Source organism: Agelaius phoeniceus, chromosome 10 (assembly GCF_051311805.1).
Source record: "Agelaius phoeniceus isolate bAgePho1 chromosome 10, bAgePho1.hap1, whole genome shotgun sequence".
NCBI lineage: Eukaryota > Metazoa > Chordata > Aves > Passeriformes > Icteridae > Agelaius > Agelaius phoeniceus.
Window position 1 is genome coordinate 9,396,318 of NC_135274.1, and position 144,179 is coordinate 9,540,496.

At 39.3% G+C, this 144,179-nt stretch overlaps 1 long non-coding RNA gene across 1 annotated transcript; it reads right to left on the reverse strand.

Moving 5' to 3' along the window:
• Positions 1-34,915: 34,915 nt before the first annotated feature.
• LOC143694843 (uncharacterized) lies at positions 34,916-99,536 on the reverse strand. Its single transcript, XR_013183568.1, has 5 exons — positions 99,388-99,536; positions 80,955-81,106; positions 68,863-68,932; positions 57,543-57,610; positions 34,916-35,763 (listed from the first exon to the last, which is right to left on the reverse strand). It is a non-coding gene; the product is annotated as an uncharacterized LOC143694843 (long non-coding RNA).
• Between the last annotated feature and the right edge of the window lie 44,643 nt (positions 99,537-144,179).

The following is a 144,179-nucleotide window of genomic DNA, read 5'->3' on the forward strand; positions in this document are numbered from 1 at the left end:
AAGATTCACTCCTTTTGTTTTTATTTAAGCAGATTATGATTTTTATTGAGAAGAAGTAGAACTCTTGTAGGCAATGCAGACAAGCATGAGAATCATGACACTTCAGAGCCTTGAATTCCTTCCATCCAAATTCACTGCAAGCCACAGATTAGTGGTTGAACTCCAAATTTTCCATACATTATATGTAATTAAGTTTGTTTCTCTTAAAAATTTTAAACCTAGAACAAAGATAATGTTTATGAATGAAGGCCTGAAGGCATAGCATGGAAAATAATAAAAGCTAATCCTTAGATGCTAAAATGTCTTTTGTTTTACAAAGACTACGCAATGGCTGTAGAAGGCAGAGGTAATACTTAGGCTTTAGAAAATCAGTTAAATATTCACATACTTGTTTTCCCCAAGCCTTACCAGAATTATGGGTGATTTGGTGGAAGATAAACAATGTAGTTTCCTAATAACCCAGCATTAAAATGGGCCTGTGACTCAAAGTGGAAATGGCCATCTCAAAGCACTTGGCAAAACCTAAGATCTAATTGTAAAGACATATTTTCATAGAATCCCACTATCACCAGCTGGTTAAATGGGAGATCTATAAATCTAAGCTAAAAGCAAAGATGGGCTTATGGGCAAAGAGTGACTATCAAGTGTTCACCTTGGTCTGAGTGCAAAATCAGAGTTCATATAGTGTCTCTTACACAACCAAAGGAAAGGTAATGTCTTTATGACTTATTAGTTAAAGAAAAATTATTCTCTCCTTGATCAGAAAGATGCAGTCATAGTACTTTGTGAAGTGTTATTTTGTGCAATTTCATCATTCATTCTTTAATGTAAAAAAAAAAAAAAACAAACAAAATTTGTAACATTAGTGAATTTAACATAATAGTGCAGCTGGTGTGCATTTTTAGCCAGGACACAAATTCTTGAGCTTGAAAAAATCGTTTACTTTTAGACTTTTTCAGTGAGTTTGTTTTCCTGGATCAGAGTCTCATCTGATGCAAGTTATCTTTTCTTCATTGAAATCAGCAGAGTAATGATAACTTACACTGGCTAAAGATATGGCTTACTATTTCAACTGAAATGTTCAGCTGCTGAATTTATGGGGATATAATTGAGATACTCTTAAAAAAAAAAAAAAAGATGCTTTAATTTTCTCATTTATAATGGAGGTGTAGGGTGGGAAAATGGACAGACCATGAAATGATTAGACAGCTTGTGTGACTAATAGGAATATTGTCCCTAAAGGGAAAAAGAACATCTCACCAATACAAGTGCACTCAATTAGAGTTTTAAATTAGGGTGTAATTATGTTTTTTAGGGCAGAAACAAAGAAGAAAGCTTTGAATCTTCTTGGTGGCCTCATTTTAGCAAAAAGACAAAATTAGGCAGTGTTTTGGCTAAGATGATGGTCTGCATCTTTCATAAATTTGGACTAAATCCAATCCCTGAAGGGCTGGAAACAGTTGTCATATCTTCCTTGTACCTGACTTTAAGAAGAAATGAAACAACAAACAACTCACCAAAACAACAGCACAACAGCCCAAATATTTCCATTTTTAATTACATCTTATTTTTGGAAAAATAGAAGAATTATTTATGTCAATTATTTATATTGATTATTTATATCAGTTATTTATACCAAATACTATGCACCATTCTAGGTTTTTGCTTAGAGGTGAGTTGTGTCTGAGGAACAGCAATGTAAAGACAACAAATAGGCTAGCCTGGATGTGCAGGCTCAAGTGGCTGTTCACAGGTTTTCAGGTGTTACACAGACCATGTTGCATGTCTTGGACCTTGATCTTGCACAAACAGTGTGGTTTTGACTGTTTCAGTATCTCAGAGATGGTGCAGTAAGATAATGCAGCTTCCTTATTTTTTAGTGCTTGCTGTGGTCCTGTCAGGTAAGCTTGGCAGGTATTCAGATGCTTGACCTTCCTAGTGCTCCAAATTCAAAGGGAAAAAAATTGGCCTTCCAAGATTCAAATAAAAATGTTTTTGTACCTGAGAAATACACCAGAATGCAAAAAATAACTGTTTATATGACAGGAGGAGAAAGCAAACAATAAATGATCAAACTACAAGTCCACTTGGTAGTTATCCTTTAATATAAGATTAATTAATAGGAGGGAATATCTGTGATGGGAAGAAGGAATAACCATTATGGTCTGGACTAGCCCATACCAGCAACAGCTGTAGACAACTGAAAAAAGGTTAAGATTAATCACAAAAATATTTTCCCAACATGCTTAGGTGCTTAAAGAATCAAATGGTAATAATGAGCTTTTCTTAAAACATAGATCTTTCAAGATACTTAGGCACTAAAAGTTCCTTAAACTTTCAGGCCTAAGTCTGTCCAGCTGATGCTGTGCTGCCAACTGAGACTGATTTCCATGAAAGATCCCATCAGGAAAACTGAAATTTTATACTTATAGAGATACATGTACAAACAACATAGATTCTTGCCCCTGGGATCAAGCATTCAGCCATTAAACCCTAAGCAGCCTTGATTACAGACTGTCCCTTTGGAACTTCATGAAGAAAATAACACTGCAAAAGAAGTTGCAAGAACTACAGCCCCTGTCCTAACCTGATAACAATTTATGAAGTAGGTGTACTATACTGTATCTCTTTGATTGCAGATAAGGCCATAAACCTGTTCTCCTGCTTCCCTAGACACCACTCCCTCTGAATTGCTGCAGGATCTTGAACAGTCTGTGTCTTCTCCTTCATCTGAAGCCATTGGTATTCTCAAGGAAAAAAGGCAAGGGAAAAGATCTCCAGTATGGTTCTGTAACCCTGGAATTAGTGCACCTGCCAGAGGAACCTGGAGAGAGTTTCTTTCCCAGGGACAGCTGGAGAACTGAAAACAGAGGTACTGCATCTTCTCTGTGATATGTGCAATGAAACACAGGGAACATCCTTGCAGGGATACACAGTGCAAGTTCTAACCAGTCTAAGATGAAACAGTAATTTTCTCCTTACCTTTTATTTAAAATTAGCATATCATTAAAGTAAAAATAATTATGAGTTTGTAATTGCAGGGGACACCGTAGAAAAAACAAGTTGCAGTCAAAACAAAAGCTTGTCCAATTATATATTTATCATGAATTAAGAATCCAGAGGAATATAGATGCCTGAATGCAAAGAGGAAGTGGGCAGTATAGAGGAGACAGGAATGCACACACTGTGCTGTGATCGCTCTGTTTTATTTCAAAGTATCTCTTGGATTTTTCTTATTTGCACTCTCTGTGTGCCAGCACACAAATGGAGTGCAGCAGCCAAGGCACTGAGGCATCTGCAACTTTCTAACAGTGATTGTGGTCAAAACTTACTGACTGGATCCAATGTCTTAGAGCAGATAACTAAATAGGTAATTGTGTACATTTTCAACTATTGGACTGGAAAAAGTCAAAGGAGATGGTAGAAGCAGTGAAATGTGCTTTGGTGATTAGCTGGGAAGATTATTAGACTGGACTTTTTCTTGAGACTGTACAGAAAAAGGCAATTTTCACCCTTGCAATCTAAATATAATGAAACCCTTATTTCAATTATTTCATTTACTGTTTTATCTTTTTTGTTTGCAATAGATTTGACACCTGCTGTTTTTACCTCCTGTCTTCACTAATATTACCATTTCTCTCAAGGTAAAAGTACTATCTTTTTATTATAATACTTTTGGAATTGCTTTCCCCATTAGGGCTTAAGTATTTTTTATCAAAGCACTATAATCTAAGCAGCAAGCAGGAAGATCTTGCAAAGGCATTCATGCTTCCCCATTCCTTTCAGAACACTTTATACCAGTAAACCTTGGAGTCTCTAATTTGTGCCCAAAAACACCCACACAGAATCTGAGAAACAAATGACCTGCAACCTGAAACAGTCCAGGTTCACACAGTACATTGATTTTGTGGGTCTGCTGCAAACATTCCTATCTTCATGTAGCACTGCCTCATAGCAGGAAGCACAGTGCATTGACATCAGTTGACAGCACATGAATATCTGGCATTGTTCTCTGTCTTTGTGTGTTCTTTAGTGATTTCTAATTCTAACTATGAATCACACAATTGAAAGACTAGTGCAGCAAGGTACCACATAAATCCTACAGTATTTCTATTGTTGCTGCAAATGAATTACCTGCCTTCCCACTAGTCAGTCAGGATTCTGGGGGGTTTGAAGCAGCTTTAGTCCCTAATTGGTAATAATTTATGTGTGGTAAAACTTAATGACACCAACAAGACAGTTCTTGCATGGAAAGTTAAGTGTTATTTCCTAATGTTGCTCAGAACATTTTCAAAATTGCTCTTAAAACTCCAGGGTGTGAGCAAGCCTTGCTCCTGGTAATGCTCCTATGGCTTCCTGCTTAAATGTTACAACAGTGACTTTATCTGCCCTTCAAAGGGCACTTTAAAGGAGTGCTTTAAGAATGGAAAATCAGAAGACAATGCCAGCTGTAGGGGACTGGGTCGTGCCCATGGCTGGGTGCTGAGAACAGTTCTGCTTTGCTTCACTGTACATTTAGAGCTCCCTCTCAGGCTCATTCAGGGTGCTGTGTTTAGTTGTGCCAGAAGCAGAGAGGGATTTTCACAGGGCAAAAGCAGGTCCATCAATGTCCTGTCTCTAGAACAAATCATGAGGCACAGAACACTGTGTGCTTGCTGATCATTCCAGTGCTCTACATGAAAGCCAGGGAAGAAGCTGGACTGTGCTCTGCTTGGTCTGCAGACATGTGGCAGAGAAAGGCAGCACACAACTCTTGGTTCAGCTGGCATTTTTCAACTACATGGCACAATTCAGACAATGTGAGCAGAGGAGAAGGTGCTTGGCCATCTCCACTGGCATTATCTGGAATAATAAAATAATAAATAGGAATTATTTTCTGTACTGGTACCAGGGAGTCAAGCCACATTGTCATCTCAGCCTTTTAGCTCTGAGTCACAAATGACTTCTATCTCCTTCCCAGTTGCAACTGGATGGCAGATTGTTTAGGGTGACATTACCTGGGTCCAGATGGTCCTACCTACTGCAAAGTCTGTAGTGCTTGTTTATTTTGTAATGGTTATATGCCTTGATCTTTGAATGGTGCTCTGGAACACTGTTCTGAGCAGTGGCTTTTCTGTGCCACCACTGAATGGTGTTTTGTTTTCATTTCAGTTTGTGTCTGAGTTGTATTCCAGAGAAGAGCACTGAACAGGTTAGAATTTAATTGAAAGTAGAAGGTAATTATTTCAGTTACCCAATGATCTGCTGATGTAGGGAAATTGTACTTAGGAGAAGGACAGCACCTCTTTGAAGTGCAACCTTACTTTGAAAAGTAAATCTAAAACAGTTTCTGACAGTAAATATTTACCATTTCTCAGGGATCCAATGGCAAACCTGTTTAGAGTCACAATTCAGGTGGGAGAGGACGTCTCAGGAGCCTCTGCCTCCCAGCAGGGTCACCTGTGAGAACCTTGAGTTTCTTGGGACTGTATCCAGTCTGTGCTCAGCAAACTGTTTGAGATCTGAGAATCATCTTGTTGGGGTTTGGTTTTCAATTCTGGTTCTGCACCCACAGATTTTGTTATACATATTAGGCCTCAGGGAAAAAGGTATGTTCACAGTAAAATTTAAATGCCACCTTCATCTTGAGGCACTCACAGGGAGTAGAGGTTACAGCTTTGGAAATGCAGTTATATGGACTCTCTGAAGACAGATCTGAGCATTTTTAAGGATCTGAATATACCATTTATGCACTTTTAACCACCTTACTTCATTTCCTGGTACACTGTTAAAGCGAGGCCCCCAGGTAGGTAGGGAATGATCAGATCTGAAGCTCATGTGGAAGCCATGAGTGTGTCCTGCTCTTAGAGTTGAGAAGACAATGCTTTGATAATTATCATCAAATTAGCTTCTCATTGAAGCTAATTAGAGCCCAGTGCAGCAGGCTGTGTCAGCCTCACAGGTGCATCAAAACATTGCAGATACCAACTCAGACCTTGGCAATGTTATAGTTACAGGACCACAAACTGTGCCTCGTCAGTCAGGTCACTCAGGATAAACCTCTGCCCATGATTTTCACCTGGTAGTGGGGTGAGGTAAAGACTAGATGTTATCACAGTCTGAATTCCATCTCCATGGAAGGACTGGAGTCTGGTCCTTACAGAGATTGTTCTTCAAGTTCAACAGAAGCACACATCTTTCCTGCTACCAAAAGGCAGGCCACAAATCCCAGATCCCTGAGCTGTCCTTAAACTACAGGTTAGGACACTCTCTTGAGCAATGGAAACCCTGGGCTGAGCTCTGGGAGGCCTGCAAGAGGCTCATATACATATCCACCACTCTGCTGGCTGGTTATGCCATGGAAGTGTACTTGTAATTCCTCAGTTAGCATTTTAGAATGAAACTCTGCTGACTTGTGTACTTTCTGTGCTCGGAATTTCAGAGTATTGAGACACAGTAGGCCTGCTGAGTCAGGCCTCCAGGAGATAAGCAGATGTTCCTGAACTCTAGGTGACAGCAGTGTGTAGGCAAGAGAGAGAAGCCTCTGTTCCCAAAATACAGGGCTCTAGCCCCAGCTTGTGCAGAGCCTGTTTTGCAGAGGTGATGCACAGGGCAGGGGCAGCGAGCACGAGTGCTGCACCCCTCACTGCAGCACAGTGGGGAAGGGCTGCCTGGGACATGGAGACCCAGTCTGGCAGCAATCAGACAGCTGACCCACCTCCAGACCTCTGAATTGGGACACTTCTGACCTAGCTTCCACCCTTCCTAAGTCTGACTATATCCCAAACTCCAATAATCTTCTACCCTCTGCTGTGAGAAGGCAAAAACACGAATTCAAGGCCTCAGTGCCATTCTTTTGACAATTTTAAGGCTGTTGTGTGAGAAAAAAAAAATGTTCATTTCACCTCTTAAATCAATTACTTATCCTTTTCCATACTTGTTCAATATTTATAAGAACTCAGATCACCACACTCTGAAGTTACAGTCATTTCATATTTGAGTGCCAGCTACTCATATGAAAGTGTGGTAACAAAAGCTGATGTACTCACTTTCCCCCTAAATTTTCCTAAATGTGATGAAGAATTCAAAGCATTAGTTCTGCTTTACAGGGAAACTCCTCACAGTTCCAAACACTGCTGAGATTCTGTCCAGTCTTGAAGGAGACCTAACTGTGAAAGGGGGTTGTGATCAAGATATCACAGAAATATCTGGTGCCCACCACATTCTTACTCTTGCCAAAACTGATTTTAAAATGTATTAAAGCTTTAAGAAAAGAAAAGAAACAAAAAACTACCAAATTTCCAGTGGTCTTAAGGAGAAAAGAGCAGCTGAAGAGTGAACACCACCCTGCCCTACTGGGTGTCCACAAGAAGGTTCAGTCCCCAGCAGAATTAGTGTGGATTAGGGAAGGCATAAAATTCTGCTACCCAACCCAGAGTTAAAGGAAGAAAGAGTCTGGAAGGAGTAAACTACATATTTCCTGGGCTTTGTAGTATCCTAGACTATTCACCACGTATTCTGACTCTGATAACATTTACTTTTGCATTCTCTGTGGATTAAAAGAAAGAAGAAAGGTTTGTAATAGAGAATTATTAGTAAAGGCTAGTTAAATGATGCTAAGTCCAAACAAAAGCTTTGCTCAGAATAAAGGAAAGGTTAACTAAACTGCACAAGGTATAGCAAATGCCAGGAAAAAATTTAGTGTAGTCTAGCAATCATTATTTTATTTATACTTTTAGGATAACCTTTTTTTAAAGGCTCAAATGTGTGTACTAGGTTTTAAGAAGTTTTTTAAAGCACAGCACACATAATAATGTTTGAGTCTTGAGACTTGAAAGGCAATAGCTACCAGTGTCAGAAGGGGCTTTCCCAGGAAGAAGGTAAGGATGTCTAGGCCTTAATCAATGTCTGAGTGGATATTTCCTAGGGAAAAATAGCATAAAGAAGAAAATGCCCATTTGCCCATATTGTTTGTAAGATACTCTTTAATCTATAGTCTATGAAACATCTGTGATATGTACCCACAAAATGAAATATTTTTCTGAGCCAATTTGAGGTTTTAGCAAAACAAAAGAAAGTAATCCCTAAATGTCTTGCTTTCAATGATCACATAAATCACTGGTGTGTGTGTTCTGCATCATCTCAGCTCTTTTGGTGTAACAGTGGAGGAGATGATCAGACCGGGACAAATACAATGATTTTGAACACTTTGAGGGTGTGTTCAAAAAAAGTTGCTTATATATAAATTATGTCAACTTTTATGAACATTTGGCAAGTCTTACTGCAGTTCTCTTTATGTGTTGGCTTCCCCAGCATCTGCTTCCAGTTAGAAGTGCAAAAGAGACCTGATTCAGTGGTAATGCAACTCTCTCCAGAAATTCATCAGGTAGATACTTCTAACACTTCTCATATAGTCTCAAGGGTTGTGTCCAACAGCCTCTTTTATTCCTGAATAGAAGTCCTTCCTTTTTGTGGAATCATCAAGGTGAATTTAAACTTAGTTGTCAGGTTTCACACAGTTTGGATTCCCGCATACTGAGAGTGTGAATGGTTTCCATGATTGGCTCAGTCAGTAAAAGTCTCTGCTTTAGAAATTCCGAGCCGGTGTGTAAGCCTGCAATGCCAGTTCTGTTTGTGCCAGGACTTGTTGCTGATTCCCTCCTTGGCTGCTCCCCGGCTCTGCCCCGCAGGGCAGATACAGCAGCACATCACAAAAGGTGGGTGGGGTGGGATCTCTCACTTCTGCAGCTCCTGCCAGCACAGCGCTCTAATCTCGTCTGAAATGAGTTCACCTCTCGTCAAAGAGAGGCCTGACTCGCCCTCTGCTCAGAAAGTTACAGAAGTTCTTTTGAAGCCTCAGGCAGATCCCTGAGAAATCAGGAATCACAGGAGTGGCGGCATTCAAAAGCACTTGGGTGATTTAGAAGTGTGGGGTTCCTGGCTTTCAGAGAGAATCAAACCCTATTCAGTGCCATCAGCCTTGTAGCTGTATTTGAATAGAATAGAATCCGTTGAACGGTGTCAGGCTGGTTTTGGTTTTTTTTTCCCATTTGCAACGATATTTTTGCTCTGTACTCTAGTCAGAATTTTCTGCTTCCCAAAGCTCACAGAAAATATACTGTGCTATCCTTTTCCCCACTCCCTTCTCCTATTAAATGTCAGTAGTTCCCAATACCCCAGTGTCCTAGGGTTAAAATTTGCTGTAGTGAAACACAGAATCAGACAACTAATGCAAAATCACAGATAATACCTGGACAGAGATCAATACTCCTTTACATGCTTATAGGAAAGAATTGCTAAGTAGTTCCTATTATTGCCTTGCTGCTCTCTTCCTTAATGGTAAACATTCTAAAGTGGTTTTAAGTTTCTATTATTAATCTATCAAAATACTCATAATCTTGGCCTCATCAGTTAGCATTTATTTCACCATCATTAAGATCTTCTTATTTTCAAGTGGAGAGGGAATTATTATTATTACCTACCTCATTCTCTTTTCTAGTACAAATTATTTCATTAGGACATCTGCTCCTTAAAACTTTGAACATTTTGAGATTTGATTCCACTTCCCATCTTTCTCTCCTTCAGTGCTAAGTGTGCACATGTGTGCATCAGCAAAGCTTTCAGAGAAATTATGAGTGGCATTTTACTGAGACCTGGGTCTTCACCACTTTGACCTTTTAGGAAGTCCAATACCTCCTGTGTGAAAGGCTTATTTAATAAAATGCACATCTTTACAACAAGGTAACACCTGTTGGAGCATCCACAAGATAGCAGTGACTGGACAAGTGCACAGTTCTCCCTTTGGCTGGAATAACTTGATCAGTTGTCCTTTATAGAGTCCAAACTCACAGTGATTCCACAATCTCTGAGAAGATATATTGATATTTTAGTCTAAGATTTATTTGTTACAATACAGAATTAATATTATGGGACCTTAGATAAACACGGTCACCTGTTGTGCACAGCACAGTGACTCTGACATGAGGCTTTTCCTTTCCACCAGGAGAATAGGAAATGGGCATGGAATATTTCCTCTCTGCCTCAATAATAACAAATTAAAAAGAAAGCAAGACAAAGATAGATGCTTGATTCATAGGTTTTCAGGATTCTATTGAAAACTTGTCCAGAAAATTAAATAATAGTATATATATAATATTATTTAATTTTATGCAATAATATTGAGTAATATATATGTTATTGATGACATTGACAGTATCATGAGATATTCAAATAATCGATCTCTAGCAAATCTTCATTTTCACCTACATGCCAAATCTTATAGAGTATTTTAAATATTCACACTACTGCCTAATTATCTTTCTTTCAATCTACAGAATTCCAGTTAAATCCCCCTGCTATCTTCTTGTATCAGTGATATAATTGTACAACATTTTAGATGAATGTTGCATTGCAACATTGTACTCAAGAAAATAAAATGAAATTTTAAAAACTTTCAAATTAGCTTCAGGATTTCTCTGGAAATGTTAGAATGAATCAAGCATCTGTTTCCTGTCCCACTTTGCCATTTACAACCACTGCAAACATGTCTCCCTCAAACAGCAGCACATTTCCCAAGCTGAAGTGAGATTGTGGCTCTATATATTGCCTTTTAATGCCTTTATCTGTTTTACTTTCCCTGGCTTTTCCAAATCCTTGCAGCCTGCCCTCCACCCAGTTGGAGTGAACTGCTAAAACTAATTTTCACCCTGTGATGAGGTGACAACTGATGAACAGTGGGTGTGTATAATTGATTTCTTTTTAAACCAATGACTCTTTTATGTCCAAGGAGAGAGAAAATGCTCCTCTCTTTTAGAGACACAATGCATTTTTGGTGAGTTAAAATAACCTCCTCCATGACTGACACGACTTTACTCTCACTATTTCCTCTATGATTATATGATCTCTGCCATATCTGGGATGGAAAATCCACGTGCCATGCCAGTTATACAGTACATTCTAGTGAGGGGTCATTTCACAGGGCAGTATTAAATTAGTTTCCAAGACTATGACAAACTACAAAGTGGCCAGTTTTGCTGGCTGGCTGGAGACACTAATGAAATCGAGAAAATGCAGTTGTCATTTGCAGTGGGACTTGATTCTTGTCAGTAAAGACCTCTTCTGAGAATCACAGGTTTGGCAGAGAAAATGTGACAGTGAGAGGAATGCAACTGGAAAATCATTCATAAGCTTTTCCCAGTCTATTACTGTATCTCACTTAATGGAACTAAAGTGCTCTTGAAAGCACAGTCTTTTGTACCATATCAGTTGACCTCATCCCTTGCAAATGGAGGTATTAATTCTGCTTAGAAAACTATTCCTTAAAACAGAGAACCGGGAAACATTGCTTATATCATTTACAATTTAATGAGACCTTGGTATGTGAACAAGCTGGCCTAAGTTAAACCCAGCTCCCCCCAGGCTGGAGAGGGCATTTCAGGGCAGACCTAAGTACAGACTTTGGCATGGCAGGGGCAGAGCACAGCCACTGTTGGCTTTGGGCTTCTGAATCTGGGGCTAAACACCAGACAGGAGCTCCCAGCCTCCTGCTCTGACCTGTTTGAGCTCTCAAACACATCTTTGCTCAGTCTTTATCAAAGGGAGGCTGGTTGCTTTGTTTAGACTGGCCTGAAAACAGTCACCTAAAACAAGCAGAGAAAAGAAAGGATTACCCTGAAGGAAACCCCAGTAAATCACCACTGAAAACTGCAAGGAAGCCAGGCTGATTGCTTTCACTGCCTCTACATAAAAACACACATTTGAACTGAACCAACCATTGTAGCAGGAAGAGTTCTTCACCCTTCAGTAAACCAGAGAAACCAAGGATCTCACTTCTGGAATGTATCTGTACTGCCCTTATTTCTAGCTGGCAGGTGAGGATACTAAAGTACTTTGTATAAGGTAATTTTGTGGAATAACAGGAGGGAAAACACTTTCCTTTTTCACGCTACACAGCTTTGCGAAGTTGTTTTGTCTCCTTTCCTTATCAAGCCCATGATTTCTCAGCTCCTGGAGAAATGCCCATCTATATAGTTTCATAAAAAAACCTTTTAACAATAGATCAGTGAATATTCCCTGTAGGGAACATCATCAGTTTGTCTATTTATGGAAGCAGACTTCAGGAATTTTGTAAAAATATAGATATTTTGAAGATAAGACAAAATGATCAAACTTACCAAAAGTCAGCTGAATAATTTTTAAAGACTGAGCCCAAGATAACAGGGGTGGATTGGAAGGGATTTAGATTTGGTATCCTACTAACAAATCCATCAGTGTTCCTCTATTTCCTCTGAAAACCTTTAAATTAGATTAATAGAGTTGATCTGTTTTATGTCTAACCCAGTCTTCAACTTGCTCTCCCTCTGACAAAGCCATTAACTTGGATAAGCCTTACAGTACATGTAATCCTGATTTTTCCTACATCTGTCTTGCAGGTTCACATATTTGACCTGTATCTGCACTAATTGGTTGAAATATCTGTAAAGTCTATCTCCTTTTATAAGGTTAGAAAGCACAGTGGATTTAGGGATTTGCATACATATTAAAATAACTCAAGTTGTTAAAAGTCTCTCTCTGCACAAGCTCTATTGCATTCTAGGAATGAGATATTTCCTTCTAGTCCTCCTGCAAACAAAATGTATTTATTCATTGCAAAAAGAACAGCAAGAGCATTTGCTCTTTGAAATTCATTCTAAAGAATAACATTGATTCAGATCCTTTTAAAAACAGAGGCCTGTGTTGGAAACACACTGTATTAATTAAAAAAATATTATTAATTTTGCTTACTATTTAATCATTTATAATCAGCTGATTCATCATTTCTAATGTGGCAGGCACATTTTGCTACTTTAAAAAAGGGAGAGGCCAAATAGCTGATCCTACAACCTGTTACCTCCAACAACTGCAATACTGACAAGACATGAGCTGAGTACTTACCTTATTTTCCATATTGCTTAATCTCTGTTATACAACTCATGTTTTATGGTTTGGGATTACTTGGCAAGTGTTATATCTAAAACTGGAAGCGTGGCAAGCCTGGCTACAGTTGCTAAACTTCACCAAACTCAGTAATTCTGGTAAGATTCCTGCATCACCCATGCTTTCCCTGTGGAGCTGAATTTGAGCACTGATTTTATATCTATTTATGGCTGAATATCAAGTGTGCAGATGCAGGTGGTTTTGTGTAGTGTCCTCTGGAGCAGGCAGTGCTGGGGAATGCAATGCAGAGGCCTCACACGCTCTTGCATCCATGCAAGGATCATCCATGTTTTTTCCTGGAGCAGATTCCTTTCTCCAGCCACCCTCTCCAATCTCCTAAGCTCTTTCATAGTTATTAGCTCAAGTACAGCTTGAGTGCAAGAAGATCTATTGCCTCCAATATTTGAATTCCTTCCAATACTTTTGTCCTGAGTAGAGATTTATTGCTTCCAACTGGCCCATGTGTGTGAGCCTGTGCTGTGAGCATGAAAGATGGAGCCCAGGGATGGCCAGGCTGGCCTCAGGGGAGGGGAACCAAAGCTGGAGCCTTTGCCAGCAGCCAGGAGTGTGCCTGGGACAGCTTCAAGGTGTACAGAGCACAAGGAACATGTGGATTTACACAAATCACTACTCCTATTTCAATCAGCTTTATAAATACAACTTCTAGCATGGATCTCTTTCTGATCAGTCCTAACACTATCAATACCATAAAATATAGGAGAAGTAAATTCTCACAAAGCACACTGTGGTATCTATTTCAGCAGAAATAAATGGCCATAAAATGCAGTTTTCATACAGAAAAGGAAACTAAGATACCATTTCAAATTTGGGTCAGCATCAGTATCATGGAACTTCTGTTCAAATCCTCAACTTTCTATCAACAATCTTTGATAATATTTACCTTGAAGAATTTTATTCTTCACCAGTTTGAAATGCATAAATTAAATGTTTCATGTTGCTATCCAAAGGCATTATCAATTAAGCATTATCAATTAAGCATTTTCATCAGTCAGCATTCTTAAATTTGACTTTTTCACTATCAAAAAATTAACCATTGGTACTATTAAGGCCAAGCAGTAGTATAATATCTTTGTATTAATCTCTGTATTACAGAAGCAGCAACAAAAATAGTCTAAGTAGTCCTCATAATGCAAAAAGAAGAAAAACCCTCAGTGATTATGTCTTTTTTAGCTTGTCCTCTTTCTTTCAGTTAACTACAGTGTGATAGAAATGGTATGAAATATATCTGTAAAGTAAAAGCTGGCAAGATCTCTGCTTTAGTTTCTTTTGTACACAAAGGAAAAAGAGATTCCTTTGTCACATATGCATTAGAAGTAAAATTTCTATTGTGCTGACATCAATGTCAAATTCTGAACAGTTTCAGCTGAGCAAGGATTAAATTTCAGAACTTTGTTTTATGCCAGATAACAACTTCTCCATCTAAATCACATGTTCCATAAAGCACTGTAATGGTCTCTGGGTTTTGTCAAAGGAGCTGTTCAGCTCTCTGGCTGGATCAAAGCTATCCTTGTCACTGTCATAATAATAAATTAGGTATTAGTAATTGTTAATTAGGCACTATTCCTAAAATCCTTATTTTATTTCAACTTGGCATAATACTACTCAGAGAATTTTACATTAATGTTTGGTAAAATTTTTTTGCACCTCAGAATATGCCATTGAAAAATTATTCTATATGAGAAGAAATTTTCTAAAGAGATAATTTTCTGGTGTTGATTATGTTCATACCAGGTTTTTAAAGCATATAATGGAAGTGCCTAAAATTTAGACCTTTGCTTCTCTGGGTAATAATTGGTTAGAATGTGCTTCTGCAGGATATTCTCATTAATTCCTTGGGGAATGTTAATGCATAGGGAGCTTTCCTCTAAAATACACTACAGCACAGTAGAGGTTTTAAATTTGACTGTGTGAAAATATCTTAGTGTGGCCAGTATGACTTCAAATGCCTTGAGCAGCAGGCATGGGATTGGCAGTTTTATCTAATAGTTAATGGTAATTAACTTTGTTTATTCTGCCAGATTACACTTGGCTGTTTGTTAATTTGTGTCTCTAAGGGGCTCCAAGGTGTGAGGGTATCACAGGAAAATGGGAAAGACTTAAAAAAACTCTTTGTAACAAGCCGAATGCTCAGGCATGTTTTGGTTATTTTAATATGTTGATATATAGACAATATACATGTACATATCCTAGTTACAAAGTTAACCTTTAACACCTATTTCACTCCCAGGCCAGTTTTGGGGCTATTTTTTTTTTCCTTATCCCTTTTTAGATCATTCAGTACACAATCTACTGTGTGACAATCATATAAAACTGTGTCAGACTCAGCCAGTGACTTTAATTGTGTCACAAATGTAATGTGACATGAGCAATGCACCCTGGTGTTCCAAGGAATAACACAATGTGTCACAGTGGCAATGTGTAAATTAGGCTTCTCCAAGTGCCATTGTTATGGAAACTGTGGCCTTCAAATGAAGCTATTGCACAGGAGTGCAGGAATGTGAGCCCAGGAGCAGCTCTGGCCTGGGATTTGGTTATGCCCACGCTGAATTCTTTTCTCTGATCCGTAAATAATGTAACAATGCTTCTAACTATCCCAGGCAGACTTCAAAAGATTTTAATCAAATGGTTATTCTAAAGGTGTTTATATGTATCAAAAAATCTCCAAGACTGCAGATATGTTTTTTTCTCACCGAGGTGCATTTGCCAGAGAGGGGATTCCAATTTCTTCCTCCCCACGTCTATAATACACCTGAGCATATAATATAAGGATTTCAACTACTCTGTGTATGCCACATATTCTACTTTGAATTCAAATTTCTATAAGTCATGTTCCCCAATATTTCTATAACTTGAATAGATATTAATTTGACATTTTGAAAGAGAGAGTAATTGGATGTCTCTTGCGTGACAGCATGGAACATTTAAATTGCACCCATCTCTATATTTTGAAGTTTAATGCTTCAGTCTATGTGATAGTTACAGGCTGAGTCCAGTCAAGAGACTCTTTTGTTTTGTTCATTAAAAAGAGATTTTGATATGGGCTTGGTGTGCTTGGTTAGCAAAGCTAACAAACTTCTGCTGTCTATAGTTGATAATAAAATGATATTCAGTGGACTGTGATCTTTGCATGAGACAGTCATTTAGGACTGGGAGCACTGTACTCATAGAGCTTGGTTAAATGTTATTGCAATTCAGGTTCATTAATTTTTCTAATTAATCTGATTGATTAAAAGTAGTTGTGAAGCCCAATTGCAAAATCAGAACAGCAAAGTCATTGAAAAAGCAGTTGACTATGGTAAAAGATTTGGAAACATGCTACTCCAAAAGATGAGACCAAGAAAAAAAGGCAGCAAAAGAGTCCTGCCCACAGTCACAAACCTGGAGTGGTTAAAATGTTTAGTCCCCAGTGCCTGGAGCTAAACCATTCCTAATGGTGTTAGTTCCAGCTCACTTAAATAACCAATTAGGTAATGTCTTTTCTGCTCTGGCTTCCCACTCTGGCTTTTGAAAGCCAAGTATGTTTGGCATTTTGTTACTGGGAGTGGAAGTGACTGTTCAATATAAAATTCAGGGAGAGGCCTGAGCCCAGCACTCATGGTCCAGGCCAGTGGGAATATTTTAGGGCTACCAGGGAACTCCACCAGGCTCTAACAGCCTCAAAAGCCTTTCCTTGCTGGGGCTGTGCCAGTGATAATGGTGCTAAAGGCTCAGCACCACGCTTGGGTTTGGCTTTTTATGGTTACAGGCTGGGCCTTGGGCTGAGACCCATCAGTAACTGGAGTGCACTGGTGTGTTCTGAGCACCCTGGTTCAATCTGAAAGGAATCCAGTTTGACACAGAATGGGAAGTGGACAAAACTGGAACCTCTTTAAGAACACTCCTATTCCAAGCTGAAGTATCAAGGCAGACTTATCCATTTATCTCCTTTCAGGTCAGTCTGGACAATAACCTTTCCATTCTCCAGGTCATTATGCCATGATCAATATATCAATATTTTCTGTTAACTACTACCACAGTTGTCTTCTGCATGGCTGCAGTGCTGAAGTGGTGCACAGTCACTGTTTGTGTATTGGAGCTTCCATCCAAGTCAACCATTTAGGGTGTTTGGGGTTTTATTGTTTAATCATATCCAATTAATGTACTTTTACCACAAGCCCATATGTGCTTTGCTCTGTTGAAGATATTCATCATTGTAACTTCTATATTAAGAAATATATTATATTTGTTCTCACAAAGTGCCCACAAGCTCCATAGGAGCCAGCACTGAGGGCTTGATTTGTGAGCTCTGTGTTTCTATATTCTGGACAGGATGGACAAGTCACAAACTCTAGGTCTGTGTGCAGGCTAGTCTGGACTTCAGAGCCCTCTGAAGAGAGAAATATATCAAAAGTGTATCTGTGTCCCACCAGCACAATTAAACTCTCCAGAATGTGTTGAAGTGGTGATTATTGAGCTTCTCAGACGTGTTGAAAGATCTCAAAATTGCCCCTTTACACCAGAGGTTTTCATTTAATTAATACTATCAAATAGGCTGCAGTGTCCTATTTCAGAGTAATCAGATTTCAATTATACTGCAGTCAAGGCCCACAAGACCACATAACATCCCTGTTTCTGCAGATTACACTAAGTTATGATGATATTTTGAATATTTTAATTTGTCTTTTTTGTGTGGTTTTATGTCAGAGATGCAAGTTAGATATATTTTTCCAACAAACTGGCTTTTTGCATTAATTATTCAGATAGTAGGCAGTTCTGAAATTGCCTAAAAGGCTTCTATAACCTTCATTTCAGCAATTAACACTCACTTTTAATGCTAGTCGGTTCTATCAAGCTAAATACCCTAAGTACAATGTACATAAGGTGCCATTAGAGTTCATCTATTGTTGCTGTGGATAAAAAACAAGACTCATATTTGGAGGACTCATCATTAGATTATGACATCATAGTAATGTCATAGGAGAAAGAATAAAAGATGAAATTAATTTGATCTTCTTCACTCATCTCAAGATTTGAGAAGTGATTTGAATGGCTTGGATTGTAACAAGTCTTACAAACACAGAAGACAAAGATTAATTAGAAAACATTAAAAGCTCTTGGCAAATAAGAATTTTAGTAACACAGATGCTGCATACAAATAATCCTCATAGAATATAATTCTATTGTTTCATAATTCAGACATAAGTGGGGAATTCAGTTCCATAGTAATGCTCTAGTGTGAAGTGTGACAGCTTCAATGACCCTTATCCAAAAGGGTGTGAATATTCAGAAAGTGATTCTTATGCAAATTTTTTTTTATTACTAGATCTACCTGATATACTCATTTATTTAATAAATATTGTATTTTTTTTTTTCAAATCAATTTCTTCTTATCTCACTCATTTTGCTGACAATTGTTGAGTATAGAATACAGTGATAAGAGTGTAGATAAAATTTAATGACAAAATATAACAAGAGCTGTACACACTGTAAGGTGGTAAACAGTCCAGTCAAAAGCCCAAAAAATTAAAGAAAAAAAGAAGGAAGGATATTATTTTAGATGTCATATAGAAGAAAAACAGGTCCCAGTAACAAAAGATCTAGGTTGGCCTTCATCCATTTGAAGATCATATTTCACCCTCTTTAGCTCCCACACAAGGAAATTTTCTGTTTAGCTATGAATCTTCCAGCTTGAGGAAGACACAAGAGAAATAAATAACTGCAGAAGCATTTGGCAGAGTTTTTTGTTGCTGCAGGAGTACAGCACAGTTGTGCAGAACAGAAAGGCACTCACAGACACGAGTTTGGCTCTGCTCACCCAGGTAGAATTCTTGCGGGAGGAATCTCTCTGCCCCTCACCCCTCTAACTCCTTCGGTGGAAATCAGACCTCAAGTTGCTGCATAAAGATGGAAATCTCAGAACATGCCATAATGCCAGCTGAAACTCACCAGCAGAAGGGAAAGCACAAACAGCTGGAATGGCAAAGCTATCACCAAATCCATCCTGCCAGGACCAGGTGGATAATCTATGAATAATTTATTCACAGAATGTCAGAGGGTGTTGGATTCAGAAATTTTAGTTTTCTGTGATCCATAACCTGTTTGAGAGTAAGCTCTGTATATTTTTTTCATTGTTCTGATAACCTGCTCATTCATGAGCATTTTTTGGTGACTTCAGATATTGGAGTTTGCTGTCATCTTAAGAACTATGCCTAACATAGTTTCTGTTACATTAAGCAATTAGAAAATATTAGTCTGGTTTTCAATAAGTAACCATAATTATGTATTATTAGTAACCAGCATAATTATCTACTAATAAGTAATGTCTACCTACTAATCTACAAAATAACCTACTAATCTACCTGCTAACCTACAAAGGCCTGCCAAGAGATACTAGTAAATATTAATCACACTTCTAAGGCACTGGAGGACAAATACCTTAGGCTATGTGCTTCACAGGACTTGTTACTGGGACTACTGGGACACTAAAGTAAATGTGAAAACATATTTCAGCTAAATTCTGGCTGCAGACTGATGATCCACATTCCATCCTGAATTTGGAACCTTCTTTCCTTGGAAGGAGTAGCAAACTTGGTCCAGTCTTCCTCCTGTCTGCCCTGTGACAGCATCAATACCAGTGCAAGGGCTGTGCTCTTTTCACCCATTCTGTCTGACCCAAAGATGATTTTATGATCACTGCTATGCTGTAAGAGAGGACATCAGCAGCCATGTGGGTTACACCAGTTTCACATGACTGCAGTCCCATCTCCCTGGGAACTGCCTGCCTTTCTTCCTCACTCTTTTCCCCAGCACCATCAACACCAATATCATGTCCTGGTACTTTCCTTTATTACCACACCCTGGTATTGGATTCACCCTTTAACCCACTGTGCTCTTCAGCCCAGCATCTTCAGCATCTTTTTGGTCTCCAAAGCCCTCAGCAATTATTGCTTCAGGCAAGAGGGCTGGGTGACACCTGTATCCTCCTTGCCCATATTACTGCATCTCTCCCAGCCAATGTAATTTTACTTAAATTCAAGGTCATCTCCACACAGATCCCATCCTCAGGATTTTGCAGACACTGCAGGAGTGTGCTAGGCTAAATATTTACCATCACAAGTTCCCAATGACTATCCCACAACCACTCCCTCAACCCAGTATCGTTCCAGCCCAGAGATGATCCCATGACACTACAGAGTTGTCCCTCTCACTCTGAAGGGCATGAAAAAAGGCAAGCATTACCTCATGGTGATAGGGAAAGGGTGATTAATATTTTCTCTATATTTAATCTCGTCAGCTCTCTCACTAGGTGACATAATGAATGAATGAATGAATATTCAGATTTGTATTCCTACATGGTTCTCTGTTCTGAGGGACATCCTCTGTTCAGTGTAGCAGCATGCAAATCCCTTGCTTGTGGGTGCCTGCCTATCACCTTACCTGTGCACCAGCAAACAGGAGAATTTTCTCAAGACTTGCTACAAAGCATTGGGAAACACCTGCTGCTGGTATTTCTAGGCACACACTTGGCAATTGTACTTATCCCAGTCCCATTTAAAAGAATTTGAAGGCTGGACACACCTTGCCTCCTTGGCTCTGAATTGGGAATGAAAGTGGGGTAGCTTGCATCTAGCTGGCTGCTGGGTAGCAATGGTAGCAATGTCTCTTCTCTTCCTTAAGCCACCTCAGCAGTATGGCTGAGCTGAGAAAGAGGAATCATAAAGCAGGTGTTGCACAGAAAAGGAGAGGTTTGGGTAAAACCCTCACCTGAGTGTCTGTGCTTCCCCTCATGAGTCTGATTCGCTTTTGTCACTTTGATAAAACAAAATCTGTCCTTAAGCTACTTTTAGACAGAAAACAGCCAAACAACAGATATGGTGTAGAGAAATGCTTTTAACAAAAAGGTCTGTCCTGTAGTATTCATCCAACTTTGTGGAATTCATCCAACTCACAGTAAAGAACTGAAACCTTATGACGAATGTCAGGAAATATAGGATATATATTCCTCCACTGATGTTGTCCACATAATTTTACATCTTTTTTCTTTTAGCAGCCATGCTCTCTTCACCTTAAAAAGAAGCTCTTGTAATTAAATGCCTCAGTGGAAAGCCCACATCTGGGTCACAATTTAAAGGCTGTCATCTCTGTGCTGTTAAGGTGATTCCTTGTCAAGCACAGGAATGAGCAGACACATGTGCAAGTAACTGGGCACATTCAGGCAAGACATACTTGTCAGCCACTGAGTCTTTGCAGTGATTTATCTGGATTTTGGGTTCACTCCTGCTTTCTGTGCAGATTTCAAAGGAAATTGCAAACATATATATTCATCATCCTCTCTTAATGGAGGTACAGAATCAGGAGCTAAATAAGAAATGAGCTTTATAAAAAATTACAAAACAAATGGAATTGATTGACAAATACATTGGGATATTTTTATAAATTGTGTTCCCTGAACTTTGTACTCTGACTGATAAAACTGTGGGGGTTTATTTTGTTATCCCTTGGAAGCATATTTTTGATACTGAACACACTTGCTTTAGAGTAAAATATATGAATATTTAGATCACTTATATTTTCCATTCATGTAGGCACACAGTTTGTGGTGATTGGGATGGGGCTGGCCCAGCCTCATCCCCAATGAGCTACAGCTGTGAGCAGCAGGTGAGCAGCACTGACAGCAATGAGCCATGGAGTGCCCAGGGGCACTGACCAACCACCAAAGGGAGCAGAGGGCACACAGGTGCAGTGCATCAACAGGAGGGGATAAAAGGCTGGGCTAAAGAGCAAGAAGGGCAGTTACTTGCAGCCCTCTGAAGTGCCATGGTGTTCCTCTGTATCAGCTGCTGCCTTCTGGTGAGGTAAGGTGTAACTGTGTATGAGTTGAAGCTCTCTGAAATGGTTACTCTGTGTATCATGGCTGTCTCAACTGCAGTATGTGCTGCAGCACATTCAGACAGGTAAAAATTTAACTGTGTGGCTGTATTAGCTGTAGGGTGTCCCTAGGGGTATGGCAATCATGTTTAAAGTTCTTTTGTTTGAGCAAGGAGTATATGTTTCAAGTCCCTCTGAATGTTCTTTATGCTGCAGTTGGCCAGGTTCAGAGGGCAAAAAGGGAATGGCATTTTGTTCTTTACTGCTGAGCACTCCTTGAAGTACACAGTCTTCATTTATGGCAGCCACCATCTGTCTGACCTACTCATGCAGCCTGGTTAATTGTAGCATCCAAACATCTCACATTTCAGATTTATTCATCCTCACAACACCTGATAGAGCATAATTTTCCTGTTCCTACAGTGGAGAAAATGAAATATTTGGGGGGAAATGGTTGTAAATGACCAAGTAACTTGTAATGTTAGAGTGGAAACTGTACCACTGCTGTTCAGATCAAAGGAAATTTAAGTGCCCAACTGACTCTGGTTTTAATTGAAAGCATGATGCTGAATTAGGCTAAGATGAGTTTACAGCAATACTCATTTTGCATTAATGGATATGCAGGAATAAAATTTTTCTTAATGAAACTCCACATAATGAAGTATGAGAAATATCTTATATATTATTATGAATGCTGGTGTTATGTATTTAAAGATTGGCTGGAGGAGGCAGGCAAAGGCTAATAGACCAGGCTAGCTGAGGCCCACCCAACAAAGGCCAGTGCAGTGACCTGTCTGTGTCCTGTGTCTCCTTCCTCTGAGCTGCATGGGCAAAGGATGGCTTTACAGACAGGGGCAAGAAATGAAAACTGCAGATATTTAGCTTGCATTTATAAATGTCAGCTGTGCCTCTCCATACATCAAGGGACCTAGAGCAGTTCAAACCCTCCCATTGCTCACACTTCATGTTTCAGTGTCTTTCTCCTCTGCTGCTGTTTGCCCCTCCTGTGCCCTGGATCCACAGCAGCAGCCAGGGAGCTCTGCTCTGCCCCCTCAGCCCTTGGATACCCCTGCCTGTGTGCAAATGCACAGACCTGCCTGCCTCAGGGAGGTGTAGCCACCTGGGATGGTCAATAGGGAATATTGCTGCATCTCCTCTTATTTCCTTGTTTGTCCCAGCCTTAGGATTGCCATTGCCATCGTTGGTTCCCCATTGCCTTCCATCCTGAGAGCTTTCAGCCTGTACACAGAGATCTGCAGTGCAGCCACTTCAAAGTGCCAAGGAGGCAGTGAGGTGTGGGAAGGGCAGCTGAGGAGATGGCTTGCAGATCCTGACCCACCAGATTTGCATCTTTGTGCCCACACAGAGCAGAGGAGTTTTGTTTGCAAGGCTTGCGCTCCCAGAGGTGCTGTGTATGGAGGGTTGGATGCAAAAGCAGCACCGCTGTGAAGTCTGGTTACCTCAGATGTCTGTCCCTGGTGTTGAGGGAAGTGAGCCCAGACCACAGCTTTTCACAGACTGCAGGAGTCACAGCTTCACTTTTGTGTATTGTTAGATACAAAGCATGCTGCAAAATACTAGGGGCTCTATTTCTCTGAATTTCCTATTTTAAGTTACACCCAAATCTACTTGTCAGGTTATTCTTGAAACTCCTTCAGAATTTACAAGGAAACGGACTCTCGCAGCATCCATGTGGATGGCACAGTTTTTATGGAAACAGTTTAAAAGCACATCTAAGTGGGGTGTCAGGGGCTCTGTGACTGCCTGATCAGAGCAGTCAGTGGTCAAGGACACACAAGTCCTCTGTGCCATGCATTTATTTTTTTTCAGGGCAGTTCTGCATCTTTTCCCCTCCCCAACTTTAGCATGAGGAGGACACCCTGCTACTGCTCTTGAGTCTGGTGTCAGGAGATATCAGTGGAGGTTTATTCTTCTCCTATTTTCTCTGGAGGGTTTGGTCAGGAAGCTCAATAGCATCCTTTCTGCTTCAATTTGTCAGTTTTCTTCCCCTCTGCATCCACAGAGGGTGAAAGAAGTTTAATTCAATAGTAAAAAGAAGAATTTCTAACAGTAAACATTTTTCAGAGAAATCTTTGAAATATTGTGCTTCTTTATTATTGCAGTCCCATTCCATTTGGCAGTGTATGTAAGTAATCAAAAGTCTAATAAAAATGGGGTGTAAAGTAGGAAACAACATGGAAAGGTAAACTCCATACAAAATCATAGAGAGATGAGTAATTCTCACTTCCCTGAGCTTTGGATCAAGTCTTTATAGCAGAGAATAAAGAACATCTCTCTTCCAATAAACAGTAAAGTTGCCCCTCAGTGGGAATGGGCACACAAAAGGTGCTCTTGCACTATTAGAGTTTTATCCTACCAAAACACCAGTTATCTCCCAACAATTCCATAAACAATGTAGATTTAAATTTATATGAGAACATGTAATAGCTGTAACCAGAATCACATTCCAAAGTCCAAATTTTCTTAATTAAAAACTACTTTATACCCACAGTGTATTACATACAGCATCCACGTTATCTGATTATTTTTTAAAGAATACACATGCAATATTACATTCTGGCACTACATAAACGTTGATAAATTCATAATGAAATGAACCAAACATTATTTATCTTTAAAATTCAGGCACTAAACTTGAATATCCTTCTGGAAATTTTAATTAGCAATTTAAAAATGCTAAGAAAAAGTATCTGCTCCCAGTTGTCTGTTCAGGTTAAATTAAATTATTTCTGGAAGTAATATAATTAGAATCCTTTTAGTTCTTAATCAATATTTTATTTGCATTTATTTTCCTTGTGCTGCTTGATTAGTTCTTTTGAAAATAGTGGGGTAGGTAACTTATTTTCAGTTTATTATATACTCACATGTATCTGCACTTTCAGTAATAGATAAACCTCTTGCAGTACAGCAACAAGATAAAAATCATAAAATAATGTTTCTTCAGCTTGGCAACTGGGATTCTACCACGTGTCAACAGGAATTGCACTAATTCTGACATGAACTTCTGACCTAACTTCTGACATGAAAATATCTTTCCTGGAGATTGTGTAAGTTGTGTGTTGCACAAAGGGCCTGATTCACCTGGATTCTCTTAAGTTTATGCAAAATTAATGGAAAAGAGAAAGTAAAACTTATCATTCTTATTTAGCTGCACTTTACACTCTGACAGACCCAAAGCATAGCCCTAAACCTGGAATGAGCCAAGCCCTGCACCAGCTGGAGTTCCACTGATATTAAGGACTCCACATCACTGTCCCACAACAAACACTCTTGATTACTTACCATGCAATATAGAATGGCATATTCCTAATGTACAAAGCAGCTCTTGGAATGGAAACCATGTCAGCAATGGTCAAAAGGGCCTAGATTCCCTTTTATTTATGCCAGATTTCTGAAGGCTTTTGTTGGTCTTTTCTCTGTCTTAATATGACACTGTTTACTTCAGTCACAGACTGTGTCCTGCAAAATGATGTGAACTCTAGTTGCAGTCAGATTTGAACTGAAATAGCACATGATTTAGTTAGACTGATGGAGGGACTGAGGGTTATATTGTACTTTACAATATACTTAAGAGAGTTTTTTCAATTTTTCTAGCTGATCATTACCTTTCTGCAGACTTTGATTCTGCAGAGTTCTTGTGGGCTGTTGGTGTCAGCAGCACAGATCTCTGTCTCTGTGCCCGTTTAACCCAGCACACGAGATCCCCAGAGTCCCCAGAGTCCAGCAGGTGGCTGCAGCCACAGAACCTGCTCTCCTCAGCTGATGAGAGGATCTGTGCCCAGCATGTTCTTATAGCAGGAGAAAGGCACTCTCTTACCAGCAGTGTCATCTGAAGGCATCAGGAGGAGGGAAAAGTCATGCAAGGTTCCTCATTGCAGGTTATATGCAAACTGCTTAAGACTTGGCAGGTCTGGTAAGATCTCAGTGCTGGCAGACATGGTGTGTGTACATCTGAGGTTTGGTGTATTTATGTATATGTGTGTGTATGCCTAAGCAGTGAAAATTGGTCAGTCCAGTGTTTCACCAAAACTGAAACCCAAACAGAAATTTTCTGTTGTTAAACAAATCCTTCACATTTATTTTAAGTGTTTAATTTTTTTTCCCTCTCCTGAGCCTCTAAGTACAAAATCCTAATGCTTGCTAAAGAAAATGTTTTTCTGAGACCTTTGCACCTATTTTGTATAACCTGAGCCTATTTTGCATAACCAAGAGGGTAATTCATCTCTATTAGATAACTATCCAAGCTGAAACTGTTGAGTGCTCATAGTTGAGTAGTTAAGTGATATCAAAGTGACTTGATTTTTTCAATATTTATAAAGGTATACGTGTAGTGGTGAAAATTATGACAAGTGCAAGCTCTTGAACACCTCTTTTATATCTTTCCTTTACAATGTATAAGATTCAGGTTTCCATAGCCTAAAGTGACTTTCTAAACTGTACTTCAGACCTCACACTTCAGCTTATGGTTTGAAAAAGTTCTAAAAATAGCATAAGTGTTGGAGTTTCTACAAAAGGAGAAATACAAAATAATCCAGAATTGTGCTGAGGAGAAGAAACAAGGGGGCATGGCTGGTACCTTGGGAAGGCCAAGCTGCCATCCAGAGAGACCGCAGTAAATAAACGGGGTTATCTCTGGAACCTCATCAAGTGCCAGCTTCTGCACCTGGGAAGGAACATTCCCAAGCACCAAGCTGTGATGGGGGACACTTGTTTGGAAAGCAGCTTTGCAGAAAAGGCCCCAGAGGTCTGGTGGACCAGGAGACAGAAGCCTGACCTTGTAGTGAGGAATGCTGATTTATCTTGGGCTGCATTAGGAGTGTTGCCAGTGGAATGGGGGAGGTGATCCGTCCACTCCACTCAACACCACACCATACCAGACCATATCAGCTCCCCAGAACAAGAGGGGTATGGATATTGGGGAGTTCGTAGTGAGGAACCACAAAGATGATGAGGGGACAGGAGTACCTGGCAGAGCTGGGACTAGAGAAGGAAAGGGTTGGGGGGAATCTTTTACAATTGTCTGAAGAAAGTGATGCCCAGTGACAGGGGGAAGCAATGGACAAAAACTAAAACACAGAAAACACAGGCAGCTCCTGCTAGAACCTCTTTTTAACCATGAGAATGACCAAGGGTGACCAGCATAGGCTTCCCATGGAGGCTGTGGAGACTCCATCCTAGGAGATACTCAAAAATCCTTTGGATATGGTCCTTGGTCACTGGCTCTCGGTCCAGGATGTTTGAACAGGAACAAAGTCTCCCGTTTCCTTGGACCCCCTGTACTGACTGCATTCATTCTGACTCATTCTGAAGTCCATTCTGGGAGAAACAAAATGGAACTGAATGGATTCAGTTTCCAATGTGAATCTTTTTGAGATCAGAATCTCTTTCACATAAGAAGCAAAAAACAGATTAAGTCTAAACTAAATTTTGCAGTGAACTAGTTAAAATACATTAGAATTTCCTGCAGAATAGCCATTTTAGTCACATTCTAAATGAATATATTTATTTTGGTAGCTGTCTGAAAAACTTACATTATTCCTTCACATGGTCAGACAAAGACTGAGAAGACTTGACTACTTTTGCATGAGCTAGCAGAAAAATCAGATAAGTATAAAAATCTCAAAAAGGTTTTATATATTTTTACCACAAATATAGTGTAATTATATTAGGTTAAACTGTTCCTGATTACAGGATGCTGGTCACCTAAAACCTTGTATTAAACTATTTTTAGGTCTTCATGTGTTGGTTAAAAATTGATGTTTCTATGAACAGAAAATTAATTCATTTGATAAATAATCCTGTTATGGGTTCAAATAAGAAAAGTGTGTTAGGACTTGGAGAGAAATTTCATTTGCCAGTCACATTAATGCATTATTCTAAGTTAATCAAAATGCCTTTTTTTTTGTTTGTTTGCTATTGTTTTTCATTTGAGTTATGACCATTTCCTGATGTTTTAGTTAGGGTTTTTTCACTGATAATGAGCATCAAGTTAAGATCAATGGTTAGTAAAATTTATGACACTGTTACTCAACCAACCTCTATTTGACTTCATAACACTTCAGATGACATATTTCAGTTGATTTGATGTATGCAAACAGATACCTAAGTCAGCTACTGTTACATATGTACTTAATGAGTGTAATGACATTAATGGAACCAGTCAAAATTTTTTCAATGCAACATTTTCTGCTCCAGCAGAAATTGTGCCAAACTGGAACATTTTGGCAACAATATTAACTTTGATGAAGTTTCAGAGGATTATTTGTAAACTCTAGAATAGGCTTCCTGGAAGATGAAAGTAAAAGATGGAAAACCTGAATTTCTTAAGTGTGAACATTTGGCCAAAGTCCCATTTTTGCCAAAAGTTTTGGCACTTGCATTCCAGATTGGCACAGAAAGATTTTCAAAGAAAAGCACATCAAATAAGAGGCTCCCCCACTTAGCACTAGGTCCTTGTTGGAATTGTGATTATAGGCTGTAGGAGTTTCTCTGGGTTTATAACCTCATTTACACCTCCTCAGCTGTGCTGTGGTTAATTGGGAAATCTAAAAACCATTGTGTTTGCAATGGAAGAGACTGTTTGGTGGAGCAGTGCTCCAAATTGCTGCAAACGTTCTCCACAGATTGGATGGCACTGGATTTTCTCTAGGACAAAGGGGAAGGAGTTGGCTCCTGTCAGGAGGAAATGAGAAGCCAGGATGAGGGTGGAAGGAGCCTGCAAGGCTGGACTGTGGATCATCCTGGCAAGGAGAAGGGGTGGCTGTGACTCCCAGTGGGAATTAGGTAGCTGCTGGTTTAGAATATTCACTCAGATGCATTCTTTCATCTTAAAATGCCCAAGTAGTTTTAATAAATCTCAGTCTGGGAGACTGAAACAGACATATTGCAGAAAGACAGAATTAAGATGTCTGAAGATAAAGGTTGGAAGCCTGAACCCAGTTTGATAAAACAAGGATAATTGATGGCTCAGAGTGGTCAAGCTGATTGAGCCAAAATTGCTGAGGGACATATTTTAAGTACAGGTTTAATGAAATTATTGGGATAGAAGACTTTGAAATTTAGGGAAACCAGAGATGGAGATCTTGCAGCAATGAAAGAAGGGAGATATGACAGAGTATGGCAGGTGTGAGCGTAGATGTTACAGCAGAAAAATAACAGATTAAGCACAGCCTGGAGAAACAACATAGATGTGTAAGAGAAGGAAAGGAAAAGATAATTCCTAGTTCATGGAAATAAAAACAAGTTGAAAGAACAGGATACAGTAACCTGAATGAATACTTGGTTTTCACAATTAATTTGCTGTTGCTTTGCACTTAAGGAAGGACTAATCATTTTGCCAACCACTTGCAACTCCAGGTAAAAAGATTAAGTGTGAATCTTTTTTTTTAATGCACTTTGCTTTGAATATGTGTATACATAAGTAAAAACCATCCAGGTGCCCCTCATTTAATAACCAAATTCAGAGTTTCCTGGCATAAGTTAGTGCTCCATGTTTGGTTCAAATGCCAGCAAACAATGATGTGATTTTCTGAAATGGAAAGCGCAAGACATCTCAGAATAAACATGGTATCCTATGACTTAGCAGGAATCATTCGTTTATCACAGTGCTGCCAAAGTACAGAGAAATTGCAAATGGTTTAGGTAATTTCAAATTACTTCTGGGGCAAGCACCCAATCTGAGAGATGTGAAAACTGAGCTGTTTAAAAATAAAGAGCTCCCAAACATAATTTTTTCATTTCAGCAAGCTGTAGCAGTGGTATGCCAATCTGAGATCCAGTCTAGCAGCAGCTTTTGGTCTAATGCAGTGCCTATAGTTCCAGTGTTTATAAATATTTTGTCTGGTTGATCTAGGTGACTGTGCTAGCTGCACAGAAGGCTGTACCTGTGGTAGTTAAAAGGTTACAGGCAGCTGTTTGGCTGTAGAATTGTCAGTATGCCTGAACTGGCCTGACAAATGCATTCTACATTTAACCAGCACAAGAGTTCACATGCATCCCACCAGAAGATACCCTTAGACCCACCTTGAAGTTAGTGGGACATCAAATTTTGGGACAAAGTGTTGAAAGTTTCTTGGTCTTAGTGGATTCTTTCAGACCTAAGAAGGTGTAAAGAGAAGTAACACATGTCCATACAACTTGGTTAATTTACCAATGTTCAATTAAAATCTATGTTAAGCAGCTGAACAATCGGTTGGAGCATCTTCCAGCCCCTGCTGTGAGAGCAGGGGTGGACACAGGTGAGCTCAGCCTGCACTGCAGCTCAGGCATGATGAGCAGGTGTAGAAATGCACACAGATCCAGGCTAGGACAAAGCACTGCAGCCCCTTCCATTGTGCCTTCAGCTCCTGCCAGCAGTGTCAGCACCAGCACATGTTGTTGTTCTATTATTTCTCTAGAGTCTCATAATGATATTCTCAGACTTCTAAAGTCCATACCTCCTTGGTGTATTCTCAGGGCTGCAGATCTTCACAGACTCCTTCTGCTGCATGCTGTTCTCTCAGTTCAGGGCTCCTCCAAGGCTCTCCCTGACTGGCCAACCTGCCCCCTTTTATCCCAGTTATCTTCATTGGTCACAGCTGCAGCCCAATTAAGGACATCACAGCTGCAGTCCATCAAGGGCAACTGGGACCTCTGGGGCAAAGCCTCTATACAGATATTCAAATACATTTCCTCTACTATAAGCACACAGGGAGATCTAGTACCTGACACAAAGAATACCTGTGCAAAGTGACATAATATCAACTCCCTTCTTCCCTCACGTGCTTCTGCTACTGTAAAATTGTCATGCAACAAAGTTAGAGAAAGATTAATAATAATTTACTCTTTCAGATACCTGTCTTGTCCTTCTTGATTACTTTTTTTAAATTTTATCCAAAAAAAGAAATTCTCTTTTTTTTTAAATTGTTTCAAATAAATAATCCAGTCCCAGACCACTTAGTTTTTCATTTAAGAGGAAGGTGAAATAAATTAGTTTGGTACTTCATAGTATGTATTGATCTACTGGGCAGACTTACAATACAATGCAATTTAATTTATAGAGTATCTCATAATACCGACATCAACAAAATTACTTACAGTGAATTTTAAACACATTATCATAGCATATCCATTGACTAGCTTAGAAAAATATCTTTGCTTTATGTATTTTTTTAGAAAAGCTGAACAAAGAAAGATGTGGTTTATCCTGCAAGAAAGAAATTACAAATGTCAGGATAACAATGAGACAACATCAGCTCATCAACAAATATCTGGAAGCAGCAGCTAACAGGTATGCTCAGCTTGCAAGGAGCTGTGATATGAAATTCTCACAGCAAGTTTCATTCTCTCTTATCCCACAGCTTGGAAAGATGTTTTCACCATAATTTGTTCAGTGTAAAATAATGAAGGTATATATTTGATATAACCCTTGCTTATTTCTATGGAAAGCAATTTCTACTGAGAACAATTATGCTGGATTCTGCACCTGGGCTGGTGTAATCCTGGAGGTACTTATGAACTGGGGGACAAGAGGCTGCAATGCAGTCCTGAACAAGGGGGTGTAGGAGTTTTGGTTGATGGTGAGGTCAATATGAGCTCAATTTTCAAGAAACAGAAGCAGGAAAATATGCACCTAAATCTGATGCAGAAAAACCCTAATTTAAAACATATAGAATGAAACAAAGAATGACACCAATCAATTTTTGATAACATAGTGGTTGAGCAATTTCAAATTTATATGGTCAGCCTTGACAGTAGGAATGGTCATTCCAAATAATCAATGTTCTTTGTGATCAAACACACAAAAGGAGAATTAAGTCGCTGTAAGTACACCAGAAATGTGACTACAAAGGGAATAAATGTATTAATGATTTATTAATAATGATACTGATGATTATATAAAGAAATTTCAAATATTTATTAATTTTAATAAAATAGTGTTTTATAGCTTCTTCCATGCCCACTTTGGTACACAAAGGTACTGAATTTATGAGCTGGAGTATCTCTACTTGCTCTTACCTGCTCCTTCTCCTGTCCCAGGTTCTCCCTGACCTATCATGGTGAGAAACTCAGAAGTTGATGCACCCTCTGTAATAACCTTTCAAACCCTGCCCCAGCCTGTTCAGCTTTGCATGGACTGCAATCCTGGGTGGGCCAGGGCCAGCTCTTGCTGCATTCAGTTACTGCCATCAGTAAGAAGGTTCCCCCTTTTGGAAAGGTGCACAGCCAGAATAGCAGGAACGCGCCTGTCCTGTCACACACATAAATCTGATCATCTCTTTCTCTCCAGCTCCTCCCCTGCATTACATATCCCTGCAATTTCTGTCATAAATATGTATATATGACCAATCAGCTAATGTGAATTTGGTGCAGTGAAACTATTCTGAATATCTTTCTGTGTTTTCATTATTTCTTTCAGTGACCTGTAGTGTAGTGATCTTTTTTCCCCCCTAAACATTGTAACTTATCATTTTTCAAGCTTTAATTCCAAAGTGATTTGATTCTGGGCAGGGGAGAGAGCCCAGATAAACACTGCTCTGCATGTTCTAGCTGGTGTTTCTATTTCAAGAGTCTGCTGATTTCTGGATGATAATTTTTCCAGACTCCAATGCAGACTTCTTGTTAGGATTTTACTGGATGTGGACAACACTATTTGTTCAGCGTGGGGAGCACTGAAAAATGAATCATGATGAATTTTCGCATTTTTTATTCTTAACTAGCACTGTAATTTTCCTCTTCTGTGTAACTGTATCCATTAGAAAATATAGCAGTCACAGACAGAGTAAAATAAATATCAGTTTTCAAAAGGCAAGAATTCAATATAGGTAGTTTAAGGAATAAACAGCGTGAGTAGTGTCTTTTCTACCCTTTTTGCAGTGGAATAAATGACCACAGAAGTTACAGGCAGTTGAGAAAGTAGCACTCTACTGCAATTAGAAGTGATGGATAAAATGAGAATAGAACTGCAAAGCTGTCTTTTTCAGATATTAAAAAGACAAGCATTTTTCTAAGCTAACTGAAAAAATTATTTGCTCATCTACTCATTCTGCTTAGATGTCAAAAATATAAAAGCTTTATAGCATTTAACATTTTAATGGTTCTGGAGAAATAGCAAAGTTAGGCCCAGTTTTCCTCTCATTGAATTCTCATGGTGAGAATTTTTTCTAGAATCCCAGAACATGATGAGTTGGAAAGGACACATCAGGATCACAGAGTCCAACTCCTGGCCCTGTGCAGAGCAGCAGGACACCCAAGAATTCCTGGGAGCATTGTCCAACTGCTTCTTGAACTTGCCTTTGAACTCAGAGTAGACTCAGACCCTTGGTTTGAAAGGAAATTAATATTTGACAAGCAGCTAACATAAATATAGAATATTATGCTACAGTTCTGGTGGCATAAATTTGGATTTAAAAGTAACACTTGTTAGTCATAATAAATGTGGACAAATTTGCGTATTTTCATTCATCTTGTGCTTTCTTCCAGTTTATGAGCTTTCTAAACAGTTTGTGACTGTGATCTGTAAGGCACACTTCCAGACTCCAGCAATGAACCACACAAAGCTCTCCTTAACAATGGGGCCAGGGCCACCTTTCCATTTCCCCATTAAACCCATGCTAGGCTTCTTGTTGCCCAGGCTTAAGGGGAGAAAACTCCCTCAAGGCTGTGACCTTTGCAGTGAGTTGGGACAGTTCTGAGGTTTATCCTGAAAAAAGGGAATTTCCCTAGAAGGACACTGATGCTTTAGATATAGGGTCACTGCTAAGCAACCAAGAAACAAAAAAAAAGTTTCAAAATTCACATTTTTTGATGAGAATTGGTCAGTGAGAGCTCACCTGTGGCAGTACACAAACCAAACAGCTTGTCCATGAAAAGACTGGTGAATATGGCAGTTAAGGAGGGATCTAAGAGGTGGAAGGTCCAGGCTGGGTTCTCAGCTACTGGCAGCACCATGGTTATATTGGAGTCAGTGGATCAGTGTGGATTTCTCCCTGCCAGGGCCTGGCCATCCACAGGGAGTGAAATCTGTCCCAGGACTTCTTCTACCAAAGCCATTTTGCAGCTCTCCCGGCACAGGACAAACTGTGCAATGTTCTGCAGAACTTAGCAAATGAAGGAAGTCCTCAGGCTGCCCCCCAGCACTGAACTGATCAATGTTCAGTCCTCAAGAGCAGCAAGTGCAGTTCTTGTTTCAATATTGTTTTCCCCAAGAGCAAACCTACTGTTTCTACCTGCCCTTGGATCACTTCTGGTTCACAGCAATCTGTGTCAGAGAACACTACCACCATAATATATAACCCTAGGGAGCACTGATAATATGTAAACTGCAGCATAATACTTAACATATTAAATTCAATTTTTCAATTTAGCTATTCTCTGCCTGTTTTACTTGGCTTTAAACTAGACAAATTTCCAGTGCCAAATGCAGCAATTGGAACTGACCACCTACAGCACAAGATTAAGGAAAGAAAAAATGCTGTGTATTTGTTCTGAAGCTAAAACCTCCTTCTCTTCAGTGGAGGAACTTCATTGATTATAAGCCACACAGCTTTAAATTAAATAAAATCGAAATATAATGAGCTATTGTGGAGTGAAGGATAGTTTATGTAAGGTTTTCAATCTCATAAACTCTAAGGGAGGTCACTCTTCTGCTAACAGAATTTTCCAGGCTTCTCTACAAAGGAAAAACTTATCTGTAAACCTGGAAATTTCATTATAAAGCCAGTACAAGTAGTGAAAAGAAGTTGATTACAGCTCATTTGTGGCCCTTTTATTTCTACATATTTGCCCTGTCTGTAAATAACAGCTTGACAGTGTACCATCTTTGGTGGCTCTGTGTTGTGGAAGGCAGGAGCCACAGCTGCAGTGTCACATGGGCTCCTGACTCTGTCAGCATCCCCCTGCCCCTGCAGCATGGAGCTACAGCAGGAGCTCCTGAAGGAACACAACTTCCAGCCCTGCCCAGACACCAGAGGTGTGCAGTAACACCCCTGGAGTTATTCCAGCTCCAGGGAACCTGCTCAGCGGCAAAGAACGTCCAGGGCTGAGAGACAAAGCCCTGACTCCAGAGCAGGAGTGCTGCTGACTGCTGCTGACAAAACAAAGTACATACTTATTTCTGAGTCTTGCTAGCTCTGTAAATTTCTAATATTTATCCAGCCACCTAAAACAAAGAAAAATTGTGGTAAATGAATTAAAAAATCTAGTAGAATGATCCTATCACTCTTGGAGTCATTATGATGCTTTCTCAAGTACAGGTGCAGTTAGGTGGTTGGAGGATGTAATGATCTAGTTTAAAATAAGTACCTTAACCTAAGTTCTATTAAAAAAAATTTATAACAGTTTGTGTGCTGGAGAATAGCAATAACATCATGGGTGCTACTCTGTGATCTCTCTCCCATTCTCTCTGATATAAATCCAATATTTAATATACCATTCAGTATAGATTTCAGTCTGTCCTTTTTGTCCACTGGAGGAGCATGACTGAAGACTCTGCCATTTCCAACTCCCATGTAATAAAAATAATTTCTATTTTCCCATTTATGTTAAAGTTGCTTGACCTGCATACTTATATTACTGCATACTTGTGTGAAATACAAGAGGTTTGTTTAAGTTACAAGTCAGCTCAGAGAGGAACAGAACCATAGGAAAAGAAAAACATAGTACATGTTCAGTACATGCCAAGTATGGAATAATCAGATCACTTAAAATATATAAAATTAATCTCAGCCAGCATATTGGAATTTTACCCAAATTCTAATAGTTTTGAATAAGTACTTTCCAAACCAATAAAAATGTCAGTTTTCTTCACAGAGCTCCTCCCTCCTGTTTAGTTCATGATGAAGTGGTAGCATGTTGGGTGGCTGCTGCAAAGGCTGCTCTTTGTTCCATTGCACCAGCTCCACACATGGCAGGTGTGGGATATCACCAGGAGCAAGGAGACTTCTGTAAAATTAAGGAAAAAGCCCACAAGGCACCAGCAGATGCTGTGTTTTTTCCTTCTTTTCCCATTGATAGCATGGTTCACAGGCTGCTGAAATCAATGGAAAGCCTTTCTCTGTATCAGTGATTTTGAACATCATTTGTGAAAAACCGTCATGCATCATCTCAAGTGTCCCTTCTCAAGGAAAGCAAGTAAAAAAGCTGTTTTATATCTTGGCTGACTCTCATGTATGAAAGCATCAATATTTGTGCTTTATTTCAGAGAAACTGAACAGCAACAGACCTTTCAAGAGGTCTCAGAAGACCCTACTACATTGTGGACCTAGAGTTATGTTAAGACAGAGAGAATTGTGTTAAAATGAAGAAAGACCAAAAGACTGAGGATGGGCATCACTGGAAAGGCCATGGGGGTGAGTTATGTAATAAGTCTCAAGAGTCAGCTCAGAATTACTACACAGACCAATGTGGAAAGATTTTTTCATTCCTTTTTCTATAATGATAGAGAAAATTAAGTTCTAGTAATTTTATGGTTAACATATTCCCAAAGTGTTATTTTTATTCACAGAGATGCTTCCTCTCAATATATTTTACTAAGGTCCACTTGAGCAGGTTGGTAATTGTGGCTTCTGTCCAACAAAGCACACACAGAGGTGAACCTGTGAGTACTTGAATGGAGTTTAGTGGAGTACAGATATGTTTAAGGTATTCATATACTTAACTGCTTTGCTGGAATATAATTTGGATGAACAACATCTCTATATCACTCCATCAGCCTGCCCAGCAGTGCAATGGAGCCATCAAAAAGTTAATGTGAATGTTAAGTCATTGGAAACAGGGCATGCACAAGTTGGGGAAATCATCTTGTGGAAGCACTTGTCTGAAATTAGTTCTTGCTTCTTCAAATTAGCTCATTTTTCTGAATAAGAGAGCTGACTATTCTGTCCAAGAATGGTGAAATTAAATCAAATTAACATACTCGGTTATTAATCAAATAGGTGGCACCTATTTGATTGCAGCTTAAGAGCACATTTTAAAGGAAAAAGAACAAATGCAAAAGTACATGAGTTTTATTAACAACAGAAAAATGTTATTATTAATGTATTTTATTAGTTCTGAATAATATCCTCCTAATTAAAATTAATGCCATCTAGATTCCTTGAATAGCATTTTAGCAAAAATAAAGAAAACAATCCAAATTTCCTATAAATACTTAGCTGCACATTAGAAGTAATTATCAACTAATTTACTTAAATACCAGGCTTGTGCTACTATAGTCAATGAGGCTTGTGCTATACAGCAAATTAGATTTCAAAACCCAAGCATAAACAGAAGGCAGGGGCCTGGGCTGAGAAATCAGGAAATGGTGTTGAGCTCCACAGGTGAAATTATCCCTAAGCAATGGTTCAGCTTTGAACCCAGCTTTTTGCCTGATGGGCAGCAAGAGGCAGGTGCTGACAGAACACTGTGGGATGCAGAACACTGGAGTTGTCTAACCAGGCTTGAACCTCACCTCAGTGAAAGGAACAAGATGTGAATGCTTGCAGAACTGCCTGGGTGATTTATGAGATTAGATCCCATTTCAACACTCCTTGGGTATTTAAATCTTAAGAAAACCCCATGACACTTAGGTTAGAAAGGCCAAGATTTTCTAAAAGAAAGCAAAATATGCATAAAGGTCAGGTGGGTTTTTCAGTGGTCTAAAAGGCACCTCTCTGTGCCCCCGTTGTCTTGAACATAGGCTAGTTCCTTTAATTTTTTTTCTTTTTCTTTCTTTTCCCATTGATAACATGGTTCAAATGCTGCTGAAATCAATAGAAATCCTTTGTCTGTATCAGTGATTTTGAACATCATTTGTGAAAAGCTGTCATGCACCATCTCCATCTGCAGACAGACAACTGAACACAGGCACTACACTTGATTTTCTCTCAGTTCCTGAGTCAGGACAGTGTTTGGGATCTCATATATGAGATCTTCTCTAATCTGTCTTGCAGTAAACAATAAATAAATTGCCCATCCCACCCAGTGGGGTTCAGAGCAGTACTGAAAGCTGCTGCTCACATCCATCCTTCTCCCTTTTACACATCACATCCTTGACCCAGTGAAAAGGTTGAAGAGCCAGTGAGGGAATGCCTGGGGTCAGTTTTCCAGGAGTGTTACTTCTGAGCTATTTATAAGAAAAATACAAAGACCTGAGCCAAGTACCTTTAATTCAGTATTGATGCCCACTTGCTGAGCACTTGTTTAAAAATAATGTTTCTACTCAATTTTCATTAAGATTATTACCAATAAAACTACTTGTTACATTTGTTCAGTAGCATCTTGGGAACTTGAAAGAAGATGATAGCACAGTGGGAATAGTTATCTGCAGTTCCTATCTACAGTAAGAGCTCTGCTGAATCACTATATTCTATATGTTCTTGCATTGCCACTTAAATGCATTGTTAAATTGAATTTAAAGTTTTGGGTTGAAATGTCTCTCTTACTGTGGTTTGTTTGGGTTGTTTTTTGTTTGTTGTAGGTTGGTTCTTTGGAGGGAAGTGATGTAACTTCCATGCTGCCTGTATTGAATTTCACTCATTCTGGTCACTTAGATTTGTCCACAGTAGTACCATGAAAGATCAGACAGAGGAACAACCTGGCTCATTCAGGTACCCCTTATCCTGAAATGAAATTTGCATGCAAACTAAATGTTAGGTATGGCTGAAAACTTTATTGGTTCCTTCCAGTTCTGTTTTGCACAATTTTAATAGTGAACACAATAATCTCCAATGCTCTTGTCCCCCTTTTAGCAGTGCCTGAGCCTGCAGAGAGCTCAGCCTGAGCCCCTGAGCAAGAGACACATTTACAGGCAGAGACCAGAATGCTTATCTGGCATAGATCATTGTAGTTTAACCACAGAGGGTAGATGCCAGTTTAGGATGTGAGTACTTGTAACAACTCATAGAGACAGTTTCTGCAGGATGCATTTGCTACAATTTTCCCTACTCCCTGATGACTAATTTACCTCATTTAGTTTGGAGAAGTGAAAGCCAAATTGGCTGATATATATTAGTGCAGAAATGAGTATGGGAGTAGCATGATACCAGACCAAGAAGTGTCAGAGTTGGCAAATAGATACCATGACTTAATTCTTTAATTATCTGTTCTGGAGAGCAACACTGCTGAAGTCTGGATATCATAAAGCTCTTAGTGAAACTTGTCTGAAGTTGATTCATTTGGTTTCTTGTTGAGCTTGTTCCTCAAGGCTAATCTGCATCTCTAATTGTGTTTTATGTGCTTCAAATACAGTTTACCAGCTTTTATTTCTACCATTGCACAGAATGATTCAGTAGTTATTTTACAGCTTAGAATAAATGCTCTGTTTATAATATTACAATAAACCTTTATGGTAATTCAATTGTCATTCAAGCAATAAACTGAAGACTCGGTCTTCAAGCTCAAGGGTTTGGGGGTGATTTCCCTACTCTTATTTTCAAACACTGAAGAATGAGGAAGGTAGAATTCCCTCCAGCTGCATGATTTCTGTATCTTTAAAACAGAAGTGCAGGCTTTGTTATTCTGTTCTTGAAGAATTAAGATGTCTGTTAATTTGGGCCTTATGTAGATGAGCTTTTAAAAGTGCCTGAGAGACTTCTGCCATGCCAAAATACTTCTACAACCACTTAGTATAAAATATAAGCCATCACCTCCAAAACTGTTCAAATTGAGAATCTCCCTGTGTCTGAGAGTATGGGAAAGGTACATACTGCTAACATTTTTTTCTATACTCTGAACAAAAATTTGGCCTTTTTTTTTTTTTTTTAGAGGATAAAAATCCAATTCTTCTATGCCCAGTCCTGGTAAGGTTTCTTCTATTTGTGTAGAACCATGATACTTTTCCACCTGAGCTGTGAGGGAGACAGTACTAGACTTATCCACCCTGTGCAGTTGTCAGTGAGATGCTGGAGAAAACCACTGCTCCCTAAAGAACAGGGTTTAGCACATATTGCAGGGTACAGAGCAAGTTCCATTTGCTTTGGTCATGTGTTTACACCTCTGTCTTAACCAAAGCAATGCACTTTGCAGAGTTGTGCATGTAAAGCACCATGTGTTCTCAAATGACTGTACAAGAGATAAAATGGATGCAAGGTAATATTTTGTTATAAAACCCTGAGCACATCACAGCAGTGAAGGGAAAACAGATCCTCTCTGGTTTAATGCCATTCCTATGAATGCTCTGTTTTATATGATATATGTGTGCATTTATAAGAATCTGGCACATAAACGTGAGACGCATTTACTGCCAGAAGTCATAGAAAGATGTGGGCAAGGTGGGAATGGAATCATGTGGTCATTTGTATGAGTATAAACCAGAAGGAACATCCAGAAAGTGACTCCCACTGTGTTTTTCTCACCTCTCAGAGGTCTCTGTCCACAGGTAAGGTAGTCTAAGGTTGAGACTTTTGTCTTCTAATGACTTCTGGCTAACTTCCCTGGCTAATTAGTGAAGTTGAATTAAGACAAACCTGGTTAATCTCAGATGAAATTTGTATTCTTTGTAATCTTATGCTCCAAAACAAAAGAATCAAAATCTGCGAACTTTCTAGCCTTGCAAGGAGTGATAAAACATCATGTAAATACCCTTGAGCACAATCTATTACTTTTAATCCCTGCACAATACATTGTTTTGCTCTAATGTACACTTACAAGCCCTCTTTACATTCCTCCAGTTTTTTTAGAGTAATGCCACGTTAATCTGCTGAAGGTCAAGATGAGAAAATGGAGGAAACAAAGCCAGTGCAGTTAGGAATCACATCACGTCCTGTGGGGCTCCCAAACAAATGGGCATTAGCTGCAGATTCAGGTGCTTGCCAGTTCATCAAATCCTTTCACACCCTGGTGTCTTATGTATTATTGCATTCAGTGTAATATTTAATACCTTATTGGTGTGTAATTGTTTTCATATATTTTTACATTAAATATAGAAGGAATGGGTGTAATCTGGAGCACAATTCTCTCCCTGTGCTACTTCCCTGGGATTGGCCACTCTCGAGATAATTGTCTTTTATTATGGTAGGTAGTAATCTGTGTGCAATTAATCACATTTTATCAAGGAGTAAAATTTGAGTTTGTGTCTTTTAAAGAACTGTTTGGGTTTCTTTCTCTTTTGGTTTCTTTCTCAGTGTCTCATTTGTAACTCTTTGTAACTTGGGAGTTTCATGACTCAGAGAAGCACCAGAGCTCAGATATGACGGCATTGTTGCTTTCTTTCATTTCATTTAAAATGAATCCCTTTTCCAAACCTCTACATAACACATTGCTAAGACATATCTTCACACCTTTCCATTATTAAACACCTGCTATTTCTTCAGTTTTGGAATAGTTACTTGTTCCACCAGAGTCCAAAAAGTATACAAATATATAGGTATAGTTTATATAGGTATATAAATTGTACAAGATGCAAAACAAAATCTGCAACCAAATTTAAAAAAAAAAGGGAAAATATTTTCTAGAAATTCTGTTAGGGCATTAAGGACAATACAAATTGCTTTTTCTGAGAACTCAATCAGACAAAATAGTTTTGTTCTAAATGTATAGACAAATAATTCTCCTATAGCTTACACTACCGAGAATTGATTTAATCAGCTAAATATTCATTAAATTAATTCAATATTTACATGGAATTTCTCAAATGGATGAGGAATCAGCCCTATGGTTCATATTCCTGAAGTTGCATAGTTTCTTTTTTTGACTATGCATGAGAATAACTTGGCTGAATTGTTGGATTTCTTGAAAGCAGTGAGATAGCCAATGGCCAGGATAATGCAGAGCAGACAGATTTACACATCATTTCTTCCCTGCTTCTGCTCTTCAGGGGAGTATTTGTCACAGCACCATCCCAACCGCTCAGAAATCCCCTGAATCTCTCACATTCCTGATGTGGTTACAGGGATAAACACCCAAAATAGGGGCAGAAGTATCACAACAATGGTGAAAGTACCACAACAATGGTGAAAGATCAAAAGGCATTGAGAAAAAGTGATTAAGAAATAATCAAATTATCTTTCCCCAGTTAAAAAGGAATGGACCTTGTCTGAGGAAGAAAGGAGTGAAATATTTTATTTCTTACTACTTTTTCTCTTCATTAAGCCTTGGATCTGTTTTGGTTTTTTTTTCTTTTTTAACTGCTTCCAGACAATAAATGAATTGTGCAAAGGTATTTTGATCCAGGTTGTGACCTGATTCTGATTCCTTGAGCTGTCTTGTGGGAATATTAAGAGGAAATGTGAAGAAAGTCAAGAGATCTCATAGTAAAGTGAAAAATATAAGCAGATGCAAGAGTGAAAGACTTGGATTTGTCTAAAGGAACAGTCAGAACAATTCACATACATGCAAAGCAGTTTGCCTTCATGGAAAATATCTTTTTCTCTGTACTAAAAATTAGATAAAAATAATAACACTTCAATATATGAGAAACAGGCCAACCTGAGAAAATATTTCATCTGAAAGGCTAATTGATATTCAACTGCAACAAAAAAGTGTTTGTGAGACCACCATTAGTTTAAGAACAGGTTAGACAAATGTGTCTGAAATACTGAGAATGTCACACATCCATAGTGTTGGCCTGATTGTAGCCCAGAGATGAATCCTCCAAATCTTTTCTAGACTCAGTGCCTAAGATTTTCAATTGCTCCTACTGGTAAAATGTAATACAAGGACTTAGGATCTCGTTGTGTCCTAAATTCCTTCATAAGTACCACTGCATTAAGGGTCAGAGGTATCCTAGATTACCAAAACATTGGGTAAATTAATTTTAGTGCTCTAATTTCATGAGGGTCTGCTCCATAATGGTATAGACAAGACTGGAATTCACTCTCCTTAAAAAAAAGAGATTGAGGAAAAGAATTTTCACCCTTGACTGATTGAGAAGACTATTAAAAAAAATCTGTATTTTTTTCATCCAGTTCTAGGAAAGATGCTTTATTGTGATCATTCTTCAGTTCTGTATGCATTTCATATAGCAAAATCTTACAGGCTTCCACAGCAGTTATATTTGAGTCTGCTGCCAGATCAGGTCTTGTTCCAGCTGTCCAGTTCCAGCTCTGGTTCAGAGCCAAAGCTGCTGCATAAAGCTCAGCCTGAAAAATCATATTTGGCTGGAGTGGATTGGACTTCAGAGAAGCTCTGTATGAGCAAGTCAGTGTGTGCAGACAGTATTAGCAGACAGGAATAGCTGAACTTCGATGATGCAGAAGCTATTTATGGAAAATTAAGTTACATTAGTAGCTCATCTGAGAGCAGCAAAGAGTTTCTGTTTGCCAAACATTTTGACTTGAGAGAAGCAAGGCTGGCTGACTTTTAAGGACAGAAAGAAAGGCAGGACAAGGTTCAGACACAGATTAGTAGAGAATGTCTCATCTAGGAGGAGAAACTTTAATGGTCACATTATTAATCCTTGACTGCAGGTCTTTGTGATAAAAATTAAATGTGTCATGAGAACAGGGATTCCAAATGGCTTGACAACCACTCTGCTGAGCACTGAACACCTTGTGCAAATACAGGTTTGAATAAAAAATTATCACCTGAATTTTGAAGACTTTACCCTCTAAGGAGGCTGCAAAGCCTTGAGGAGATACCTGGCAGCATCCATTGTCTGCTGGGGACAGTCTCCCTTGGTGACAGTGACTAGTGGGGTTACTCCCACATGAACTTTACCAATGCACAACTATTTTCAAGACTGACTTATAAAAATGCAAACAAAAGATAAATGACAAGAGTGAGGTAAAAGTCAAAGGTAAATATGCATTTTTGTTATATCATTTCTGCTGAAGCCAAACATTAAAGGCTGACTACTTCTGAAAAAATTGTAATTCCTTTTCAGTGGTGATAGAAGCTGTGAGCTTCCTAAAGCAACCCAGGATACTCAGTGTATTTTCTTCCATTTTTATTTTTGCAGCAGTTCTCCATAGAACACACTGCAGACACACATCTGAGGATCTTTTTTTCTCACAGAATACACCAGAGCTGGATGCTTGAGAGGAGAAAGTGCTAAAGGTTGACTTCAATGGGAATGTTCCCTGACGAAGGTGAAGATTTGACCCAGAAAGGTTTGAGTGACTTTCTGAGCAAACTGAATTATCTTTTGTGTTTTGCAAACATGGGTCAGCTAAAAAAAGTGCAAAAGTTTAGCTCCCAGACCACATGTTTGAGGGAAACTATTTCATGTCATTCCTTTAAAAAACAGCCCTTCTATTTTACTTCCCAATTGCAGTGAAATGTTATACTCTAAATAAAAACTGTCTTTAACCCTGCATTTTGTAAATGTAGTGGAGCAATTACTTGCTGTTTAGATTTTTATTAATTCTAAACTTACCTCTTTTCATGGAACTCTTTTGATTCCTATTCTGCTTGCATTTATTGGCACAGTAAGAACATGCTATTTTCTAAGCAGTTGCTTCAAAGTTTGGGCCTATCCTTTTACTAAAGAACATTTGTATTGAGCAAAGTACCACAATCAAAATGAGGATACAAACTGTGTTTGATCATGAATAATGAAGACTTGTTTCTTCTTCCAAAGCTAAACTGTCTACATCCTGATTCTATAATATTCTTATCTATGAAAATATTAGTTTCCTTATTCTGAATTTTTTTTTATCTCCCTAAATTATCACAGCTTGTTTAGAATTATTTGATCATTATAGTTCATTTAGAGCAGTACTTAAAAATAGTTTCCAAATCTCTGACATATTTGAAATATTTGAGCATATTTCAGAATGAAATTTTCTGGTTTGTTCTGATATAATTGATTTACTGAATCTAAATTAATTGCTCTGCTTTCTCTTGTTTATACATTTTTTTTCTCTTTAAAATTTCATATAGCAAATGAACACACAATATTTTTTGTCTGTCTAATGTTAGCTGTGGTATATGTATGTTGATCTTAGAATGCTATGGTTTAGATTGTTTTAATGCATTGATTGGATTCAATATTGAATATTGAAAAGTTAAATAGTTAATAGCCATTTATCAAAATAGAGAAATAGCCAATGTACGTGTAATTTTGTCATGTAATATTTAAATACTTTTCAGTACACTCTAGCATGTTCCTGTTAATAATTAAAACCATCTTGTAGCGGATTAAAGGTGACCAGTTCCAAGAAGAAGAAACATGGGGAGATGCACTGTAAGAAATGAGTTAATAACATGAAAATGTGGGAAATCATTTTTGAAAAATCTGAATCTTAACTTGTGCTTTATAAATCACGACCCAGAAGTAACTGGGGATTCAGCCAGATCTCATTAATTGCAGAGGAAGAGAAACTATAAAGACTGAAATTTATGTAAAATCAGTTCACTGGTCTATTCTTTTATGGGAACTATTTGGAACCAATCTGTATCTGCAACTCTTCTCTGGGAAATGAGTCGAAGAGCTACAGCAGGTGCTTTAAAGTAATAAGGGATTTCCTGTGAAACCCAGTGGAGGGATGACTCACCAGTTTAATTATGGCTTTCTTCTGTTGTAAAAGCAGGACCATCATTTGTAAAAGGCTCTTGTTGAGTAAATGAGTTCCAACAGAAAATCTTTGATAGGGAAAAGAAGATACCCATATTTTATTTTAAAGGGTATAAGATTTATAGGGAACATCTTCAGACTACTACAATGATTAGTGTTGTCTGGGTATCCCCAGAGTAACTGAATGGAGCAGCAGTAACTCTTTTTGTGCTGTCTGGCCTTGCTTTATTTTGAATTTCTGACTTATCTTTCAGTTCAGCTGTTTGATTTATTTCTAAATGATATGTCTATCCCAGACAGACATTACCATAGTTCATACTGTTTCAGGATGCTTGGAGTGGCTTTGGTCTGGTTTGGTTTTTCCTTTAAAAAGACCTAGCTAAAATTACAGTTACTATTTCTTAATTTCACAATACCATTCCTTTTTAGCAAGCTGCATGTCCCTGGGAAATAGGGCAGTCTTTACAAATGGTGAATCACCTCCTGGGAATTTTAGTATTTACTTGGAAAACCACCATTTTTCATCCCATAAAATGGGAGATAAGATCTTCCATACCACTGTGTCTCTGCTGTAAGAAGAGACCTCTCAGAACTGATGCAACATTCCACCCTGACATGTGATGAAAATCCAGGGGACCATGAAAGCTGAATCAGAAACACCCTTCACAATATTTATTGTGAAGTAGCAGTTTCTGGTGAAAATTCCACTGATGAAAAGGAGGGAGATTCTGGTATTTAGGGTATGGTAGACAAAAATCATTAGGCAAAATGGTTCTCTTCAAGGACAGATGGGTCACATAACCCAGCTCTCAGTTAATTTTCTAGGTTGGTTGGTTGTTTTCATCTGACTTCTCTGCTCAGAAGTCATTAACCTGATATTTTGCCTGTGTCTGTCACCATCTGGCACAATGCATCTTCTTGCTAAGGTAAACTTATGGTATCTGGAGGGAAAAAGACTCATAGCCAATATAAACCAAGAGAAAAGGGGGAAAAGAAAGCAGCTTAGAAGAGTAGGTGTCATTGATTGACTGTAATTTTAAAGGGTCTTTCTTATGATTGACAAATTCCTGAGATGTTCATTAACTAATGGAATTATGGTGGCAAGTGACTGCTGTCTGCACAGAACATCAGGTTAAAAAGTGCAGAGCAATAATGGGTTTTTCTCTGCTGTGGATCAGTCTCCTCGCTGTCTGGAGCTCACTCAAAGACACTGGAAAGGATCAAGGAGGCTTCACTGATGAAATTCCTGTTTATGGTTTGCTCTTCCCCAGGAATTCCTGCTCAAAGCATCAAATGAAGCTGAACTTAGAGGGTTAAACAATAGAAAAAGAGCACCTGGGCCTTAATATATTCAATTACCCAGAAAACAAAATCAGTTTTGTTTTTGCTAATAGCACTGAAATATGCATTACACTATTTTAATTAAAACAGTCTATTACACTTGCCATTCAGCTCATTCCTGCATATTCCCTTAGGGCAGTAGTCATGTACTGTGATAAAACATAATGAAAATAATTTATAAAGGAAACAATACAATAAATCAATCTGATGCTTAATGAGCCTGCATTACAAGAATGGATACAATATTCTTTTTTAGAATATGTAGTGCATTCTCCTCAAATGACTGGAAGAATGCCCTACAGCACTTAAAAAAATAGCACCTTGCTCCATTTCAGCATGCTTTTAAAGCACTGCAGCTTGCAGTTTAAGCAAATCTTGGCTCAACAAATAGAAATCTCTTTCATTTACACTAGGTTTTTGATTTTTCTGTTATTTTACCTTTAGTCAGATTCACCTGCCTCATGGGGGACACCTGTAGAGACCACAGGGCTTCAACTCAGCAGCATACTTCAGCAGTCAGCTATTTGCTGTCTGTATTCCAGAGACTCACATTTTGTAGCTAAGATCAGAGCTACTCAGGGAGAATTCTCAGCTCCCCATCAGAAAAATGCAAAAATAGCAGGAAAACTATTGCCTTTTTTTTTTTTACATTCATATGACACTTAAAGACCTTTCAAGTTCAGCCAGTGACTAAATTTGTGAATTACCTTTACCTGAGAACTGCCAGGGAATATCTGTCAGTACATAATGCTTCAGTCAGTGACCAAATATGTGCACAACAGTCTGATTTAGTGCAATATTTGCCATTTCTGTGAAATGTGTCTGCATTTTGCTATCTGCTGCAAGGTCTGTTACTCTTGGAACAATCCTTCCTTAAGAATTTGATTACTCACATATTTATAAGATAATTCAATTGTTGTAGCACATTAAATTGTCCAGAAGAACCAGGGCAGCACTAATGCAGCAGATGATACAACACAGCCCAAGTGCTTTGAGAGAGGAGTCACTCAGGGTGACTTGACCATGAATCCTACTGACACAGCCTAGAGGTATCCTGCTAAAGCTCTATTAAACTGTGGTTTTCCAAGCAGGTGGATAAAAAAACCAAAAAACCTCTACCTACTACATCTGAATAAGCTGAGATTGGCTATGAAATTGCAACATTTTGTTGTTCTTGTACCCAATTATAAAATTGGGAACAAATAAAAAGAGTGTGGAGGTGATGAGAGGCAGAGAACTTGTACAACAATTTTTTCTTGGTATGGTGTTTCCCCTTTGTCATTGCAGAGATGAAGTGGCTTGTGCATCATCTAAGTTAAACAAAAATTATTTTATTAGATCTTTAACTTTCCTTTAGAAAAAGGAAAAAAAAAGTGAAAGAGAGTACCAAAATACTGTCAAAAAGGATTGTCAAATGAGACCTGAATTGGTCTAAGAGAGGAAAAAACAGCCTCCAAATGGTATTTTTTGAAATGCCTTTTGAACTATATCCAAAAGCTTTAGCATACCTGAAAGTCTTATGTTAACACTTCAGGAATACAATTTATCACTCTGGTTATTTATTATTTTTATGGGGAAGAAAAGAATAGATAGCAAAGAATGGTTCAAGTAAGAACTATCAAATACCTAAATGCTGTTAGAGAGCAGTTCCAGAGCTGCTGGCTTTTTATGTTTTCTGCCTCCTCTCACACCAAACCACAAAACCACTCTGGAGCACAAGAGGAATATCCGGGACAAGCTGCTGAGGCTGAGTTGCAAGAGCAATTCCCAAAGACTTCAGACAGACAGACAGACACCCAGAGGAGGAGGCTGGGCTGCCAGCCAGAATGGCCAGGCAGGAATCCTCTCCTAGGGAATCATCTGGTCAGGGCTGCATCAGCTCACACAGAGGCTGGAGCAGGCTGTAAATCCCAGCGCACACCGGGGACGGATTTGGCAGGAGACACAGCCAAAATCTCCTGCTCAAATTGAGCAATCCCTGCCCCTCAGTGGGGCAGCAGCTGCCCCAGCCCAGCCCTGTCCTTCAAGGAGCAGCTTCCCCCAGCTGCTCAGCAGTTCCTGCTGCCAGCCCTGGGACTATTGCTGCAGGCAGCCTTTACAGGCTCAGCCTCTGGCTCGGGAGAGAACTGGGATGCCTTTGGAAGCCTGCTGGCACACGGCATTAGACATGTCTGAAAAACACCCAGCTCTGCAGGTTACCTGCCTCTGGCAGCTGCGAAAGACAGGCTGACCATTCTGTGACTCTGGAAACCACTTCTTGCCTCAAGGGTTTCCTGCTTTAGCTGAGAACCAAAAACCTCTGGCTGAATTAGGTGGGCAGAAGTGGAATGATCAGAAAAGGCTCCCAAAGTCTGGTAGATGACAAAAAACTGCTGCTCTTATAGGAAGAAGATATATAGATATAGATAGATATAGATTAGATATAGATATATAGATATGGATATAGAAATACAGAGATTATAGATAGATAGATAGATAGATAGATGAATGAGATAGAGATATAGATGATATAGGTATATAAAGATATAGATAAAGATATAAATAGATATATAGGTATATTATATAGATAGAATAGACATAGATTATAGATATATAGACATAGATATATTCCTGTCCTCATTGCTTCAACCATTGCTGACTTTTTTCTAGGTGAATAATTTCTTTGCTTGACAAAAATATTTCTGGGAAAGTGTGCTCATGTATGAAGAATGGCCCTAAATGCGAGTGATTTCAACTCTTAACTCTTGCCACGCATTCTCCTCCTCCAACACACTGGTTTTTGATTACTTCAGTGCTTTCAGTATGGAAATTAGTGACTTTCACCCTCTTTAAATAGCACCATTAAGCACACAAAAAAAGAGAGAGCTGACCATTCCACTCAGTGTTCATTTATTTACAGATTAGTTTCATCATTCTAAACAAAGTGGAAGGCATTTGATGTCAGTTGTTTTCCCTTTTCATGATTAATACAGCTATTTTGGATAGGATAGAAATGGAGAAAAACACAAAACCTGCACATTCACTGAGAAGGAAACTACTAATTACCCCTAAAATTGAACTTCTGTAGAATACAATTATGGTTTGGGCATTTTGATCATATTTCTTAATACTCTTGGTCAGTAAGACATAGTCTTTGATGGACTATTCATTCAGGTAAAATAATTGTATTCATATGCCTTATAGTGTATTATTTGTGTTTAAGAAAGTATATGATTTAAGTGATTTTTTTTTCCTAAAAAAACCCTGGCTATTCATTGCAAATATTCCATTTTATTTCATCCTTGCAAAGGTAGACAGAGGATACTCTGTTCAGAGGCCAGAGAAAAATGTGTGAAATAAGCTATATTGTGAATTTCATTTTAAGTTAATTGAAACATAAAATGATAAAATTATGGAATATGTCAACCTCTGTCAAGTCTTTATTGGACATGGGTGAACTAAAATCCATGACATGGTCAAATTTGGACTATTTTCAATAAAAAAGAAAAAAGAGGCAGGTCTCTGATAAGTACACAGCAACCACTTTCAATCCAAATCTTGAAACTCAGAAGTCTAGAGCCTACAGAGAGTCTGTACTAAAGTCTTTTCTTGGCCTTGTCAAAACATTTCTTAGGGTTTTTTTATACACAAGAAAATGTTTAAAGTGTGGCAGTTATCCGACAAAGCATTTGCCTTCTGAGTGGTATGGCAATTTAACAACAGGAAAAAATGGCTATTGTTGGCAAGTTTAGGCAATCATCATTTAATTTAGGCATCACCATATGTGCACATGTAATACACACATATATATGTGCTCATTTCTGTATAGATCCAGTTCTGCCCTTTGCTATAAATCAAAAGTCAGTACCTGAACACAAAATATGACTGAGGAGAGATTTTTGACCCATTGCCTCTTTGGGGCATCTCATTCTATAAAATAACCAACTTGTGAGAAACTTAGCTAGACCTTCACTGCTCAGTAGCTTTTTAATTAAAAGCTTGAACCTTACTTTATACTCATTAATCATATTAGATTGGAATGTTGATATAATGGGCATAGTTCCCCCTCAGACACATTAATGGAAGTGTTATGGAAGTGCAGGGTAAGATGAGTGAAGATTAAAGGTGATATTTTTCTCCTGGTGTGCTCTGCTTCTGCATGCCCTGCCTAATTCTGTGTGTGGCACATCCTCCTTGCCTCAGGACCCACTTTTGTTCCATGTGCTGACCCCACATCAGCCAGCTCAGGCTAACAGGAGAAAAGCAGCAGGACAGGAGCCCACCACGGTGTGTGAGCATCTTTCTGCCCCAAATCTGGTGTCACAGCATCTCCCTAGCCTGGAGATGTGCTGAGCTCAGCAGGTGCAGCAGCTGTACAAAGCCAGGGTGCAGCTCAAGCCACACCTCCCACCTTCCACAGCCTCAGTTTCTCACACTGAGACCTTTCTCCCCAAGCTGCCAAGTCCACTGGATGGCTGGATGTGCCCTGTTTATCTGCTCCAAATGTGGCAAATCCCTCACTAAGGGTCCTTCTCCCCCCAAAAACTGACAGCAAAGCTCCAGGTGATCTCAGTGGTAGCAGGGCTGGGTCTAACAAGTCTGGCTTTTATAAGAAATACAAGCCTCAGCCTCTGCTGGCATAAATCAACCTAAGTCCCCACTGGAACTGGGCTAATTTACACCAGAGCAGAATTCTAACTTTACATATTCTTTTCTTTTTGCTCCCTCCTACTGGCAAGAGCCCAACAGCAAAGCTTTTTGTCCATTTGTTTCACTTTGTGTAAGGTCAGCTAGGGTTTTATGTAAAACAGATGGGCAAACTTAAAAATGATTTTTCACATTTCATTGAAAACCAGTAAAAAAAGCAAAAGGGGGGGGAGGAATTACTCTTTCTGTTCTTTCAAAGGTTGTTGCAATTACCTTGATTTTACTCAATGCCTCAATTTTAAAAAAGGAAAACAGCTCCCTGTTTTTATTACAGTGAAGTTGTTTTCTCTGCTATTCATAGAGGTCTTAAGGAGAATCAGCAAGAAAAAGAAAATTCCCAGTGGTTCATTGGCAGTTTGAAAATGGGAATATAGTGCCCAAGTTGTAAAATAAGGACTATATTTAAACATCCTTTAACTTATTGTGCTACTTTTTTCTTCTCACAACTCTGTAATTTTGTGGTAACTAATATTGTGGGACTGAAAGAGTATGCAGCCAAAGAGGTTACCAGCCTGGGAGGGAAAATGGCAGTGCAATTTTAAAAAGCCTATTCTTTTCTTCTTAAAAACCAACAATAACAACAACAAAATTTATGTAAGTGGGACTTTGTGTTTATAGAGGTTTTCATTCTAAAGCACACAGGACAGAAGTGTGGATTTCCCAATGAATCAGGTCCTTTGCCTCTATTTAGGATTGATATATTTAGCAATTTCCAGTTGTTTAAATGAATGTAGGCTGTAGAATTATCCATGATGCTCTGGCATCCCTGTAAGACAAAGAGCACCAAGGACAAGTCAGGCTGTGCAATCTGCAGAGATGTCCCTGTGCCCTTCCCCTGGAGCTTCAGCTCTGGGTGATCCATCCAAGAGGAACAGGGCAGAGGGAGTCTAAAACCTGGAATCCAGAGGAGAACAGTGAGTTCAAACCAAGCACTGTAACCCATGATCTGCCAATAATGGCTGGTCAAGCAGGGGACAGGCAATGTAGAGGAAAGGGATGACAGGAAATGTAACAATGGGCTTCAAGTATAAAGAAAGAAAAATAGATACTGAAAAAAATAGAAGCCTATTACTTGTTATTCATGTTGCTAATTAATAGAACTAAAAATAACAGAGCTTACATTTTAGAAGAAAGGTTAGGAGAGAAAATTTTCAGTGTAGATAGAGGGGACTCACTGGGACAGACAATTTTAGTGGGGATGTCCTGATCCTGCTGATGTCTCTTTTGTGACAAAGATCTGGTAGGAGTGACATTGGTAGGAATGACATGGGCTCAGTGGTTCTGTCCTGGGAGTGAGGAATGGACTGAGCTGAACTCACATGGCCTTTTCAGCCCAATGACTTATAAAGCAGATATATTTAATTATTGAATGCATATATATTTCTAATATGCAAATAGCACGCTTGGTTGCAAAAACTTATGCATGTAATCAGGAGAATTCTATGACTTTAGGGGAGTTTTGAATGCACATAGGTACCATCAGGAAGTCTGTCCAGGGATTGACTTAATACTGCATATAGTGACCAAATGAAACTTTTGGTTATGCATATGCTTGTATTTCACATGAATTTTGAAACTTAAAAAAAAAACAAGTAAAAATATCAGTGAATTAATGACTATAATACCAAATATTTTATGAAATTTGTATGATTTTTCAAATATTTCAAGTACTTAATGTATTTTCAAAGAGAATTATTTTGTGACTGTTTTTGCCAGATACCCATATGTCATCTAGTTTTGTGCTTGCTGAATACTGTCAGCCAGTTCAGACATTCCTGTCATTTTTAGCTCAGAACTAGTTATGTGCAATCTTATCCTGGTGGATCAGTTGACTGTGTATTTATTCACAATCTAGTGTTAAAGAAAGGAAAAAAATAAAGCTTGAAGTGAAGTTGAGAAGTTGAGACAAATTGATGGCTTAGTAAGTGTTTAATTCATTGAACTCTGCAGAAATAGAGGAGTCTCAGAATGAAGGAAGCCAATCCGACCACGTAACTTAAAACTGGCTCACTCATAATTACTTGGAGGGAAAAAAGGCAGGGGAAACTGTATATTGGAGCTTGAGGGGCTTTTCAGCACAGGAATGTGACAGTCATTTAAACTGGAAAAAAATCATCAAGATGATTTTCATTTGAGTTTACATTCAAACATTTTAGAAGACAAATAGCCTTTAAACTTTTCAAAATGCTTGGGGTACTTCAAAATTAAAATACTTTGATGTATTTAGGCAAATTGAATCCAGGATGCCTCTGCAGGGGCAGGAGAAGTAATAAAGCTGCTGACTGCTTGCAGTGGTTGAATGTTTAGTCTACAAGCTTAACAATGGTTCTGCAAAGCAAAGCGAGAATGATTTTTATTGCAGATGGTCATGATGGTTTAAGTTAGGACTGAAATCTGCACTTTGACATGCTTATGAAACTGAATATTTGGCTACTTTCATATGTTATTGAAATAAAGATAACAACCTTAACCACAAATAATTTGAATTGATGCTTTGGCACTATATAAAGGAATTGAGATGAGCTTTTTTTTTATTATTATTCTGAAATTAATTATTGCATTCTGGTTATCTCCATCTGATATCTGTACTTGTTTGAAGACACTGCCTCCAGATTAAATCCAAAATATCTGTTACTAAAGTAGTCCACAGGACTCAGGAGAGGGCTATTTTCATCCTACTTTCATCATATTTATTATGCATAGGTGAGGGAAAGTCTGTAGGTAGGCCTTATCTGCCTTGAAAAGGCAGATGTCCTTTCAAGGACAGATAAAGCAGGAATATGAAAAGTTATTAGTGAATGCTCATTATTATTTCCCCGATGAATTTAAAGAAACTTTAAAAAATTACATTAATTTAATTGCTAATTTTGATTTATTGCCTGCCAGCTTAATATCTCAGAATTTAGAAAGAGTTTGCTACTACTGGAAAAAGCTCAACATTGCTTTTAGCAGTTTTAATTTTACAGTTGCAAAGAAATTGCATCATTTCCCTCAACAAACAGAAACAACCCATTTCTTATACAGGAAGCTAAGAAAACAGACAAACATGAAAGGCCACCATCTGTTAATTCAAAATCTATTTCTACAAATATACACTGCAAGACTCCATAGTTAAATCCATGTAACAGCCATGTCAAACTGTGTCCCAGGTGTTGAGAAAAATGGTCTTGTCCTTCCAAAAATCATCACTATTGCATTTAAAGACTCTTACTTTTAAAATAATAAACTGTGTGTTCTTTTTAATCGCCTTTGGCTTTCCAGATTTTAGAATGCACTTGGGTCATGTTTTTACACTTTTCTGTGAAGCTAAAAGAAAAAGAAATTAATTTTTCTTAAATGACACCCAAGAGTCTCACATAATCACATTACCCTAGGAAATGGGACTTGAGGAGAAATACCAAACACTGTGAAACATTTGATAAAAGCATGGAAGCAAGAAACTCCAAAATAGTAGTAAGCTAAGTGTGTTTTATAACAGAAGTCCCTGCTGATCTTGGGACAACAGAAGGTGGCCAGGCTGAGAACCAGCTTTTCCCAGCTGTGTGTTTATGAAATCAGACAGGTGCCATGTCTAAAAAGTCTGATACAGGTATGTTACAAGTAATAATTAATTTGTGATCTAGAGAGATAATAGGGGAGGGTTTTGATGAGAAACAAAGAAATAAAAGGAATCATCTGTGTCTTGTTAGTCTTCAGTGAGAAAACACATGGACATTGCTCAACCTCTGGACTTCCAAAAGAAAGGGAAAGAGCAGCAAAGCAAAGTAAGCAAAGACTGGGGACTGCAAAATTTAGAGTGGAAAAATACAAGTCTGGCTATGGTACTGTCAGCATTTAACCATCCAGGCTGAGTGCATCTTGCTGAAAAAATAATCCTGTCTAGTAAATTACATGTATTCAGGACTTCTCTCTTAATTACTTATCAGCTTAGATAATGATTGCTGCTGCTGAAGTTGGTAATGTTAATACAAATTAATAAGAGAGTCAATGTTACTGCTTTGTGTTGAGAATTTCTGATTTCTTTAAGCAATCCCTTTGCCCAGCTGCTTGGTGAACTGAACCTACCCTCCCTAGGCTGATTATTGACCTAAGGGTTTTTCATTCCCAGGCATTCTCCAGCATCCCTGTAGACTAGAGGGCCTCACATGTGCACCAGTTCATTTCAAGACCTTTAGAATACTGAAATGGTGGCCTATAAAACAGCTGAACTATATCTAATCCAAATCACTAATATGGATGAAGGGAAAACAGTGCCAGGATACCCAAAGGAAATGTTTATAGAGGCTTTTGATCACTAGAAACAGGTTGTCCTGAGTGTGGAAAGACTGGAATTCAAGGAATAAGTCAAATTTCTAATGTCAAACCAGCCTCATCTGACTAAATAACTTCCTTATTGTACAGTTACATAGTGTTTCTGACAATCCATTCTCAAAACTTATACTGATGGCTCTATTTTCAAATTAGTACCAAAAGGAATATAAGAACATTTTCTCTACACCTGAGGCTTGATTACAAATTGCCTTCCCATTTAATTTATTGTGGTTACCCAGATGTGATCCTTTTTTAAACACCACAATTGGCCTAAATTTAATTGCTTTGACTCAAGTCAGACTGAGCCCAAAAGCTGCATTATAACAGTTCTGGATTTGCCCCAAAGAATGATCCTTTGCTCTGTGCTGTGGCCTGCCTGGTGTCAGCTCAGCAGCCATTCAAAATAGCCCTGGTCCTGCTGAGCAGCAGCACACCAGCCAGGGAGCCTGGCCTGATGCTCAGCCACTGCTCAGGGCAAACATTTACCCACACCCAAGCAGTGTTTGTGGCTCAGCCAGGAGCAGCAGCCTTAGCTTGGAGCTGAGGACTGCACTTTGGGAAGGGTTTTGCAAACTTTGCATTGGAATCATTTGCTCAATGACAGCTGCTTGGCAATTCCCTCTTCTCCTGACCTTGTGGTCTACCCTGCTATGCTTCAGAGATCTTTAGGAAGGGACACAATTGCACCTAATGTGTTTCGACAGGCCTACAATGTGTGCAAATTAATAAGAATGGGATATTCTGGTCTGTATTTCCCTTTACAAATGTTGTCCTGCATTTAGGCAGCCTGCACATCTGCTTACCTGCTCTAGCTAATGATAATGGATCTAGCAGGATGAGGAGAACACAATATTCCCTCCAGTGATCTTTTGGGGACAGGGCAGGGAGAGCTCCTTCCTCTGCTGAAAGTTAGGAACCTTAAGCAACTCCCTAAAACAGGGGATGGATTTCTTATGTAATTCTCCTCTTCAGACACAGGAGGAAAAAAAATATCCACCAACCCATGAATGTAAGCATCTGGGAATTGGGAAGGACACAGCAGGTCACCCCTTGCAATACTCACATTTAAACTGTGTGAGCAAATTTTCTGATTTATTATAAAATGAAGCAGCACTTTTGGCTCTGGCATTAAAAATAAAATAAACACAAGGAATACAAACAGCTCGTGGCAACCTGTGTGGTATTCTTCATGTGACAGTGAGGTCAGTGAGAAGGCTCCATTTCAGCTTCTAACATTGCATTTCTCTTTCTAAAGCACTCATTAAACAGTTTTTAGCTAAACTACATGAAGCAAAAGGAGAAAAGGTACTTTAATAATACATTCCTTCATTAAAAATCGTTCAAATCTTCTGCAGTCCTGTTCAGTGGGATTTATGAGTAAATGAATGCCAAATTAAGAAAAGTTCCCATATTACATTGTTTGTGCATCTCATTACATGAGCATTTCATAGCTTTTTAATATTCACTCTGAGGCAAAAAGCATCTGTAGTCATGGAAAGATTTATAGCCCAGTGTCTGACTGAAAACACCATGTACATCTTTTCTCCCTGGAAAACAAATTCTCTCTTTTCACCTGAGCACAAATGGCAGCATAGTAGCACAAGGTGCAGGTGTTGTAAGATAGCAAATGTACATGAAGGGAATCTCCACAGAAAAGCAATATTGCCAGGGAGGCTTCTGATGTGCCTTATCAGCTGTGTTCAGCAGCCTTGCTCTGCTTGGAGTGTGCTCCTGGAAGCTGCCAGGACTCTTTCCTGAAGGGTTCAACAGCAAATTTTGATAGTGTGAACACAAAAATAAAGTGTTTCTGCCTTTGCATGTTTTTGCAAGGGCTCTCTGTGAAGCCTGGAGCATGGGTAGCCATATGAAATCTTCAAAAAATGAGTAGAATCCTCCACATATTTGCATAATTCTTTCTCAAATCTTACATTTATGATAAATTTTTGCATACCTTGTGCTGGTATTCACAAGAGAGTCCCCTCTTTCCTGTTCTTTGTCCACTACAGCACCATCCATTTTCTTAAAAATGAAAGAAGAAGAAAAAAATCAAAATTAATAATTCCTCTCATTCTAAAATCTTTCCTTTATGGGGGAAAAGACATTAATTTTCTTCAGCTCTGACTATGAGCTAATGCTAGAATTGAAGCTGCTTCTCATCACAATTTTAGCATTTATTACCTTTACATATAAGATATATGACTTCTAGATTATTAGATTGTCCTGTAAATCATTGTAAATGGTTTAATTGCATTACCTTTCCTTAAATTGTATAGTATTTTTCACCATGTGCAAAACCCTTTTGCACAAGTCCCAATGTAAAAGATGCTATAAAGTTTTTAAGAGCCTCTTTCAAACATTGCTGTGAGTACAAACCACCAAGTATTCATGTATTGAGTGCTAAAATATAGATTACAGGAAGCTGGTGGTTGTATGAATTTCAGTATGTGCATGTCTATCAGAACTGTAGGGCTTTCATTGCTGATGCTTATTAATTTAACAAGGCCACTTTGAAATCCCCAAGATTTCTCTTTTCAGAACACAGACCTCTTGATGTCACTTCAAATATTTGGAGGAACTCTGCATTTTCTATCAGTGGAAACAATAAGTATCAAGTCTTAATAAGCTGCTGAATATTTCAGCACTTGTGAAATATGAACTCATGGAATCAGAGCTGCCGTTTGCAATTTGCTGTCAGGTACAAAGGGATTGTTCTCATATATTTGGCATTACAGTCAGCTAATCCTTGTCTGATTTTTGTGTGGCACAAGCCAGTGAAATAAAACTATGGGATGTTGTTTTATGAGCAATGCAATAATAAATTCCCAAAGAAGGTTTTTCTTAAACCCAAGCCTACAAGTAACAGCTTGAGGAATGCTTTCTGGAATCACACTCATTACAGCTTGGACTCAGTTTCCACAGGAATAAGATCTGAAACAGAATCTCCACACTAAACCTTTAGGCTGGGATTTAGAATATGCTTATTATTTTTAGTATGTAGAGGATATTTTTGGCTTATTGCATTAATAGAACAACATAGTGAAAGATGATTATGAGTTTTACTCTTGTAAATCCTGGGTATTTTGCTCAATATTTGTAGTATGTTTGGAAAAGTACATTTTGATTTTCTGATTCTAGTGTTTGTGGAGAGACTTGAGGTCCATTTTAGATTTTGTTTAGCTTAGTAATAATATTAACAATAACAGTCTATATACTGGCTTAAGTTTAGGAGACCAAAATCCAAAGGCTCCAAAATAAAGCTTTTTTGAAACATCCCCATGTCCAGTAAAGTCCGTGGTATTACAGAACTATAGAACTTAAATTTTAGAGAAAAAGAAAGAAGAAACAAGTCTTAGTTCACTGTATAAACACCTCTGGATGATTCCCAGATGACATGCTGGAGAAAGAAGATTGTGGTGCTTTGTTAGAGATGTGTTAATTCATGCTATTATCTTGTACACCTATTACAGAGTACGAGAAATCTCATTTCAGAGAGAAATTCATTATTTCTAAAATTAATTTATTTTCCCTAGTTTTCCCTTACTTTAAGGGGTCCTTCTTGCCCAGGACAGTGAAATTTTTCCCACCTTGATTAACAGGTCACAAAGACTTTAGGGAATGGATAGACAGAAGTGGCAGCAGTAGCAGCAATTGGTGTCTCAGCCTTAGTGGGAAGGTAAGGTCAGGCAAAAACATAAAGCATGGATAAATATCTGACATAAAGAGGCCTCACAGAGTACAGAAGATGAAAATGATTCCTTAGTGAAATGGATCTTGAAACATGAGCCTGGTACTGAGGCATAGTATTTGGTAAGGAGAGGAAATTAAATTTTACTTTTAAATTTTAGATCATGTGTCTTTTAAAAAGAGATTTACTGATAAGATGGGCATAAAACGTGGTAGTAGATGGGCTTTTAAATGACAAATATTCACAGGCTCATATTTTAATGTGCCATGAGATAATATATTATATCAGAGGTCCCCAAATTATTCCCCAGCACTGATCATGTTTTAAGTGAAACAGGAATTTTTTGGACCACTTTCCCTTTGGATGACATTCCTGCTCCCAGGCACCAGTGCATGTGTGTGCACCCTAAGCCTCACATTCACCAGCGTGGAGCCACTGACCAAAGGAGCCATTCACCAACACCTCTCAAAACAAAGGTATCCCCTCTTGTTCTCTTTCAAACATGCAGTTCCATGTAGCAATTAATTACTTAAAAAAATAAGTAATTAATTCCTAAGTGCTAAAGAACTGTTGCAATAGTGTTTGTAGAAGTAACAAAATTACTCAAAGGTTTTAGGAAAGTCTTCAAGAAAGCAATTATTGCTAGTTGTAGTCAAAATTATTTGTTATATTAATTACCAGTAATCTCTGCCTAGACATAATTAGACTGGAAGCAATTTTATAGTGGTGCAATGTAATTATGTCATTAATATGAAAAATAACAGATTATTTTACTTTAATTTGACTTATTATGTGTTTAAAAGCTTTCCAATTAAAGAACAAAGTGTTGAGTTAAAGAACAAAGTGTTGAGTTGAAGAATAAAGTGTGCACCAAGTTTTTGGATAATTTCTCACAGCAATAGCATGTTTAGGCAAATCTTAAGATCTGTACATTTACATTCTTGGTGAGTGCTTAGAACCTTAGGACCTAAGTTTTCAATAAACTTCCACTTTGAACCTGAATTAATTGCTCTCCAATTAAGTAGAGTAGTTCTAAACTCTTGTGCAAATTTTACTCCTACAAATTCTTGTGGGATGCACCTTTCAGAGCTACTCGTGCTCATCTCAATAAGAGTGATCTGATCAACAACATAATTTATTCACATTTATTCCCATGGTTTTTTAGTTTTCTGCTGGAATTAATCTCAAACATTTCAGCATAACTTAAGCACACATTTATCAATAAGCAAATATTTGGTGTAGTCCACTGATGTCTGTTCTGTCTTCCTCTTTTGCCCATATTTTTCATAGTGACAATAAATAAATGCCCAAGGGATTCCAAATTTAAATTCAAATCAGCAAGGAAAAAAAAGGTGATTTTAGAACATAATCATAAGTTATTAACTAGTAATATAGAATGTTTCTCTTTGGAAAAAAAAACAACCAAACAAACAAAGAAAAAAGCCCCAGGATTTTAATAAAATTAAATTACATATGACAAAGGAAAAATATTTTGCTGAAAACTTTTTGCTGAACTTTTTTGGAGTGAGGCAGTTTGTGAAACACAGTTTCAAATGAGGTACACTTCCAGCAGTAAATGATAATATTTCAGATAAGTGATTTAACATCATTTACACAAAGCTTTTGGTCTTTTTATGGTTTTGGTTTTTTGGTTTTTTTTTAATATACTATGGGGTTTTATTCTAGGGAATATCATTAATAATCAGATAATTTCATAAGCACAAGCCCACGACAGAAAGATTGGCTATCTCAGATAATTTTATATATATAACTTTATTTAGGTTTATAATAGCACTAGTTTTATGAGAATTCACTGATAAGAAGTGTGAAAATATACCCTAAATGATTATTAAGAAACTACTTTCATTTGTACCATTGTATTACTGCAATTTCTTGCTAGAGTGTTTTGACAGAGGCTCCTCTGCTGGGGAATGGAACAATAACCCATAAATACCCAGAATCCATGTCAGGAATCTCTGTGTGCAGTTCTCAGACCATGTCTCAGAGATCCTGTGGATGAGAGCATTTTGCTGTATTCCCTAACCTGGGCAGCCACTGGTCAGGTTTTCCTGAGTGTCTGCAAGCACCTCATGCAAATAAAGGCTGACTTTGTCATTGTCATTGTCATGTAAAGGAAGGATGCAAATTAGGGTTTGTGCAGCCTCAGATGCATCATTTCAGTGATGAAATTATTTCCAGGGTTTTAATGTGTAAAATGTTCCAGCGCCTTTTAAAAGGGGTGGTATATAAAGAAGAAATTAATGTAATCTCTTTTTCAAAGCCTTTTTGTTTAAAATAAATACTTCTTATTACTGCTAAAGCATCTGCTATACCTGCAGATAAGACACAGTGTAGGTACTGTTTTCAATTTTAAGATTCCCCCAAAGCAAATTGTTTCTAGATACCTCAGTTTCTGGAAAGTATTATATGTTCCTACTCTCATATTATTTATCAATAAAAAAACCCACAAAAAATCAACCAACTAACCAACCAACAAACCCCAGAATCCTGCACATATTTGGCTTAGTTCCTCCATTATTCACTGCAGAGTACTCGTGAGAGATCTAAGTTACATTTACTGGAATCTGAGGAGTCTGAAAATCATTTTCATTTCAGTGTTGAAACAAAAAAAAAAAAAACCCTACTCTGTAATTGTCTTTAGCTTTTAGGTAGCTCATGGCTTTCAAAGTGAATAGCTCATTTTGAATGTGATTGAGCTTTTTACAGGAAATTAGTACCATTTGTTTGTTAAGTAACTTTCAAATTAGAAGTCATGGTAAAAATATAGTCAATTTATGGAGCATTTCAGATTTTGATTTTTTTTCCTCACATATTTAGTGATAGTGACAAATCCCTTTTTAATGAAGTTTTAAAATGAAAGCCAATCTCATGTGGCTTTTTTTATCACCTATTTACTTTAGATCAAAACTCTTATTGTCCTGAACCACAAGCATTATGCAGACTAAAGATGCCATATTAAAGCTGTCATTTTAATCCCAAACCATGGATTGCACCATAATTTATTGGATAAAATTATAGTAACAAATAGCAGTGATGATGTAACACTATATTTCAACATGTTTTACAGCACCACAATGTTATTCTAGTGATTATACTGTAGTTGGAATAAATATTACTAAATTTGAGACAGATTTATTATGGTTTTAGACTTTCTTTTACTTAGTCCAGGAAACAGAGGATTCACACAGTAATTCTTATGAGCATTAATGAACATTAATTGCTTATCTCCCTTGTGTACTGTGAGGAGTTTCTATCCCTCTGGCTGTCCTGTATGTTAGCACCTTTTAAGGTTTGGTTTGGGACTAGATTGTCCCTCCAGTTTCAGCACTGTGTGAAAGGAGGCACTGAGCCAGAAAAACATTTCAATCCTTCTTCCTTCATCTCTCTTGCCCTTGAGAACCCATCCACTGGTTTCTCTCAGCCAGGCCAAACAATGTGCAGTCTTTTTGCAGCTCTGATGCTCTCCTAGGTGAATAAAGGGCAAAATGCACGAGCAGGTCAAACCCAGCCCAACCCTTCGGCCCCTCGCTCCAGCTGCAGAGAGCCAGGAGGCCACGGGAGGGACCTGAGAGGATGGAGAGCCTCATTCTGCTTTAGTGTCCTAAACTGGCAGGTGAGCTCTGATTCCTCATTATATACATCCTGAAAAGACAGCTTCAGGTTTGGAATGAATAGATTGTTATCAGAGAAATTTGAATGGAAATAAATAAATGAAATTTGTTGGAAATAAATTCAGACCACACTTTCGGTGAGATGCTGAACAGTGGGAGAAACTTGCACTGTCCTACTGACTGGTGATTGACTCTCATCATTGTTGCAGTCAGAGACATCCCTCTGTGATGTTAAGAGGAACCATTTATGGCATTTTCAGCCAGACCTAAAACAGCAGAGGAAAACCAACCTCCCAAGAGAATCTGTTCTTACGACAGCAGCCCAGTTCTGCAGACTGCCATGGCTCTGGCTGTTCAAGGCGTGAGGCTGACAATGTGCATTTGCATTTCTCAGCTGTTTGCCAGTACCTCTGAAGAAAAGGCTGAATCCTGTTTCATCTGTACCAGTGCATACCATTTACTTCAATGACTTTGGTCTGAAATAGCTGATTTCCATTTGATATTTACACTCTGGTACCAATACACTAGAGGAATGGCTCTATCTGGCCTGTGAAAAGTTTCCTTCCACATTATAAAGGCTATGCTTAATTTCTGTTCCCATATTTACTTTTTAGATAATTTTCAACATGTCAGAAAATAGTATCTTTTAAATACAGTTCCCTGCAAACCTGATCTGTGAGGTGTAGCCTAGTGCTCCAGCCAGAATCTCACAGACCAAGTGCTTAATGGAAATGAGCAGAACCTGGGAGATATTTCTCCATTATGAGTTAAGTCTTTGAGAGTTTCAGAGCACTTTGGGACAACAAAGGGGGGAAAAGTATGGAAAACAATTTCAGCTTTTCAGTTTGGAACCTGTTTTGCTGTAATTTTGAGTCACAATCTAAACCACAGGTAATTGATCATAATGAAAAAAACACATTAATGAAAGTAATTGACAAAAGCCAGTACACCTGTCAAAGAAGAGAAACCTTGAAAAGGAACGGCGAGCTTTTGAAGGTCAAGGCTCAGTGTGGTGTAATCCCTACCATCTGTGTTCAGGCTGGTGCTATTCTCAGACTGTCATATGCACTCTCTTCTTTGAAAATAACAGACAAGGGAAAAAAGGCTTACCCGACAGGGAGCCTAAATGTAGTTAGTTTTACAGAAAATGAAAAAGCGCCACTGTATAAACTTAAGATGACCCTTAATTTTCCTTCCCCTTGACCTACACACGTCCACAATTGGTTTCAGAGCTGTAGTGGCACTGGGAATGAAAATAACTAAGGGGCCAATAAAATGTAACAGTTATAACTGTGAGTTGGAATAGTAGGCAACCATACCCAATGCAATCAGCCAAGCATGGTATTGCCCTGCAGACTCACTAACCTGATCAAGAAATCTCAGCCTTTCCTTCAGCTGAGACCTTCCTACCTTGACCCTACAAAAAGCTAGGGGTGGATTCCTGTGCCCACACCAAATTTGCAACCCGTGGTTGCCTCATCCTTTTGGATTTTTGGGATGTCCTGCTCCCTAAAGCTTCTGGACATCAGGGAGAAGCCTGACACACTTGTGCTGGACTGTGAGTGGGAGCACATCCCTGTGCTGGATCTGCAGAGCCCAGACAAGCTCTCAGCCAGTGCCAGGGCCTCTCAGTCCACAAGCACAGGGCTGGACCAGGCAGTTTGGGTACCCAGCTCCTGCCAGAGGCACTGCTCAGGAGGGGAGAAGCTGTGTTCAAGGCCCTGTGTGTTGTGAACACCAGCTACCAGATATCAGAGCAATCAGCCTCCTCCACACCTGGCTTAGCGTGTTGCTTGGGTGACTAAGAAAGTATGAAGAGAGTCTTCTTCACCCACAAAATAGCTTAGCTTGATCAGGTCACTTTGTGTGGTCTGGAGTTCAAATCCCTCAGGCAGATGAGGAAATTGAGTTCAGGTTTCCCACACACTGACAGGATATATTAATCACAGCATTATTATATTAAATAAGGGCATTAGCTCCTCCATGGCAGCTCTGCTTTGAAAGAAAAGGTTTAGAAATCCAGCCCCAGAAGCTGGAATGGAAAGTCCAACTATCTCCTCCAGACATCCTCACAGCATCTAAACATGAAGTCCTGATGAAGTGTAACATTTAACACACATATTCTCGTTAAATCATCAAATGCAGAGGCGGCTGCCTGCTTGTTTTGTTTTGTTTCTTATTCCTCTCTTTTCAAACATCCACATGCATCCCTCAGGGATCCTCTTTGGGAAGTTGCTCCTTACAGAAATGGATAGACATCTGTAGTGATCAGCATTTGGTCTTCAAGTTTCAACCCTTTCAGGTTTCTTTCCAACTCAATTCTAGATTATTTCACACTGAAAATTCAAGGATGTCAAAAATTTTCAAAGCCTTTACAAAATCCCCAAATTTTCTAAGTTAATTTCAAAATAAAGTTGATATATGGATACAGTAGGCTGCTACTTGGAGACTTTTGTTTTAAACATTTTTGTATGAGAAAGGTTCATCTATTAAAATAACGATAAAGGAATTTTTATGGACCTTTTTACTGCAGAGTGCAGACATATGAAACTACAAAGCACAACCAAACAGATCCCCCCCCAGAAGTCATGTTTCATGCACTTTGTGGGAAATGGTGTATATGAAAAGCTGCTATTTCTGTTACTTTTGAGTCACAGAAATGGTGTGTCTAAAAGAGCAGGTATAAATACTATATATGTTATATATTCTCCTTGCTCCTGAGAAGAAAAATTAAAAAATAAAAAGTCTGCCTCCATGCACAAAACCAGAACACACCACATAAAGCATCCCTCTGTTAAATGGAGATTTCTGGGAAAACAATCCCCATAAAAATAACGTATAAAAAAGTAATAGTGTTCCACAAATGTCTAATTAAAAAGGTTCTCCACCTCTTTGAAAGAAACACATTTTATTTGCCCTCATTAAGGTGACCTAACCACTGTGCTTCACCCTTCCCTGCCTGCCTGATGTAATCAACACAATCCCTGAAAACAGCAAACAAGAGGCAAAGAATCGCCTTTCTCCCACTGAGCTTTAACTGCCTAATCAACTTTAAGCCTATTCCTCAATTAATGATTCAAAGGACATCCTGTTGACCCTGTATCATCTAACTCTGCACTACATACAGAAGTTCAGAGCTGGATCTGCCTTGAAAGGCAGAGAATCTTCACTAATACCTTTTTATTCACACTCACTCAAAGTAAACATTTATCTTACTATTTTTAACTTTGACCTGGATGCACTCTCTGCTGATAGAATGAAAGCTCTCACTCAGAACTACAAGCAGGCAATTCTGGCAATTCTTCTTGCTTGCATTAATTACCCTTTTCAATTAATTCCATTTCTTTGCCTTTTTCTCCACTGTAGGTGTCTCAGGATGAGGTTTGCTTGCACTGAAGCTGTACAAGCCAAGGTCAGAGGAACTGAGGGAGGCTGGAGCTGCATTAACACACAGGAACATCAGAGCCCAGCTCACAGCTGCTCCTTTGGCCAGCTGTGGAGGACCTCACTGTCAAAGCTGTGCTAGACCACAACACCTTGGAGAAAACTTGGAGTTGGTACAAAAGGTGAGAAGTGTGATAGAGTCAAGGAATGCTTCTGCTGGGATACTCACTGGACAGTCATAGGAGAAGAGACATGACAAAAACCAGTGTGAGACAAGACTGAAATCTCTTAATTTATGGCTGTTGAAGCTGTATAAAAGAATAGAAACTCCAGAAAATAAATAAATATTCTAAAGAGCTTTACTTTGGCAAAAAGAAAAAGGGGAACAAAAAGTAAAATTCAAATCTAAAATGGAGATGGAAATGCAATGAAGCTGTACTAGTCTGAAACTCAGTGCCCACTGGTAAAAAAATGGAAAGATGCAGAAAGAAAGAAATGAGGAAGACAATCCTAAAACTCTGCAAAATTTTTATTAAAATGCATAAATAAATATTTTTCTAATATAGACTACAAAAAAATCCTATTTTGAAATTTCAAGAGTTTGGTATTTTATGCACTGGCTTGCCAATCTCAAGGCACACCTGAAAAAATAAAGTGGGAAAGAAGTAAAAACATTCATAAGGGGAGCACTTCCATACAGAAAGAGTGAAAGAAGCCAGATCACAAAAAAAGCTACTAAAGCAATAGAGATTTCCATTTGTGATGGAGCTCGTCATCCTTTAGGAAAAGAATCTGACAATGGCTGGGAATAAATTTCTCAGCTCACAATTCTAAGCAGTTTATGTCAACATTTTTTTTTCTTGTAATCCTCAGGGTAATACATTTTTTCTCCTACAAGAGGTATCAACTCTGGTCAACACGTAGTAGGTGCAAAATTTGTACATTACAGCACTATTGATATGCTGCTCGTACCATCTCCTACATTTTAATTAGCTGCCCAGCAAAGAGAAGGAGCTGCTGCTTTGCCTTTCCTGCCTTCTGGAATGAAGCATTCCACAAAATGGGTGAGGATCAGGAGGGGTGGAGCTCAGGGTGCACTGTGTGTGCTCTGAACTGCACTTCTACATTTCAGTTTGTCACCATTGTTTTGGCTCTCACGTCCCCTCTGCTTTTTTGCAAAGCCACTGGAGAGCAGGCAGGAGTCAGGCTGAGCAGGACTGCACAGTCCCCTGCTCAGGCTGACAAGCTGGCAGTAGATATCTTTCATTCAGTACATCTCTGTAAATTGCACAAAAAAATGCCTGGGGAGCCTTGGTAATGAATACATCAACTTTTACCCTGCACTGTAAAAACAGCTATAAGGAAATTATTTCTATGCTACAGAGGGGGTACACAGGCTAAAAAGAAAACACAACACTTGCCAGAAAAATAAATGCCCTGCTCCATCAGAGAGATGAGGGAGAAAGATAAAGTGCTCTGTTTGTGCTACACCATCGTACTGGGTTTGCATGGCAAGGTCTGGGGAACAGGGGAAGCACAGGGGTGACTTCTCTGAGGAGGTGCCAGAAGCTTCCCCTGTGTCCAAAGGAACACAAGACAGATCCACTGCTGGCCAAGGCTGAGCCCCTCAGCAGCAGGGGCAGCACCTCCAGGAAATGTGTTAAGGAAGGGGAAAGCACCTCCACAGCTGCACCTGGGGAGAGCAGAAATCCTGCAGGCCCCCAGCCCGTGCAGGAGGAGGGGCAGGAGGCTGGCCAGGCTATGGAGCTGGGATTCCTCTGCAGCCAGTGGTGCAGCCCATGGTGGGACAGCTGTGTGCCCCTGCAGCCTTGGAGGTCCATGGAGAGCAGAGATCCCCCTGCAGCCTGTGGAGAACCCCACACTGGAGCAGGGGGATGCCCTAATAGGCTGTGAGCCCATGGGGTGAGTGCTCTGAGTCAGTTTTGCTGGCAGGACTGTGACCCTGTGGGGGACCACAGTGGAGCAGTCTGTTCCAAAGGACTGTATCCCATGGAAGGGACCTACACCGGAGCAGCTCATGAAGAACTGCAGCCTCTGGAATGGACTTTTGTTGGAGAAGTTCATGGAGAACTAGACCCCACACTGGAGCAGTGGAAGAGTGTAAGGAGTCCTCTCCATGAGGAGGAAGCAGTGGAAGAAACAATGTGTGATAAACTGACCAAAACCTCCATTCCCATCCCCCTGTGTCACTGCCAGGGTGGGGGAAATAAGAATGGGAAGTTAAACTGGGGAGGAAGGAGGGTTGGGGAAGGTGTTATAAGATTTGGGGCTTTTTCTATTATCCTACACTGCTTTGATTGGTAATAAATTCAATTAATTTTCCCGTGAGTTGAGTCTGTTTTGCCAACACAGGTTGGTAACCAGTGTGGGGTCTCTCCCAGTCCTCGGCCCAGGAGAATTCTGTTATATTTTCTCTCCCCTGTCCAGCTGAGGAGGGGAGTGATAGAGCAGCTTGGTGGGCACTTGATTCCCATCTGAACTGAAGCAGACTACAAACCCTTCCCCTCTTACCAGGGGCAAATAACAACACAGATGCATACAGCTCCTACCTTCCTTGTGATGCTGCTTGCTGCCTGAGTGGAAGCTGACTGAGGAAGTTCTTTCACTTTAGAAGAAAAGCTGGGGGAAACAAATGAGAAAAAACTGTCATGTGATCTATTGTTACCAGTCACAGTTATAACTTTAACTTGCAAAATGCAGCATACAAAAGCTCCCTGATGCTGGTTAGTGCTTTCATCCAACAGCAGCAAGACAGAAGTGCCTGAGCAGCCCATGGTCCCCACCTTGCTTATCCTTTGTCAGGTGCCAATTAAATCTTTGCAATTTTTGTGCTGCACTCTCCTGTTTCCAGAGTCTGATGGGCAATGGGTATTGTTGGGATAACTCAGAAACAGCGGGAGTTTTTGTGTATTTCACTCTCTGGATTCTTGAATTTCTCAGCTGAGGTCCAGTTTTCAACTGAGAGCAAAAATAACCACATAGCCTACGATTTGAGTTTTGATTGAAACAGCTTTCTGATTTATTAGCCTCAGATAGAATCCTTGTACAGACCCATGCAGCAGAAATAGCAGCAGTGTCTGAGAGGAGGAATTTCGTGTCCTGTCCACCAGCAGAGCAGGATGGGCTCTCCATTGTACATATTTATGGAGCTCAGCTGAACCCTCAGGGTAAAAGGGAACAAAGAATAGACTGTTTTTCTCCTGAAGCATCTGGGTGTAAGTCTTATTTTGCCAGCAACCGTGGTGTTTATGGGCATGTTTTACTGGAAACCTGCTGCTTCTCACAACGTTTCCTGAGTGACTGTCTTAGTAAAACTGCATCTGGAAATGACAAGCACACAGCTGTAAATCTGAAAAGCAGTGTGCAGCCCTAATAGCTAGCAGCTACAGCACAGCTGTCCTGCTGAACATTGGAAAGATTTACAAAGACAAAGCAGAGCAATGAATACGTTTCTGAGCGCTCTGTGATCACATTACACCTCTTCCTCTTCCAGGATTTTTTTGTTGCAGACATAGAAGGGACCATCAGTGCTCTTTGAGTGAGTGCCTCAGGCAGGTAACCTATTAGTGCTTACCTGCCTAAGGCACCCAGAATTCCTGCCCTGTACCCAGCTTCCAAAGCAATGGCTAATGTTGTGTTGTATCATTTTTCATTTTCACCTGAGTTGGATCCATGACAAGAGGAAGGCCAGGAAAATGAGCCAACCTAAAAAACCACATACTGCTACAGCGGTGTGCAGCATTGTGAGCATTGCAGGGAGTGTTCATGTAGTGGAATCATCATAAAGAGACATGCAGGAGGAAGAGATGAAGGAGATTTGTGCTTTTCATTATCATGTGCCCTGAACTGTGGAATCCCATAACCACTCTGGATCTCCTGAAGCTCTGCATGTGAGGAAGCAGAGGCAGGAGGTGCACAGGGAAAATGACCAACACACTTTGCAGAAATACTGACTTGGCTGGCAGGAGGGATTTTTGCTCTACTGGACCAGTCATTGCCAGGGAGGACTGGAGCCAAGGTGCTGGAGTATGGAACAACGTGGCAAATTGCCCAGCATTGTAAAGAAATATAGTTGTTCTCTTCTGTGTAAAAATCTAGGCAATAAAGTACTCATTAAAAAACCCCACCCCAATATTTGAATAATAATAATAAAATTACTAAAAAATAAAAAAGGGGTTTTTTTCCATTCCTAAAGCAAGAAGTTCTAATTTTCTAATTCAAAATATCTTTTCTTTCAAATGCCAGGAAGTATTGATAAAAAGTATAGCCCCTAAAAACACTAGAATCCTTAAACAAATCATCTCACTTGACCTGAGCATTTTTGCAATTCCTGCAGAAATTCACACTTAAACATATTAATATGTAGAGGTGTATTTGTGAAAAAACAGGTGTTATTGAGTTATTTAAACTGGGTTGTTTGCTTAAAACTAGTGTTAATTTTATGCCTATATATATGTATATATACACACAGAAGTGCTTACAGTCCATGCTCAGGTTTGGATTTGCAATGGCAGAAAACCAATTATTCACTAAATCTTTTTGAAGATGATGCTACTTGATGTGTTCTTAAACCTGAGCACCTGAGAATAAGCCTTGAATTTGCTAATTTTGCATCTGCTTATTAATTCATACCTCATGCAGACTTTAGAGAAGGCAGAATACAAACTGCAGAAATTCATCAAGCCCCTCTTTCTGTGAGCCCAGATCTCTAGATTTTTGATAGTTTTACCTGAAGACCTGTCCATAGCTTCATTAAATCAAATAAGCCTCCAGCCAGGATTCATCTTTTATTTAGAAGCAACTGCATGGTTCCTTTGTAGCTTATACATTGCCCTCCCATGTCCCTGTTTACTCCTCTATCTGTTCTCTGGCATTTTTCCCAATTTACTGTGCTATCTTTTGCCTACTTAGGCCACCTCAGGGTATTCCCATGGAAGGAATCCCATGGTAGAGCAGGCTGCTGAAGGTGCCCAGCTCAACATGCTTTGTTTCCTTTTAAAGTAATGTAGATGAGGATAAATGGGGCCCTTGAGAACCACAGCTCTGGGGAGAAGGAACAGAAATGTCTCTCCTCCTTGATGGTTTATACATCTCCTAAAATAGGGAATGTGTTCCCAGGACCATAGAAATATACTTTTCCCTTTTTTTTTTTTTTAGTTTCCCTACCTCTCCCCCTTCCCTCTTGTAACCTTGATTTTACCTTTAGATTTTAAAATAATAGTTATTTAGGATTTGGGAAGAGTCAGCAACCACCCCAAAATACCCACCAGGATTAAATCCACTAAAAACCTTTTCTCTTAGTGAGGCACAAAGCAGCTGGGTGGAGGCGTTGGTTTCTGTTTCTCTGCACTGCCAATCCCTTGCTCTGCCCCCAGTTTAACAGCAACGATAATGCTCCTCACTCAGCTTGTTTGAAGATTAAATTAGCTGCTATTAGTTCAGCTCTTTGAAGATGTACCAAAAGTGGTAAGTGCTAAGTGTTACTAAGTGAATTTTAGTCATTAGACCCTGGAGAAGTTTTGTTTCTGTGGATTAGTGTTTGAGCCATGGTGAATTCTGGTGCACAGGAGCACCCCTGGGTCCCCTTGGCTCAGCACTGCCGGTGCCACACCAGAGTTTCTGTCCTTAAACACAGGCGCCTTAAAGGCATTTAAAGGACCAGGCTGCAAACTGACTTTAAAGAGTGATCCTTGGTCTTCACAACTAAAAGAAGTTTTCATTTTCCAAGTGCTATCTCAGAAAATTTCTGTCTCCTTTTTAACAGAACTTTAAAGAAGCAAATCACCTCCATGGTTTATTAAGCTGATCTTCGATTTAATTTAAAATTTAAAAAAAGCTGTCATCCTGTCTTTCAAATTTAAAGGAAAATGGGCAACTACAATTTCCATTAAATTACTGCAGATTGTAAAAGGTGTAACAGAGGTAAGATTTGGGCCCTTATTCAAGCCCTCTAGTGGTAGTTGTCCTGTTTGTTAACATGGGAAATTGCCACATTACTAAACTTAAAGATTTGGAATCTCTAACAGGAAATTAGAAGCATCTGCCCTTAGAAGCAGGGAGAGAAAAAAAAAGGAAATGTTACTAGAAATTATTATTATAGAATTATTTCTATGCAGAAGTAATTGTGATTTAAATGTGCAAAGTAGTAGAAATTCTAAATGCCAAGTCAAGTAAACAGAAAAGGCAGAAAGTGCCACTCTAAGCAGATGACAAGGCTTGTCCTCCAGGGAGTGACAGGTGCTAGGGACTGAAAATGCTTCTGCAAAATCAAAGCTGACCCAGTTCTCCTACAGACAGGGCCAGAGTGTCTAAAACTCAGGATCTGGGCACTCTGGTGCTGTGGAGAAGCTGTCAGTGAATGTGCTGCCCTGGCCACACAGGCAAACAGCTCCTTTCATTCCTCCAGGCTCCACCTCTGCCACTGCTCTCCAACCACTACCCTGCCATTGCAGTGTGTTTCTTAGACTTTCCTTCTTCTGTTAAGTTCTCTTGCAAAACAAATTTACAAATGGCCCAATCCAAGGCAGCAGAGACAACACAGAAGCATTTCAGTGAAAATATTGCTGAAATTAGGAAAAAAAAGAAGGCTCAAGATTAAGGAAAAATAATAATGCAATAAAATCAGTATAGGTAGGACCACTCCTATTGGAAGATGTATTATATAATGGCTGCCTTTTGTAGAAAGAAACTGTTAAAAAATAATGCTAAATTTAAGCTTAAACCAATTTTTATAAATGCAAGACATCATTACAGTTTGTTTCTAGAAGCAATTTCAGGATTTTAACAATAAAACTGACCTGTTCAGAGCCTGCCTGTCTCAGCCCCCAGGCTAATCTGTATATTCTGCACAGGACTGTACCTGAAGCTATTTGACTTGTTAAATGGCTAAATAGTAACTGATGTGCCTGGCAGAGCATTCAGTGTTTCTCAAGAATAACTCTCCCAGAATTTTCTGGCAGATAAAAGCTTCACTCTGGTTCTGAGTGTTTCTTCAGCATCTAGAGGATTTTCTGGAGTGCTTACATGAATAGAGGTGCTTGTTAGAAGTACTCATTTCAAGGAAGTGTTTTGTGAGTGAAACAAGAATTATAATAGACAGTCAAGAGATCCTTTGGGGAAAAGGGGCTGGTGGGAACAGACAGAAGATCCTCGCTGAATAAAACATTTTTTTTCAAGGAATGTCAAAGCTAAGCATAACAAGAGATCTCTTCCAGAGGGGATGGTCTTCACCCTGGGTACTTTCCCATTACTTTTCTCATGTTCCATGAGAGCTTGAAAGTGTCTGAATCAATTCTGGGCTATCCCAGAAAAGTGTTTAAGACATTTATTTGTACTCTAAGCATTTGATAAAGTAATTTTTAAAAAGGCAAAATAATAGAAAATACCCCGATTAGTGCAGTCCTGACAATTAGAATAATAGAGTATTTGCTGTTTTGCTTGCAGTTACAGTATTACACAAATAAGACAAAAGAAATATGCATATAAGGCTCTGTGAAAACTATCCTTTGTGAGAAGGATGATCACTAGGTAATGTACAGGCCATGTCCAATAAAAATGTACAATGAACACACTGTGTAGCAGAGTTTAATTTCCTGGCTCTTGTGGAACTTAAATCTCAGCTTTAATAGGAGTGTGCTGTTGCACAAAAGGCAGCACGAAGCAGAGTGGCTGCAGTGCAAGCTGAGTGCACAGAACTGTGCTCTTTTCCTGGATCTACCACTGGCTTCCAAAATCATTTTGTACATGTCACTTTACAGCTCAATTTCCTCCTTGATAAAAATGGGACTAACAATGGTTTCTCACCTTTGACACTCCTGGATGAAAAGTGCTTAGTATTATTAATTCATGAATTTATCACCCTCAAGCAGATTTGTGACCTTGAAAATGGAGAAGAGTTCCAGAGTCTGCAGGGGCTTCTGTGGAGATCATTAGAGCTGTTTGTTTTACCAGACCAGCACGTGGCTGCTGAAGTGGTGTTGCAGGGCTGACACACCAGATGAGGGGATGGTTTTAGTGCCCACACAGACAGAACTAGGGAATCACAAAGATTGGAATAAGCCCATCATTCCAAGTGGAAGGGCTGCTCTCCCCCTGGGAGACACAGAACAAAGTTTTGAAAACCCCTCCATGCTTCAGTCCTATATCTTATGGATTAGTTACAGCAATCAGTCACAACTATTGATTAGTGTGGCAGCGCACAGGGACTCACAGCAAAACCTCCTTCTCAGTAGGGATCCCTTGGGAACATTTTTCTTTTTTAAGGTATTAAAGTGATCAAGAAAACTGAGGTTGTGTTTTGTAAATCTTTACCATAGAATGGCAAACCCAAGACAATTCATCATTTGAGTTCCAAACTTCTAAGAACATTTTTCATAAGGAAGTCAGCCTTAGTCTGTTGATATTTCATAATTCTATATAAAAATAGCCCAATAGTTTGCCTTACCAAAATATTCAGTGCTTTATTAACTTGCCTTTTTGCCTTATTGCAAAGAGAATTGGAAAGCCCTGAGTGAGTTACAGCTAAGGGTTCTGCAGCTTTCACTCTGCTCCACAATTTCCTTTGTGCTCTTTTAGCCTGTGCTAATTGTGCACCACTGCTGTCATTGGAGCATGTGTCCCCTGCTGGACTGCATCACCAGAAAGCTCTTCCAGTCCATCTGTGACAGCTCCAAGAGCACAGGAAACACTCTCTGTGGATACACTGATTCAATGTGGCAGGGGATAAGTGGGCTGGCAGCAGTGGCTTTGTGCATTTTAATAACTGAGGAAAAAAGAGATGGGAATGAAATTCAGGAAGTGAAACAGAGAATGCAAATTTTATCTTCTCAACTGACCCAACATGCTTGTGCTTAAGTTGCATTTGAAAGGACTAGAAATTTTGCTGGGACAATGAAAACTGCACACATCTCTTATAAGATATATTACACCTCAAAGTAACTTGTATAACAGATCTTAATGTAGATGATTTACACATTTTACCATATAAAATACACCAATGTGCTTCAAAAGGTTTGGTTAGGGCTTACTTGTTGCTGTTGTTTTCTCTTGTTCCTAATGGGGATCAGTAATTAGAGTAGTAACTTGTCTAAGATTAAAGAATGCAGAGAAAGGAAAAGAGAAGTGCAGCCAAGCAAAATACTTCCCTGGATTACCCATACAGTATCTGTGTAGGTAAATAGATGTAAGCACATAACCTTTGGAGATACAGAGATGTTCTTAAATCTGATATACACAATGTGGGCTTTGTCCCACAAATTACTGGGTATCACATCATACAGAGTCTATCATATAATCAGTGTGTAAATATGACAAACTGAGATTAATGCATGACACATTTCTTCTTACAGTCTTAGATCATATTCCTGAAACTGGAAAGAGATTTTGGATATCAAGAGGAAATAATAATAATAATATTTCCTCTTGATATCAGAAAATAATACTGAAAATAATTTCTTCTCTAAAATCAGAGATTTTAGAGATCAGACTGAAATTTCAGCAACTTTCCTCACAAAAGTACAACAAACACATCACAATAATTAACTGGAACAGATACCAGTGGGACTCTCAGTTAAGAACATTCTGCTTCATAGGGAAAATCATGGATTTTTCAGTTACAAGGAAGTTATGACTTAGTGAATCCTAAAATACCCTTGTGCCCTGTCTTAAGCTGCTGTTAAGTATTTATGTTCCATTTTGAGTTACTGACCAGCTCTGCATGGAGGTGATCTAGGAGCCAAGGGTTGCCTTAGTTATTTATTTTTTGCTCAGTCTCCTTGATGTGAAGGAGTTTAGGACACTTTGAACAGCAAAGGAATTGGAAGTGTGAGACAACATTTTCTTCTGGGGAAGTAAAAAAAGCTGGAAAGAGATACAATATTTTTTCCACAGCATGCATTTAGTGGCCTTTAAAAAAAATAACACAATATCACTTTCACAGCAAATGAAAGAAAAAAGAAAAGCATGGCTGGCTGTTCATAAAACTATGTCAAAACTCTTCCTGATTTTTTTCAAATTTGATTGGCAATATTTGTCCAGCTGTAAAGATAGTGTATGTGCCATAATATTTAGCCTTTCAGTCTGAAGTCACTGTAAAAGACTCACTTTAATTTAAAACATAAACAAATCTCTTATCTAGCTTGCCTGTTTTGGAACATCAGTGCAAACATAACTTAATAACTAATATAGCAATAAAACTTCTGCAAGGAGAAATTTATAGTACATTAATCTTTAGATTCTGTATTTGGACTGGAAATTATTAGAGGATAATGGAGTAAATGCTTTGCTAAGTGAATACAAACTTAAATACTGTATATATCAAATGTGGACATGCTGAAGAATAAATCTACACTACAGATTAATTAATTTACAGACAGAACTTTCTTAAATGAAAGCTTGTGAAATAATAAGTCCAGGGAAATGAGTATGCCATCATTAAAGGGCAGGAAGTAAATTCAATGTGAATCTATTAAATGAGAGACAGCAAAGTTTTCTATTGAAACAGCGAAAAAATAGCCACAGCCATCAAAGTTTCCCTCCCCCAGATAGGAATCAACTTTTTATGCAGCCTGGAGGTGCTGCCAAACTTATTAATTAAAATTGTCTTAATTGTGGGGTCACCTGAACACAGAAGACTGCAGATTCTGTGGAAATATTCCTTCCACAAGGAGGAGAGTGCATAGAAAATACCTCCCAGCATGTTCACTCACTATCCACCACTCTAAAGTCAAACTCTGTGTCAGGTTTAGTTTGCCATGCATTCTTCATCTTTTTTTATGAGAAAATCTATGCAACTCTACTACCAAATGTGGTTGTGCATGTGAAGTCCTAGCAAGCAGCTGGATGCAAATAGAGATCATCAGAAGTCAAGAGGAAATTGAATCTTTGCACATGGTTTGCACTAAGGCAGTACAAGAACTGAACTATGGCCATTTCTCCAATTCAGCTGTGACCGACCCTCAGAATCTTATGGATAGCTTGGGTAAGAAAGCCACAAACACATATCTTGTGCTATTTCTTTCACTACTTCTTTCCTTTCTTCTCAAAGCACTTCTATGCTAATTGAACCGGAGGAAAAAAAATAAAAGAAAGGAAATTCTCCTTCCTACATTCCAGTGATTTTCAGTTAAAATTAAATCTGGTTAAACTGCAGCAAATGTCTGCTCTGTAGGACTGAAACAGGGGGAAGTAGGTTATTGAAAAATGAGAATTGATGGTGGCCCATGTTTAAGATGCCATTGTGGATTGGGTTGCATGGCAGGGTTTTGGTAGTGGGGGAGCTACTAGAGTGGTTTCTCTGAGAAGGTGCCAGAAGCTTCCCCTGTGTCCACCAGAACCAATGGCAGTTTATATGGATAGGGCTTCCTTCCAATGTGTCAAAGTGCATTTTAAAGAGATAAGCCCAAGCCTTTCAAAGGATTAAACATTGCTTCACTCAGTGTTGCCCAAGGTCTCATTCTGAAAATTGAGCTGTGCCATTTATGTCAGTTCAGCTGCACAACACCAGGTACAGTCTCCTGCTTCTGTAAAAGTAGATTTTCCTGACTAATGGCCCTCTATCCCAACGAAATGCTCGCTTCCACTGATAAGGGTATTGCAGGAAGAAAAACAGAAGGGTGTTTGTTGGCAAATAATGTTTCCCAATCTGAGGAAACAGCTGGGGAAGATGATTGTCAGACAGGTTTAGAAGCACAGAACAGACAGGAGTAGCAAGAAAGGTGAGGAAACATGACCTCGACTCCACCCAAACCACAGGCCACCCACATTAATTTTCTGATATTTACAGATGAAATAGGAGTTAACTCTTCCCAGCTTCTTTCTGTTTTCCTGCCTGCCCTAAATCTGTGACCTATGGCTGCAGCTTCTGCACAGGCTCAGTAAATCCCAGTCAGACCCTCTGCATCTCCCTTACCCAAACCTTGAGCTCTCCCAGGGCGTGCAAGGAATGGCCATGTCCATACCTGGGAATAGGAGTCCAAGGAATGAAAAGGGGATAGTGAAATAAAAGCATTAAGATGAAAAAGGGTAAGGACGAAGAATGTTAGAATTTAAGAATAAAGATAGATAATGGAAAAAAAAACCCTCTCCCCCAGCCTGTCAAGAAAACTTTGGGATTCTTAGCTTTGAAAAAAAAAATAAGAATACAAAACTTAAAATGATGAGCCCAAAAAGCATTCTTAATAATCTTGAATTAGTTTTTCAATAGAGAAGTGAAAATCGGAGAGAGCAGTGTTAATTAACATCCTAATGTCATGTCAGTGCTGGTATGTGTATGAATTACTGCTACAAATCCTAGAGCAAGAGGTGTGCTGTTATCTTTCTGATAGCATTCACATATTTCTTTCCTGATTTTTTTTGGTAATGCTGAGAAAACTAACATCCTATGTAATCACAAAAGACAGCTGAACATGATAAATAGATGGTCTCATAGTATCAAAACTATTGAAAATATTGCCATTATTTCCTTGTTAATAAATGTCTTGGTTGGGATTTTTGAAAGAAAAATCCTTTTACCAGAATCATGTGCTGCACTCATCACTGGCCTCATTTTCCACACACCAAACTTAAGCAATTTGCAGTCAAAAAGAATAATTTGCACTAACTTGCCATGAACCATTTTTGGATTCCTCCTGAACTGGAGTCACTATCAAGTCAACACAGAGCTATTCTGTAGGTAAATTCATAAATTATGTATGCCTACAGGACTCAGGACACAGCACCTTACTTATTTACAGTTTTCCTTGCTGTTACTTTTCTTTCTATTTTCTTTCTCCCTCTTGATCTACTCCCAAGAGCTAAGTCTTTTGGAAAATAATTTTCAGTGTTGCAACTTGTGTGTATTTGCACTTTTAGGACTGATTCCTGATATTCTGTGCTCAGGTGGGAGGAAATGAGTGATAGGGATATTAAAGGCCAGGGATACTGAGGGCTCTTCAAGGTACCCAAGTAATTCTGAAAAATCTAAGGCAACCACAACTGGCTGACAAGGACTTAGCACCCTTGTAGTTCACCTTACAGACTCTTTGAAATGATCCTCCATCCCTTTCAAGTCACAAGGTCTCCATTCATTTAGCTGTGCAGGATCAACCCCATGAGGCTAAAGCATGCCAAAAAACTGTCAGAAGCTAATAGCCAGGACATGTGAGAGCAACACTTCATTCCCTGGATGAATATGGGGGTTCACCTGGCATGAATAAGGATTATGACTTCAGAGGGGGATTTTCTGATAAAACCTCTGATTTGTATCAACTGCAGTCCCTGTGACTTTGCAGCAGACTTCCAGGCACATTTGCACTTCCCTCAGCTATCCCATGCAATGCCAATATCCCGTTCTTTCCAAATTGCTTTTCATAAATTAAGGCGGAGCTAATTTAGCAAACTGCCCATCAGAAAGGCTTTTCAGATTAAGGAAAATTTTTCCATAAAGTGATTTTTCAAACATGCCTTCCTTCATAAAAAAAAGTCAGATTAAAAGTATTTTAAGGGCCATGTTTGTGAAAAAAACCCCATTTTTAAAGGCACATGGTGGCCAACAGCAACAATGGCTGAGGTTGGGACACTGCTGCAGAGCAGAGGCTGCTGCTCCCCTAACGACTCCAAGTCTACAATGAACACAAACTTAAGTGAGGAATTTGAGACTATTATTAGCTTTCATCAGTTTCTCTGTGGCTTATTCATGGAATCTGGACAGATCCCAGAAGCATGGTTTCTCAGCCCTCATTAGGCTCTGCAAAATGAGCCTCTCCTACTTGGAAATACCTACTTGGCACCAATTCTCTCTCCTCTCTCTTCTTTCAGTGGCTGTTTTGTTGCAATATTCAGGGTTCATATTGGGCCAGATCCTTTTGCAGAGGAAGGGCTGAACCACGCCTGTAACAGTGAAGGGAAGGCTGCACATGCCTTTATTTCTTACAGCTGCACACGTAACACAACTGAAAATGTCTGCAGAAAACCAAGTTCACACTCAAACACCCTGAAAAGCTCCAGCAGGGCTACCTTTGTCACTGTGTGCCCTCTCTCCTGGGTACACTCACTGCACCAGACTTGCTCTCTTGCAAACACACAGAGTCAGTGACCTGTGAAAATGGTCCTGATCTTTCAAACATGAGCTCTGCTCTGCCAGCCCCTCATCAAATAGAAAGATCATTTATGTGATGAACCATCCACAAAAGGCCTTTATTTAGAACACACAAACATGTGTGTCACTTTCTGCTCATAATACCCAACATACCAGCACAAAAGCAAATTCACGTGGATGAGGTGGCAAAGGAATAATCTTTTAAAAGGTCAGTGCAATGCTAAATTCACTTGAATTAGCCAGAAGGAGCTAAGTTTGGGGTGCCCTGTCTCCTGACTGAAAAGCTTAGCTGTAGGTCAGCCAGAGATGACTTGGGTTAACAACGTAGCATCCAAAAATAATTATTTTGTCTGCTAGGAAAACAAACCCACTGAAGTCAGGAGTGCTTTCTCTTTTGAAGAATGGGCAGCAGTAGTGCCAGATGACAATCCCCTTTGGGCTGGATGCTGGCTTCTTGCTTTCAAGTGTTTCACGGACCTTTAAAGTAATTCCCAATTTTTCTAACCCTTAACATTTAATTTTCCCAAATTCTTCAACTTCAGGGAGATACTTGATATTTATACTTACTGAAACGGCGAGGTATTTTCAACACCAACAGTCCTATTTTACTCTTCATCCTTCTCTGGCACAATTTCTATCACCACTTCCACCTCTCTTACACCTTTTTCTTCAGTTGGACTCATTAAAGCATGGTGTCCTCATGGTAGTAGGTTTTTTGCCTAAAGCAATGACAGAGAAAAGAAAAAACCAGATCTATTAATTGATATTACTGACAGGAACCCTGATTTCTAAAGTCTAATATATGAGGTTTTCATGAGGGATTTTTTTTTTCATTCAGCAATTTTTTTAATTCCCTCCAGATTTCAAATTAGTTTGTTACCAAAAATTTGAGCTTTGTAAGTGCATAAAGGACAGAAAAACAAAAACACTGATGTTAATCATTGGGGATTCAGTTGGCATTGATTACAACCAAAACCAACTTTTGAGTTCTGCCTCATGGATGTCTTACAAAACAAGCAAAGCTTTCCAAATGTTTCATAGAAAATATCCAAAATAAAGTGGTGGTATGTCGTAAATGCACAATTTTTTTGTTCTTTGCAAACCCATTAATAATGTATTCAGTTAGCATCTTTAAAAACATGCAATTATGGTTTCTTTTCAGTAGTATTCTGTTCAATATGGAGAAAATAAAAATGAATCACACAAAGTGGACTTGAAAGACCATAAATATTACTGTTAATTCTGGGATATTCCACTTTTCTGGTGGCAAGGATTAAGAGTTGGGAATTTGCTATGTCTCAATGGAAAGTTTGATATTAAACAGTTATCATTAGGCAGCACCAAGAAAACCACTTGTTCTCAACATATTTTCCTTTCCATAAACCAGGGAGCCAGAACTTTTCCATAGAAAAAGGAAGAGGAAATAAATGCATTTCATATAAAACCACTGAACATTTTTGGTCAGACCTCAATTATTTTCAAAAGCTTCATGGGGTGGTAGTGGTTCTGTTTCAAATTAGGGAGACGTCCAGGAGGCACACAGGAGATTGGGATGTGCCTTCCTCAGAACACAGGGATGCTGCTACCCCAGGCAGATTCAGTTAACTGGGGAAATAGAAAGCACACACAAAACTTTAACATGAATATAACCAAGGAATGCAGCTGTTGGCTTCATCTGCACTGTTTTCCTAAACAATATCTAATTTACCTCTTTCAAAACCACTGACTGGGAAGAGGTTGGCTTGTCCAGGCACTTTTTTCTTTCCCTATGAAGCCTAGATTTTATACAACATATCGAAAATCAGCTATTTCCCAGTGTTTAAACTTGCTGCTACTCCCACAAAAATTATATTGCTCGTTATTTTGTGTTGTTGAATAGCTGGTCTGCTGCTGAACTCATTCATCAATCTACCTTAGATTTTAATAGGAGGACCCAGCTGTGCTGCTGCCAAAATTCATGGCACAACTCCCAATGATGGACACTGCTGGTTGCCAAGGAATGCAATGTGCTCATAGCAGATGCCTTTAGAATCATTAGGAGCTTTGCACACATACATTTATATAATGTATAGTATTAATTTCTTAGCAGTAGTAGACATGAGCCTAAATATTGCCATTCCAAAGCCTCAGTAATCAATAATAATGATGAATGAATTATTAACATAGAGGTCCTGCTTATGGAATTTTCACAAGGTGGCTGTGAATTATTCAAACACACACTGGTACATGGAAAACAATGTGTTTGCAGCATTGTTCAAATACTCAGAATTCAGGCTGTCTTTTGTTTTGGCCAAATCCATCAGGTGGAATGAGTGTGCTAAAGCATTTCCTGTAAATCTTCCACAAGCAAACCTAATCATGGAGGATCACAGAATCATTTAGCTTGGAAGATACTGCTAAGATCATGAAGTCCAACCATTGACCCAACACACCAAATCCACCACTAAATCATAACCCTAAGCACCATATCCATGGGTGTTTTGAACCTATGGATAGAGATGGTGACTCCACCATTTCCCTGGATGACCTGTTCCAATGTTTGATAACCCTTCCTGTGAAGAAATGTTTCTAAATATCCGAACTAAACTTCCTCTGGTGCAACTTGAGGATGTTTCCTCTTGTCCTGTTTTGGTAGCTGGGAGAAGACACCAACCCCACCTGGCTACACCCTTCTTTCAGATATTAATGCCAATGATTAGCTAAGAGAATGATTAGCTCCCCCTGAGTTTCCTTTTCTCCGAGCTGAACTCCCCAGCTCCCTCAGCCACCCTTGTGCTCCAGAGCCTTCCCCAGCTCCATTCCCTTCTCTGGACCTACTTCAGCCCCTCCATGTTTCCCCTGTAATAAAATTCCAAAAAACTGAACAAAGTATTCAAGGTGCAGCTTCACCAGTGCTTATTACTGGATTTAATTCCCTTTTCCTCTGAATCTGGTTACTACTTTTAAAACTTTCCTATTGCTATTCTGGCTCTTTGCAGACTGGTTATTTTCTTGGACAGACTTTAAATAAAGTCAGTTACTGCAGTCCAAAATTTTCTATTACCTGACTGCATGACATATGACAAGAGAAGGATGGAGGTACCCCAAAATTGTCATTCTTCCTTGTTCTCCCTCCTTTGTTTCCTCACCAGTCTTGTAATCCACAATAAAACCCCTGTTGAGAGCCTTTCTTGTTCAGTTCACAAGTCCACCTCCAAAGTTTGAAGCTCTGGCTCAAACAGCTAATTAGAGAACTTACCTTCTATAGTCTCCCTTACCCTGTAGTTTGCTAACCCTAATCAGCTTTGCCCATTTGAATGCTTTCCCACATCCTGCATTCCAACTAAGCTGACATTTTGTCAGGCTGAGCAGCTTCCTACCTTCCTTTCAGCTAAACTTGATAATTTGATCACATAGTCAAGATACAATTACTCTGTAGGCAGGAACTGAAAGCTTTTCACAGTTTACTTTGTCCAAAAATACCAGCATTTGAAAAACTTTTTAGAATGGGCAAGATTTTAATATAATTTAAAAGTGAAGGGCAAGAAAATATTTAAGAAACAAGCAGAAAATTCTTGTTCTGAACCCATTTTCAGTTCAGATACCATTCAAATTTACTAATATTACATTTTCATCAAAGAGGAATTCAGCTCTAAAATTTGTCTGTGAGACTCCTTATTTCCATATACTTTCTTTTAGAGAAAGACAGTTTCAATAAGAATCATACAGCAGAGGAAAAACTACTAAAGATATCAGCACAATTTAGTAGCCAAATTCAGTTTTTCTTACTGATTTTCAGTATGAAATAATTTTGCTTGGATTTATTGGAACTGTTAAAGATTAGCAACCCCTCTGCTTCCCTAAAATAGCCTTTAGAATCTCAGAAAAATCTGAGATAAAAACTCAGAGCAGTTGATTTGCATCATTTCTGCAGAGGAATGTGACAACTGGGACATTCACCATCCTTTATTTGCCAGAGCTTTCAGACAATTGACTTCATCTATGCAGATTCCTGTCAAAGGATGGTAAAAGGTCACTCCAAAATGTGTCCCTCCAGGCCATGTGGGCTTGAGTGCTCCTGTCCACAACTTATTTGCTATAGTCCACTGCTTTTAGGTACTCATGAAAAGAGCCTTGTGCAAAGCCCATATTAAGACATCTCTGCATGAGCTTTCCTTTACTTTTTTCAAAGATTCTGGACAGACCTCATCTATGTGGCAAAGGTCAAATGGGAAACATCTTGAAAAGAGCTACTGAAGCAACAAGGGAATGTGAACCTTTGTGCTCTTCTGCTCTCAGCCATGAAGCTACTGTACCTTATGAGTAAGCTCATGGTGCTTTGTTCCTTTGAGACTGTTTATTAAAAAATAGGCCTTTGAAAGCCCTCTTTATTTTCAGTTTGAATCATATAATTAAGGGGAGGAGGTGGAAGCACACTTAAAATGTTTTCGCTGGAGTCACCTTTGTGAGTCGAGGGGAAGGATCTGTATTTACAAGAGATGAAATACAGGTCTGTGAAACAATCACAGAGAATGTATTGGTATTTGAAAATGACAGTTGTACTGAAAAACTTCATCTTGAGGTACATTTTATTACAGAAATCTGACAGTTCAGAAGGCTTGATCACTCGTGAAGCTTTTCATACTACATTTCTATTCTCTTTTAGCATCCAAGACAAATGGAAAAAGAGGCAAATCATTCCAAGTCTGCTCAGATTCACAGGTTTTAGTAGAATATTGCCTTATTTTTCATAGTTTGAGATCTTACTGATTGCCTTGATGTGTCCTCATATCAATTCTTTTTCAGAGCAATCAGTTTTCCTGTTACAAGACCTACTACAATTTTGCTCTCAATTTCAGAAGAAACCTCCTGAACCTCTTTGAGAGAAGCAAGCAATAATATGTCACACCCAAAGAAATTACAGGAAATATGCTGTTCTTAAAGATACCCAGAAAAGGTCAGCTATGAAAACAAGAATAAAACCAGCATTTCCATCCCTGGCCTGCCTCAGATGTTGAAGGTAGGGAATGTTAAGCAGAGGAAAGTCTGCCCCAGGCTGAGGGCACCTTGCAGTCCAGCACAGGGGCTGTGCTCATGGACCAGACGCAGGTGGCCATGGAGCAGATTTTAGGGGACAGGCTCTGTCCTGCCCAAGTGCCACCAGCCTGGTTACCACCAGGGCTTAATTTGAAGGTTTAAATGGAACCTCGTTGTGCCAAGTAATGGATGCATATAGTAGAGGAAATGTATGTGAATATCTGTATAGAGGCTTTGCCCCAGAGGTCCCGGTTGCCCTTGATGGGCTGCAGCTGCCATGTCCTCAATTGGGCTGCAGCTGTGACCAGTGAAGATGACTGGGATAAAAGGGGGTGGGTTAGCCAGTCAGGGAGAGCCTTGGAGGAGCCTGGCCTGAGAGAGAACAGCAGCCATGAGAATACACCAAAGAGGTATGGCCTTCAGAAGTCTGATAATATCATTATGGGACTCTAGAAATAATAGAACAACAACAGATGTATTCAGAAATATCTGTATGAAAGGGACAGATTTCTTTTGAAATCACATTTCTGTACCTTTCAAACAAATTTGTGGTGTCAGGTGAAGAACAGGGTGCCATTTGAAAAACAGGGATAGGCCTTTTTGCAATTTGCATAATCTACAGTAATATTAGTGATTTCCATTTTGTAACTCACACAGAGAATATTTACTTGATGTAATGTTAAATGTGAGCTCTGTGAAATATTGCAATTCCAGAAATGTGTCAAGAAAACACACTCATCTCAAAAATCAAGCTGAAAAACTATGATCTGCCTTTTAAGAATCTGCCTGTGCCAATAACTCAAATTCTTTTTCCAGTATAAAAAGCAGGATGTGCCTGTTTAACATGACCATAATGTTATCTAACAGAAGCCCACAGAAAACATGAAACATTTGTCTTACAGTCCCTAGGTGAGCACATTATCATTTTCTTCTTGTCACTCAACACTGAGCATGTTAGATAACAACCTATAATAGAATTTAATATAATGCTTTCTCCAGTCAATACTGGGATGAAGATTGAGATTTTTCTAATGGGCTCTGAGTAGCCAAATCCCCTGGGCAGCATGGATGACCCCATCAGCCTTAAAATTCAGTCGAGCAAAAAAATAGTGTCAACAGAATTTGAATATTGGAAAACAGTTGTTGCCTTCCCTACCCTAAAATGAAAATCCACACATAGAAATATGTATTTAATAGAAAACTTTTGAGAGAAACATTTTTTCCTCAAAGAGTTTTTTTGAAGAAATGTCATCTGCATTTATGGAATAGCAGTTCAAGATTTTGCGTCTGCCCTCCTATTTCTATCATGCTAATAAAAAGAAAATGTCAAAGAAGCATAACAAAAACAATTCTGAAATTAAATAATTATTTTGATTTTTTTCCTTTTGTCTCATTTAATTGGGACTAGGAAGGGAGACTTCCTTAGTGGCAGGTTAGAAATGTGCTTTGCTGGCTGATCCTGTGCCTATCTCACAATATTTCTGGGCTCATGAAGCAGCACTGAACACCAAGGTAGAGGAAACCTGACAGCTTCTCATGAGTCCCTCCAGCTTAACCCCAGACAAGTACCCAAAATAGCCCCACCAAGGGGTTTTTTTAAGAGGAAAAGGAATAGAGCTTTTCTGTTAAAATGTACAACATGAGTCTGCCTGGGGCTGTACCAGCACTGCTCAGGTAGCAAATCCAATGTGCAATTAGTTACTAAAGGACTGGAGACCCAGCTTTGACTTCAGGCATCCATGAGGAACCAAACATCCTCTTTGCCTCTTTGATCCTGTCCCTAAAAATAAGCAGGTGATGATAGTACAGTCCCACCTATTGTTGCCTTTCCTTACACAACAATCAGCCTCTCTAACAGAATTCAATCTGATAAGCCAACTTTTATCCTCAACTTTTCTCGTTCAATTAACTTGTAATAACTGAAACTCTCAAGGCAGCTGAAAGCCAGTCAGGAATGATCTTTCATGTACACTAACATCTGATTCCTGGGAAATGAACTGTAATTATTAAAAATAGCTTTCCAGTTGAATCCATATACTGACAGGAGGCAAATATACATTAAGAAGTTAATTTAAAACTACTAGGGACATGGAACCATAAGCACAAATTGATTTGTGTGAGTTTAAATGTCCCTCTGCACATTACAGATTGCTTCTACTGGTATGTGTGTAAAAACACCTTACTATCAGTATTTCAATAATGCAAAGATGTAATCAAGGTTGTGCCACTTGAAAATTTGGAATTACCCATATTAGTTATTGAGAAAGTAAGCATCACACAAAAATATCTATGGATTTTTCTTTACTTGTTATGCATAATATAGAAACAATAGTGTTTCTATTCTAATGGATAAATAGATGCTCTAATATAAATCTCTACATACATGTATTTTTATTGAGACCGGAAAAATACCAACACCCAGTTGTAAAAATGATGTCTTCAAGTAAGACCTTACAGTATAAATAGACAATAAAGACAGGGAATGGAAATAAAAGCCTTGTTATGAACACTTTATGATCTTAGGCACTGAGGGACTAAAAGATTTTCCCCATCCCCATAAGAAACCTCTGACAAAAATAAGAATCAAACCAGAACTCTTAAAATGCAGTCTTGTGCTCTAATGACATGGTCAAAAGTGTCTGTAAAATATTAAAGGTTTAGCAGGAAATGATGTTGTGAATTAACATGGAGAGTTGCTAATACAATAATTGAGTTTATTTTGCATATTTGCCTTCTGAACTCCTGGGCATAGCAAAACTCTTCAGGGAGTGGGTGATTATGCCAACAAAAAGAGTATGCATGTGTATTCAGAGACATCTTTTCAAATCACATAGTTGGTTTATTTTTTTCCCATTGACCTTCCTGAAGGTGACTTAGTGCTGACATGCTATTGTTGAATGGTTTTCTATGAGAAAGAGAACAAAATAGAATCTGGATTAATGAAAAAATAATTTGCTTGAAGACTGTGTTCTGCAGGAAATATGATTGCCTCTTAGCAATTTGAAAGAGATTTGAATCTGGAGAAAAACAAAAATAAAAGAGAAGGATTCTGGAAGGTAGGAGTACCCCACAACTGTCAGTTCTACCCCACTCTGGGCTAAAACACTGATAGACACCTTTGTGACTAACACTGCAAATTAAATGCAGCTGCTAAAACATTTCCTGGCTGATCTTTGGGTATGTTACATTTGACCCACATTGCTGAAATGCTGCTCCAAACTGAGTCATGTCTTGTGGGCACCTTACAGATTAGTCCAAGCAAAAAGCACCACTAAAACCAGTGGTGAGTTGCACTAAAATAAGAAGATAAGTCAGTGGAATCAGCTACTTCCCCCTCCTTGTCACAAAACCCAGGGCTGCAGATGAGCTCCCCGTGGCTGTTGAGCCTTGCATCCTCGATGAGCACAGGCTGGAGCCGCCTCTGAGCACAGCCCCTGCCCAGCATCCCCCAGGCTGCTCCTCAGGCTTCTCCTGGCTTTGCCTCTACACACCTTCAACTCCCCTCTGAGGACTCCAAACCCAGAACTACATTTTATTGGCATGAAATGGAAACAAAATATTATAGGAAGTATTAAAAGGCTGGGAGTAACCAAACTGAAAATATTGTTTCTGCTTGATTACTGTGCTGGTAGAGTGCATTACTGTGTCTTCTGTGTACAGTGCTAAGAGTATGAAAAAAGTCCCCAAAATCATACAATAGAAGTGCAGGAGAAGGAGGAATGGAAACCAGATGTTGAAAAAAGGTAAAATTAAGAGTATAATTTGTGGCACCATACAGTTATCCTCCACAGTCTCCAGCCTCACTTGCCTCACCAGGTCAGTGCAATGCAATTGTCAAGTATAAAAATCACAGTAATCTCAATTTTACACATATCTCATTCTCCAGGTTGTAGCTCTTTTCAGCCAAAATAACTTTTCTCACAGCACACCACAATGTAGGACTCCTCACATATAGGACTCCTCCTACATGCATCACTACCATTCCCAGACATTTTATGTTCAGTTTCATTTACAGACTTCTTGGAGCAGAACAGCACTAAAAACAAACAGGTTTTTAGTGTTTGTAGCACGTTTGTGTGTCAGTCAGTGTACAAACAATGTAATCTTAAAGGGCCACATTTCCCCAGCCTTTTATGCAGGGCTGAAAGGGTTTCAGCTCCTCTTTACTCCCACTTTCTCACACAAGAATCACAGTCCTGTAAGTTGCCCACAAATTGCTGCTTGTACAGAGCATAAAGCATCATACTCCAGCAGTAAATTAATCTGAGTAACATCTTTAAGCCTGTGTGCTGGGAGATATGTTAGCAGCTATTTTCAAGCATTCCTCAGCTTGCTATTTTAAAGTTCCCCAGCAAAGCCTCCAATCTTAGAGATGAGAGGGGTTTTCAGTGGGGACAGGTTCAGTTCAAAAGCAGTGCTATCTCTGCTTTTGGTGCTCAACTGGAAGATTTGTTTGTGAAATAATTTTGGGGAATTTAAGGAGAAATCATCACAGAACCAGATATGTTTCTGAGGAGTCCAGAAGTAGCATCCATAAATCATTGCAGGACACAACTCTGCAAAAGTGGCTGAAGGGCCACCAAGCCCTTACAATGAGCAAGAAAAGAAACAAATCTGATTTTCTCTTCAAACTCAGCAGATAATTAAACCATCAGAGTTAAGAAAACTGGAACTTATCACTGAAAAAAAATCTATCTCAATAATTTCTCATGTTCAAGGGTGGGCATAAATTTCACATAGGTACTTGCCAATTAACACATATAACCTATCCTCATATGTCCTATACATTTGCATAATTAACTAGAATTTCTAATACAAGCATACAATACTAAAGAATGCATACAGCATACTTTAATCTAAGCCTGATGCAGGCTGATAATGATCCTTAATTTTATAAGCAGTCTTAAGACATTTAATAAAACCTCTTATTCTTTCCTCCAGCAGCAACCATAGCTTAATAGCAAAAATTATTAAACTTATTGTAGAACCATTCAGTAGATTTAGCACATTAGCTTCTTTTGCATGTAAACTCACCCCAGCAGAAGAAAAAATGGGATTTGACATTATCATCACACCAGCCTTCTCCAGGTCTCTCCAAAATTTTCTCCTTGTCTTTCACAAAAGTAACAGATTTTGTCATTTTTCTGCCTATCTTCTTTTTCCAGATCGGGTCTAGTCCTAGCACAAAACTTTGTGATTTCCATTATAAAAGTTCACCTTTTATCCTTACTACTCATATTTTTTGCCTCACACAGTCTTTTGATGAATTACTGAACTTTAACTTCCTCACTTCTCTTTTTCTCCAGTCTCTTGTGATTATACCTCCCCAAAGCCTTTTGAAATGTAAAAAGTTATAGAGTCAGAATGCCTTCTTTCCACTGCTGCATGGATTCCTTCCACCTACACTAACAAATAGTGCAGCATGATATTCTTTAGCTGAACCTGTGGTGGTACAGCAAGTTTAAGGACATGATTTTAAAAAATCTCAATTCATAAACATGGTAGGTTTTGATTATATAGGAGACGTGCACTAAACTGGGTTTAATTTCTGTATATGATAAAAAGATAATTAAAATATAGAAATTAAAACCTCCTAAACAGATAGAATTTCCACTCACTGTCATTCACAGGGATGCAGGTATCTGCATGTGTGTGTAGAAGTGCATCACATTTTGATCAGCCATGGTTCCTCCTGCAATATGAGAATTTATTACAGGGAAATGTATGCCCTCAGACTGACCATCAGTCTTTAACAATGCCATAATTTACTGCTGCTTCTTTGGTAGAAGAAAGGAAAGTTGTTCTTGGCATTTGTTCTTAATTCTTGTTTTATGGGGGTCCAGTATCCAAAAATGCAAAGACTTTTCTTCCTCCTCCTTTGATTATAGGGTAAACTCTATTACATCCATATTTGCATCTTCTCTCCCATCCCATATCAAATGTTACAGCTCAAATACATCTCTGACAGAGATCTGGGCTCTCAGTTTTCTAAAGAGAATTATTAGTCAACTATTCTTTAGGAATTCTTTTGGAAGGAGGGGTTTTTTGTTATTTGACATCTGGCAGTCATTTAAAGCACTAGCATCTCCTCATTCAGAGCAGTGCACATATCTCATTTGCTTTCAATATTTTCTTGGTCTAAATGCCACCCTATTGCTTTTTTTGGCAAAAAAAAAAAAAAATCTGTTGGGTGGAGCTAGATTTCCACTGCTAGATTTTCACTTTACTTCATACTGTAACAGATCCTTTAGAACTACCTCATGTGCAAAATCTGTTGTTTATACAGGTCTGCAGCTGGCTTTGTCCCAGTTGCTCGAGAGTGATGTCTAAACATAAAATAATCTCTGTATAAACTGTGGGTTTGTAAAATATGTAAGCACTCTGTGTTTGTTCAGCCCAGGTCACTTGCTGAAAATGAAGGTTGTGCCTGGGTGATAACCATCAGATGCTGGTTCAGAAGGGAATCCAAATTTTTCCAAAGTTTTGTTATGCTCAAGTCACAAGGACACAAGATGGAGACAGGTTGGGCAGAATTTTAAAGCAAGCCATCAGCAGATGCAAAAACTTCCCCACAATAACTGCACTTCCTTGAATTCTGGGAGGTGAAGTCAAGTAAACAACATTTAAAGACATAGCTAATTATGAGATTGCACCCTTGGAGTCATTAGAGCTGCAATCAGGAACAATGCCTCCATTCTGCTCACACAGAGCAATGATCCTGCTCTAATGATCCTGCTCTGATGATTAACTGCTGCTGAAGGGTAGCAAAAGGTAAGGTTAGAGCAGTTTTCAGGCAATGAAATGTGTGTGACTCTTGAACCACACAGCTTATCACATTAAGGGTCCTGTCTTGCAAAAACTATGTCAAACTGTAGTTATTTTAGTTTTGGTACAAGGTAATCTCACCTATCAGCTATAAAATCTGACATTGTGTTTGGGGTTTGAAGAGTCAATGTTAGCTTAGCAGAAGCATATTGTTTACATCAAGTTTTAGAAAAGCATCTTTTTATATTAGAAGAGACTTCCATGTGAAAGCTAGGCAAAATATTACCTGAAAAAAAATGACAGATGGTCCAGTTTTAATGCCTAGGATAACCAACTAGATAGGAGAACCAACTAGAAAGGTCAGTAGGTCATTTTTGGCAAAACTATTATTTTAGGCTTTTCAATGCTTTTAATCAGATATAACAAAATGTTATCAACCCTACTTCAGCTATGTAGATTACCATTCAGCACAGCTCACTGATCAAAAAAAGCACATACAGCCTGGCAAAATTAATAATTTTTTTTCTGATCCCTTCCCATAATCTTCTGCAAGCTCCAGAGACCAGGATCTCCTCTTATGGAGGTGCCACTGTCTAAAATACAGGGGCCCATTTCCTTAGGACACCCTATAAATGAACATTTCAGCAGAGCAGCCTGCAGTGGTATGACTCCATGTGCTGAGCTCTGATATGGAATTTGTGTTTTTTCCAAGTCACCCTGGGATTGGGACCTTCTCCCCAAAGCCTTTCCCTCTGAAATCCCCTCCTGCCATGGAGTGTGTCCATTACAGCAATGAGAATGTTTGGGTGGCATCAGGCCATCAGCATGATCTTGTGGAAGTTTAACATATTCATTCATAGAATAAAACCCTGAGATTCCTGGACATTTATCATTCTTTAAATCTTCAAATAATCTTCCTTTTGCCTAGTTGAATACTGGAAAGATCAGAGCTAAGATTTAAGTCTAATAAAGAACTTCAACTTAGTTTGTGCCAATCTTCTCTTCCAAGTTCCACCCCTTCAATCCTCTTAGTGTCCTTTCTGAACTCAAATTTTTGTACGCTAAATTATTACCAAAATATTCTGTGTAATCATTTGGAATACAGATGATTTAAGCAAAACCTCAGCCTGTGCCGGCTCAGTGGTGCCAAGGCTCAGGTGTGTGTTCAGGGTTTGTTCTCCCTGTGTGCCAGAGCTGGAAGCAGCAGAGGTGTGAGCCCCACAGCAGCTGTGGCTCAGGTAGCTCAGTGCTGCTAAACCACTCCAGTTCTTTCAGCCAGCCCTTCTCCTGGCTCTGGTAAGTTCTGTGGCAAGGAATGCATTGCTTGTCTTTCTACAGCAGTCATTATTAGCATTTGTTGCCTTCACCATTGAAACTTGTTTCCCACACTCTGGTTTTTAACTTTCCACAAAATGACACCCACAGGGTGCAATGGCTTCATTCCAACAGCTCATCTGCCTCTATATTTGCAAACCTTTGGGACAAGATACTGAGCTCTCTTCTATGTCCTCACAACCTGCTGGAGTGATTTGCTCTTGAGGGAGCAGGAAGCTGAGGCTGACCCAAATTTTGTTTCCATTTCCCAGTTAGGTTCAGAGTCAGGGTTACTTGAGTGACAATAACTCTAATTTTTACCGTGTCATAAGCTTAACTATTTTTGGGGTATTTTCCCAAAAGGTTCTCAAATTTGCTTTGATAGTATTTGAAATACTACAGCATTTCTCTAAGGATTAATACAGGGTGTAGAAAAGGCTGAGGCAATCAATAAATTGTCTCAAAAGAAAAAAAAGGAGGGGAAGACTAAGTCTCCTTTAGCTTAGGGAATTTTGGGATCAGATAGCTTTTTTCTTAGTGAATAAGAGAGTCAAGATTACAGTTGAGGTCCCTCTTTGGGAATTTCTAATATTCTCAGGTGGCTGTAGTTAATTCTGTGTTTTTAATTCATCTCTTCAGCCAGCAGCTGGCACAGTTTCAAACAACAAAAATACACAACTCTCAAACAAAAATACAAGATTGACCATGATAATCAACACATAGCAAATATAATTAGAGTTTAGTGCTTGGATGAGAGAGAGAGCAGCATCCTGACATGGCAAATGTGCCTGTTGGGACAGCTGCTGCACCTGACAGCCTGTCCTTTGCCAGCTCCTGTCTGCCTCCTCTCCCCAGAGCCCCCAGTCCCCCTCTTGCTGCCCTTGGAACTGTGATCTGTGCCTGTGGAGAGGGGGCCAGGCCATCTGCACCCGAGGCTGCCTCTGCACAAGTGCTCAGCCCTCACAATGGAGCCCTGATTTTCCAGAGCCCTGGCACCCATTCAGCCATCTCACTGCAGCATCCCAACCTTTTCAGCAGTGCTTGGCCACGAGCAGTTCCTGTTGACATGAAGCATGTCTGTGTGCTTATCTACAGCTGTCACCTCTTCTGCAGGTCCTTTAAGCAGCTCCTTTGCTGGTGGCTGTGTCAGCACAATGACCTGTCCCACTGTCAGGCACAGCTCCAGGATGTGAGGTCCCCCGGGGGGACAAATCCCAGTCCCAGCAGCTGGTGGGGTCTGCTCTGCCTCCCTGGGGTCCTGCCAGCAAATGTGGCACAGCCCCAGGGGCAGGGCAGTCACAGGGACCCTCACAGAGCCCTGGGGCTATGGATGGAAGGTTCCAGGACTCTCCTCCCAGTGCTCCCAAATGAGTGAGCCACATCTCAGGAATGGAGAGGGAAAGAATGTGAGGCTGAATTCTCACGTGTGAATCACAGGCTCAGCATTGCACATGTCCAAGTGGGTCTGTAAACAGCAGAGACAGGAGCAGTAAACACTGCCTGCCTCTAACCAGTTGCACCTTTGCTCTTTGTAAGAAGACCTGATTGTCTTCCTACAACATTTGGAAAATGGCTGTTAACCTTGAGGTGAGGTTCACAAGCAATTGTTCTCATTTATCCCCTCTTTGCAACACTCCACACAGATTTTGTTCAAGCTTGTACCATGAATGTACCACACAGGACTCTGTCCCCAGGTTTCTGAACATTGCTCAGATAAAGGCAGCTTCTCCAGAAAGTAATCTGGATGGAAATATTCCTGTTTTGTAAATGCTGCCCCTGTGTTTGTTAGGGCTGAGATTGCCACCTACCTGAACAGAAGCACAAGGAAGTAAAGCCAAATTCCCTACTCCTCACAGGTGGAATGGGCAACTACATTATTGTTTAGAGGAAATATTTTCCTTACACACTTGTCTCTCAATGTTCCCTTCAAACTGTAATTAGCATAGGTTTGATACTTCATGTATAATGATGATTTGCCTTCCTGCCTTTTCACCATGCACTGTGTTTGGAAAATGCCAGTCTAACTCACAAGAAACAGAGAGAATACATGGATCCACTCTGCAAAGAGCACCAGGGAAGTGGATATGCAGGTAAATGTATTGAGACATCCCACTGCAATAACTGAGCCAGGCTGCAGGACAAAGTCAGCTGAGGAGCAGAAACACTAAACTACAAGACATAAACAACAACAGAACACCAAGTAAGCTGAAAAAATCTAAACCAGTTTTGTCCTCTAAAAAGCTGTTTACTTGCCTTCATCTTTGCATTTTCAAAGGTTATCCTTTTGAGCAATAAGAAATCTTTTTAAAATGATTCATCTGACAGTGTCATTTTTAACTTTCACAATATCCCATGCTGTTATGACAAACAGTGCACAGTTCAAAAGAAAGGAATGTTTCTATCAAAGTATTCCACACAAAGAATACAGAGCCCAGCATGGAATAACTAATGGCCCACACTACAGCAGTAGTCGTTTTTATAAAGTTCTTCAACCCCAGATGCATTCAGGTTTACCAAGCTGTGATACAAATCTTTTCTATGCATACAGTGTCTCTCTGTCTGACTCAAGACTTGATTTTTTCTAAGCATATCACATAGCAACACAGAGGTGGGTTTTTTAAGGGCTCCCCATTCAGCACCATCAAAACATGGCTTCAGAAATGCCTTTACGTGTAGCATCTATTTGCTGATGATTGCTCAAATAGGCTACTAAGGAAAGGGTGCAGATTGAAAAGCAATTATAGGGGATGGTACTTTCAGGATGGTCTGCTTGCAAATACTCATTGGTTTGAAGGAATTGTGAGAGGCAAGTGTCTTCCAGGACAGATTATAAAGGATGGGAAGGAGGCAGGAGCCTGAGAAACAGAAGGAGGCTCTTCATGCAAGGAATTGCTGGGTCAGGTTATGCAGGTCCCTAACATCTGAGGTTGACCTGCCAAAATCAGCTCTACAAATTCAATTTATTTCAGTATGAACATAATGTAATTTTGTCACGTAAAGCCTTAAAATTTGAAATCTACTCATTGATTTTTGACCTAAGCTTGTTTTCAGACCACATAGAAGTAGGTCAAATTCTAGAGCTCCACGTTGGCTCTGGTGCCACATCACCTTCCCAATGTGCTCAGCTGTTTGGCTGAAGGAAAAGGAAGCAATGATCACCACTACTAAATATTCACTAAGCATGCAGATGCTCTTCCTTGAAATATCTTGATTCTTTTTCTCATGACATGCTCACTCTCTATCTGTGCAGTTCTGAAGTTTTATCCAAATCCCTCTGAGATCAGTCAATTCTATTTCATCTCAGGGCCTATTTCTACTCTGACTAGCAGCACTTCAGTAGAAAAAATTAGAGATTCACAGCACTACAACATGTCAAATGAAATTCTATATTTTTAGCTGTTCAATCATAGTATCTTTTCAGCATTAAAAAGAGCAAAAGGAGTAATAAAATTTTGCTAAAACTAATATAAGAGGAAGAGGATTTAAAGACAATGGGTTTAGTTACTGGTTATGAACACATACAACACCAGTATTTTGCTTCCTTACTTGTTTTTATAACTAGTTCCACAAAAACAGAATCAGGAAATGAAGTTATGGATTCCAAAAGAGAAAGTGGCAAATAGACTCAAGCTGCAGATAATTTCTTCCCTGCATTATTTTTCCTCACTTCCCCTCTCCCAGAGAGCCAATTTTTTTACACTGAAAATCCTTCCAAAACAGGTCAAAGAGATCACACACTACTGCACCATGACTTACAAAAAGAAGGAAATGTTCATTGCTCTGTTAACATGTTATTGCCAGAAATACATTTCCACTGCAGCATTAAATCAAGATTTATCAGAATTGTTTTCTTATTGTCCTGATGCTCAGGTAGAGAGTGGTTTAGCTGGCCAATAAATAACTCCTTTTAATGAAAGCTGCAGTGGTGCCCTACCAACATGTCATTCCAGACCTGAGCAACACTGCACTACTAGAAATCATTCCAGAAGTTTTTCAAGTGTTTCATGCCACAAAAAAATCTAACTGTGCAATAGAAATCCCTTGCCTGTGGTTTTAAAGACAGTAGCATTTTAGACAAAATGAGTAAATGTAAGGCTGACTGATGACTCTAGGAACTGACACAGTTGGGGAGCTCAGGTGAGCTCAGGGGATGTTTGGGTGCAAGGATGGACTGAGGAGGGGCACAGGACAGTCAGAAATTACTTGAGAACCACAAGAGTGTGCAGGCTCTTGCCACATGTTCCAGGCAAAGCCACAGAGTGATTTCCAGCTAGAAACTCCTCCCCAAATCTCTCTACCAGCATTTGTAGTTGCCCTTCCCCAGATACAATGCACCCTCTATTCTTTCCACTACAAGAAATAAATGAAATTTACCCCGTGCCAGCACATGAAAGAATATGTATTTTCTTTTACAAGTAGTGAAGCCTTGGGAAGGAAGGCTGGATACTCAGGATCCTGGAAGCAATCCAGAAGGAGGACATCTCCTGAGGCTAATACAATTATGGTTCCATTTTGGCTGGCTGTGCAAGGAGAAGGGATCATCTAACTCCCAGGAATGGCAGGCAAAGGTTACAGTCCCAGCTTTGTACAACAATGGGTCAAGCCAGACACTGATTTTTTAGTCAGTGAATTTGTGTAGGAATAGTTAGAAAAGAGGAGTAGTCCTGACACTGATGAATCTGCAATCAGGGTGAGGGCTGGGAGCTCAAACACAGTGTCAGGCTCTGGCACAGAGACCAGCTGCATGGGGACATATCTCTGCATTTCTGCAGAGCAGCCTGCTGAATCAAAGCTGAGCTAGTTTATTTCATGGATTATACATGTATTTAATTAAATTTCTAGATAAATATTTGTAGCAATAAGTTTTTGAAGTACTGCAAAGTTACATTGTATTAAACATTTATTGCAATCTTATGAAATATTCCTTGTGTTAAATATTTACTGTTATTTTCAAGATATTGGAATTGAGCTTATTATAAACATGGCACAAATGCAAAGCCATCTTTCTCAGAGCAATATACTTCCTGAGTTGCTTTTAGACTTATTTCCTGATGGATATTTGCCATTAATGTGCTATGACTTTTTCCTTTATGAAAAAAGGCCCTAGCTCAAGCTAAGAGAAAGTTGTAATTTAAAAGACAGTTTCCACAGTGCTCAGCATTCTCACTATAATAACAGTTTGTCCTTTTCCTTACTGCAGCTACTGTGTTAAATATTTATATTGATGTTTATTTTGTAAACAAAGAAACTGAATTAGGCTAACATAGGAAGAGCCCATGATGTGGTTTAATATCTGTATTTGTTTTATGACTATTTGTTGTGGCCTTTTATGCAATTGATTCAAAGGATGGTGTTAAATAATAAGTAACATTCTTTAAACCATATGAAAGTATTTTTATTTGCTGAAGATAATTTTTTAAAAAATAAATAAAAACTAGGATTGCATACTGTGGAGAATATCCAGCCTCTAAATTATATGCAGTAAAATAGTGAAATTATTAGTAAGTGTTTGGTTTTCTTGAAGACAGTATGATTGTCACAGTATCCTTTGGAATTTGACCTAAAAACCTCCACACATTAAGCCCAGAGAAATCAAAGGCTTTTGGTCTGACATTTTTTGTGATATTTTCCTCCTGATCAATAATTGAACAGTCCAGCCCACTTGAAGGTGCTAAATGTAGGACAACTACTCACATTTATTTGGTTCATTATGTTTCTGAGGTTATCTTGGGATTTCTAGAAAGTTTGTTGCCTATAAACTCTCCTGCTGCTTGCAGCTGCACAAATAGAGAGTTCTGGCTGGGGAGCACCTGGGCTGTGTGCTGGAGGGAAGAGCATTCACCTGCCTGGACTTATACCCTGGGATTTGTACACAGCAGTTCCTTTGGCATCTTTAGGGTCTTACCTTGACAGGGGTGACTGCTCTGCATCCCTTTGACATCAGTGTTAACACAGTCACCACTTCACAGGGCCTTAGAAAATGTCTGGCCATTCTTAATCCATAGAGCACTTAGAAGTGTCTTGCTGCCAGTTTTCTCAGTCATCCCTTCAGTCCAGGTCGAAAGGTTGGGGATTTTTTTTCCTGATTATCTGAGGAATCTGACACTGAAAAGGCAAAGGAAATAAAAAATCAACCAAGAAATGCAATAAGGACAAACTGAGGAACTGAAGCATTTATTATTCTTCAGATAAGGTGGGTAAAGACTATCAATGCACCAACTGTTATCAGAGAAAAGGTGCTTGTGTTTTCCTGTCTAGTTAAAGCTGTCAGAGCTCAGGACATAATGCACATTCCTCAAGCTCAGTTATCAACACAACTCAGATAGGCTTGTATATTTTTATGTTCCTACTTTAGCATCATAGTGGTCTGTTGCTGTACATTCTTTAGATTTTACACACATCTATTGGAAGTGTCAAACATTAGTTTAATGTTCTTAGATCTGTGTTCCTTCTCCTTTCAATCTGATGCTTAGTTAAAAAAACTGCAGTTACATGTTGCTCCAAAGCTGACTTGAAAGAGAAAAATTAAACTTTAAAGATGTACCTAACCTGGGATGAAATAAATTGCTCCAGAATCAGCAAACACCATTTTTCAAGGTCTGAGATAAAGACAGTCCTTGTGTACAATGTATGTTACCTGTATGCCTACAAAACTCTTACATAAATGCTTTCAAAAACAAGAACAAATTTTTTATTCAGTGAGCAGTAAGAGAAGTGAAACGTTTCTTTTTGGGAAGTTAGAATAATGTTTGCTTGAAAATCCTGCATATCTAGAGAAGCAGTCTCAAAGTTCTTACATGTCTCTTGGCATAAAATTCAAGTAATTTAAATCACTGAGTACTTCAGTGAACATTCTCAGAATCATTTTGTGTCATATTTAGACACATTCAACTACATGTGTAGTTTCTAATTATTTCATAATTAATTATCCCTTGTTGAAAAATGTTATTTGAATTCCCCAAGTACTTTTTGATGGCAGTTAGTTCATCTTGTTCAGTGTTGTCTTTGATGCCATTTTGCTGAATTCCACTAAACTAAATGAAGGTCCTTTTTTATAGAAGTCAATCACAAGGGCTTCATGCACCATCCAGTGAGAGAACACCATAATCTTCTAAAATAAAAATAATGGATTGGGTTTTATGGTGCTCTATGTGTTTTTGATCCCCAGCTAATCTTTGGGAAGACCCAAAGTCCAACTTCTACCTCCAAGCACTCTTTTGCTTGTGTCTCAATTTGCCAAAGAAATGCTTGCTCTTTGAAAAAGAACCTTTAGACTAAACCAGAAATCTGCTCACCAGGAGCTAGCAGACACCACTTGCTCTGTATAAAACATGAAGACAGGATATTCCTCAGCTGAATGAATGCTACAGAAAAATATACAAACAAGATCATAGGCATTGTATAGGTGAGGAACAGCACACTGGCAAGTTGCTGAATTTTTGTTTGTACAATGCTTTAGACCACATTAAAATAAGAACCATTCATATCCATTGACTATTAAACAAGATTTTTTTTTTAGCAAGGTGTAATCTTTAGTCATTCAAAAATATCCACTGCTTCTGAAGCAAAGCCAGATTTATTATGGAAAAAAAGTGCCAGTGTAGTTCTTGAGTTTACCTCTCAGATTTCAATAATATCCTTTTGTTTAAAAAGGTATCCTTCCTGGTCCCATAGACTTCATTCACCTAGGAGTGAAATGAGCCTTATCGTGTTGAATTAGTCAGTTAGTTTCAAGGTCTGATCAGGGAAAAGAAAACATTGCTGAAACTAACATGAATTAGACTATAAACAAGGAATTCTGATCCTGCTCTAAGTTCAAGACACTCCAGGCACATTAGAAAAAAAAAAAAAAATTAAGCTTAGGCTTGAAACTGGTCTCTGTCCACTGACCAAGGACTTCTGGGTAATTCCTTGGTGTTTTAAATTTCAACTACAGCCTCACTAACTAGCCTGGCATGTTAAGAGCAGTATCAGTGGTTTGCTGTAGTTACACTTTATTCTCATCATCTTCACATGAAACAGCCTAGGACCACCCAAAAACACTTCAGCATATATCATGCATGAATGTTAAAGCAATCCATGGGATAAATTGAAATATCAAACTGTGAGCCCAGGCTTTATGCATGAATTCCATTGACTGACAAGTTGGGGTTGTTTTAGTATTTTGTTATCCATGTTAAACCACAAAGTCCCCACATGTCCTCATTATTCACCTCCTGGAAAAAACCTACATAATTATTGAAATATAAATTTCATACATACTCCATCAAAATCTAATTCACAAGGTAAAAAATACATAATGTGTTGGTGAGGTTCTTACCTTGCAGAGGACACACTTCAGACCCTTTCCAGTCCCAGGGATACACACTCAGCCTACCAGAGAAACAAAGGCCATTGCAGGAACTTGGATCTTTTCTATAATTGCTTCAGCAAATGTCACAGTTGAGATGGTCACAATACAGAGAGTACCACCACACAATTTCAGAAAGCTTCAACTCATACAGAATAACATCCTATCACTTCAGAAGGCTGCAAGTAACTGCCCTTCTTCTTTAGCCCAGCCTTTTATCCCCTCCTGTTGATGCCCTGCACCTGTGTGCCCTCTGCTCCCTTTGGTGGTTGGTCAGTGCCCCTGGGCACTCCATGGCTCATTGCTGTCAGTGCTGCTCACCTGCTGCTCACACCTGTAGCTCATTGGGGATCAGGCTCACACAGCCCCATCCCAATCACCACAAACTGTGTGCCTACATATAATCACAGAGAAACCTGTGAAAACAGTCCAGAAAATGTGAACACTGATGTACAGGTGACTCCATTTGGAGTGACGGAATCTGGGGGCACTTGGGACCTAGAAAAAGATGTGTAAGCAGCAAACATCACACTAACTTGTCTTTATGACAAGCTTAAGTCCTCAAACTTTTGACTACAAAAGTCTGAATTCATGGCTTTATACCATCAAATATTTAACTTTTATTGTTTCATCTTGATGCATGAAGAGACAGAGCTTTTGGTAGTTCTGCTGTCTTGGATGCATTGGCACAATTATTAAGGTCAATTAAGAATCTTCTATTTGTTAAGCCTTGGACAAGGATCTTTCTACCCTGAACAGAGAAGTTTCTCAACAGAGAGAAGAGGCACCCCATTATCCAGATATAGGAAATAAAGTAGCATGTTAAATAAAATAAAAATGCTGTAAATTGTCTCCAAGCCGATTCCTGAAATATATTTAAAGATAAAAGGGGTCATACTTTGTCCTGCTGTATTCAGAACATATCAATGATGAATGGGATGGCAGGATTTATGCAGATAAGTATTTTTACATATATTTGTTTTAAACTTTACATGCTTAATTCTCCTTCTGGCTCATTCTACAGTGAATTGCAGAAGGAAAAGTCAACTCTAGTGATAAATTGCATAAGATACAATGAAGAGTATTCACTCCAAAAATGCTAATAGTGAAACCACCATGTTCCAAACACTTCTGTAACTAAGCCTCAAGGAAACAGCTCTTACTGAACAATGTTGTTATTCAACATCAGACTCAGCATCAGAAGCATTGGCAGTCAGGCAGTTCCTGCAGTGCTGATGTGCTGATAAAGTCATTCTTGCTTTTGGCTGGGCCAGGGCCCTAAAATAACATCACTGGCACTCAGAGGTAAACTCATGACTATGAAGGTAAAAGATAACACTGTACCTACTATATCACAATTTTCAACACAAGTCACTTTATGTACTCAAAGTTCAGCTTCCCCATAGAGGAGCCAACAGGCTGAGCACTGCTCTGGATTCACTTTTTGCTTCCCAGAAGGTCCCAAATAAGTATGAGACACTCCTGTTGTCTTTCTCCTTAATCATGAATCCTGTCTCTTTCCTGAAAAAGCACAAGGAAATAATGCACTGCCAGTAGCTTTCCCCAGTCCTAACAATGCTTTAGGAATAAATTTTTTCATCTACTCCAGACAACATATACTACTGGCAGTCTTACAATGGCTTGTGATATGAAAAACTTAATCATAAGAAACACAGCTAACAGTGAAATTACATTAGCTTGAACAGTGTTTTACATAATCCTCAACTGCCTGATCTGACATATTAGGCTTGTTTTACACTCTGATTTTCAGAAAATACCAGATGTGGCTTTTTCCCTCAAACTAGTTGCTGGTTTCTCTTCTGAGATCCACCAAAATTCACCTTGCACATGTCAGTTTAGAAGTGAGATACCAGCACTAGTGTGAAAACTAGGGTGCTCCTTTTCCGAAAATAAGTATAATAAGGAATATAAAAGAAAACTTCACAGCTAAGAGAGCTCATTAATACAGAAAAATAATGCATTTCAGTTATCCTAGTATTTTCCTATAAAGTTCTTGATCTGATGGTGATGAGATACTAAAGACTGCTTAGTTCAGAGTACCAGGGCTGACTAAGAAATGTGATGCTCTCTAGAGTCTTTTCAGAAGCAGAATGGACAACCAACCTCTCAAAATACTTAGAAGAAAGATAACTGCTAACATTTCCCAAGTTTTCTTTCTTAACTAAATAATGTCTGTAAGAAATACGTGTCATAAAATCAGAAACAGAAAATAAAGGTGAAGAGTGAGATAAAAAATTTTCTAAAACTTTCTGTCAAGCTGCTTTACTCTGATTTTCCTGTAGTACTCAGTCTATGGTTATGTATTTTGAAATATGGCACTTTTCAGACCACTAACTTAAAATGAAAATTGTAATTAAAATGCATTATCTCAGTAAAATGAGATTTCTTATGTTTTGCATACATTGTGTCCTGAAATAACCAGTAAACTAAAAAGAAAATTCTCTGCACTCTCTGCCCAGAAAAATGTTTTCTGTTAGCACAGCTCAGGAGAGATAACTGTGCACTTGACTGAGCATTTATATCAGGGAAGTTTTTAAAGTTTTCTGTTGCAGAGAAGAGATTGCTAGAAAGTTTCATCATTGCAAAGATGCATAACTACATGAATTACTTGCCAGCAAGAAGAAAGGGGGAAATGTTGGGTGAAATTGAATGGGTTAGAGCAATGGAGGGGGAAAAGGAAGATGCTGGAAGATAAACAAGTGTTAAAAAAGTCTGCTTGCTGCACATAGAGCTTCAGAATCAACTCCTGCAATACTGGCAGCAGCATAACAAAATCCTGCATGTGAACAAGTGTGGAGCAAAGACTGCACCCTGCACTGGAGCCCAGGCTCAGCCAGAGCTATCCACATGGATTCCAAAGCTTTTAACATTCAAAACAGCGATAAAAAGATCATCTTGGACATGTAAAAGAAACAGAACTTTATTCTCAGCTGAATAGTTTAGGGAGCTGGGTTTAGGGAGCTCTGTATAGGAATGGGTAGAGAAGACAGAGAGTATTTTCTGGCTGGCACAGGCTGGGGTTTTGGGGTTTTGGGGCTGCTGCAAGGGTTCCTGGGCTGCTGCTGGGTGCAGAGCACACACATTACACCTTCACAGGACCCTTGATGCTGCCCTGTGAGCTCCTCAGTGCCTGAGTTCCCCATAAAGGCAGAAAACACACTAAAGCAGGGGCGGGGAGATGAGCTGATGCTCCATTTCTCAGGGTTGCTTTTAATAAGAGCAGGCAAGGCAGGGGAAGAAGGGGGGCAGGCTGTGAAGGGAAAATCACACAGCTAATTGAGGAAAAGATTTTCTTTTAATGCTAAACAACCTTGAAGAAACACGATGCCAGTTTAGCTGATGATAACGCTAAATGCTGGTTAAGGGGAGGGAAAATAGTTGTAAATACAAAGTGAGAGCAATGGAGTTCAGGGCAACTTGAGTAGATCAGGAACACACAGTTTTAAGCAACTGCAGTTCCAAGATAAAAGCAGCAATGTAGTGAGACAAGAAAAGAAATTCAAAATTTTCCTCTGTTGCAAACCACTAAGCATGAAAAGGCCCTTAGCCTGTTCATGAATAAGTCTTCTTCATGCCTTCCACATGGAGCTTGGTGGCAGAAAAACTTCATCTAGCAAAGCTGAACAAAAGATGCATGCAAAAACAGACTCAGGGGAGTAAGTCCGGTTCTATAAAAATGAGTGAAGATTCATTTGAAGTGCAATAAGAAATACCAGAGAGAACATAATTTCTCTTATGATGAACAGTAGAAATAACAAGGCTGTTAAGGGGAAAGGTATGTATTTGGGAGAAGTAAATAATGGAGAACACAAATGATAATGCTTAAGGGAGGTGGGAAAAGCTACTTATGTGTCCCAACCTATGTAAATGTTTCTATAGAAGCACAAAGCAGACCTTCAGACCTCAAGTGACATTTTTGATAATTACAAAAGATATGTTGAATTTGATGGATAAAAGTGAAATATTAAGAATATAAATCTAATCATTTGTCCAGCTCCTTGAAATTTATCAGTGCATAAGTTGAAATACTGTTCCTAACATAAATTAATGTGACACTAAAATATTACACATATTAATATTTTGCTATGATGGGTAAGCAAATCTACAGTTTCACTGAAATGGATTGTTTTCCATTAGCTTTACTTTTTCTTAGCAAATGAATAAAGGCAGTAGAAAACTGCAAGCTCAGACACTTTAAGACTTTATTAACCACACAATTACTTATGGTATTTGTGAAGAAACGAGAAGAGACATCCATAGAAAATGCCAAATAACCTTAAATTATTCCAACACTTACCTATATAGTCCATCTCTTTCCAACACCACATTTAGTTAGATTTATACCTGCAGTACAGTAATACCAAAAGCTTTTAATTTCATTGTGTTGCATAAAATTAGTTGCAGTGCTTTTCATCATCTCATATTATGAATGATGGAAGGGGACAGACACAGTATTTAAAATGCTGACTGAATAAACCCCATGAGTTATTACAGCCACATATTGCAGGCAGAAAAGAAAAGTAGGGCTAAGACTGAGAGACCTTATTCAGACTTAATTTTGGAGACTGTAATACAACATGTCTTATTTGCAGCTGTACAAAAAAAAGGCAAGATATATGTCTTCCAAACTTGGCATCTGACACACTGGTCAAATCCCTAGAGATGAGCAAAGGGATTTTTTGGAATGAGATTATCAACATATTTAATGTCCTGAATCTGTATACATCATAAGAATAAACTTTAGCATTTCAGGGATTATTTAAAACATCTGGTCTGTCCTTTGGTTAACAGAGTCCACGTTTGCCTTCCAGTTGTTGATCACAAGCACCAGAACAGACGTGGGAGCTCCAAACCTCCATGCCCAGGGCAGTGCTGCCCATGCTGGGCTGGCTGGGGGGACATGGCCAGAGCCAATCTTTGCTAACCAAACCTTGCAAGAGCCATGAAAGGCAGTGGGGGCTGGGGTGTAGGAGGAAAGTGCTCCAAAATAGCCATTTCTGTAAAATACGTGGAGTTCCCACAGAATCAGAATGAACACATGTAACTGTCTTTTTCCTATGGAATTCTAATTATTACACTTTTACAAGCTCTTGTGACTCATAAACAGCATTACTACATATAGACCATATCTTACTACTAAGTCAAGGTTTTAGGATGTTCCACATTAAATCATTAAAAATCAATGCATCTGCTCTTTCTTGCTGCTTGATACAATTCGTCAAGCATCCTCTTTGTGTGTGGGAACAAACTACTATCTACTACAAACTACTAGATTTAGATTTCAGAATTACAAAATAAAGAATTTATATATATAACTGAATGTATACATATATATTCTGCCACAGACAGCAGAATATATATAATCTTTTTCTCATCACTAGTGAGGGGGAAAAGAAAACCAATAAGGTTTTGAATCAAAAATTTACAGGTTTAGTCATAGTATTCATGCAGGATGTCATACATTCTGTTCATTAGACACTGAGAAAGGGCTGGTGAATCCAAGCATCATTAGACTTAGCAATAATATCAGAGATAGTAACCCTACAAAAATTATCATAATAGTAAAAGCAGAAATAAAACCAGCAGCCCTGTTTGCTTCTTCCCAATCTACCAAAAAAAATCCACCAACCTGTCTCAAGAATGTGAATATATAATCTGTCAAGATACAAAAGATCATGTCCAAATTATTGGTTTTGATTAATTTCCTTCTGCAGCAAGAAATCTACAGCTTGTGCACATTGACCAAGTCCCACAGGTCATTCATATTTACAATTCTTTTTTCTTAAGTAATGTCTCATGTGCCATCATGCACAAGTGATAAACGGCGCTTGTCAAACACCCAATTGGCAATTCACTTTTTGACTTTAAGGGTCACACTGCAAGCACCTGGAGTAAAATTCCCCAGAAAACTCTGCCAGCCCTCTATTCCATCTTCAGTTACATTGGTGTAATTCAGACAAGGAGAAATCTAAATCTGTTCTGAGCTGTATGAAAATGATACTACTGTGAAACACCCACATGTACCAAGCTCTGTTTAACAATCCGAGCTCTATTTCAGGGATTCATGGTGGGAAAAGTAATAGGGAGGGTGTCATCAGTTCTGAAGGTAATTTAAAAGTTATATACATGCCATAGACAAAGACCTGGCAACAGTATAATGCAGATACTTATGCTGAATCTTTAAAAAATCAAAAATGCCAAATCTAGCATAAGCTGCATGCAGCTGGAAGGTTGTCACTAACCTCCTTATAAAGGCTGATACCTGAAAAGCCTGAACTTTCCTTGAAAAAGGAAGCTATGGAGCTTAAATTGTGACCTTTTGGGGCATCTTTCTTATAAGGGTCACTATTTTGTGACAACACTGCAAAATCGATTGGTTCATCTGGTCCTTTAAAATGCATTACAACTGATGTCACGTGGGCCAGGGCAGGATACCTTTGTCAAATATTGTTAAGTCCCACTGTTTTCTAGGAACCATAATTGATGAAGTGTGAAAGAACCAGCTCCCCCAATTCTGCCTGATTTCTCATTAACTTATTTCTTTGGCTGATTGGTAACTGCCCTGTCCAGCAGTGGTTGTGTTATCATGCAAAGTCAAAACCTACGGGCTGAGCTTGCCAAGAAAGGTTTGAATGAGGAGGTGGGAGAATGGGCAGAAAGGGCCTTTGTTCTACTCCAAAATTAAATTAAACTAAAACACCCATGTCCCCTGAAAGTAAATTTTCTCCTCATGCCTTTCTCATAGAAACCTTCAATATTTGTGAAACACAACTTGGAACAGAGGCCTTCTGTGAGATGATTAGTTTTCTAAATTGAAAAACAATTTTTTGTCTTTGTTTCTTCATTTTCTAATATTATTTCTAGCAGTAGTTCAACATGACAGATTGGGTATGTAAACTGAAAGGGAATTACAGATTTTCTCACTCCTGAAAAGATGTAAAACAAGTATTTCATGTAAAGAGTAACACTCATGGGGGCATAAATATCAGTTCTGTGAAGATGCACAGACAATATATTCAGGGAATTTGCTGTGTTACTAAGAAACCTCTTCATTAAAGGGACACATTTGTTTGGATTAGACTCTGCCAGTTGAACACAAAGTCCTCTTCCTGAGAAATCCCCTTCATTTCCTGACATTTGTAAAGTACTATAAAATGCTAATTGGTCTCATCAGCAAATAATTAACATTCTGTTCAGTTTTATTCTCAATGCAAAAATTATAACAGGAAATAAAATGTCATACAGCAAAGGGATAGCTGAAGACTATAACAAGAGACAATCATATCTTCTTTTAGAGGGTCAGTTTACCTGCATATGACCAGGTAAACTGTCCTTCCAGATATCCACAGCCTTAGCAGCCAAAAAAAATAAACATTCCTGCTTCTGACAAGTTGACTCTGGCAATTGAAGTCTGCTGCTGAAAGAAAAAAAAATTAATATTCTAATAAAAAATCTGTCTCTGATTAGTTTTCTTTAACCTCTGTGTTCCTATCATTTCTTGCTAACCCACAGAGAGGTCTCAGATGATCACCAGCTTGCTTCTTTGCCCCAAAGTTTGTTTCCTCTTGTATTAATAAGTCCTATCCTCTCCTCTCTCCACCACCAAACCTTGGAAAGAGAAGCCTGTCTGCTCCACTGTGTTTTAGTACAAGATGCCTTTCATAGCTCTGCTCTGCTAAATACTGCAGAGTTCAAGCACAACATGGTATTTGAATTAAACTAACATGTAAAAACATTTCTGGATAAAAAATACTTTATTGCCACCAATTTAAAACCATAAACATACTTTGAATCCAAGTCAATATATTTCTTATTTGTCCCTGATTCTCTCTTGTTATTATTATTAGAAGGCATAAATTTCCAGCAGGGCTTGTGCTTGACAAGGCTCCATTATTTGCACATGACAAGGTTTATCAAAAACAGTTGGATTTTATGAGGAGTCTTTTATGTTTCCTTCATAAAATATAAATAAATGAAAAGGATTAGATGGAGGAAGCAGAGTATAATTCATCACCAATGTGAAGCAGAAGGAGCAGGCTGCAGATGGATGAACTGAAGAACAACACGGTGACTGGAAACCCTTCTCTCTCAAATGTCGGGGAGCAAAGAGCATAACAGAGGAACATTGACTTTTCCTGCCATTTCAAGGTGTCCCTAAAAGTACAAAGTACAGACTCTTCCTGAAATGCAAACCCACACATAAAACAGTAGTAGAAGTTGGTCACTTTTTTGGCTGATATTTTTTTCATGGTTACAAAATAAATTAAAAGACCAGAAACTTAAAATTAAATTTGCTCCCTGTAGTTTAAAGAACAATTAGGAGGAAAAAAAACCTTTTAAGGTGGCAGTGTCTTACTTTGTTCACCATTACGCTCATGTCAGTCAGAAAAAAAAATCAATTAAATTGCCTTGTACTCCTATATGAACTGGTGGTGAAGACAAGAGCCCACATTTTACCCAACCAAACCTAAAAAGTCATCCTCCAATCCTAGAACAAGCCCATGGGCTTACTTCTGCCTCCCACATATGCCATATGCCACATGAACAAACTCCAGGAGTGAGGTTGTTCTCTTACACAAGGTAATGGCATGGACAGATTAGGCACAGGGAATTGTGTTTATTTGGAAAGAATTTACTGAGCAAGCCACAAAAGTCTGATAAGCAAAGTGGTCACAAGCATCAAGTATTAAATGGCTCCAAAATCTATCTTTTCAAGCCCAGTCCCTTCTTTCCAGTGCAACTAAATTTCCATTTTTCTTGAAAAGGTAAAATTTGGGTGGTCACTTTTTGTCCAATTCAGAATGAAAATATTTTTGCATATGGTAAAATTTCTAATGTTTGGTTTCAGTAAGGTGAATACAAAAGCCAAAACTCTCACAAAATATATCAATATAGCATAAAGTCAAGATACCTTATTATAAAAAGAGTAAAAATATATTTATAACCATCTATTTATTCACATTTTTCTTCTAAATTTCATCAAAGACATTATATTCTCATCGATCATTTCTCTTTTGCTGAAACTTCAGTGAAAAACTTCTCAAAATGGTACAGTTGGAAGTGGGCATTTCCAAGAACTTTCCTGAAATAAAATCTGATGGTCATCATAGTTATTTAGGGTGGAAAGCATGGAGCTCTTAGATGGAAGTGTTATGCAAATTCCTTTGCAGATGAATTATGAAAATACTATCTTACATTAAATCATTGCTGGGTTCTACATATTTTTTCCAAAACAAGTAAGAAGACCCTCCCCTAAGCTGATCTCTTACTACCCCATAACCTTACCTATAAAAACTTCTGGGTTTTTATCTATATGAGGTGTGCCTTTCCTCCCACACCTACACAGGACTCTGCCTGTCAGTACTAAATCTGTTTGCAGCAACAAAGGAGTCAAGGGAGAATATCCTTAGAGACAAAGTGAATTATCCAGAATAACTATGAAAGCTTAAGTTAAAATAATGGCTTACAGAATGATGGGTACAAGATGGAAAGAGACTGTCTCAAGGAGATAAATTTTGCTAACAGTTTTTCCACAGTGAAAAGACATATATTATATTTAAACAGCCCTCTGATTCAATTCTGCGAGAGCTGCAGTAGAAACCCAGTGGAGAAACATTTTCTGGCACTTTTACATCACATGCTCAAAGCAGGAGTTAAACCACAAGTGTTAATGTGCAAGTTAAAGGAAAACATAAACATTTTATTGCCATATTTTAGAATTAGCTCAGAAAGAACTAATGTTTTCCTCTTTCCTTCATTTTAATATAGTCATTTTAGATCTGGATCCTACAAGTTTTGTACATGGGATTTGCCACACAAGCAAAGCTGAGATGGCAGTAGGGCTTGCAGGATCTGTGCCTTACATTGCAAGTTCTCCATGCACCACCAGTGCTAAAGAGAGAAATAATTAATGGGACATGGAGAGATTCAGGTGCCATTTAAGGTAAACTCACTCCCAGGAATTTCTTTTGATGCAGGCTATGTAGCATTGCACTGCACTGACTAACTAAACCTCTGCATTAATCAAGTCTATCTTTTATTCATGGTCTGAACGTTTTCATTGTTGGAAATGAATTGTGACCTCCTGGTACCTCTCTCTCTACCAGGCCCTGTATTAAATGTGTTGGATATGCCCTGATTTAATCAAGTTGCACAAATCTGACTCAGATGGTGATAGAATCTGACCAGATAGCCTCATTATTTGTTTCGGACTGTTGACTAGATCTTTGGCACACCCTGTACTGGATTACAGCATGGATCAAAACAGGGTAAAAAAATGGTGCTGTGAAATGATGTTTCAATATATGGGAGAGCACTATATCTGACATGCTGGTTATGAGCACATGGCAAAACCCAACTCTAGGCAGTATGGGAAGGCTTTCCTATATTCCATACACAAAGGTGTCAACATTACATTTATTCTTGTTTCTCCTTCTGATCATTCAAAACAACATGATGCTGCTACCATTTAGCCGCTCTTGTTACTGGATGTAGAGCAATGATTTTCATAAAATCAGAATTAATGAACTCACAGAGTACTGATATTTAAAGCAACATTCAATGAAGACATATTAGAGGTATTAATGGCTGCAATCTGGGACTCATTTCCATTCAAATGAGGAAACTAATTAATTGAGAGTAGTCAGCAGACAGAGTCCAGCAAAAATAATTGTTATTCTACAGGTGACTAGAGCTGTCCTTGTGACTCCTTAATAAAAGAGGAACCTCAGTCACCATCTCTAGTTTCAGCCTCTGCTGACATTCTGGATGTCAAGAAAGTGCCATGTGTGATGTCTCTGGAGCATCTGGGATCCCTGGGGCAGGGAGTGAAATGCAGAAGTGACAGGGGAGAGCTGATTTATGCATTTACTCTCTCCCCTGCATTAGACATTAACAGATTGTGCCCACTCCTCACCTTGTACCAGAGACAAATACCAACCACTGAGCCACCAAAAGAGTGAGCAGAGGAGTGAAGTTAAACCAGAGCAAGCTCAAGGCTCCCCTGTGCTCTGCACTGAGATTTGTCAGGTGTTAGGTACAAAGAGAGGTGTTACAGATGGGCAGAGCATGTTTGAAACACAGCAGAACAGAGGAAAGGTCAGGCAGAATTAAGGGGACAAAAGAGGCACAAAGAAACAAGTGGACAACTACTTCTGTCACCAAAAAGGGCTAGAATGGATCAGTTCTGAGGAGCTCCAGGTAAACCAGTTGTGTTTTCTATTTGAATTCAGCTGAAGTGGTTTTCCAGAGCCAGCTCAGTGGGTTGCACAAGGTGAGCCCTGCAATTCCCGGACACAGAGGGCAGGGGCTGATCCAGTTTGTGCAAGTTCTCCTTAGACACAGGGACTCCTTGCTCAACAGGACCAACCAGATACACAGGAAGCAGGCTGCAGGTGCTACACACACACCATCATCACCTCTTGCAGAAGGCATTTGCTATCTCTGAATAACATAGTTCATGTGCAACTACCAGGCCATGTCCCCTCCTGTTCCCATCCTGCCACACTGGTGAGAAGGTCACCTAACAACAAGCAGGACTTAGAGCAGGAAATCTGAAAGCTTCATAAAAATGATTGTCCTGTGAGCTGAGCTCCTCATGCCTCAGTCTGTCACAAGAGCACAGGGAGAGTCTGGAATGACTCCTGTGCATTTCTTCTGAACCCTCATCACATCAATGGCTTTATTACACACCAGGATGAGCCACCTCCCAGACTGCCTCTCTGTTTGTGGCTGTGATTTGTCACTGCTTTCATTCTTAATAACAGGTTCACAGATTCAATCAGGGAATACAGAAAAATATCTCACACCATCTGTTTAGAAGGTATATTTCACACCCTAGGGCTGATTCAAGAGCTAGTAAAGAGGTGACAGCTTTAGTCTAGCTCTTAAGATCTTCCTGTATGGCTTTAATAGTAACTAAAAGCAGCCTTTAGCTCCAAAAGTTTACCACAGTCTGAAATGCAGAGGTGATAGTCACATATTAGGGCTCAAATTCTTCCCCACTAACCACACAAGAAACCAGTTCATTCCTTTCATAGTCTGTTATTTAAAGGAGATTCTTTATCAGCTGGTGCATTGTCATGGGTAGGATGGGAATCCTACACACTCTAAATCAAATAAATTTATAGGTACTGAAAAGGAAATGTATCTGAAAACATTGCTAATTATTATTATCATAATCATCACCATCATCCTGCTTGCTGAGAAATACAAAATAACATATTCCATTACTTAAAAATACCAAACCATTAAACTCAAAGAAATAAGCAAGAACAAGGAACTCAGTAAAAAAAAAAATCTGTGAGATAGTTGATCAGAGCATCACTATTTTCTGTCTAGAAAAATTGCCTTCCCTCTCTAAGAATTTTTTTTTTTTCAAATTTTGTACAGAGCTGTATTTGGTCTGTGGACACATTTCCATGACCTGAAAGTGTGTTTATACATAAATGCACTGTGGTTATTTTCATGAACAGTCTGCTAAACTAGGAGCATTTGCCAGAACAATGAGGAAATATTTGATTTAGGACAATGATTGTTCACCTTGGAAACAGAGTTGTACACTAAAGACATCCAGTCATGGCAAAGTCACCTGTCCCAACGAGACAGCTTGCTCTGCATATTGCTCCTACTCCAAATGTGCCAAAGGCACTTCTGAACAAGCCAACCAGAGTCCAAGAAGCTCTGTTCTACTGAGAGCCACAGCAATGCTCAGCTTCAAATGAGGGCAGATTTGATTTATTGATGCTCTGTCTGCCAGACTGGAGCTGTACAAGAGATAACCAACATACAAAGCTTTGTAAAATGTTCTTCTTAAAAGCAGGCTTCCAGGAGGAAAGTAAAAAATTAATAAATCAAAGAAAACCCTCTAATAATTGTTGTTCAATTAAAAATTCATCCAGGTAATACTTTGCAACCTACAGAACAGCTGTTCCACAGTGACTCAGAAAGCTGCCATTGCCTGCCAGTGCCATTGCCCACTCCCAAAAATCTTCTTCTACACAGGCAAACTTAAGGGAAAGTACAATTGCTTCAGATTATGTTCTAGTTTGGTTTGGAATTTGACAATTAAACATCATCACTGCAAGCCTGCTGGACAGAGTGCTGCTTTCATTGCCTCCTGTTTTTCTGAAACCCAAATCAGGACAGCCCAGAATAAAGCAGCAGCGATCTGACCGCAGCAGTACCGCCCTGCTGCTCGTTTGCACAGCTTTGCATGGGCTTGCTTGGAAGGCTCTGTTCATATATCAAGCCTGGAGACTTGGCTGAAGAAGACACATGAATAAATGGCATGTGGCAAACCCCCCAACTTTTGGCTGGAGGGAAACCATCAACTGCTTTGAAGCTTTTTTTTAAAATGTAGAAAGCGGTACCTGATTCAAAGTGCAAATATGCAGATTTGAATTCCTCAGGTATTAAGCTCTTCTGGCTCACAAATTGTTTGTGTTTGAATGCAATCTAAAGGAAAGGAAAATAAAAAGAGCTGTACCATAACACGTTTTATGACACAATTTTGGAAACCATTCAAAATTCCTGGGTTTTTCACCTCACAAGGAGTCCTTTTAGCATATGTTGGAAGTTGTTGTTTGATATCAGTAGATTTTATGCTAATTTTCTGCAAAGAACAAGCTATGTAGCCATAATTTTTACAAGAATTTTAATTACCTGTCAAATTATTTTGTGTTTCACCTAGGGCAGGTGTGAGGGTATGTTTTACCTTGCTTTTGGTGCTGTTCTCAAATTTTGGTTGCTGCCATTTAATAAATGTTAATGATGCTACTGAACACTCAGATACCAAGCTTGTGTAAATTATTACAGCTCAGTTGATTTCTGCACTTCTACTGATTTACAGTTACTGAGGACCTTAAGATCCTGGCATTGCAATTTATTAATCTTGACTATAGATTTTATTCCATACATTCAGCTATTTAGTAGTACTTGCAGGGTCAAGTGAAAATTCAGGTTGATGTAGTGAATGCCAGTCAATAAGAAAAAAACAACTTCTCACATTCATTTCCACTTCCATTCATGGCTACATAATTTTGACCACAGTTTTTTGGGAGGGCTTTGGGGTTATTTTCTATTTTTAATACTAACACACACAAGAAGGTGAACCTCAGTTTAAACCCTTCAAATCTGCAATCAAAGAATGAACAGGGTTTCAACTGCAAGCTCCAAACTCATTGGTTTTAATTTGCACACCCCCACACTTGGAGTATCAGACCAATCTGTAATTTTAGCATAAAATCATCGTACAAAAAGCTCACAACTGAGGCAATATATTAAAAAATAGAGTAGATAACCTCTTTGGAGGTTGTTATATTTTAGCAGAAGTCCATTCAGTTTCATCCTCAGTCCTAGTTTCACCCTGGTTCCTGGTTTCATGCTGTGTGACTCACCCAAAGGCGTTGGGTTGCCCTCATGCAGGACACCTGAGTGTGTGCCACGTGTGCTGGGTCATGATCCATCTCTATGCCCAGGTCACTGCCCTGCTCAGAGTGGCCCCAGCCTCTGCTCCCTGTGCTGCTGCTGTCACATGAGAGGAGAGCTCTCTCCAGGGCAGGGCCACCCAGCCCTGCCAAATGAGTCTGAGTTTTAATGGCAGGTCTGGGCCACCTGTGTGACACAATTACCTATGAGAAAATTCCTCTTTATTTGCTCTTCAGCAGGAAGAAGAAGAGCAACACAGAGCTCTACTAAGCAAAACAGTGAGTCATCTGAAAAAACAAGCAGACATGTAAAGACTGTTGGGTAATAATTCTGCATGAGACCCAGACTTTGTTGAAATGGTCATCCAAAACCATCATAAGATAAATCAGTATAACCTAAAGAATATTAGCCCTTCTGGGATTAAAAACAAATCAGAGATTTTACCATCAGGGGAAAAATTTAAAACAATTCCCCTGAAATATTCATCATAAGGGGGCAAAATATAAAATGGTAATGATGACTTCCCTTTTACATCAGGACAGACTCAAAATTATTATTAATTTTCTCTCTTACTCTCATCAAATAATGAAAGAGTTCAACCAGAAAAGAAAATAATCTATTCAATGTGAGGTGCTGCAAAGTTACTGATTTGAGTCTGGCAGAAGAAGGATTTGAATTTAGGAACCTGACAAGACAAATGTTTTACTTGAGAGGTTAAGGAGGAATAGTGTACAAGCACACTCATCAATTTATTTCTGGAGAAAAGAAAGCAGAGTTTTGATGAAAAAAAATTTGAACAAAAGTTTTAGTCAAGAAATAACCATTTTCTAATCAAAAGAGACACCCATCCAACCCTTAAGCCCCACATATTTCTGCTGTTTTCATTATTCTTGAGAAATATCCAGCTGACCCTGGTTCTGAAACATCAGAGCACACAAGTGCACCTCCCAGCCCTTTTCAGTGAATTACTTTCTGCCAGCCTCAAGCCCAGGTGTCAGTGCTCCTGAGTGAAAACACCTATTGCTGAAGGGCTAAGACTAGACAAAGAAATTTGGTCTTTGAGTCTTCTAGTTTGAAGCCTTTTACTTGTGTGTCTGCAACAAGATCTTTCCTACCCTATAGGTAGTCAAAGACTGTAGGATGATTCAGGTAGGGAGGAAGCAGTCACTGCTGCACTGGATATGGACAGTGACTCTGTAAGAGCTCTGCCTCCCTTACTGCCTTAGCAGAATGTCATTGCATTGTTGGCTTGTGTCAGAAAGGCAGTTAAGGTAGAATTCACTTTTATCATCACAATTAGCTTTTCTAAAGCATATTCAAAGTTATATTTAGTGCTTTAAGTCCCCAGATGAAAGCTGGAGGAATCAATTATTTGTCTTGTCCTTTTTGTTGATTTCAATTCCTTTATCCCCAGCTTAGGAATAATACCCTGCAGCAGGCTGTGGTAATATAAAATGTAATGGTTCCCCCAGTGCAAGGATATTTTTTTTAAAAAGAGCAAAAACACCAAGAAGAATGTGCTCAGCAAAGAAACAATGGCTCTGGGTCAATGTGTTGATGTTTTTAAGCAGGGCCTGACATAACCTGGTGCTAAAGACACACTCAGTATGTTGTGGGTGGGATTTCATAACACAGCTTCAAGATCAATGAAGGCAATTACCCCTTTTTCTGAAGGCATCAGAAATCCTGGAGAAGAAAGCATTTTTAATGTAAGCAAATGGGTTATGGAAAGGATCAGACAAAGATCAGATGGATACCCAAAATATTTTTTTTTCAAGAGAATTATCAGTATCAAGTTCAGAATTATACTAAAATAGGCCTGAAAGCTGAACAGTAACAAACATCACTTTTTAGAATTAGATAATTTCGAGGGGACCTCGGTTAGAAAAGTGTAAAGGGCTTGAAAAACTTCTTTCACAACTTTTAAAATCTGGGAACATAATTTTGTGAGGGATACCACATCCCTCCCTCTGTGACAAGCCCTGCTGGCTGTGTACTCTGGCACCAACTCTGCATCTTGTAAACAAACTCTTGTACCTAATAGATACTTGGAGATTTGTTGCTATCTCTGACCAGGATACATGTGAATTTGGAATATGCATTTTAAAGCAGCTTCTTTCTCCTGTGCCCCAGGGAAGGCACAAAGCTGCATTTTGCACTCTCTGCCCAGGGAAGTTGCAGGAATCCTTGAGATGTGGACAATCTGTGGACTCTTCTATTACTGTTGTCAGAGCCATGAACAGGTTTTGGCTCTTCTCTTCAGTTTTCTCACCCTCCAGGTGAGATAAAGGCAGGCTTTTTTTCCTGTCTCTCCCAAAGCCATGCAACACAAGAGCTGGGATGGCAGTTTATTTTACCTTTAATCCTTAATCTGCATAAATGTGACCCAACAATGGAAATGCACATTGTCCTCTGGAACCCATGACAATCTGCTCTTTCATTTTTATCAGTTTTAAATGGATAACACATCAGTCAGACTTCCATGCCTCCCACTGTCATTCACATCTTGCCCTCCCAGAGCTCCTGCTGTGGGGCAGTGTGGCACAGGGAAATTTAGGTATACTCACATATCATGTCATCACAGCACAATAGTACAAAATTAAAGCAAAAAATCTGCCATTTCAAACTAAACTAATTTAGACAAAAATAGCTGGCAGCATGATGTAAAGATAAAAACAGATTGGAGCATAAGACAGTTTGAGCTGTATCTGACTGTGGATGCTCGGTGAAAGGCAGCAAGGAGAGAGCAGACGCCAATTAATCCTTCCCCAATACACCTCCAGCCTACTGCAGTTGTTGAATATACTCTATCAGTAATAATCTCTTTAAATGAAATGCTGTTCTACACTTGGAGAGACAAGGAAAATATAGCAATAGCAGTTTGACCCTAATGATTTTGAGGAAGCCCTAAGGGTAGACCTCTGCCATATGACACAATGTCAAATATGCACAGGAGGAATCCAGGGAAGGAGAATGGGGAGAGGTTAACTCGTTTGAGCACAGCTGACAAAACTGTGTAACTTTTGGACCAAGCCCATCAGTCAGCTCAGAACAAGGGCACACCGAAGATATGTGTCTATCCCCAGCATTGTATATCTGTCCTAAAAACTGCACTCATTCCTTCCATTTCCTTTGCAGACAAACCATTCAATTTTCTCACACTGAGGCAGAAATGCCTGCTGTGCAGCCTCTCCCTTTGCATTTCTCCCTGTCTCCCTTCCCATCATGGTCAGAGCCAGGAGGAGTCTCAGCTAACCCTACAACATGGTCATGCATGAAGCAGCCTCTAGTCAAAGGTGGAATGCTATGATGGCAATAGCAGGATGTTTTATTCTTCCTTCTAGTCAGGACATTGTAGCCATAATTATTATACATTACCTTTCCAATACAAATCACTACTTACCCGTGTTGCCCAGGGGAAAAGTCTTGGATAGAGAATCTCCAATATATCTGCCTGTACTTATTGCCATTGCAAAGTTCACAGTGAGAGGAGGAGGCCAGAGCACCTCTGAGGGTTCTCAGGGCTGGTTGCACAAACGCTAATGAAATCCCATTAATCACAGCCCCAGCAATCGCAGGCTTGTCAGCACAGGAGGTTGCAGACTACCCACAGCAGGTAGAGAGGTTAGAAAAACATGTCACAAGAAGGTACATGTATGACCTTTCCTGAGTCTGCATGTTGGTCAAAATATTTTTGTGCTGTGGCTAAACCGGAGATGGGAGGAAAACGCCATGGGGAGAACATCTGCAAAACTTAGCATGACACAGTCCAGGGAATTTCTATGGTTCCACTCTCCAAAGACTTGAATGGGAAGTATTTCTCCATCCACTTTGCCAGGCAGGTAATTATTTGTACTCCTCAGTACCCATATTAACTGCACCTGCAAAGGAATGTTGTCTTTTAGTATTTTGCATGCAAAGTGTAGCAGAGACAGAACTATTTCTCACCACCAGCATTAAAACCCAGGTAAAACTCTTACAAGCAGGAACTACAATACCATGATGAGCAATAGCTTTACTTGTCATGGTCCTCTCTGCAGAGCCTGCCCCAGCTGTGGCAGACACTCAGCAATCCTAGAGTGAGATCTGGCACCTGATGAGGTTTCACTGCTCATCTGGGCTCAGGTTCACTCAGGTACTCTGCTGAGTATTTGCCCACAGTCAGCAGATACTCCAGCACAGCCTAAACCAAAGCACACTCCTGGCCTCTTGTTACTATTCTGGACACCTCATTATCATGAAGGAATTCAGTATCTCTGGAGCAGATCTGGTAAAGAAGGGAAGCTTTTACTGTTCTCCTGTGCCAGATAAAGTGTCCTGGAACCTGCTCACAGATGCAGACTCCATCAGATAGAAGCTGCACCCCTGTCCCAGGTTTTCCCCGACAAACACAAACAGATGTAGGTGACTGTTTGAAAGTGTAATTTAATATGAGGTCTCTTTCCTAATGTTCCCATAACAATATCTGAGGGCCAGTTTAGAAGTCATGGAGCATACAGTTGTGAAGTCACACAAAGGTTATTTTGCAAGCCTGAAAGAGGCTTGATTTGTCTGTATAACAAGTCAAAAGCAGCCAATTTATAGCAAATATGAATTTCTGGGTTTGTATCTCAATATATGACAAAGTTGGCTTATTTTCTTTTTCTATCAGAATGGCTTGTGGTTTTCTTCTGTCCCCAGGCAGCCATATTCTGAAAACCTATAGAAAGAGTTATGCACATTTCCTCCTATGTATATTTACAGTGGGAAAAGAGTATAGTGAGTGAAATCTAAGATCATGAGAAAAATATATGTTTCTGTAAACCATGTTTCTAAGTTGTTTGGGGGACTTTGTTAACAAGAGAAAGTGCTCAGTTATGTCTTTTATTTGTTTAAATTTATTGTGGTACAAGTTCTTTCGGTTAAAAAGGCCAAATACACAGATTTTCTTTGTACAAACTTGATCATTCAATAATGTTTTAGAAAAGAAACAGAAAGGCTGCATTCAAAGAACATGCACAAGTGAATTCAGTATTTCATATGGGATGCAAAGAGAAAGAGTAATTTGTAAACTGTGAGATAAAAAAAGATATCAAGGGAAGAGGGATTGCCTTATATAACAGGCTTTGATTGTAAATAAGATGTCTGGGCAGGATGTTTAACTGTAATAAATTGGCTGTTTGGGTCTTTGCTGACATATCTTTTTAGCTTTATTGACATTAGCTATTTTTGTATGGAACTTTATTGTATGGGAAAGAGTTCTCATTTAGAATTTGAAAAACTAACAGTACAAGCATCTTGAAAGCACAGAAGATGCTGCTGGAGAGAGACTGAGAAGGCAAGAAGACAAGAACTGAGTCTCTTGTATGCAAGAAAATCACAGAGAAGACAGGCAATGGAATGTGGATACATTTAATTGCATTTCAAGCAGGATCAGCATTTTGTTAGATTTCTTTTACTGGCCATTTGTAACCCAGTAAGAAAAGGGAGGAGGGAGAATGAACCCTCTCCATATTGAGTTATTGTAATCTGAGTCACCAGTGAAACCAAAGGATTAGGCTTTGACTTTAGCTGGGAATGACATTCCTTCCCTCCAGCCCCAGCGCTTACCGCTAAATGAGCAACAGCTCTGCCCTCACATTCCAGGAACAGGGAAGCAGTTCATCAACCAGGCTCTGGGACAAGCCTAAATGTTACATAAAAGACTCAAATAACTTTCCAGTCTGTTCCATTCAAGCAAATTTAGTATTTTCATATTCTTTTCCTTCTTGGCTATTCCTAATCGAAATATCCCCCTTGTCATGTTGAATTCTATTTCCACCTAACAAGGTTCAAGAACCTACCCAGTGCTCAGACTTTGGGGAGATGTGGCCCTTCCAGTGAACCTCCCAAGGCCCTGGGGAGTGTGTGTGCCCAGAGGGGAGGGCAGGGAGGCTGCACAGTGCTGTGCTTTGTTCCCCAGGTCAGCAGAGAGGGCTCACAACACTGCCCAAGACGCTTCTCCCATCCCATTCCTACTCTCCTCTGCTTGAGGAGCTTTCCCACAGCAAGGGTGATGGAAGAACCAGCCCTTTTCACTCTGAATTTCACACCACAGGGCTTTTACTTGAAAATCTGCCATTGGAGAATGGAAAGATCTATCAATTTATAGGGAAGAGCTTTATGTTTGGCATATGGCTGGTGACACCTTTTTCCAACCAGGCTAACACAAGGTAATCATACATCCCCACTCTCCAGGAGGTGTGGTCTCACCTGGACCATGGCAGTATTCCTCCCTGTCCAGAATTTTAGGTATCATCTCAATTTAGAGATGATAATTCTCATGGAAAGACAAAAGAAACAATGGGAAAATCTCAACACTCCAAAGCACAAAAGAGAATAAACATCAAGCACATCTGGAAAGAGATCAGTGCTACTTCAGTGTGTCCTGTGTCACAGTAGCTTCAGTTTCTAAAATGAAATATTAGGGGCCTGAATAGATTAGAAAAGACTTATGAGGAAAAAAAAGGATCAAATAACTAGAATTTCTACCTTTTTTTCTTTCAAAACCCACACTTTTTCCTTACAAACAGGATGGCTAGAAATTTATCCCCAAATGTAGTAAGCACATGAAATGCATAGCCTTTAATGTGCAAATTCTATACTGCACAAGGGAATAACTAATGAGCCACTATTTTAATGAATCAAGTTAAAATGGCAAGGTGACATATCTCATTTAGGGGAATGAATTCTTAATGTCACTGTAAGATGAGCCCCTCCTTCCCCTCTGAAGGGAAGACACTGCTGGTTTGGGTTAAAGTCCTGCCTTTTTTATGTTTGTTGCAGATTTTCCACAGTCCTTGGGAGCTCTCCATGGATCATACACTTCTGAAAAACAGTGGCAGCTTTTGATCAGGGAAGTTACTGAACTTTAGGCACACCCAAGAACTACACAGCAAACAAAGATGAGCAGAACAAGCCCTGCCATGGGTGCCCAATGCCCTGCGTGGGCAGGGTGGGTACAGGCAGCTGCCTGGTACAGCCTGGGGACATCTCTGCTGCCAGCAGAGCAGCATCAGAGAACAAACCTCCTTCCTGGTCTCTCTGCACCTCCCATTTCTGCTACCAAACATTCCCTACTACCAAATACCTTCACAGCTCCCCCTGCCATGAGCTGCTGCTCACAGGACTGTTCCCAGAAGCAGGTCTCCACTCCCCAGAATGGTGCTCTATGCCTGATCTTAGCAGTTCAAAGAAAATATTTAAATCCCTGGTAAAAGGAAATCATCACCCTAATCCTTACCATGTCTTTCCACATTTTTAAGCTGCATTGGGAGTAGGTGGTGGGGAGCTGGCAGCAGGGCTCTGGCACTGCCTGGCCCTCAGGATATTTGGTGCTGCCCATGAGAAAAGGCAGTGAGGACAGGGTGGAACTCTGCCTGGCAGCCAAGGAAAACATGGGAGAAATTTACTCCTGTCTGACCCTGAGCATTACTCAAGACAATGATCTGCCCAGTTAATTAACCCAGAAATCTGAAAGGATCTGCACTAAATTCCTGCACACTGCTGCTCAGGCTCCCATAAATTCTTGATTCACATTGGCAGGTCTGATCCAAATCCCAGTAAAGTCAATATGAATCCTTCAATCAACTTCCCTGCATTTTCTGAGTAATTTCAAAGCTCCACTGACCACACAACTTTTCTCAAAGCAGTATTTAAAGAAAAAGTGTATTTGTACCATTATGCTTTCAGTCTCCCACCCCCAGTAACCACGTAAGATTATCACAAAAACCTCTTGCATGCAGTTGCTACCATGAGCTGCCATCAGACAATCATTTGCTTGCAGACAATATTGCAAGAAACAAGAACTAATTCAGTAAATTTTAATATTCTTCTTTTAGTCCTGGCTGGTTAGCACAACTCTGAGCAGCCAGTAATGAACAGGATTTCCAGTGCCCAGCAGGCACATGTGACTGTCACTGACTGAAGGAAAACAATCCCTCAGGATGGTGTAAACAGTGCTCAAACATGGCAAGGTGCTATGGATAAGTATTTAAGTAATCTCTGCAGCTGGGAAGTGAAAGATGCTGGAATCATCTGTCTATGAAAAGGGAACAGGGAAGAGCCAGGCTGTGATTTACTGGGTGGGATGGAGTCTGCAACAGATAGCTGATAACCTCTTTATGCAAAGCCCACAAGCTACAAAGATTGAAGAAAGGATGAAGGGCTGTCCTGGAAATAGAAAAATAATTTATTCATAACCAATTGTCCATTACTGTTCACAAAGAAATTGTCAGAGTCCTAGAGTCCTAAATGTATTCATAATTTCAAATTGTTCCATTTATTTCTTCAGCAAATAAGCTATGTATTCTGAAGGTTCCAAAGTTGTGAAATGCACAATTGACTATTCCATTCACAATCTGCATTGTCTTGGATAGCTGAATTATTTGCATAGTTTAATTACATAACACAGGGCATGAAAATTGAGCCTTTAATCACCATGAGTAATGCTTACTCAAGGAAGACGTCCTATTGAAGTCCAAAGACTAAAGACTTTTCAGCATCAGAAAATGAGTCAGAATCTGGCCTTATTCATAGTTTACTCCTTGCTTTTCAAATATGTACCTATCATACACAGCATTGCCAGGAAACAGCAACAGACACCTTTTGACTTGCTTAGTCAGCCAGTATAGGACCAATTCAAAACTGAAATGATGAGAAGAAGGATATGAAGTTCAACAACTCAGGCTGAGGAAAGAGAAGAGGGAAATACCTGTTTCTCCAGAGCCTCTACGGTCACAAAGTACAAACACTCCTGTTTAAAAAAAAAAAAAAAAAAAAAACCAAGAAAGAAAGAAAACACAAGAAATCAAAAAACACCAATATTCAAGCTTGTTTTGAAATTTAGATAAATATTGGTAGGTTAAAATACAGCCTAAAATATCATAGAGCAAATGAAAAATAAGACAGAACTGCACATAATTAGCTTTTAGAAACACCAAAGAAAATTATGAGCTGTTCTGGCATCATTTCTGGAGGTCTTTAGGAGGGATCTAAATTGCTATTGTGGGAAGAGCACTAATAGAAAAAACTACAAACATATGCTAACTTGCAGTGGTTTGTTTGCCAATTAACAGCACACCAACACTCCCCAACAAATTAGACCAAGTCAACAAGCAATATTCTTCATTGAGACAAGTGCTGTAAAGGAGGCAGCAGCACAAAGAGCTGACAAAACCCCTCTGTACCCTCACAACAGTGACAGCATGGATCTGAAGGCATGGTGTGAGTGCTGATCAGAGACAGCACAAAGGGCACTGCTCAGGCCCAGGGCAGCTGGTGTCAGTGGGCACCTGAACCTACTCATGCACCTGTAAAGGAGAGGGTATGGGGGCTAAAATAGAGGAATCTCCAAAATCAAGTTTTTCTATGAGTTCTCCTCAATTTGCTTAAAAGGCTACATTTTGCTAAAACAGTGATTTCAGCAACAAGAAATCTGAACCGCGTCAGAATTAGATTTATCAGCCATTTCTGATAGGTGTCTCCAACTTTCCTTGAGAAAAGGTGAAGTAAAGGTTCAAGCCTACCTTGTTCTATTTAGAGATTGAGCCAAAGCAACACTAAAAGCTGGTCTAGCCAGTAATTTGAATGTCGAGCTATTTGCCTAGCTTCATTATTATTTCAGTTTGTACCTGCTTAGTAGAGTTTTGCCCACATCTGATGTGCTTGGTTCATTACAAGAGCTTGCTAATAAATAAACTGTTTTCATACTAGAATTTTGTGTCTTACACAGATGCCTTAAGTTTTAGCTTTCATATTTTCCAGATTCGGTACTGTGTTAGTATATAACTCTGAACTTCATACAAAGTGTTAGCAAGCTCTCCTCACAGTTTAGTCAGACAAAACCATCCTTTTCCAGTCGCTGTTGCAGTTTCAGGCCAAAAAAGTGTAAATAGAGAACTGAGGAGAGCAATCTGGAAGGATATGACTTCATAACCTGAAGATGTAATTGGACAATTAACCCCAACATGTAAATGCACCAAAACTTATAAAAGTGTGAAAACTCATGACCTGTCATCCATCTTGGGTGCAGCCTCAGCCAGGCTCTTGTACTGCCCAAGGTGTATCCTTTGAAGGCCTTTTTAATAAATACCTACTTTATTCCTTTGGCACTGTCTAGCCTCTGCTCTAGGAAGCCTCTCAAGGCACCAACACTGCAACAAAATTATCACTTATATCTTGGGCCTTTTATCCTCCTTTTATGTGGAGGATGGAAGTTACTTTTGTAGAGGATTTCACAATTTCAATTTGTCTTCCTTGGGAAGAAAACACTGTGAATTTGAAAACTTCTCCAGATATTGAAAAAAATTGCTCCGGATCAAAATGTTTCAGTATTGATGGATTCAATGGAGGATGTTATGCAATAGGAGACAGCAGAGGAGAAGAAGCAAAGACATTGTCAACTGTTCAGATCCAGACACTACTCACTCCAAAGCATTGAGGGAATGTGGGCTTTCTGGTGGCAGCAGTGATTTGGGTTTTGTTTCTGTTTTAACATATTCTGTCTCTTAGATTAAGCATTCAGACTCAGGCCTCTGAATCCTTCAGTTAGGCTTGTGCAAACATACACAGACTTTTTATGCTCTTCCCTTTCCCTCCTCCTCTTTCATTTTCTCTTCCTGCTTCCCCATCCTTGCAGTGAAGCCTCTCAGACTTGGCAGGAGCTGCTGGGCCCCAGCCAGCTGCTACTTCAGTCTCAGGTGGTGCTTTCAAGGCACAGTCCTGCAGCAGGGTGGGGCTGGATTGCAGGCTGCAAACCAAAGCCAAACTGCACCATGCCCTGGAGAGCACCACACACAGGTGCTGCTGCTGCAGGAGGAGCCTCTCCACAGTCACCACCCACACAGGTGAGTGAGGACACCAAGCCAGGCAGACACCTGCATGGCAGTGTTAACACCACTCTGTGCCAAAGTGAACATATCCCATTTGTCTCAAGCCCACTGCACCAATGCCTTTCCCACCAAAATCCAGCTAGGGCTCCTTTTGCTTTATTTACAGGTTTCAGACAACAGTTGTATAGCTCAGTTCCTCAGTGCTCTAGCCCATTTAGCATGTTAACTTTTCACTGAGGTCTAAGGGAATAAACCTAGTTACAGGGAACAGAAGAAGCCATTCCCTTTCCCTGGGTCTTCATCTGGCAGTGTTAAACCTAAAGGCTCCAGAGTCACAAGTCCTCTGCTCTCACAGGCATATTGCTTAAAAGGAATGACCAGATTTGATGGGGACAAATAGCAGGTCTGCATTAAGTTCAGTCAAGCAAATCAAACCTATTTCTGAGCAACTCAGTTGCATGATATCAGCTACTCTCCTTTAAGACAACCAGAATTAGGCACAGCAGAGAGCCTGGTGGACAGAGGTGTCCCCACAGAAATGGTAACACCCAAGCCTGATGGAAGTCTTCAACAGCAACTGGTTTCTGCCACACCTCCTGGCAGCTGGCATGCTGAAGAATCAGCCACATTTCTGAGATTTCAGTAAGGGAAATAAAGCATCTGCTCGACCAGGGGATACTTGAGATCTACTTTACCCTTTCAATGGTGCAGAATGAAAGAGTTAAAATAAGTTCCTGCATACATTCTACACAAACTTATATGCCCAAAGGCACTGCATTTGGCTTTCTGCAACTTATGTTTTCCTTTTTATTTATCCCTAGTGGTTCATTATTGCAGGCCTTTTGACTTGTAAGAACAAGACTCATGATTCCCTCTGGGAGTTTTGCCGCTGCCCTCTCGCTCCCCATTCCTCCCTTTTATGTTTATCATCTTCCAACTACCTCTCCCATTCAGGTTGGGAAAGGAGGCAAAAGGCAAAATTTATATCATGATTTCTCCCTCCTCCACAGTCTCATTTCAAAATAATTTTGCACTTAACAAAAGAAACACCACCATAATGTGAAGACACTCCGGTGTCTCAAGCCAGACAGGTTTATTCAGAAAGCAGAGAGAAAGAAACCACAGCCCAAGTTAGCAGCAGGGATCCAGAGCACCCTCTGAAATGTTGGCTGCAACCCACCTGAATCTCCCCCTCCTTGTGAATAAGTCTGTAATTTAAGCAAATCAGGCCTCAAATACTTCTTGCTTTCAAGTCTCCTACACTTGCAAGATTCAAATGCTTAAGAGTCAGAGGCTGCTTTTGTACAGTGTTTGTAGGTGTTGGCAAAGTGTTGTTGCACTGAAAAGAAACCCTCTTTTCTACTACTATCAATCAGGTATTATAACAAAGACTACTGTGAGTATGTCTATTTGCTGATTTGTTTGTTTAGCACGGTTTTTCACCCTGCCAGTCTTTTTGCCTGTCTTCCTGGCTGAAGGACCCAATTTGTGAATATAGCAACCACCTCTATGACTGCTGAAAAATATTTTAATATTTCAGACCTTATTTTTTCCTCTGTAGGGTAACAGGAGCATCTTCCAGTTGAAACAGGAAACTGTGACACAAGGTGAAGGTGCATCCTTCTCTCTTTTGTCCAGCCACCTTTAACTTCCACTTGGGACAGAACATCTGAAAGAGCGTGGAAGCTGAGCTCAGGAAAGATGAAAGGTTGAAGGAAAAAGGAAAAAAAAAGTTGAAGCAAAAAGGTAAAAAATATAAAGATAATTTACTGCAGGATTTTTCTAAAGATATCCATTTTTCTTGTGGATGCAATAGCGTGTGCTGCACATGTTTTCTTTTCTTTTTCAAGAATAAATAATTTGCAGGTGCATGGAGCTCTGCTACAACAAATATTTCAAACTGAAGCTACGTTTTCTTCATATGATTAATATGTTACATTACAGCTTGCTTATAAATTAAAGGAGGAGAATGTGATGTACTGCAAAGGAGTTGTATATTTCCCCTGCTAAGCTACAGTGACTGTAAATCATTTTCATCACAGTTCATTTTTAATTTGAATTCATAAAAGGTTGTACATTTATTTGTGGTTTTAAATAAAAAAAAGATTAAAGGCCGTAAACTTAAGTGTTTATTAAAGGAAAAAATATGCTGATCTGAAACTTCGGGAATTAAAATACATGTAAAATATAAGAAAGGAGAACAAGTAAGATTTCTAGCTAAGCCCTGGGAATTCAATGTTAAATTTAAGGTCTTCCACTATAAATGCATCTGTATTTGGTCAAGTGAGGGTGGTAGGGGAAGGCAAGGATGAGGAAATGGAAGGACAGGAGTGTCCCCAGCTACACCCAGATCAGGGATTTGCAAAGTCAGTTCCCATGGTAGCTAATGATTGAAGAAGTGGAGCCTACAGAAACAAAAAATAAATAAAAGTAAAAACCATTTCCCACAAGATGCCAAACCTCATTCCTGCCCTTCTGTAAGCACAGGCCACCAGAGGGGCTGGCCAAGTTGGACTGTGAGGTGATATCATAAGGCCAGATCCCAAGGGAACCTTCAGATCTCATTTTTGGCAGCCACAAGTTTATGGCTACAGAGCAAAGGCTCTGAGGCAGCCTCAGTGATGATTTTTGGTGAAGCATCAGGGTTACTGTACAGATCATGCTTCTCTAGAGTGGGGGCTCTCTATTGGCATTCTGCTTATTGCTCCTCTTATCTAGTTTGAGGAGAGAGCACCATAATTAAAATGATGACCAGCAGGGGAAAGTAATTTTAATCACCTTAGCAGCAAGCAAATCAACATGGCATCAAGCTAAAATTTTGCAAGTACAGTAAACTAGATAACAACTGTTCTTCATGCCTCTTTCAAGAAAGTTTTTGCCCATCAGAAGAAATCTCATTGGCCTACTATTAATGGAAACAATAGCCTTGATTCTACCCATATGAATTCATAATTCCATAAAAATCAGCAGCCTCCCTGGCTCACCTCTCCATTGATTGATTTCAGTGGGAACACGTGTTTAAAAGAAATCATATAATATTTTTTATTGTGTAAGAATGCAGGTAAGTATTTCAAGATCCTTTCTGTTTCCCACATGCTTTAATATGGACACTAGTAGAACAAACTTTTCAGAACAAACTGGAAGGCCACATTTGAGATGGTACACCACATATTTCAAATGGAAATGCTCCCATTTCACACTGCAGCTGCTGGAAGTTCTCAGAGGGTCCAAGAGCAGTGGGCAAGCCTCAGGACTGCCTCGCCTTTCAGTGCAAGCTAAGAGTAACACCCATGTAAAATAAACATAAAGTTTGAGATTTGTGCTCTATATGAGATGAGAATCACCTCAGCCAGGGTCACTAACCCTGCACTTGGTGTAGGAGAACCCCAGCCAGCAGGACCCAACAGGCTGCTTGGAGAATTATTTTTCTATCAGGTGCCTGAAGAATGTTGTTTTGCATGGCATTTCCTGCTTCACTGGTTCTCTTCCTAACAACAAAACTTTCTTTGTCTTAAATTAAGATGTTTACTTTTGCTGTGATTACTGTAAAAGCCCATGCTCTCATAAGCCACAATTTGCAGAAAACAATGCAGGGCAGGAAATCAACTCCTAGCAGTGTCCAACAAACTGAGCCTGTAACATTTCTGCTAGGGACAGTGGCAAACTAATGAGCAATCTCCTAATTACTCAGAACCTATTTAAGGTTAGCACATTACCCCAGATGATGTTAAATTGAAACCTCTTGCAGCAAACTTCTTAGTCACAATTAACTCAAGCAGGACCTGCAAACATGCATAGACTGTTCAGTCAATAAGCCTTTGTCAGTGATGAAAAATAAGTTTATTCTTTTCATAGACAAAGTTTGATTTGTCTTATTTACAGCTCAATCCTGCTGTAAATTCTTTTAGAGTCTACCTTGCTAGCCAGTTAAAGCCTTCCCTTGAAATCAGTGGGCTCTGCAAGAACAAAATCAGCTCTTAAAGTGAGGTCCAGAGCCAATGATGAAGTTTCACAGTAGTCCTCATTTGCTGCAGTTTTTATGCATTTATTTCTGAAGATCACCTCTTCTGTATTGCAACACCCTGCCACAGCTCAGATCTCATCATCAAAGAATGTTACTTTTCTGAACAGTTTCTAGTGAATATAGGATTTTTCTTGCCCTCTTCTTTCCTAAACTCAATGTAAAAAAAAAGCTTTTGGAGTCCACCATAAAAAAAATATATTTTATTTAAAGGGAGCTTGAATTATTTAAGATGCATAACTGAGTATGTGCATTTTTAATACCAACTACAAAATCAAATAATACAGATTATATAATACCAGTTATATTTTGGATGTTAAATTGAAGACCAGGTATGAAATTAATATATTGACCTTCTCCATGTTCTACACTTAATATCTGCTGAAAGATCCAGTGCAGAATGTTTTCTTATTAATTTCCATGAGCTCAAGAGCAAGTCCCCAGCTTTCACTATCAAGCAGCTATCAGAAAACACTGAGTTCTTTACACACCAGCTGCTAAAAAAGATGGGAGACACTCTAGACAGAAAACCCAGCCTGCACTCTAGAAATGGAAAGGAGATCTCTAAGTGATGACTGTTTCCCACAGAAACTGTGAAGTTCCAGCTGCATTGTGTTCAGCTACACCCTGCTTGACAGGGCTGGAGTACCTAAGGAACAAGACAGGATACTGACAGGGATGAAAATAATTTTGGAGATTATCCAACATTTTCCATAACCCAAAGATGTCTCCTCCTTCTTCAAAGTCCAACCAGAATGCAACATAAGACTGAATAAATCTGCTCACACAGACAAGACCATAATAATGAAAAATGATAGATTCATTATTAATTTCATATTTGCTTCCCTTGTGTTGCAATTAGGCATTATTTACTAATAATTCTATACCATAAACTCTAGCCCCAAAATGCAAATTAAAGTACCTTTAATTGCACACTGTCCTTGGTAGTACTTTTTACTACTCTCCTAAAAGCCAGTGTTCAAAGAAATTGTCTCCCTGAGACAGAGTGATTCACAGTATGACTCAGTGTTTTCTTTCATAAAAGGGCTGCATTCCACTTGTTCCCTGTTTTAAGTTTTATAATAGACTGTGATAGAGCTAAGATATGCACATTGTGCAGTACCACTTCGCAACTTGATTTACTACCACACAAACCATTTAGAGTTCTCCAAAGAAGCTTTGAAGGCTTTAATATCAAAATCTTTCTCCAAGGCCTGCTTTGGTACCAATACTTGATTAAATTAAAAGCTAATTATAGTCTAAAATGAACGATGTGCATTTTCTCTCCATTAGACAGACCTATTTGCATTCCATGAAAGACCACTGACATGGCAGCTTGCCATTTGATTCTGTTTAAATCAAAGATGTCCCAATGGAATTTCTTTTTCCCTACCAGCTATATTTGTCTTTTCTAACGGGTGCCCAGGGCCTAAAGGTTTAGCCAGACCTCATTACCTGAGGTAGGCAGTGCATGAAACCATTTAATTGGCAGTAGCCAGCCCACTGAGCCAGGCCTTTGCTTTGCTTCATGCCAGCCTCCACTGATGCTGTTTACCAGACATTTTCCTCAGCTTTTGTTTCCAAGTGAGAGAGGCATTTTTCAGTACCTGAAACCCACCATTAACTATCATCCCCTTCAGGTGTTCTCTTACTTACTCCCAGGTATTCTGTCGAGCAGAAACTCACTAAAGCATAGCAGTGTTCACAATTAGTGAAATGTAATTATCTTTCCTTAACCAAGGAAAGCTGTTCTTAAGTTGCAACCAGAACAATTGAGGTGTTTTAGCTGAAAACAACAGAATGGTATTTTGCTATTTATTGCAGGTACATTTTCAAGGGGCTTGTTTTATAGCATGAATCACAATTGAATTGGTATTGATACAGAAAATTTCATCTGTGGAATAAAAAGCAGCACTGTTGCCTGCTTTGACAGAAATAATTTTAATTTCAAAGAGAATGGAAGTGGCTTGGTCATTTATAATCACAAGAAAGCAAACAAAGACAGAAAACCACAGCCCTGATCATTCTATGAGCCTTCCACACTCAATCTTTGAATTTCTAAAAACAGTAAGAATGCACTGAACCTAAATGAATATGAGATTTAAGAGTCCACAAAAATTGACATTTGTCTTCAGGCATTTCCTGCTTCTTTCCTTGCCCCTGGAACAGAACAGTTCTGTCTCTTCTGTGCTTTGGACTTCTGCTTACCACTGCAGAAGAGACAGCACAGCCTGGCCCTTGTCCAGCCTTGGAGCCAAAACCCCTGAACCCAGAGACAGTTCTTGAGATGTTCCCAGTGCAAGTTTCCTTTGGGCCAGCCAAGACCCTTCTGTGTTCCTGCACATTTTTTACCGTTTCTTAGAAGCCACACAGTGTTTTTCAGACCACTGTGTCCTTTTTTTCCTGTGTATCCTTCACCAACTGCAATCAGGGGTCGCTCCCCAGTCCTAGTATAAGGGGCCATGTCAGACTGTAAATGTGGGCCAAGCCCAATGCTTTCCCTGTAAGCTACAAACTGAACATCTAGGAACACTTTTTCTATTTTTCTGTGGATTACACCTCCTGCAGAGCTTGCTCAAAGAGGCCATTGCAAAGGCCAATGCCACCTACTGCATCACATTTAAGACAGTGATTTGCTGATGCATTTTGGTAATAAGTATTTAGACAGTAATATTCCTCATCACCTCTCTCAATTAATGTTATAAACAAACTTTACACTAAGTTATATATTTAAAAATTAATGAAATAGGAAACTATTTATTTGTCTCATTTCTTCCATGTAGGCCATAAAACTAATACAAAACCTATATTGAAAGACCAATCAGATTCTCAGCTAATGACTTTTTTCTTTATACAAGGCACTGGAATTTTTCTGAATTGTACCTGCTTAGCCTGTAATGAATGAAAGAGAGAATGAAATGTTCCTTAGTTATACCATATCTGTTAAATCTCTATTTGTTCTGCTGCTTTTCTGAAAGGAAATCTGTTGTTAAGTCTTCTATGATTACCTCTTAGAATATAATGTAAATCTGCTTACTACCTGTCTCAATTCTACTTGTTGTGAATCCAAAGTGCCACACACTGTTTTCTTTCTCTTGCAGGAAAGGGTTACTGTCCCCATTTTAGGTATGGAAAACCAAGGCCCAGCAAGGGCAGGTTAGATACCAGTCAGGTACCAGCTGAAGCTCATGCACTGCTCAGGAACCCACAGAGGGGGGCTTCCCTTAAAGCACTGCCTGCCACAGAACAGCTGATTTCCATTAACAGCTTTGTGCCAATCATCTCATCAGCTGTCACCTTGCTTTTGCTGTGTGATAGCTTTCTCAAATCAAGAACAAGATTATTTGCAGGTTTCCAAGTTCATTTTGCCTTTTTTATAAATCTAAACTATGACTAAATTATCACAGGTCTTAGGTGGGATTGGGTGTGGGGCAGGGATGAACATTTTGAGGTGTCACAAAGATACAGAAACCGAGTGAGAAGCCAGACCTGGATCACTACTGGCAGCAGAAAGCCACAAGGAGAGCTTCTATTTGTAGAGGGGTAAAGTTCACTGGGCAGGAGAGGACATTTACAGTGTTCTGAGGGCTGAGCTGCTGAGTGCAATGGGGAGAAAGGCAGAGGGGGTGAGCCCCTCACCTTGCTCTGCCACTTTGACTGCACAGACACAGCATACGTGGTGTGGCCTTGATCCATCAGAGGGCCCAGTGTGGGAATGTGTTTCCTGGGCACTGCTGAGACATCTACTGATGTCTGTAGCATACCCAGAGCTCAGCTGAATATGTGACACCTCAGCAGAGAGGCAGGGATGCATGACTGCTGTGTGAGATATGTGCCATGCCCTCCACAGCATCCCCTTCTTTCATTTCTGCTGTAATGGCTGACCTTTTGGGGGTTAAAGAGCCCTATTTTCTCTGCTCATCTCTCCTCCTGTCCTTTTCCCAAGGTTATCTATGGAAATTATTCTGCCTTCTTGCCTACACAACTTTTGCTGTAGTGTCCAGCCTTTCCTGAGCGTTGCCATGGCCAGACCCAGCTTACATGGGTGAGCAGTCCTAACACACAAAGGACACTTTGAGCCTGCTTTGTCACTCAGGCTTTTTGCCTGGCTGCTGTTAGGATTAATATAAATATGCCCTTGAGAAACTAGAAAATAGCTGTGCCTGGTATGATTCAAAGAATACATAATTTTCTCTTATTCACTGGCCAGGGTTATGAACAAATGGCTGTAGACAAGGAATTATATTAAGCTCATTAAAAATAATTTCACAGGAAAGAGAGGATCCACTTCCACCAAATTGGGCTATGAGTGAAATAATAAAACACGCATCTTATTCTTTATCCGTTCAGTGTAATTTCTGTTATATTGCTGGAACATTTTTGATACAGCACATGTATCTTGACAAAAACCTCTATCTTACAAGCCTACTCAGAATTTCCCCAATAACAAAGGAAGTAAAGGCAGCATTTTCCTCCAGTCTACACCTGGGCATGTTCCCCACAGGAATCACCAAATATGATTCTTTCACTATTTTAGATTACAACTGATATAAAAAGCCTGGACTGCTAATTCTGTAGGTGGTGCTTATTTAAACATTATCTATCCAGGATGACGAGTTAGTCTTGACTTTTAAACTCTCACATTAAAGTAAAAGTATTATATATTTAGTTATTTATCTAATTAATCTCTCTCCCAGTTTGATAGCTGATTTGATATTCAGTGTATCAGATGTAACTGTCTTGTTATAGTTAAATGAAATATGCATTTGGAAAAGTTCATTAATACCATTATCATTAATTGGTTATTACCTGAATCTCAGTACTGCAGGGACTCTTCAAATTAAATGACAGATTGCAGCTAGTTTTTGAAAAGTAGAATTTTCACAACCTCCCAGCATTGCAAATGAAGTCTAATGGGCCAAATTCTCTTCTCTTAATGATCCTAGAAAAAAAGAAAAAAATAAGTTATATTGCTTAGTCTAAACTTTAACCAAGATGTCAAGGCTCAGAATTTATCCCAGCTTGCATTTCAGTGTTTAGTGCAAAATCACATCTTAATCTTTGGAGGGAAGAACATACACAGAGATCGATTTCAATTTGCCTTTTACCAAGTACAGCTGCCAAGGTTCACCCTGAAACATGGAGGAGAACCTGGGCTGAGGCTGATCAGCAGCAGTCTCACATACCTGGATCCTCTCTCACTCAAAGGCCCATCTTTCCCCCCTGGCTCCTCTGGGTGCACTCCTGGCCCCCTGAGCTCCAGGAGGTGCTGTAGGGGATGCACAGGTGTGTGCATGGCCCTGCACACCCAAAGCTGCAGGACTGCAGAGCTGCCAGCCTGCAGCATGAACACCACAGCCATTGGGACAGCAGCTGCCCTGGGACCCTGAAATGCTCCCTCTCACACTGCTCACCCTGCCCAGATTGTTTCTGAGCATCTAAGTGAAACACTTTCTAAAAGGACAGGCAAAAGACACCACAGGAGTCACGCTAAGTGCCTGGAATACTGAATTTATTCACTTCTGCCAGCACTGAATGAGTCCTCAAATCACAATGGCTTTTGGACTCCCAGCCTCCCCACCAGAATGCAAAAGATTAAGCAGTACTTCCTCATACACAAAGCTATATCCCATCTGATTAGAAGCAAATTAGATTCTTGATCCAACTTGTAGGATTAAGTATCTCCTAGAGAGATGACATGAGGCCTACAACATACTTATTATTAATAATTTTCTCATAAGAGAGTCCACACTGGGATTGACTATAGGTGCAAAGAACTATTTTGTCTTGGTCAGCATATTAATTGACTTTTTGACTTCTCTCATGCAATGTAAAACAGCTTGCAAGCTACAGCAAAGGCAGAGCATTTAACCACCCATCTGGTGAGGTCCTGCATGGCAGACACCTGCAGCTGGAGCAGCCATTTCAAAGAGTGCAGCAGTCATTTGCAAAATTTCAGCAAAGGAGATTTGTTCAAAAACTGGTCCGTGCTGGTAAAGGAAAACGTGTGTTTGTGAGGCCAAATGCATGGATGTAAGAGGAGGAAGGAGATTCTTATCACTGTTTTAATACTGCAGGAATTCTGTACAGGACTTTGGCACAGATTTTTTTTTTTCCCCCTTTACTTGACAGCTTTTATTTGGCCAAAATGACACCTGAAACAGCACTTGAACAAAACAAAACAAAAATAACATACAACAACAAAACCAAACAAACCCACCAATACAAAACAACAAAAATCAAACACCCAGAACTACCCAGCAAACAAACAAAATAAAAGGCACACACAACACGTCCTTCCCTTCTAAAGCCCAGTCTTAGATCTAGAAAAGTCAAACCACCTACTATGTAGGTAAATGACAAAGATTAGTCAGCTTTTCCAAATGAGAATCACTTCACTGAGATGGAAACAAGATGCAATTAAAAGCCCCAAACATATAAGGTACTGCACAATATGCTCTTTTAGACTCTGTGAGCAAATCTATTCCTGGGGTACAATATATAAAAATGCCTCACACACAAGCACTATTATTTCAAATGAAAAAACAATAATAATAAAAAGCCTTTCCTCTAATAAAATTACCAGTAAAAAATATCATTAATGGCAGGCTTTCTAACAAATTCTGTTCCCCTCCTGCTGTCCTCTGCACCTCCAGTGTCTGGAGCAGCCTGCCTCCTGCCTTGTCCAGCTGTTTTAAATGATCCTTCATTCAGCAAGGCTTTCTAATGACAGCAGTTCTGGGAGGTTGATTCTCCACCATGGATGCTCAGTGTGAAACTGCCCCTCTTTGTCCTTGTGGCACATAAAGGAAGCCTGACTCACCTGTTTGCTCCAACTCCTCATTTATTTGCAGCTCTTTGCAGCCCCTCATCATCCCACATCGGTAGTAAACACAGTGCAGTTCATCACAGAAGCATTCTGCCAAAACAACTTTGGATCAAATTATTTTAGTGATTCCTACCTTGTCCTTGCTACCACAATGAATGTAATTGAAGAAAGAAAAACGTGCTTTCTCAGGCTTTGTTGCTCCCTGGGTACCACAAAAAATTAATTGGCCAGGCAGTGCTCACAGCCCAGGTTTTACCAAGTGCACAGGAAGCCTACTCACAGTGGGTTTAACACAGAGCACGTACAAACCAGGAGGGTGAGGGGAACAGTGAGATTCACCTTGTTCAACACAGCCAGTCTCTTTAAAAGGAGCATAAGGGCAGGCTCAGAACCTGGCAGCTGGCTCTGAAAAAGGGGGTTTGGTGAATGATGCTGTTACCCTTGAGTGTGGTCCCTGGGGGTTGGTGCCATTTCCATGCTGGCTGCAGGCAGGAGATAGCCCTGCCCTCAGTGCAACAGGGAGCCCATCCAGCTTCTGTGCAGCCCTGCTCTGACTGGGGCCACAGCCAGCCAGGCACTGGGCTCCCTGCCACCTGACAGTGGGAAACACAGAGAGCACCAGCAAATGGCCTTTTTAGCATAAACAATGCTTTCAACCCTCCCTGATTCTGCTCTGCCCTAATCCACATTTACTGCTCCGGGGCACTAATTCCTCTCATTTTCCTGCCACTCTTTGCACAACTGCAGCTGCCTTTAGTGATATGCAATGAATTGCATGAAAATAAAGAATGGGTGTATGGAAAGGATATGAAAACTATGAGAGAACAAGACCCACATTACAGGTGTCTCTTCCTCATTCCTGAGTACCGGGCACAGGCTGCCTTTGTTTCCCACACCTCGCTGATGTGGCACAATCCCAAACTCATTTGAGGTGACAGGAATCCTTCTGTAGACTTCAGCACATTTCAGAGCAGAGGTAAGGCAGGAGAAATCATCAGTTACAAAACAACATTTCCACTATTTAACAAGGAACCCTACAAATCCCACTTTTAGCCAGTTTTTAGCAGAACTCAAGGATGAACAAGCTGTGCTGTACAGCCCTTTCCTCCTGAGACCAATACTTAAGTTTCTAAGGCCCTCAGCTTCATTATATTTGTTGCAGACCACTCAAGATTTGACCTCAGCTCTAGTTTAGGCTAAGAAGAGCTAAGAAATATATGTTACAAGTATTATAAGTACAGCATACTTCTGTACTAAAATTTGGCCTCCTTGTTCCACGAAGTTTAAAAGCTTTCCTGCCAAATTTTCTATTAAATTTCCCTCTTACAAAGACTGCTGCTGACACTCAAGGAAAACAAGCAATTATGCACTCTTATAATACTCAAAAGAGGTAAAGCTAATCAAACATTATCACAGTATTTTCATGAAAGATCAGCTGACTTTGTGCATGTGCAATTTGAGTGCTCTAGAAAGTCTTCAGGAAAGATTCAGCAGCAAACCAGCATAAATTACTCTGCATTCCAACAGACTTCTCAGGTATTGCTTTGGGAGTTAAAAGGCAAAAACCCCGGTGCATTTTTGATCAGATGTCATCCAATTTTTTGGTGATGGTCAGCTAAAAGCACAGATAACTGATTAATGACCTGTGGACCAGAAGTCACCTGAAAGTCCATTTTCAAAGGCATCCTTAGGACATCATTTTCTTAGGTCACCATACTCACATACCAATGCAGAATTTTCACACCACAGTGACCAAAGTCTCTTCCTTTTTACCTTCTTTACCAACAATCCAAACACCTTTCTTCATTGCTCAGCAAAGTCTGAATGTGCAGGTGTGTAAGACAAAGATAACAGCCCAGCTAGGGGACATCAGTGCATCCACCTTGTCAGATGTGTCAGATACACACCTGTGCACATGAGGGGGACATTAGGTCCTCAGGCAGGAACATGACACACAAATGTCCTTCTGGTGGAGGATGCTCACACTTGAACAGCTCCTGATGGCCTCTGATTTTTTTAAATTATTTTCTATAACTTCTACATTTTTTTTTTCCTCTGGGGAAAGGGGTTTCTCCTTTATTTGAAGCACAGAACCAAGCCACAGATCCATAGCCAGATTCCTATTTTATACGTTCCAGTGCTCAGGAATCTCTGGATTTGAAGCTTTGGTTTGACTCATCACAAAGTCATATTTACTTGGCCATGGCTTAGAGAAGCTCATGGGTTTTTACAGTCCCCCAGTTTTAAAAACTGGTTCATAGTTAAATTAATGTAGGCTTAGTAATTTATTTAAATTAAATGTCCTTTTATTTACTAGTTTAGCTTATTACTTTATTTAAATTAAATAATACTATTTAGATTAAATAGTTAATTTAAATATCATTTGTGTCTGATTTTGAAGAGGTGTTACCAACATGACAGGATATAATCCTGTTCTGTGCCATTTCTTTTAAAAGCTGGGAACTTCTTTCATCACAAATAATCATCAAGAAAAAAACCACAACATTACAAATCATACACTGATGATGAATTCCCCAGCTCTATTTCAGTTCTTGCCTGTTGTAGTATTTTCTTTCTGCAATACTAATGTGCATCTATTACTTTTAACAGTTAATAGGTGTAATTTCAATATCATTTAAATGTGCATATCAAAATATTACTTGTGGAAAGAACAGGATTTTTTGCCTCCCAGAAATGTGACTATAAAAAAAAAATAACATTGTCTTGATTGTATCCCTTTTATAAACACAGCAGGATTGGGAAAGCATTCCAGGATATATATCTGTCACTGTAGCTGCTATCACCCTATAACTGTGCTAGTTAAAATCACTCTCTAATCAGAAAGGGTAATGGATTTCTTCTGCTGGCACTGGGAGGTGATTGCACAAGTGACAGATGTCAAAAACATCATTCTTTCTGAACCCTCTCTTCACAGCTGAGATTAAATAGAATAGCTTAATTGCACTCCAGACTCATTGAGACTCCTTGGAAGCAGGTAGGATTTTAAGACTACAAGAATGTGGAGTAGATGTTAAGTTTAAGCTTTGGTGGCTAGAGAGAGACAAAATGCAGCTTCATTTTCTACCTTCTAGGGAGATTTGAAAAGCCCAATAATTAAACCAGGATAATCTACACGTGGGGCTAAAAAAATATGGTTTGAAAAAAGGTCAGGCAGACACATGAGCTAACATTAAGGTCCCCCAAGCTTTGATGCTGCCCAAAAACTCTGAGCAGTGTACAGGGGTACAAGCAGGTGCAATTTTTACCCTGAATGGGGGCAAGAGCAAGAGCCTGGCTCTGCCCATCCCCTGCATCATGGACAGCAGCCCAGGCTGCTGCCTTCCTCCTGCTTGTGCACAGCCAGCTCAGAGATTTGAAGGAAAGAATGAAGGTCTATAAAGTTAGTTCCAAGGCAGTCAGAGCAGACAAAAGATCAGTTTACTGCCTTTTTTTCTCAGCTGCAGTCCTTAGTGGTGTCTGGGAAATTCCTATTGGCATCCCAGTCACACAGAAAGACATTTCAGGTACATGCAGCACAAGTTCAATGCTCCTTTTTTACAGGTAACATTTACCTGCAGGGTTTGGCTGTCCTACAAAAATATTTAAGAATATCCTCAAGGGCTCTCTAATCAGCAAAGGGAAAAAAAAACCCCATAAACCCCATAAACTTGTAGCTTGCTTGGTTTCTACATTCTCTATCAGAGGAAACAAGCTGCTGCAGTCACACAAAAGGTAAATAGGTATTTCACCATCATGTCACTGTTAGCTAACACAGAGTTTTAAAACTCAACAACATGATCATCCTGAAAGGAAAAAAAAAAAAAAGGAAAGACAAGAAGCACCCACATTCTCTGAATCAGTAAGTCTTGAATTTCTACGGAAGAATGGGAGAAAAGAGTTTGAATTAAGTCTTTCACCCAGAATCTACAACATTCAGGCTTTGAGGTAACAAGAAAAGAAAACATTTCTGCAGATGGATTGGAGTAAGGGGAGGAGAAAATATGAGAAGTCAGCACAAGAAAACAAATACCTTGCACTCAGCCACCAAGCTTATATCCGGTTTGCAGTCAAAAAACTTTATTTTATTTTCAATTACAGGATAAGCTCATTTATGAATGGCATGAGCCTTGCTTTCCACAGTTTTTCACATAATAGAAAACTAACTAGAGAAAAGTGGCAGATGCAGTTTTTATCAATAAAGCTCTGCTTAGAGGAGTTGAAAATCTTTTCCTTTCATGCTTTCAAGTTCTTATTGTATACAATTGTTTTCCTCAGGGGATTATACCTGATCCCATGAAGCTTTCCCTGCCAAGACAGTCCAGCCTCTTTGTGGAATAAGAGCAGACATTGATTGGCAGGGACCACAAGGGAGGCTGTGGCAGCTCTGGGCCCCTCTCTCCCAGCAGGGTTTTGCTGCTCAGCCTGTAAGGGTCACCTGAGCATGGCTTAAAGGATCTGGAAAGAGGAGGATATCTGAAGGCCAAATATTTTAAAAATGCAAGCCCTTTGCCATTTCTTTATGAACCTCTCCCATCAAATAAAGTAGATTCAACATCGTTTGTTTCTAAATGTGCTGGAAATGAAAATAACTGCAGTTATTGAAGCTGTGGGAGGTACAATGGATATTTCAGCTGTAACGGGATGAGAATGCCCATTCAAAAGTTCCCTTCAAGCTCTTTATAGCAGACAAATCCTCAAAAGAAAACATACTTTGTTAACTTTCATTTGAATACATCCTGCTCCAGCCAGACAGCCCACTTAAAATGACACAGAGGTAGTAAATTGTTCTCCTGATTGGTTAGCTGGAGTTTAACAGCTTGAGCTTATCAGGAAAGTGATAGGAACAAAAGTGTTGGGCACATCATCGTTCAGGCAATACCTCCTTCCACTCTTCACGAACCTCTGAAGTTATTCTCTGCAGTAAAAGAGGTGTGATGAAAACACTGGGAGATGCACAAAGGCCACCCAGAAGGGATCTTGCTGAACAAGCCTTGCATACTGTATCTCACAAGAAACCCTCTTAAAGTGAGTTATTTCAATAGCTGAGGTGGTGCATGGGTCCATGTTTTTCCAAGACAGTGTTTCCTTCAAAAAGTCCCTTATGAGGAAGAAACAACAGGAGATCTTGTCCTCAAGATACTTCAATATCTAGCAATGAAAGATGATGAGAAGCACAGATTTCCTGTTCTTTTCTTCTGAGAAATGGCACCCCAAGGCATTAAAGTGCCCATGAAAATATGGAAGGCCAGCTTTTCACAGGCACTTACAACACACTGAATGGAGAAATGCTCAGTTCCTGTTTCCTGGCCAATCCATTTAGGCTGCTGACTTTTGGCTCTGAATCCCCTCCAGAGCTCAATGGCTTGTTCCCAATAACATGCACATGCCACTAAGCCCAGCATTGTCAGACAGCTAAAAGCTAATCAGAAGCATTTGTAGGTTTGGATATTTGTTTGATTCCACAGTCAACCTTAGAATAATTGCCTCTGAAGAAATAGGAGTAAATAACACACATCCAGTCTGGCCAAAAGCATATTATCAGTGCCAAAATCTCCACAATGTACAAGACTGTACAACAGGCAAGGACAATCCCTCAAAGGCAACTGTGATCGTTGCATGAAAGAGTAACAAAACTCAATTAACCAATTAAATTGTCTGCCAAGAGACTAAGGAATTCACTGTACAAACATATACAAAACTAGGCTAAATGAAAAGTAAAGAGGTCTGGTGGCCTCACAAGAAAGCAAATACTACAGGTATTAATTGGTAGGGCAGCCCCTACACTGAGGGGTCAAGGGAGACCATAGGTCATGAAAAGGAAGGAGAGACAGACATTTAGGGCATCTCAGTGTTGGTACTCGTTTAACACTCTGAAATACAGCACAATATGGAAACCCACCATTGGAACACCTCACCTATGGAAACACCTCAGGTATGAGCTCTCAGTTGTGTTGGGTATGAAATCAGAGATAACACACACCTTAGACCCTCTTAGGGTAGGATGTTATCACAGGAGGTTCTGTATATGACACTGAAACTTTGAGCTTAGGGTAGAGAATCCAATATGACAAAATTTACCACTACATGTAAAGCTTCCTGAATTAATCTCACCTCCTTTGTTTCCCTGGTTTACTTTCCAAAATGCAGCTATATGAAACTAGATGGATTTATGAAAGGGAAATAATTCCTGACCAACCTG